Source organism: Natator depressus, chromosome 12 (assembly GCF_965152275.1).
Source record: "Natator depressus isolate rNatDep1 chromosome 12, rNatDep2.hap1, whole genome shotgun sequence".
Classification (NCBI taxonomy): domain Eukaryota; kingdom Metazoa; phylum Chordata; order Testudines; family Cheloniidae; genus Natator; species Natator depressus.
The window spans coordinates 17,434,655-17,578,833 of record NC_134245.1 but is presented as its reverse complement, the minus strand read 5'-3'; the positions used below and the strand labels follow the sequence as shown (position 1 = coordinate 17,578,833).

General features: G+C 41.0%; 2 protein-coding genes and 1 pseudogene across 7 annotated transcripts in view; 1 reads left to right on the top strand and 2 right to left on the bottom strand.

Moving 5' to 3' along the window:
• Window positions 1-40,741: 40,741 nt before the first annotated feature.
• On the bottom strand, window positions 40,742-121,835 carry LOC141996814 (plasmanylethanolamine desaturase 1-like). Its single transcript, XM_074969111.1, has 7 exons — window positions 121,777-121,835; window positions 116,209-116,510; window positions 76,156-76,275; window positions 64,616-64,707; window positions 53,669-53,813; window positions 42,853-43,065; window positions 40,742-41,560 (listed from the first exon to the last, which is right to left on the bottom strand). Exons 1-7 carry the CDS (start codon window positions 121,833-121,835, stop codon window positions 41,439-41,441), a joined length of 1,053 nt encoding a protein of 350 aa, XP_074825212.1. The 3' UTR covers window positions 40,742-41,438.
• On the top strand, window positions 95,690-97,672 carry LOC141996792 (E3 SUMO-protein ligase KIAA1586-like; annotated as a pseudogene).
• Window positions 121,836-139,511: 17,676 nt separating the features above from the next.
• The window catches only part of ZNF423 (zinc finger protein 423), a 335,612-nt gene continuing 330,944 nt past the window's right edge, over window positions 139,512-144,179 (bottom strand). For 3 of the 6 annotated variants that reach the window (XM_074968639.1, XM_074968642.1, XM_074968641.1), the window contains one exon: window positions 139,512-140,146. In XM_074968639.1, the coding sequence (XP_074824740.1) occupies window positions 140,117-140,146 (30 nt within the window). In that variant the 3' untranslated portion in view covers window positions 139,512-140,116. The remainder of the gene's footprint in view (window positions 140,147-144,179) is intronic. The other 3 variants (XM_074968643.1, XM_074968644.1, XM_074968645.1) reach the window with 1 other exon arrangement.

Below are 144,179 nucleotides of genomic sequence, written 5' to 3'. Positions count from 1 at the left end.
AAAGCTAATCCTTCCCAAACCTATCTGTGTGATGCTGTGGGGGAAACGGGCACACAGGGAACCATTTTGAGGCATGAGGACAAAACATTTGTGATTTAATGTACGACCCTCGGAGAAGTTTTCAGTGCAGACTTCTTATGGTACCATGGATTCATTTTGTTTCATCAAATCCATAGCATGATGTCTAAACACGGTTCTCTAATGTATACAATTGCCAGGCAGGGTGGATGAAAACGAGAAGTGATGTTTATTAGGAACAGGGAGTAGAAAGATCATTTATAGGTTTTAAATGCAATGGATGGATGGCCAGTGAAATTATCCATTGCCAAGGCAATTTTCCTCTGCAAGGCTTTGTCCCTTTGAATAAAGACAACCAGTAAAAATGGAGGCAGTCATCCATGATGATACAGTGGCCATTCTTCTCTTTCAAACACTTGGGCATTTCCAGAATTGTAAATTGGTAGAGGCCAAAGTTTATCACACTGTCATATTTGTACAGAGGAAGCAGAGTAACTGCTTTTTGTTTTCCTGCTCCCAGAAAGTTTAGTATGATTAAAATATAAAATGGTGCCTGGAATAGCCCTATAAAAATGTCCACTCCCATCAGCATTAGAAATGTTCAGATCAAATTTATTTAACACAGTCCTGGAACAACAGCTTCAAACCAGGCTTTCACTGATCTTTTCTCATCATCATGGGAGTTACCACTAGCTCCATTTCCATGCTTTGACCAATTTTGAAACACTATAGCCAACCCTCTGTTGCTTGAAATACCTCCCTTCCCAACTGCTCAACCAAATGCTCCATTCTCTCTCTCTTGCACTGTTCCACCTGCAAGTTCATCCAGCCCTTTTCTTTTGTTCAGGACTGCTACCACAGCTGCTAACTTATTTAAGGAGCATTGTCTCTGCATTTTGCAGGAGAAAAGAGAGTGCAGAGTCTTCAGATATTACTGAATAACCTTTGGTTGGTTTCTTAAGAGACTGTGTAGTGTTATTTCCTTTACAGGCAGCCCCTTACCACTAGAATTTCTAAACAGGGAGGCAAATACAGACAGCATGTGTATTTGTAAAAAGGGATGCTTTTTCTGGTAAACAGATATACCAGGCAGATAGTTCAAGGATATATAGCTTACGCAGCTGGATGGAGCAGGAGGGCCTTGATGATACTTTATTGGAGGCCTTCACACAATTTAAAAAATAAATCTGCTTTGAAAATTGTGGAATGTCATGCAGAATTTCTCTTATTTCCACCCATACTGCACTATTTACAATGACACATTTCAATAAACTCAAATCTTTGCAATTCTTCAGCATTAGAGAAACCTGGCTCTTCACTGAAGTCAATGGGAGGCTTTCCATTAACTTCAATGTGCATTATTGGATCAGGCCCTAAAGGATTAGTTGGATTTTTGTATGGGGAGGGGGGAGGCTGCAAGAAAGAAAAATTCTGCTCTCGGTTACACTGATGTGAATGGAGCTACTCTCCATTTACCCTGCAGTATAACCGAAAAGAGAATTTAGCTCCCATTTAGAAAGTAACTACAGAATGGAGTTAAAGATATTTTTTTGAAGTGTGTGCTAACCAGTAAGAACTGCGCCACAAACAGAGCTGGGCCGGAAACCGTTCTCTCCTCTCACGAAACTATGAGATTTCAAACACTGTCCCATTCTGCATCAGGATGAACTCAAGACCTTTCCGAATATTTAACAAAAACAGAGAGAGCCCAAGACCTACCTCACAACTGGTTATGGGAGCCCTGGTCAAGTCCCTGTTCTGCCTGATTTAGAACAGGACTTGAACCTGGGACTCCAATGTTCAAGGAAAGCGCCATAACCACCACATTACTGGGTAATCTGGGGAGTGGAGAGGGAAGGTGTCTCTTTTTCTCCTCCATCCTCTGCACATTCCCAAGGAACATTTCCTCTAAACTGACCTTTTGTGAGAAAAGTTTCCGTTTCAATAAGTCAGCATTTTCTAACCAAATTAAAAACAAAAACATTTTGAATTAGTTCTCAGCCTCCAAGAACTGGTCATTTGACCCAAAAATTGATGGGTAAAATTCCTGGTACATCCAATGAGAGGTCTCTGTGATAGAAGCAGCTAGAAAAGGACTGAAGCTTTTCTCCTTAGAACCTACAGCTACAGTGTACTAATAAAGGGCCTGATTCTTACTGGCCTTACTCACACTGTGTTTGACATCAGTGGGACTCCTTGAAGAGGAAAGTACTAACTGTTAGGTGCATGGCAGAATGAAGCAAATGGAATTGTGACCCAAAATACAGTATTACCAAACCAATAATAACCTTAGTAACCCCCACTGGTTACACAACAGGATACAGATTTCCTGCAAAGAAATAGAATATACTCAAATAATCACCGTGTGTTTAGATTTCAGTCTGAGAGACAGACAGTTTGATCATTTGCATTTGTGTATTAGTCTCCACTAAAACAATCAAAACAGGAAAAATAATAAATGGGAAGTTCTTGATTAGAACTCTTCATCTGGTCTTACAGCTGTTACACTAGCAGTTCTTGGTGGCTTTAATAGGACTATTCATATGAGGTAAAATTACTAGTATGACAAAGAGGTTGCAAGATCAAGCATTATATTTTTAAAATTTTAAAACCAGGAAAATACATTCTGTTGACCTAAAAACCTTCAGGTCTGGATTGGGATTTATAGGTATAGGGCTTGCTTTGGAAAGAACAGGAGAACTTTAGACTGAATGACAAGCACTTGTGGACAGGAGTAATTTGCAAAATTATGCAACACTTAATAAAATTGCCAGGATTCTGTCCCATTTCCTCTGGGGAAATGTGCAGAAAACTGCACTGAATGGACCAAAAATTGTTCTCTTGTTGCCAATAATTTCCTAACAGACTATTTTATTATTAGATATGTCACATTCATTGAACATCTCTGCAATTTTTACATTTGCCCTTTTCACACATGAAGCCCAGGACTGCACTAACATGAAGACTGAACCATGCTTTCTCCTTTCAAATCACCACTAAGCTCAGCCACAAGGCAAGCACAGATACAGTTTGCTCTGTATTTGACTTGCTTGTATGGTACCTGGCGGTGTGGGTTAACAAAACTGACATGTCCTAGCATTTCTCAGCTAAAACACTGCATTTACTGCCACCTAAGGGAACTAAGTAAGAATAGGGTTGGAAAATAAGAGATCGTACAAAGCCAGCGACAATCTTGTCTCTTTTTCTCTGACTGCACAGTCTGTGACTTGAACAGTGTATGTAGAGGTGGTCAAAAATTTTCCAACAGAACATTTTTCTTACAGAAAATGCTCATTAATTGATATGAAAATGTTCTACAGGAACACGTGTGTTTTGTCAACATTTCATTTTGGAAAAAAAATTGAATAGAAGCATTTTCATAAAGCGAACACTTGAATGAAAGATTTCCATTTGTCATTTTGAATGACTTGTTTTGAAATTTATTTTATTTGATATCATTTTATAAAAGATAAAATCAAAAATCAAAATAAAATAGATAAAAAGTTAAAATCAGAACAAAACATTCATTTATTTGACCTAACAAGAATTTTATTTATTTTTGGAAATGTCATTTAATAGGAAATCTCACAATTTTTTAAAATGTCAAAATTGCCCCAGAATGGAAATTCCCAGTTTTGACCAGCTCTAATTATATGAAATAAACCTTCTTTGGTATCTCTTGAGGAGATAAAGCACAGCGGGCTCACATTGTTCTGTACAGCTCAGATCAGTTTCAGTAACTTTATCAGCATGGCACATGTTGCTAAAGCTCATACATCCTGGATGTACATGATTAAGCCTGCTCTCACAATTTTAAAAGTTTGGGACCAGATACTCCCATGTTAGGACAGCTTTACACAACTCTGCTGGCCCAAAGCTACATTAAAGCTAGCTGAAGCTGCCCATAAGAGGATTATCTCATAGCAGTTCCTACACCAGTAGGGTTGCCAGTTTTGGTTGGACGTATTCCTGGAGGTTTCATCACATGACAATAATTAATTAAAGATTAATCTTTAATTCCTGGAGACTCCAGGACAATCCTGGAAGGTTGGCAATCGTATACACTACCAGTCCTTCTTCCTGTAGCCAGTAAAGGGCAAAGCTGTGGGGGAAATGGGTGTAGTCAGGTCATCCTGTAGTGGCTTTGGTGTTTGAAGGCTTTGCTGGGGTGGCTTTTTAGGGCTTCCTTTGACTATGTGCTTCAACCCTTCTTCTCTCTCTCCCGACCCCACCTCCACACACAGACACTTTAAAAACAATGGTTGAAAGCCCTGCTTTTCCAGAGGAATAAGCTGTTTTAGTCACTCTCAATCCGAAATTTGGTGATACCACCTTTGCATTTCCACATTATGATGTCAGCTGTTCCCATGACATTGTTTTGTTTGTGCAGCACGTTGATGATGCTGGTGGGGAGAGCTCAGACGTTAAATTATCCTGTTGCCGTAGTCTCAGACTACGGTCATCAGGCTTTCAGGGCTCCTAAAGCATTCCATTCTTGTAGGAAATACTTGAATAGCCATTGGGCCAGACACAGAGTTAGAACGACTCTGGAGCCCAGTGGTTAGGGAACTCGCCTGGGTTTCTATCCAAGGTCCACTGAATGCTGAAGTATTTATACAAAGGGGAACAGCTTCAACAGGAGAGATTCAGAGAGCCCCACCCCAGAATATCCTATAGCTTGGTGATTAGGGCACTTAGCTGGGCAAAGGGAACCCTGGGTTTGAGTCCCTGCTCTGGAGCAGGGATTTGAAACTAGAGGTCCCACACCCCAGGGATGTGCCCCAATCACTGGGCTAAAGTTATAAGAGGGCACCACACCACCACCACCACCTCCACCTCCATCGTGTGAGTCTTGCCCCACAAATAAAAACAAGACAGTTCGTTAATGTGTAAATGAACAGTTCTGACATTTCCAAAATTTTCTTTTTTTCGTTTCATATGAAATAATTGCCAAAAATTGACATAAATTGGTGACATGTTTCAGTTGACTGGAATCTAAATTTTATGGCCAAAAAAAAAAAAGTTTCAGCTGAAAAATTTCAAACAGCCCAAGTCCAGGACACTTCTAACTAATCATGCCAAAACCCTGGCTCTGCTCCTCATGGTCTACATCCGTTTTACAGGCTCTGAGAAGCAGGCTACTGGGTCTTATGTACTTCACTTTCATTTGGCATGAAAGGAAAGGAGATTTAAATCTGTCACGTCTACAGTACCCACCGGATCGATTTATCATGTCTCGTGTAGACGCGATAAATCGATCCCCGATCGCTCTGCTGTCGACTCCGGAACTCCACCAGGGCGAGAGTCAGAAGCGGAGTCGATGGGGGAGCAGCCGCTGTCGATCCTGCGCCGTGAGAACGCGAAGTGATTCTAATTCGATCTAAGATACGTCGACTTCAGCTACGCTATTCTCGTAGCTGAAGTTGCGTATCTTAGATCGATTCCCCCTCCCTCCCGCCCCAGTGTAGACCAGGCCTTAGTCTATGTTAAGTAACAAACAAGCTATTTGCCAATGTCAACAGCAGGGGGCCCTTGCAATCGATAAATCTGCAATTACACTTCATTGTTAAATCAAAGAAAACAATTTCAGTGCATGTTCTGTATATGGAAAATATATTCTCCTTAATGACTGCACAGCATCAGAAAGGCCTCTAGATTAGCATAAGATCCAGAGCAAAATCTCTCACTATCAGCTACTGAAATACTAACAACATCTACAAGGGGCTGGCTCATTTAAAAAGGTGGCATACATGTTAATATTACTACATGTGACAAAGATGAACAGGGTCATTTCATACATACTTGGCCCGATTCTTTTTTCCATCTCTTTCAGTGTAGCTCAGGGAAACTCTAAATCATTTGACTCGCACTGGCGTAAAATAGATATTTAGTCAGGAGAAGAATAAGAATCATGCTCATTGTATATGGTCACTGATGCTAATGGATCCAGATTAAACAGACTTTCTACCAGGTGTCTAGACTTCCCCTCCCGCCCCAGCATTTTTTTCAGTCTCCTGTAGTTTTACTCATTTTGCAGGTAAAATCTAACTACAGTACGTCGCCATTAGAAGAAAAATGCACAGAAAGGAGTATTCAGATTCAGCTGAATCACAGCTGCTCAAGTCTGCAAGCCACACATAGATGCTGCAAAGATCAGATACAACATAATATTAGCTGTCAAAGATAATTAAATCTCATGTGCAGGTTAATGCATGCAGGTCAAAGCCTCAATTGAAAAGAGAGCCTGAAGTTGCAACAGAGAGAGAGGAGCATACAAAGGTCTGTGAATGAAGGTATCAGTCAACTACGGAGAAAGTTCTTGAAACTTTTTGGCACATAGTTAAAAGAAGACAAAAGTTTAATAAAGACATGTAACCATTAGGGCCTACGTTTCAAAAAAATCCAAACTCCAGGCCATGAACAGAAATGTAATATACAGTTTTCACCATGGTACCTGCCAGCTCAAAGTACTTCATAGTAAGTGCCTGCACTGTGAGTGAAATTTACAGTTTCTGTGCCAGGTATATAATCTCTTAAATCCTAGTATTCTGAGATCATAAGCGGGGCATATGTCTCTTATGGGATGAATTCACACTGGAGTGAATTTCACACTTTGTATGTCCAGCTCTGTACATCAGATTTTAAAATTCAGGCCCTTCTAATATACATGAAGAGCCATTACTAGTATTAAAACTGTAAGCTCTTTCAGAGGTAGGAATGATGTTCTTTAGAGGCATTGGGATATTTTGTGGTTTTTCCCTGATGGAATAAGCATGAGGGAGAATTTATATCTAGTTAATGCCCACACCTGCCAAACCTCATTCAATTCAGGTTGTAACTGTTTATCACAGATGTGATCTCAACAGGGAGTTTTGCTTTACTAAGGACCACAGAATCAGGCCCTTAGCTGAGTTCCAAACAGAATTAATCAAAAACTTACTTACCCACTTCTAGTCAGGAAAAAAGCCACTCACTTCTACAAATACCTTATTAAAGTTTCTCCACATTCAACAGGCTCTCCTCTCTCCCAGACTCTTGGAGACCATTTGACAAATTGATTGCTAGAGAACAGCACCTTTCACAAGCATCGGGGTAAAAAAAAAAAATAGAGAAGTAAACCCCATATAACAAGCAGATACCCTAAAACAATGGAGGGTCACAATTCCACAAGTGCAAGACACAAGGATACTATCCGCACAGATTGAGGACCAAGGCGTATTAACATTTAAAAAAAAAACTTACACTGCTCAAAAATATTGTTAAATAATTTTAAGCTAAACATATTGAGTTTGGATTTTTAAACAGCTAAGAGAGTCTGTTGGAGGAGGAGAATTCAAGCCATGTGGTAGAACGTACAGCTGAAGTGCAATTTAAGGTTGATATTCCCTCCCTACCCTCTGCTCCATCAGAGTGGCTTTTCTCTTAAGCTGTTCCCGACACTCGCCTCTGAAATGCTTTTGAAGAAAGGAAGAAAAAAAAAAAAGTACTTGACAGTGTTACTAAGGAGCACAGCTCATGCTCAACTCCCTCCTCTTTGTGTCTGAATAACCTGGCTTGGCAATCCACACACACATACACATTTACTAGGAGCAAGGTTTCTCCTCATAGTAGGTACTTCCTACAGCCCCCATTACTGTAACATCTGTGTGTCTTACAGTCATTAATGCAGCTATCTTCACAATACCCCTCTGAGGTAGGGAAATGCTGTGATACTAGCTGCTAGGTGGGTGAGGTGATGGCAGAAAGAATGGAGTGAGGATGAAGAAAAAATGCGGGTCGTCGTCTCTTGCCATAGATTTAGATTGTAAGCCCTTGGGGAAAGGACCTTCTTTTTGTTCTGTGTTGTACAGCGCCTAGCACAATGGGGACTGGTCAATGACTGGGGTGCTACCATCATGCAAATAATAATAATAATAATGAAGCAAATAAAAATAATTGATAAGAAGTGTCGATGTTTCAGACTGGAACTGGTCTAGAAAGATTTTAACAGCTCAAAATATAAGAAGTTAAAGCGGCATTGCCCGGAATAAAAATGAATGGAGACAGAAATTTACTGAATATCCCTCACATAACCAGAAGTGCTATTGTCCAAATAATTGTCACATCATTGTGCACCCTTGTTAAGACTAAAATGGATTTTTTTCCAACCAACTCAGAGGTTTTTTCCTTTAGTTCCATGTGTAATTCTTTAAATAATTACACATGTAATAAATTAGTGAAAATCAAAGAAACTGCCCGTCCTTAGAAAACCAGCTTAATTTGGCATGCTCTGCTGCACGCTTCTAAATGCTCCAGTTCTTTCAGGCCCCGCTTCAACCAGCAGCCGCCTCTTTGTGCAAGTGATCTTTATAAATAACAGCAAATTGAATTTGGCATTAAGTGAGGTGTGAAATTCTTAAGCAGGCTCCTAAAAAAAGGAGACATCAGGGTCATACAGGGGCTGCCATCATGTTTCCTTCAAGCACATGAGCTGTATTTGACAAAGAAATCAATTACAAATTACCAAGAACACAGCACAGTGCAAATCCCTGCTCTCTGTACAGGCCTCAATATGTTTTTTAACTGTTGTTTTGAAATCAATTCATTATGTAGATTGCGCTGGTTCTATTTAGCTATTTCAGTTCACCATCTTCACATGGCAGACCCAATCCTCAGCAAGGTGCCAACGCAGCTATGCTGATTTACACCAGCTGAGGATCTGGCCCAGTGATTTGCTTACCATTGCATGGTAGATCATTTTACAATGCTCTCAAGGTGTCAATTCTGGAAACAGAAAACGTTTTCCATTCTGAACGCTCCACCGGCTTACTTTCAGTAAACATCTCCCATATATGCACATCACCCTCCTCCAATTCTACAGCAGTTGTGATTAACCCAAGACACTCAGGGAGACCCCTTGAGTATGGAATTTCCACCCCCCTGGTCAATCACCTGCGTTTTACTGACATACAGGGCATGCTGCGTAACCACTATGCTGACTCAGGCTTTTCCAGGCAAGAAGGTAGACGCTGAATGGGATTCCTTTGGCATTTATCCTGACCGCTAGAAGTCAGTTGGTAAACATTACATTTGTTTAATATTTTGCTAATGTTCTAGGATATGATTCATTAGTATCTTTTAATTTCTTTAATTTTTTCAGAGCCTGTTGGTTCTTAAAGTATTTCCTGCCTAAACTGCAGCAATGTAGGAATGTACACGGAATGTAGGAAAATGACGCTTTTTCGTATGCTAAAAGCCTAATGAAATATTGCAATTGTAGTTAAAAGCTGTATTTTAAAAATATATATCTCTATAGCTCTATAATGAAATATATAAATGAGAGAGATTAGCTAGCCAAATCTTCTGAAGTGCTATCTTTTCCCTAAATATGATTGTACCTCTCTGAGACGTTTGGACCATACTGACATTTCAAATCAAGATGAATATCTCCTTGGAGCCTGGAATCAGCACTCTGTCTGCACAGAGTTGATTTTTTGTTTGTTTGCTTACAGTAGTTAAGTATATGAACACCAGTGCCTGGGTCAGCATGTCCACTTGATTTCTGAAGTAGTCTGACAGTGGAGTATCTCTTAAATAATGGAACACACATCTGGCAGGCAATTGTTGAGGTTGGCTAAGTTTATACAAGGTCAATTCAACCTCTACATTTCTTTTTTATTTTAAAAATTAAGTAATAAGATGACATGGCTAACTGAATCCCCCGGATAGGCCTCCGGGGGGTTGTTTGAAACAGAGTGACCTTTTTTGGAGTTTTCTATTATTAAAAAAGTAAGCACTTTTTTATGGTATGAATCTGAGATACTTCCTCTTCAGAACATTGCAGTAGCTAGATTGTGCTTACTGCAGAATACTATGGCATTTCTTTTATAAAGAGGGTGGACAAACCGTAAGGTAACATATAATGTGAAGCATAAAGTACATGTCCCCTCCTTTAAACGAGGTAATATATCTAATCCAGTTCTGTATCTTGCAAATTAAGGCCTGATTATGCAAGTCTTCTATGTGGAAGATTCCCTAATAGGAATAATGTAGGATCAGGCTCAAGAATATATATGGTTTGTGTTTTTTTACTTAGTTCTTTCCTTTCACTTGTTTTTATGGAAGGACAATACTTTACAACGTTGAAAACACTGTCCAGCCCCTCAGTGTTCCATTATCTTCTTCCTCAAAACAATTGCTTTTAAAAGGATTAAAATCCAGTGTCTTACTTATAGGTGCAGCTACATATGTTAAAAGAATTGCTTTAAGATATTTTTATAAGCAGCCAACCCGAGAAATGTCATGACAAATCAGAAAGATTTAGTGAAAACTTCATTTATGGAGTGTTAAAATCAGCGTAATCCATACTATAAAAAGGTAGCAGCAGGGAAAAATCCAAAAATCCTAAATCTGCTTTATTCAAACGAGATGAACCTTTATCAGTTTTCATACATCTGTCCAAAGTAGATTGTTTGTGGCAGAGTTGGAAATCAACCCCAGATATCCCTAGTCCCAGTTCAGTGCTTTCAGTACAAGACAATTTTCTGTCCTTTGAGTCTTCAGAATTTAAAAGAGAAACTCAAATACTTTTTACAGTTTATTTTATTCTCCATTGTTCGAAGATTTAAACTATAAACATCCTTTTGCTGCTACTTGGGTAGTTTTCACTTTCTCCATTTGGCAAACATTGATTTTCTATTCGTGTTTCTTTCAGAACACAAGCCAGCTGCTATATCTGATGAAGTAGGTAAAGAAAAGAAAGAAAGAAAGGAAGAAAGAGGCTGCACTCAAAAGGATGGAAAGCAAACATACAACTACAAAAGTTTTTTTTCTCCTGCTGATAATAGCTCATCTTAATTAATTAGCCTCTTACTCCACCTTTTCATGTCCTCTGTATTATGTGTGTATATATATATATATATATATATCTTCTTACTTTATGTTCCATTCTATGCATCCGATGATGTGGGCCGTAGCCCATGAAAGCTTATGCTCAAATAAATTTGTTAGTCTCTAAGGTGCCACAAGTACTCCTGTTCTTTCTGTCAGCAGGAACAACAGCCCACTTTCAGACCCTCAGCTCCTGCTAGCTCATCCCACTTTGGACTACATCAAATAGCTATTAACTAAAGGGGTCAGACACAACACCATCACAGCTCTGTTGTGTTTTAGTTCCATCTTTGGGAATTAGCTTCATCAATGATCATGTGAGCAGAGATCAAGTAAAGAACAAGTTTTGTTCGTTAAGTTGTGCTCTTTTGGCCAGCTGGATGGCTCCTTCCTCAGCAGAGCACTAAACATTTTCGTTACCACAGACAGTAGCTTCTGTTCTCATTATTTCTTGGCATCAAAGCGGTGGAAGCTTTTTGTGGTGCAGTTTTGTTCTGCGTTTTTTAAAGAGACTTAAAATTCAGAGGACAATCCCAATAGATATCAACATTAAGGTACAAAATCCAAGCTGAGATCAACCAAAATGTTACTTGACAGTAACCCTTATTTGGCTCTCCCCAAGTCTAAAGTGCATCTCCTCAGCCAATTTATGGTACTACCTTGGAAGAAGATCAATCTCCTTTGTGCCAATATCATAATGAGGAAGCTAGCTCCTCCCTTTCTCCATTTCCCACAATAACTGTTGCTTTCTGCACCAGCCAGCAACTACCCAGATTACTGCCTCCAATCCAGCCCTTTTGTCCTCTGATTTATTTTAATAACTCTTTAACAAATGTAAAGACCAAAGTAAACATGCCTTTGTAGACCCTGTGGAAAACAGTGCGAGACTTGCACTAAGCTTTACTTACAAAGTATTGAAATACAACCTGGATGCTCACGCAGCCAAGAAAACCATTCTCTCACATATAACCTAAAGCGACCTCTCTCATTAGCTGTGTTGAGTAACACATCCCCAGTTATGCATGGGGAGTCAGGTAAGACCCTCCTTTCACGTGGGAATTTGAGAGTATTTGATACATCTTGTAACAAAAAGTTTTCTGTTATTCAAACCATATGTTGCCATGCAGAACAACCACCTTCAGGCATTGCTCACATTATGCTTCCTCCATTTGTCTGAGTGGCCTTGAGGCACAGACAGTGCAATCTTCTGCATTTGGAAAGCACCTAGAACATTCATTTATAAGTATTACTTTTCACTAACTCTATTCTATTCCAAATGTAAGAGAATGCTCTCCAGCAGTGCTAACCAGTTCACCCCATTTGCACCAACACCCAATTCCCTTCTAACTCAGCCACTCAGTGAGTCCAGAACTTTCAATTTGCTATCTTAAACAGGCACATAAGTCCTCATTAACAAGTTACTTGGACACTCCTTCCCAGCTGACTCCTCCTTCCCAACAGCAAAAAGTTATTTGGCTGTGGAATTGCAGGCAGAAATTTATATAATGTTGCTCCTTTGCCAAGCAATAGCAGAATTTGGGGCCTTGTAAAGTATTACATTCATAGTAATAATTCAGGGGAGTTAGATTAAACACAGAAAATACTCTGTAAGGAAGGTTGCAACAAAACACTACCTTATTTCTTAAACTCCAGACTTTAAAACACAAGAACCGACAGAGAGAGAGACAAAGCAGACTGCTCCCTAAGGCAGAGAGGCACAACTCACCCCACCTTGCTCTATGCTGGCTCTTTGTAGACTAACTGCTGCTAGGCCCAGGATGCAGGCTTCCCTATAGAGTTCTCCAGCCTACAAGCAGGACCAGGAAAAAAACCCATTGATTTTAAAGTGACAGCTCACAATTTTAACACAGTTTTCAATACACAACAAAAGGCCGATTGGAACAGCAATTGGTAACATGGAATCAGATATTTTCTTAGTGTAATTTGTTAATTTACAACATGTACATGAGTCCTGGAAATAAACCAAGGTGGCAACAGACAGGCAACTCCCTTCGGTGGAAACCTCAAGTGAGGCACAACTGCCCTGTCCCCAGAAACAGCTGTCTTGCTCCTCACTCTCTCTCCCAGGGCTCGCAACAAATCCCACCACCAAACCTTCTTGCTTAATGCACAGCCTCTTCTTCCTGCCCCAGGCCCTGCATTTTTCACCTGAGAAACTCCTAATCCAAGTCTGTTTCTTGAGATCACACGGCCTGGAAAGGAGAGCCTGGGCAGCTACCCTCTTTTTGTGTAAGCGGCTTTGCTGCACAGAGCAAGCTGAAAGCCTTCACTGCAAGGGCACTTTAACCCACACAATATCCTTAACAACTCTCTGGCTGTCGATGGCATGTGACTATTTATGAAGAGTTTATTTCTTTGTGCCCACAGATCAGTGACCCCCTAGTGGAAAAGCTGTAACAATAAGAAATATGGCAAGTAGAATTAGAACCTGAACAACTGGACCTTTTTGTCACAGGCCCTTTAATGAGAATTATTTTAAAAACAAAATTCATATTTCAGTCTGGGGTAGCTCTTGAAATACAACTTTTATATACTTATAAAGAGATTGAGGTGAGCATACCTGTAGTTATCAGAGTGTGGTCAAAAGGACGAAAATTAAAAAATAACCCAAGGGACAATGTATAGACTGAGTTTATTAAAAACTTACCTGAAGTTCAGTCTAACTAGCTATTTGAAGCAGCAGTTATTCAATAAATACTACGGCTGACATGTAAGTCAAGAGCAAGGGATGAAGCAGCAGATCCTAGTCTAGTTTCTGATCTGAGTTATGCCAGTGTAAGTCCTTTCAGTGGCAGAACCTGGCACTTTGTGCGTGTGCCTGCAGGCACGTATCTGAGGGCATGTGCACAAAGGAAATATAACAGTAGCACTACCATCTTCAACCTGGAATGCTCATGCAGACAAAATTCTCATTGTAATCAACAGGAACTTTGCCTGGATTGGGGCCACCCGGGCAAACCTAGGCATACCACATTCCCAGGGCCACTGTGGTTCTGCCTTCATGACCTCATCCCTATGTCATGGCCCTGCTCCCACTTGGAGGGGCAATGGCTCCCTCCCTTGCCCATGAAGCAGTGGCAGTGCCATGGGGTCCCATAGGAGTGACAGTAAGGACCCTGTACTGGGCCCCTCTCTCTCAAGGCTCTTCCTTGGAAATACTTCCATGTTTTTAGTTTCATCAAGTAAATGCACCCTGGATGCAGGAGCAAGATGGGACCCTTCCCTTTGGAGAGGTATGGGTAGCAGGGGGCTATTACTTACATTCATGGGTGCCAGGTTTGTATAATTTTTGTTGGCACCCAGAACACGTCCAAGCAGAGCTGTCCTGCCTATAGGATAGATCGGAACAATCGCCCCCGGCCCCATGCTTCAGAGGGACACGGGGGCCAGGGCAGCCTGAGGGGCCAGCGGGGGGGTCTCAGGCTGGCAGCAGAGAGCAACCCGGCCCGAGCCTGCCTTGCCGGCTCCCATCATCGCTTGCGGGAGGGGGTGGAAGCCAGAAAGAGGTGGGGTGGGGGCTTGGGAAAAAGGGTGGAATGGGGGCAGGGAGGATACGGAGCAGGGGCAGGAAGAGGCGGGGCGGAGGATTGGGGCGGGGTGGGGGCAGAGCAGGGGTGGGAAGAGGTTGGGTGGAGCAGGGTGGGCTGGGGCCAGGTCGCTCACTGCTTCTGGTGCTAGGCCCCCTCTAATGCCCCAGAATGCCCTAGACCCCGCATCCCCCTGAAACGTGGGGCCCAGGATGGTTGTCCCAGTTTGTCCTATGGACGGGACAGCTCTGATTAAACATAAGCCCAAACATTAGTGGAGCTGGGCCCATGTTCCTGAATATTGGAGGAGCACGGGCACTACGGGCCCATATTACTCGCTGCCTATGCTTACATCCTAGCTGCAGGGGTTTCTGGAAGGGTGGAGAGGCTGGACCTGCTTCATTCTTCTTGTCCTGTCACACACAGTTTTCAGGGGTGGTGGCGATGGTGCGGTCCCCAGAGCAGTGCATGTTGGAGTACACCATTGAGATGCATGGCGCAGTTCGCCCCACTCAGAGTTATTATTCCAGGCTGTCTTCAGACTCAGGCAGACACTACTGTTACACTCCACTCAGATTTTCAGGCTTTTCCTCGCAACTCTGAGGGCTAGAAACTTACTTTGTGCCTTGTTTGTTTGTTTGTTTGTTTTTAATGTGGAAGCTGAATTTCTGGTATATTTACAAGACTTCAGGAGCCCTTGGCATAGGCCTGTAATGCCCATGTCTTGATCCAGCCCTGTGTATAAAAATTGCAGGATTGGGCTCTATATCTCCTGAGTCTAACTTGTTGGAAAGCAGTGTAGCTCATCGCACTGTAAGAGTCAAGGACCAGTCTTGAGCGAGAAAAGCTCTGGGTATAGCTCCCACTGGCAGTATGCCCAGAGAGCAGCTTCGCTTTCACTCCCTTAGAATGACAGTGACCACAAGAAACAAGACGTTTTGCTTCACTCACCGAGCAGAGCTGCGGGACAGCCACCGAAAGCATCTCAGGTGCTATCTAAGCTGCACAGGGCCACCCACCACACCCAGTGGGTGGCACCAGGACGCTGCTGGGTCTAGTTACAGTGCTGGGACCACCAGGTGGCAGGCACAACAGAACAAACTTAATTCCGTCTGCAGCGGATTCAGTAAATTACACTAATGACAGACACAATGAATAAACCCCCCAACCACAGTAGGAAGTGCTATTGTTGGTGGATTGTACCTATTTTGGACAGATACCTAAAGAGACGGGACCGTTATTTAACACCTGTATCTTACATTGCTTCTCATACCAATATTGAACTGTGGCCAAATGGAATTGATTATCCAGCTGGTCACATGTTAAGTATGGAATGTGACGCTGCAGTTAGATGGCATTGCTGCTCTGTCCCTGTGTAGGCCATTTCGGAGTGACATTGGCTGGAACTGGAAGAGAGTTGCTTTTCAATTTCATCTGTCGGCCTGTAGCAAAGCAAGAAGGAGTAGAGCAGTGGTTCTCAACCCATGGTCCAATCAGCACACTGCTGCAGCCCATGCGACATCCTCAGGGCCGTATAGGTAGTATATATATTGTGTGGATGCAAGCCCACATAACACAGAGCGCTGTATAGGCAGCCCACAATGGTAAATAGGTTGAGAACCACTGGAGTAGAGGAACAAAGGGAAGTGGAGGGGATTATCAAGAGTTGATGAAGGTGGTATCACACTGCTATGTAGGGAAGCATACAGAATGCAGGCTACCATCATGGAGACTTTATCCAGTGCTGCAGTTCTCTCTTTCAGCAGCACATTCATATTTCTCTCTCTTCCTTCCAGGAAAGCGCTGCTTAACAAAAAGCTAATTTTACACTGAGAGGCAGTATGGGCAGCCCAGCTGGCCATGAGAATAGTGACAAAGGAGGTATTAGATGCTATTGTCTCCTAAACTAGACTTGCCTATCTGCAGGGAAGAAAACAATTTTAAAATGTAGCAAAAGAATAAGCATCATAGCCTATATCTGGAGGTTTGGTTTAGAATGACAGCCTGCTCCATCCAAGGATCTCAAAGTGCTTTAACCAACATTAGTTAATTATCCCTTAACAAACATCCCTAACAGGAAGGTGTTATCCCCTGTATCAGATCGGGAAATTGAGGAACAAAGGTTCAGTAACTTTAATTCCCAAGGCTGTACAGTAAATGACTGGCAGAGCCAAGAACAACACCCAGATTTCTTGACTGCCAATCATGTACTCTAACAGCTAGCGGAGACTTTGGTTGAGGTTGGATAATTACCACTACAGTGGACTGATTAGCTCTAGAACAGGCCAATGTTTTTGCTACTTTTTAATTGAAATTCAACTTTTCACTGTTGCATTAACAGAACTCTGGAACATTTTTCCAAAAGCAAACGACACTTTCTCCCTTTCTTCCGACCAACTCTGAATATGTGGATTGTATCCACACCTCTTGGGTAGAAATCTGATAAGAATAGCCCCTCCCCCGAAATGATCTGCCTCCAGCTAGGATGGAAATGCCACAAGACCAGCCTTTTCCATCATATTTTGCCAATATTCCTCCAGACCCAACCAGGACTAAAAAAATACATCTTTGCCTTTCAGTTAGTATTGAATTGAATTACAGTAGACCCTGCAGGTCAGGGCCTCGTTGTGCTAGATGCTGTATAGACATTTAACCAAAAAGACAGATGGTTCTGGTTCAAAGAACTTGTGTGTCATGACACAATCGAACAAAACAAATGGAATGTGGGCGGGGGGGGAGGGGGGGGAGGGATGCATGAAATAAGCAGGTGTTGTGCCATCAGTAGTAGCCATTTCTTACCACCAGACTAGCAGTGTGGGAAATTGAAACACAGAGATGTAGGGAGTCAAAAATAATCAACGTTAGCCAAACACGGTGGGAGAGGTAATACCTTTTATTGGACCGACTTCTGTTGGTGAGAGAGACAAACTTTCAAGCCACGCTGAGCTCTTTTTCAGGTCTGGGAATGGTACTCCCAGCATCACAGAAGAGCTCTGCGTGGCTCTAAATCTTCTCTCTCTCACCAACAGAAGTTGGTCCAATAAAAGATATGACCTCACCTACCTGGTCTCTCTAATATCCTGGGACTGACAAGGCTACCATTACACTGCAAACAATGTTAGCCAAGCATTTTCAATTTCAGCTCCAAACTAAGGTTCAAGCCAGTTATTTAACTGAATGAGTTAATCCTTTCCACAGCATTTATCTGAAAGAGAAGGATTCTGCAATTCCATTACAAAGAAGGGAAGCATAGTGCATTGGTTAAAGCCCAAGACTGAGAAATGGAAGACTCTACTATGCCATAGACTCCCAACATGCATTTAAGCAAGTAATTTAACCTGTCTGTCTTAATTTACTCATGGGCACAATGGAAACACTTGCACAACTCATTTGTGAAGCTTAATTAAATGTCTGCAAAGTGCTTTGAAATCCTTGGAAGGAACGTTTTGCAGAAGGGCTATGGCTTGTCATTCTAAAGGACAAACATTGTGGCATTTATGGCTCATATAGTCATTGAACTAAGCTCATCCTTCCCATTTTTAAAGTTTTAACTAAGCAATGTTTAATGAAATTTGCTAGACTAACTGCTTGTGTTGTCTCTGCTGGTAATGCAAAAGCAAACTGCTGTAAGTACGGTACCCTGAAGGCAGACATTAGGAGTTTCTCTGTTGAATCCAGCAGAGAAGTTTCTTGCATCTCTGTTGAATGCCATCATGCTGTGATTAGTTAATCATTAAGTACATGGTGCTTTTAATTAACTGCCAACTCTGCTTGGGCATCTGTTCTAAAAATCACATCCGATCATGCTTTTCCCACTCTGTGGTTATGGAGCTCTTCAATAATACAATTGTTGCTCCATTCTTCAGCTCTCCCTGCTGCAAGAGATCTCGTGCCCAGAGAACACTGCAAGGAATTAAAATGTAAATTAGTAGTGGATGGGTTTCTTTGAAGGGAAAAGTAGTAAATAAAAATTTTAAAAAATTCTTCAGTAACTGGTAAGAGAAAAATAATTTTTAAAAGCCAGTTTCGATTTTGGAGAGGTTCAAATTTTTGCTGGTGGAAAATGTGTGAAACAAGACTTTTATATTTTACTTTCATTACACAATTTTTGTAAATACTATACAATATTTTTTAAATTAGGGAAAATTTTCTCTGTTTTTCAAAGAAGACTGATCACAAATATAACAACCTCTGAGCCATTTCACTACACTGAAAGAAAGGAACAAATGTATGGGTCACATGCACACATCCACCCAGTTTATTCCACATTCAGCAAACACACTTCTCCAGCAGCTTCAGCTACATCTTTGCACACTTCACTGTTTTAAAAAAGGCACATTTTGAGGATATATTTAAAAATGAGTTGATCACACACAACACAACAAACCTGGTGTAAACACCTTGGGGAATGATATGAATAGAAGAGGGTTTTTTTTAAAGAAAGCACATATTGGTTTAAAGGTAACATGAAAACTGCAAAACTTGGAGAATGAAAAAGGTTTGGGAAAGATAACGAGATATGGAGACTTTCACTGGTGCTGTAGGTCTGGTTCAAATCTGACCCCAACTAGTAGTGTAAAAGCTGGCTGTGGCTATTTGACGGCATTTCTGAAATGGGAGAGGGGGTCAGTCCATTTTCTTGTGGGCATGCATCCAGATTACAACTGGTTCTTAATAGAAGTCTCAAGGAACCAAGGGTTTGTGGGTACCTAAACCAAACTCCACCTCTCTCCCCTAGAAATGGTGGGCCAGATTCAGGTGGTGCAAAGGCAGCAGAAACTGACGCCATCTCCCTTGCTGAGGGATTCCCGCAGTGTGGTGTTATGGCTAGTGTAGAACCAGCCAGAGAATCAGGGCATTGCAGCTGCCTATCTGCTGTCACTGGACCCCTCCCCATGCTGTCCTACTCCCTCCAGCTCAGGATTGGTACACACCAGCTCCGAATTTGGTCTGATAAGCGGTATAATTCCATTAAGCACCCACTTTCTCCAGTGCTGAGGTTGGCCCATGGAAAAGGCTCACAAGTGAAGTGGCCATTGCTGCTTCTCCCCGTATTGTACATATTCCATGGTTTATCAGAAGGCAAGAGACACATCAGTATGGCATCCCCAGCACTAAGAACAGGAGGAAGAGGAAACGTTATTAAGCTTTAAGAGATTTTGAAGGAGTGGAGTTTTGCTAGGTACATCTATTGTAACGTATAGTAAAACACCTATAGCGCATCAATAGCCAGTGTATAGCAAGTAGGCATGAGACCATTTTGGTTACTGTGACTTAAATGACTGTATCTAGAGCTATTTTTACATAAATAACGCCATTAGAACAGAAGGTCAAAGTATTCTCTCTCTTCTTTAAAATTATTTTTAAAATGTGTGAAGGGGTTGCATTTTACAGAGAAAAGAAATGTTTAGGAATTACATAGCAAACGTGGTTTTCTAATTGTTTCCTGTCTGAACTACATCAGGACGCAGCACTTACTGAGTTCAAGGTGTTTACTGGAAGAGATTGTTTTCTGATGACATCTTAAGAACACTGTCACTTAGGCAACTGAAAGTGTTACTATAGTAACTACATCTTTTACAGCTCTGCTATTGAAGGACACTGACCGAGACACTGAAAACGTGAGCTGGAGATTTGCTAGTTAAATGTTTGCTGATACTGAGCAAGCAGAAGGAATAAAGCCTATTTCAGACACACGCGGTAGCAAACCACTTTAGACCTTCCTGAGAGTTTGAAAATGGGCATTCTTGTATGGGTAATGCAGCTTTGCCTTCAAAAACTGTAATGTTCTTACAATAGTCCAGGATTTCCAGCAATGGCATTAAACATTACCTCAACTTGAGATAGGCCTAAGCCCTGACCTTTCCCCTAGTGCAAGGCTGTTAGGATCTGGGGGATTGCTTTAGAAAAAGCAAACAGCTGCTACATGTGCAGGTTATGAGATCTGGAATTTTGATTCTCTCATAGCTAGGGAGAGCCCGTTGGTATGTGAGGACAGCAATTTGCATTCAGCTTGGTTCCATTCCGGGGTAGGGCTCTGAAAAAGAAGGGAGTTTGATGTCAGCTGGCTGTGAAGAGTTGTGGAGATGTAAAAGGGGGCATAGGAGTGAAGCTTCTGTTTTTGTCATCAGCAGTGCTGTCCAGATTAGGATTGGGTTAAACCCTCCAGTTCTACACTGCTTATAGTTTAATTAAGAAGTGCCAGGTTTGGGGCAAATGGGTTTACACTTCTTACTAGGTCCAGTCAAACCTTGAAACTTAAAAAAACCCTGAGAATGAAGCCACTGAGTTTCACCATCTCCTTCCCCCTGCAGGACCACCAAATCATTTGCTATTCTAATTATGCTGGTTAGCTGTGTAAACCATATGGTATTGTTTCTGTTACCTGTCTGACTTATGCAACTAGCCAACAAAGCATGAATCGCAAAGTTTTTACAATCAAGTACACAGTCAGTCAGTTCTCCTTTGGTAAGCATCCAAGCTTAAAATTTGCCATTTGTGGATATTTGTGCTAATAAAGCTTGAACACTCAAATATTAGAGGGAAATATACAGGAAAGGGTCATGAACACAATCAGATGACAATTCACTCTTTAATCTGAGTGAACGTTGGCAGACTATTTCTCTTTAAAATGCAACACTATAAGCTAGTGTTGTGGGTGGTCTACTGGTCACAGCATACGGCTATTAAGAATTGGGGGGAACTATGCAGAGTAGTTCATGGAATTCTTGTTAATGGCAATGTGGTAGGGTTATTTTGAGGCCAGTTGAATTAAATTGTATAGTAAAAATAGAATGTGAGTGTGAATGTAAAAGGTGAAGGATAAAGTTCTTCACAGTGAATCTACTGCCACATTTTGCACTAATTAGCCTACTTGCTGGCCGTCTCAGTAGAGAGGTTAGAACCAAATTACACACTTACCTCTGGAGGTGGTCTCTCAACAACAGGACAATGAGATGCAATGGCAAGCAGCAATGTTATAATAAGCCTGTGTTGTACTTCCTGGGGAGAATGAAAAACTTCCATTTCCAGGGCTGTAAATCCACCACCTTGCCAAAGCACCCATTTAGCTACATTGATCTGAAAGAACTTCTTTTTTAAAAAGAACAGGAGGACTTGTGGCACCTTAGAGACTAACAAATTTATTAGAGCATAAGTTTTCGTGGGCTACAGCCCACTTCATCGGACGCATAGAATGGAACATATAGTAATATATATATATATACACACACATACACACACACAGATACGTTGGAAGTTACCACAGGTGTTTCACAGGGCTCAGGCAGTTTTCTTTTTATTGCCCCTCAAAAAAAAAAAAAAAGAGAGAGATTCAGGCCAATGCTACTATTCATTTCCCTGTATTACACTGTGTATCTATTTCCTATTGGCAGTGCAGTGCCTTCCTCAGCAGAAACGTACAACTACCCCATCATCTGTAAGAACAGGGATGTAGAAAAGGCCAATTACCTTTTGAGGACAAGGAAATTACTTGCTTATAATTGAGTTCTCTGAATACGGTGTCCGCTATTAGAGCTACACACATCCTCCTACCACCCCTTGAGAGCTGGGGTTTTATTCCTATTTAAGTTATAATTATAATAATTAGTCTGAAAAGGATCTGGGAGTTGGGGGCTATGATATACCATGTAGACCCCTCAAGGCATATTTTTGTACTAACTCATTATGACCAGGTCCAAACTTTACCATTTAATTCAGTTATTCAGTATCCAAGGTCACACCAGCTGACCCAAGAGCATGAATCCTTAGAGGCTCTCACCTTCAGAGAACTACAATTAAAAGGTAAATAATTCCCTAGCCACCCTCTCTGGGAAGCAACGAGATAAGTCAGGGAATGGGATCCAACCACATTCTCATTATTACTCTAGTAACCTACCTAATTGCAATGGTTACAATTTACCAAAACAAAAATGCAGGAGAAGTTACAGTTAATTTAGAATTGGACTGGGCAAGACTCAGCCACCAGTTAACTGAGGGGTGGGGCCAACTGTGTGTGGGAGGGTGTCACTCAGACTCCAAGCAAATCTAAAGGGCTAAACCCTGAGAAATCAAATTAATCACCACTTCAAGGTTTGTAAAATTCATGCACTGAAACTAGGTCACAGCCTTCTCCATAATAGAGCCCATTTGTTTGGATATTTCATAATACGTTGTATTGATTCAATAATGATTTTAAGTTTCAAAGTATTTGAAACAAAGCTTAAGTTAAAGGGTTTTCAGACAATTTTAGAGTCCGTTACCAGTTATCTAAACTGCAGTTCCTACATTAAAATGTTCTTTAAAATGACATCACGATCTGGGACAATAGATTCCAAGAAATTTTCCCCCACCTGAATTTCCAGAATAGGATCAGCCTCAAGCTTTGCAAACCATTGGAGCAATAACTTTCAAGTGCATAGTAAGGGAGCCTGTGTGATGGGGTCAGAGCTAAAAATAGTTCACTAGAGTCCTAAGGTAGTTAGGTTTCAGAGTAGCAGCCGTGTTAGTCTGTATTCGCAAAAAGAATGTTAGTCTCTAAGGTGCCACAAGTACTCCTGTTCTTTCTAAGGTAGTTAGAGCATCACTCTTAGTGGCAGTAAAATAGCGTTGCTCAAATTTCAAAAATATTCACTTTGTGACTGGAATTTTACAGCAGAAATTAATTTCACCTGCAAATCAGAGACCTCCACCAATATTTGTGTCAACAAAATCAAATCCATCATGCCATGTGTCAGCAATACATTCCATTGATTACAAGGACAAAATCAGAGGCTGGATAAAGGCCCTTTAGAATAGGTGGCTTTTCAAATCTAGATTAGAAAACGTAAGGCAGAAGAAGATTCTATTTTCTAGGTATAGAATATCCAGAATATATTTTATGTCTTCTAGAAAACCAGAGTTTGGTACATGTTGGCTTAGGGTCATTATGATGCAATATGTCAAATTTCTATGAGGACATCATAGTACACATTGACATTGTGCTTCCAGATATCTCAAGAATTGTAATTCTTGGACTAACTGAGCACAGTGAATGTCGTGCAGCACATAACACACAAACACCTAGAAACAAAGCTATATGAGTCTTTTTGTTTTGCTTAGAAAACGACAAATGCTGATACTTTATGCTGAAGGTAACCTGAAGTCCTGGGAGCAGCAGGTCTGGCAGCCTCAGCTTGGTTCCTGGCTGCACCCAGTCCTTCTACCCACAGGACACAATTAAGTACAATAGGTAATCTTTGCTCTGAAGCAGGTCCGCAAAATGAATTCTTTTATTCCCAGCCAGGGTTAATATCACATGAGGGAGCAATAGGGAGAAGTCTGCACTGTTATTGTCTGAGCTATATGTTTGCTGGAGATAAATAGACTTCAATTTCTAATGTTGCTGGTTCTGAAACATCCCACTGTTTTTCTAAATTAAATTATAGGGGCACTACCATACTAACAGCCAGGCACATTAACCACAGAAGCAACATTTCAGACCATTTTTAAGTCCTTGTGCTGTGGAATTTGAGGGTCAGGAGGGGAAGCAATAATTTCAGACATTGGCATCTTAATTTGGACACTTAAGTGCTGATATGAATGTACAGTCTTGAATTTGGGTATGTGATAGGCTTTCAGGGACTCAGACCATGTGCAGAGACGCAGAGCTATTCTGAGGACTCACCCTGGTAGCCAGATCAGGTGAGTCTGTCAACTTTAACGTCTGAAACTCAGCTCTTGCCCAGGGCCATTAAGCTTTTCCCACAGGTCCACTGACCCATGGCCCTGTGGGTGACACCATTTATGGGAGAAGACTCCGTCGTCTTTACCCTTTTGACGGAATCCTAAGGGTGCAGGCTCAACACACTGTTCCTTCACTGCCTATGAGAGGGTAAAGGTTGTTTCATTACCAGATAGTCTAAGACTCAAGTGGTCTAATTAATTAACAGGCAAATTTATTAAGGTGCCAAGTACTTGATTTGTGCTCTTGCCTGCAAATTGTCAATAACATGTCTAAATGGCCATTTGAGAGTAATAGTATGGTACTTGTGTGTAAAATTATAACTGCATCTTCAGGAGTTCTCAAACGTGGCTCTTACAGCAGATTTTTATAAATCAAAAAACATTCCAGGAGAACATATTCATACTAAAGTTTCCCTATGGTAAGTTTCCCCAGGATGATCTATTCTTGTATTTAAATGTCACCTCAGCCAAAGCTACAGAAATTCATGTCCAGATCCTCTCACTCATACTGCCTAGAAAAACCTATACCAGCTGATATTATGAAATACTGAGCATCTCAGACAATGTGATTAAATTCTTATTCAATAACAAATACATTACCCAATCTCTTGGTCTGGTATCTAGCACATCCTATAATCGTAAAAGACCACAAGTCTCTCCATTAAGCCTGCTTTCAGTACACTGCATCACCAACCATTAGTTAATTTCCTCATCCAATAGTTTTAATGTAGGCCGGTTGCTATCGATATCCACCTCCCAGTGGAAACACTTTCCTTTGAGTACCCTGTTTCATCAAGCTATTAGATGTCCTAAAATCCCTTGGAGTCCTAGATTAGTGAATTTGAACTTTTTTTGTATTTTCGTTTTGACTTTCACCTTTCTGAGAGATGTTGGTAGGTGAATGATTTCTCTGCAGTTTCCAAAGATATATTGGTTTAATTTAATGCAGCTCTAAAAACAGACTCAGACTTCTTCCTTTCCTAGAACAGTTACCATTTGTGAACACTACCAAAGCTCCTACTTTTCCTTTGTTACCTACAATCCCTCATCTCTCGCCTTTCACCCTCCCCCCCGCATAAAAACCAAAACCCCACACTCGTTATAATCAATCTGTAGCTATGAATTCAACACTGCAGGGTAGAAGCTTAGAAGTTTGTAGGACTAGTGAAGGAGATATCTTTCCTGTACTTCTTCATTACAATCACAAAAGAGACTAAGCTCTAGTGGTTAGAGCAGGTGACTGGGTTCTCTTCCAGGATCCATCACTGCCTCACTCTGTGGCCTTTCACAAATCACTTAACCTCTCAGTCTACCCTTCTGGAGTACTACTTGTCTAGCTCCCAGGGATATTTTGGAACAAATTAGAGTTTATGAAGCTCCATAGCAAACACAGTGAGCATCACACATTGGAACCTAGACATGGGCCCAGGCCAGATCTTGATTAGTCTGGGGGTGTTTAGATCGGAGGTTTTGGTTCAGGCCCATTTCCACAGAAAACAACCTCTCCCCTCCCCGACAGCACACACACACACACTTTTTTCAAGGAATATATTATGCAGTTGGGCTAATTTCTCTATACTTGCCAATGAGAGTTCATTTTTGATGCAACACCTTCTCAAGCTTGGGTTTTGGTCCCAACATCAACATTTGAAATCTGCACCTGGAAACTTGGCATTCATACCCAACTGTGTATGTTCAGCTGTTTGGCTAAGTACCTGATCTGTCCATGTAAGTGCCTAGATGTGCAATTTTTAAAACCTCTCTGAAAACTGGACCCTAAAAATGCAGAAAGTTGTCTATTTATCACAGCCAATGGGCAAATCTATCTTGTAACTTTATGGACACAAGCTATAGGAAAGAAAGCATAGATGTGATATCCCCATGGTCGAAGGTGATATTCTTATGCCAAAATGGTGATTTACGGTAATTCAGCTACATGGAAGGAGAAAATGCTTCTAACGTTGTGCATATATTAGGGAAAAATGTTTTCCAGACTGGCAATGGTTCAGCAAGAGATGAGAGGTAAGAGAAAGGACCCACAGTATTATTTTGAAAAAGCTTTTACGATCACATAAACACACTGAGGTCTTTTATAGTGCCTCAAGTTTGCAGTCTGTAAAACACACACTAGTACCCTTTATTAAACAACAGAGTCAGTGTTGTTCTATAAAATATTCCCTTGTTTAAAATACTCTATTTTTAAATTGCCTTCAGTTTTTATATCAGTACCAATCAGATGAACAAGAGTACGTTACAAAATTCCAACGGGGTAAGCTAGCTTTGCTCTTTTATTGAGGTAATGTCCACGTAATGTTTTCATTCTGGTTGCCAGGACATCATTCAAAGGCATTATGCACGAAAACCCACATTATTACCTCACAGTTCTGTATCCACATTCTGCATCCTCATTAACATAGGCCAGCAGTAGGTGCCTTTACATAGAATTGCTGAGTTTATTATAAAATGTAGGGCAATAACGCAAGCCATTTGCAGTTAATCTCTTTGCAGTGGCAGGCTCAATTACTTCTGAAAGCACACTAGGGGGCTCCCCCCCAGCCCACAAGATAAAAAATGGCTGAAACAAGCTGGAAGGCCATGGATAGTGGTGTAATGGACTGGCTGGACAACAAAAGAGCTAAGACCTTGAGGGTCTCCAATGACAGGGAGTCATTTCAGGTATGGAGAAAGAAAATAAGATACTTATTTCCCTTAAATGTCCAGGCAGTTCGTGGTACAAATTTGTAAGAAAAAAAACGTTAATGGAGAGCTCTCTCTAAATTAGAGCCATGTGAAAATGGCAGCAGTTCAACAACAATATTCTTATTCTCCTAGACACCTAAGAAAGCCGCTGTGGATTTCTTACCTCTATGAAATAAGATAAAAGATTTAACCTCTCCAGTGAGTCATATAATTTTGCAATGGTTCAACTCTTCTCCCTAAATGTGCATACACTGCTGACATAATTGTAGAAAACGAACTTGTTAAGGGTTGTGCAATTTCTCTCTTGTCATTCAGCTGAAAAAGATTCGGAGATCACTTGAGACTATGAAGAGCATGAATGATAATCTGATGAAGCAGGAAGAAAGAAAAGTGAAAAGATGGCTAGCAAAACAAGCTGAATTATCACCATCATCGTCGTTGTCATATAAGAACTTATACAAGGTAATGAACTTATTTTCCAAGGGACATCATGCAATACATAAAAACTATATAATAAAAACAAGAGTTGTGATTTCTAAATCAGTGGCTCTGCATGCTGCAGATGTAAGCAGACCATGCTGGTAAGGCAGGCCAGAGGTTGAGAGGGGAGTTCATGGCTGGGGAAAGCGGGACAAGTTAGGTTTTGCTTCATCCTCCAAAAATTCTATCCCACACAGCAACTTGAGCAGCCACCAATAATCCTTTGGGCCAGACCCTCGGCCACTGTAAATTGGCATAGCTCCACTGACGTAACTTGTTTCAATAGCCCCATGACAACTGGCTCCAGCTGAGCATCTGCCCCTCTTCGTATGACCACACTTGAGGATTTCACCAATTTCCAAATAAATGGAAATTACATGAGCATGCCTCCAAATTCATGGATGCTAAAACACTGCAAAAACAACCATGCTTGGAGAAAGCAAACACTAGTGAATTTTGGCTTCCCATAAGCTTGGCTTGGACATGAATTTCTGGCAGCTGTCTCTAGTTTTGGCATTACACAGCAACAGAGGAATGTTTCTCAAGTTTTACTGTATTAACACTACCACTTGGCAGAAAAAGAAAGACCTGGACCCAGAAGATATTTGCAAATGTTAAAAAGAAAAACAAAACACACCCCTTGTACTCGTGGGTATTACTCATTCATCAGTGACTGAGGAGGCAACTGGGGCTGCGCTGGGTCAAGAAGGTTTATAAGGTATTTTGTTATTTTGTGGAGGGGGTCTGGGGGAGTTATTTATGTGTGTCTACAGTTTATTGGCTGTAATTCGGTAGCTTTGTGGGTTTTAATGTGAATAAGGCACCTGGAGGATAAGCAGGTGCATGAAAACTGGATATAAATTAACAAACCCCTCAGACATTTGGAGACTTGCATGAGAAGAAAGGTTGGAGAAGATTTTAAAAGCAAAACCTATCATTATCCTAGCTTCCCCATCAACCAATAGTGGGGGTATGGAAGGTTATTAAAATATACCAATTAAAATAAATTGACACTTCCTTCTCCTCCATACCCCTAACATTCCACCCCCAACTGTAAATGGGTCCATCCTTCTTGGGGAAGAGTTAAAGAAACAGCTAATTTTTCTCCTTTTTGGCCACTTCATTCCAATTTGTGGGTTGGATTTCATCTGGCTCTAAAGTTTCTAACACTTCAGATCCTGGTGTCCTTAAGCAGTAGCTCAGCATCCCTTGGGAACTGTTTCTGGCATCTGTCTTCTACACTCTCTTGTGAACACAGAGGCAAAGAACTTTGATGTTGTTGTTAAGCAATATGTCTACCCACTTTCTGTTAATGAAAGGAAGAACATGCCAAGAAGTTACATAGCTTTTAAGGGCCTATTTTTTCTGCTATTCAATTTAAAACGCATACTAATAAGGATTATACATCTGTTACACTTATGTTTATCTTAGTTGATATTGGCAAGTTTAAGCGCAGTCACTGTACCAGATTGTATATATTAAAGATACACACTATATATGTTATAGGACATCTAAACCAGCACCATTTGCTAGCTGTGTCTACCTGGGATGAGTTTTCATTGAGAATAAAATAAGTAGCCTACTCTGGAGCAGACTACCCCCAGTCCTGAAAAACTAAACCACCAACTGGATATTGCATAAATCTACTGCGGGACTATCCAACCTTTGCCACACACAAGGCAGCACTCATCATTATAAACATGCTGCCAGATAACACTACTTTAAATTGGAGTTCAGGTTGAGTATGTATCAGCAATTTAAGAGTAAAAGCTATAGGGATGTTGTCATTATCTAACAAACCAAGCATACAAAACCCAGGTAAGGTTAAACTTACAACAAAAAAATCCAAACATCTTACAGTTCGGAAATGTACAGTGTAGGCTCCCAACCAACCTTATTTCTGCCCTGTAGTGACACTATGCAATAACCATACAATTATGATTAGTACATAACAGGATCAGCATAGGGGATGAGCCAGCTTTTCTTCACTGGCAGTAGCAACAGTGGGAGGGGCTGACCATTCAAAAAGAAGGCATCTTTGCTGGTCACCAGCCATTGTCCTCCATCCCACTGAGAACAATAGGAGATGGCAGACATTTTGAAAGAGGGGAATTCCTCATGGAAATCCATGTGGAAGAAAATTATTTGTCACCCTCTGCAGAAATTTTTTTTTGTTATTAAGAATTATGGCAAAATCCTTTTTTTTTTTTAAAGAACACCTTAAAATGTTTCCTGTGCACAAGACCTCAGTGAGTTTTAACTGTATGGGAGCTCTGAAGGTTCTACATTCGACTACTATTAAGACCATTAGAAACAAAAAATGGTCTGACACACGGTGCTAAATTTCTTAAAGGAACCATTTTAAGTTAATTTTAAATTATAAACTAAATTCACTCTATGCTCATGAGAAAGTGCTGTAATTTGTGGTAGGAAAGACTGTAAGTGCAGAATTCAACCACCCTTAACTAAGGACTAGGTCTTCTGTAATATAATTTTTAAAAGTAGATTATACCCGTCTAAAACTTGCTTCTACTTGCGATTTCTCCTTGATAGGTGAATGTAAACTGGTTTTTTGTTTGAGTTCACCAGTAATTAGAACGTGCTTATCACTCAGATACCACTGTTATGAAGATACATATATTGAAGATAACATATATTGCATCCCTGCTTTGTCCTGAACCTACAGCTAAAGAGAGGCCAATAATTTGGCCAGTCATTCAGCATCTCTGATCTACACCCGTGTGCTTGACAGATGACTACTTGCACCAGCAATTAATATGAATAATAAATATTTATTTTACAAGATACCATCCAGTGAAGCGAACCAACAGGCAAACCAAGAAGTGAAACAAGTCTCCGAGAGAGGCTCCACTGAAACTCCCTGGAACCAGTTTGGTGACCATTTGCCCAACTTCGTCAGCTTCCTGCGCCTACCAACAAAAAGACCAGGTTGTGGTAGGGAAGATAACATTCATGTCTTTATGAGGCTTGATTTTCTTTCCAGGTTTTAAGCAGCATAATCCGTTTTTCTTATTGCAATAATTAGAGTTTCTCTGACTCTGCTCAGAACAGTACTCCCTCTCTACTTTATTGGTGTAGCCCTGTGAATGGTTCTTTTAGAAATGCATCCCTGAACAGTAAAGTATTAGTTCTTCTTCTTCCTGTCATTTAAGTATAATTAAGAGATAATGTCAGTGGAACAGAGCCTGGTCACAGGATGATTTCCTGCTGATAGGCAAATGGCAAGGTGAGGAGGCATTGAGTGAAAATTATATTTTATATATCCATATTCTGTGACTTAAATTACTATTATAACTACTGATTATCATCCAAACCATAACAGACAGGTGCAGCAAAGCCAAAGCTGCTGCGGGTAAGTCCTCATCAAAGAGAAAAACAATATTTTCATTGTCTTTGAAAATTAGCTTCCTTGATGCCCTAATCAATGAGAAATCTTTTCCCCTAAATATAGTGCTTTACTATTATGAATAAAGAGGTTAATGGATTTAAATCGCAGTAGTTAAGAGTCTAAACATCAAGCAACTGATGTGGCAAATCCCAATTGTGTGTGTTCTAAAATCTGAAAGGAGAGACAGACATCAAGACGACAGGTGCCCGAGGCCTTGTCTACATGGGGAAGTAGATGTATCACAGACTGAATGACTAACCTATTAACTATATTTTCAGGATCACAATCTTTATACAACATTCACAAGTAACTGAAGCAGCATGGACCTGAACTCTTCTCAAATCCATTTTTTCCTTCTAAGTTTGTATCTATTTTTTGCCCTGGAGTTTTACTGAAAATTATGAGGTCTTCTTTTCACATGTTGTTTGGATGCCCCTTTTATTATTCAATACACTTAAGCATCTCTGACAGCTAATTTTGTCACAAACTCATTTTATTCACCATGTTTCACCACTCCAATTGCTCTTCTTGCTAAATCCACCTTGTAAAGAACCTTCCGTATTCTTATAAAAAGCTGTTCAGTATATAGCCAGTTTATCTACAAATAGGTCCCAATATGAACACATTGTGTTCTCTCTCTTTTACTGGATGTACCCACCTATGAGTACAGTACAAAATGCTTCAGGTCCCTTTATGAAACCTGCCACTCAAACCCAATAAAGGAACTCCTAGTCTATTGCTCACCATCATTTAAACCAGTTCTCTCATAGAGTCTGCTCCTGCAAGGTGATAAGTGCTCTCAATTCTCATGGACTTCAAACACCAATTTTGTGTGTTCCAATATCTGAATGGAGAAAAGGATATTAAGTGATAGCACCTTGCAGGATTGAGCCCTTAGTGCACATATTCAAATCCCATTCACAATGGAACCAACTGGATTCAAAAAAGATTTACAAGCAAGCCTCACCCTCTTCATCTGACCTTCTTTTGTGCACTTGTAACTTTGCTCATGCTTATATCTGCACATACGCTTTTCAAGCAGTAACACTAGTGAGTGCAGTAGAAATACTTAACACCTTCCTGCTGGGTTTGTAGGTGCAGGTTTTCACGCCTGTATTTTTCAGCTGCTTGTGGGTGATTGCACCGACCACACAGGTCATTTTTGAAAACCGGCCCAGAGTGTCCAGCCTATAGCTAAAGGGAACTGAGTTATCTTCGACGGACTGCATTTTTATTGGGCAATATTCTTTTATGTTTTCATCAACCCCCCAGGAGGTGATGCATAGTCAGCCATGGTCAAGCTGGCCGAGGATGTCTAAATTTGAGGGATAGCCAAGTCACGGGAAGAGCATACCAAACAGCAATGGGACCTGTTAAGACGGGAACTGTATGCTGTAAGCAACAGGCTGAAACTCTATTTAAAATATGCATTACAGCTTTAAGGAGTGGAACTAAACAGAACTTGTGCAGGGGTGGGAGGTGCTGATAAAGGCAACAATCAACATCTAATGATTGATGGTAGGTGGCAAATTGAGAGTTTACAGCATAATATCAAGGGGGGGGGGTCAGTGCAGATCTTGGATGAATATATAGGAAGACTGAGTAATGTACAATAGGGTGATAACAGTGCTTCTCAGTGCTCCAGCATGTAGACCCTGTATTTGGTTCAGATAGTTAGAGTTTAGGAATGGTGTTTAAAATATTAGAGAAAATACAAAGAAGGGCAACAAAAATGATAGAAGAATTATAGAATAAGAGATATGAGGAGAGACTGCAGGAACTAAACTTATATGGTCTCAAAAAGAGAAGACTCATGGGAGCGTGATCACAGTCTATAAATACCTCCAAGATAGTAATATAAATGAAGGAAGGGAATTCTTCAGTCTCAGAAGATAGCAGGACAAGGAGCAATGGCCTGAAGCTAAGGAAGGAAAAGTGTAAAACAGATTATAGCCTCAGCCTCAGTGGATGAATTCACTGTGGTAAGGAGCAATTGTTCTCTATCGACAGAAATGCACCTCCGCCTCCCCACTCCACTCGATTTGTCAAGGGAGGGAATAATCACTGCAAAGTCCTCTCAGACTTTACCCCTGTTGCCAGAGTGAACAGCCCCACCGTGTGGGTGTGATATGTTGACTAATTTTTCTCCAGATGTGCAATCAAATATCTGGTTTTTAATAAGAACTACATGAAGAATAAAGACATTGTACACGGTAGGATTGCCATATGGAAATGTGTTAACACAGCATCATGAATTCTAGCAGAGAGGTAGCATTGTCTCCAAATAGAGGTACACCCTGTTTTCAGACACACACACTTAGATTTCTCTCCTCCTTCTAACAGTATTATTTCAAAGGATATTTTTGCACCTTCTGCAAACAGTGAATAAGATCCAATCCACATACTTACCAGTGCACTTGGTGGTTTGCCTTCCATACATCTGCTTGATTCAACAGGGAATAAAAACTAAGGGGAGCTGCTCCAAATGAAAATCCTGTCACATGAGCACTCATTTGCTATCTATTTCAGAAGGCTCATCTACTAATCCAGGGATAGGAACAATGAGAATATGTCCCACCTCCTTACATTAGTTATAATTTTACAAGGGAAAGTTCTTTGACATTCAACCAGCCCTTTGTCCTGGGAAAAGCCTAGATGAGAAGGATTCTTTTTATGCTGCACTATAGACCAAATATCACATTTCAGGCGCTCGTGCCATCTTCTTGTCTTTCATCCTCTCTGACATTTGCAATGGTGGCAGCCTGCAAGTCCTGTGCATTTAAGAGGAAATATCTACAGACTTAGAGAGGCATATGCGTCCATCAGAGACAGAATGAGACCTGCAGGATAGATGAGAGATGACTGCAGAGACCATGATGGTGACCTGAAGTGGTGTGGCTATCTACTGAAGACGGGGCTGGAGGCAGATTAACACATCAATCCAGAGAGGTGGAGCTGAGATACAGAAAGCCACCATGAGTCAGTGGATCACTACTGATATTCTGCAAAGTCTTCAAATCACTAAGAGTAAAGCAAATGTACGTTAAACCTTAGACCGCCAAAGAAGTCCCAAGGGTTCAAAGTTGCAGGACGGTAGACAAACAAACGCATCTTCTCTCTCTCTGCCATCAGAAAAGCACCCTCCCTTTTTCTAATGAGACCCTTCTAGCTTGCCGGAGTCTATATAGACACTTTAAAAGCCCATCATCACATTCCCTGCTTGCCTCACCTCACCTCACCTCAGTCACTGGCCCAAACTCTTCATTCTGCTCAGGTTGCAAGGTGCTGTTCCTTTTCAGTTATCCTGCCAACACTATTGGTGGGAGGCGGGTGGGATTTTAAGTAGACAAACTGGAATTTGATCCAGATATTGGGGGTAATACCAATGTGAAAAAATGGCCTGGAATCTTTACTGACAAGCGGCTTCCATTTCACCCAAAACTCCACCTGCAGGATCATGGTGCCAACTAGCCTCAGCTAACACGTGGCTCAGTGCTGGTTCAGAGATCAAGTTGCCACCTACCAGATCATCGTTTCAAACTGTTCCAAGGTCTTCCAGGTGTGCACTACCCAGGCCCGATCCTGCTCAAATTGAGGATTGGCTAGATCACAGCTGAAAGTAGTTTTGTTGCAGGCAGTCATTTGCTTTGCTCTAGATTTGCACTTTGTCTGAAGTCTGATTTCTTGCTTTATGTTCGGAACTTTGGTACAAAAAATTCCACTTTAAGGCCTCAACCAAGAAAATCATTGTAATTGTTAAACAATTATTATTTTTTTAAAAATACCATCCAAACTGGTTAAGTTATAATAGTCTAAAATTAAAAAAATATGGCCAGACATTTCATGTTTGGGTGCTCAGCACCTCTGAAAATCAGCCCTCTTATTGAGGTGCCTGCACATGGATGCTGGTGTCCAAGTTTATAGGCAGCCACGTTTGAAATTGTCGACCTATTTGTTTAAGACTCACTGCCCTGTAAAACAAACAGCTAAACATTCCATTTAGTAAGCAATTAATCTACAGAATGATTCAATTCAGTTTCTTTTTAAAAAGATCCTAAACCACTGAGATGATGCAGTAAAAAAAGAAAGATTTACACAATATATTTTGTCTACCCAGTTTTAAAAGGTGATTTTATGGTTAGGATGCCCCCTCAATAAATTATTGCATGATAGAGCTGAACCTCTGTAAGACAGCAGTGGTTTATTTTTTTTAATGTTCTCTAATCACATATTTACCAAACAGAGCACCATTGTCCCAAATGGGGCTCTTGGCTAATATGCTAATAAGATATGGCTCAAATCTGGAGCCAACATATATTTGATTGAGAGGCCAGACATCTTTGTATATACACTTTTTTTTTTAAACCAAACACCTTATTTGTGTGTTGCCTATAGACTGGAATATCTTCTGGGCAAATAAGATGCATTTTTAAAAACTCCCTGTGTTCAGTATTTAACCAGAAAGATGTAGCCATTTTGGTCCCTTAGGGAAACAACATACATGTTTCATAACTTTAAAATAATGTTGTCTAATGAAATATTAGGAAATAGGACAACATTAAAAAATTATACAGTCCCACTCTGAGACGGGTTTCAACTAAGTCTCGCATTTGCACTGCAAAGGCTCTTGCAAATTAGGTAACTGCTCATTTAACTCCCTGATTTGCTTACAGAATGTTCACAGCTGGTAAGAAAATATGGCCCCAACGTTTTTCCCAAAGCTAACTTCTATGCTCCCCTTAACTTTATGAACCATGGGCCTTATCCTGAAGACCTCCGTCAGGCAAAGAGTTCCACTAATGTCAATGAGACTACTTGTGTGACTAAAGTCTTGCATAAATAACTTTTACAAGATGAGCTCCTATGAGAGTTCAGATGGCAACATTACTCTTAGCACTGAATTTGCTTCTGTAGCTTTCATTGTTTTCCTACCACAAAGGATATTTTAGAAGGCAGAGCTTTGTATTTAATGTACTCTATATGAATCAGAGAAAAATCTCCCGGTTTATGTTCAACCTTATACAATATTACAATTTAGAAAAACATACTGTTCTTATTTACAAACTAACAGGTAATAGTGGTTACCACTAAAATCTCAGCATTTGCTATCGGATACCACAGCTTGTCAAATTTAGAACAGTAAATAAACAGTGATAATTCTGATATTTTTAACAGCAACCAATGTACATGGTTCTCTCTGAATTAGCAACAAAAAAAGCAGATTTTTTTTTTTAAAAAGGAAAACATTTACTTGTCATTAGAGTTCTTTGGAGGCTTCATCCTTAAGCAGCTCCATTCCCAAGTAGTACAGATCCAGAAGACCAGGTCCAAAACTGATGCAAAACTAGATTCACTGAGGGCTTGTCTACTCTTACCAGGGCTTTGACACATGGCAATTGATGCATCCACGGTCGATTTTGCAGGTCTAGTGAAGACCCGCTAAATCGACCACTGATCGCTCTCTCGTCAACTCCTGTACTCCACCTGAACAAAAAGAGCAAGGGGAGTCGACGGGAGAGTGTCTCCAATAGACATAGCGTAGTGTGGACCCCAGGGAAAGTAGATCTAAGTACGTTGACTTCAGCTACGTTATTCATGTAGCTGAAGTTGAGCAACTTAGATCGATCTCCCGTCCATCGTGTAGACAAGGCCTTAGCCAATTTCATCCTGGAGATGGCACGCTTCAAACATCCAGACTTGTATTTTATTTTCAAAATATTTTATAATAGTCAACAGGCATCTATTGCCAAGAAATCTATAATCTACTTCTACAGCTCTACACAGCAATTACAATATAACAATGGTCTCAAAATGGAAAATATTTGTTAAGCAATAAAAGAGAAAGGATGGGCCAATGGTTAGAGTGCTAATCTAGGACTGGGGAGCTCTGGTTTCAATTCCTTGCTCCACAACAGACTTTCTGTGTGACCTTGGACGCATCATGTAGTCTTTTCATGCCTCAATTCCTTACCTGTAAAATGGAGATAATCTTACTTCCCTACCTCACAAGGGTGTTGTAAGGATAAATACATTAAAGATTGTCAGGTGCTCAGCTACTATAGTAATAGGGCCCATATAAGCACCTTGAGTAGAGAGAGAGAAGCTGTTTAATATTTCTGATCTTTTTCAGACCAGAAACACTCCAAGGATTTCACACCCTTCAGTGGAACTGACTTGTCCATGCAGACAGTATCTGCTGGAACTTCCTATGGCCCAAGAGGCAGCTTTTACAATCCTCACCCAACTGCCAGTGTCTCCAAGAAGGATATCAGTGCAAGACAACTTTACGTGGATAACAACAGTTTCTCCATGCAAGAGGCAATATCCATGTTTCCCTCCTTGCAAAAGCTATCGGTAACAGGAGAGAAGTTCTCTTTTTCTAAACTTCATCTGCATGAAACAGCCTCTGGATCCCCAGCATTTGAAAGAAGGTTGAAGGGCATGCTTGAAAGAGCTTGGGAAGAGGAAAAATTCAAACAAACAGTGACTCTACCACAGATCAGACCTGAAGAATTTTTGAGCTGCAGGTTAGAAAATGTTTTGTGAAAATAGCAAAGAGAACTCCCCCATAGTTTACAGATACATGAAAATAGGTATAATGGGTATCATTAAGAAGTCTCTCTCTCCCAACAACAGCTAGCATATAATGCTGCACAAAATATTTATTTTCTGGAGCTTGCATAGGAAATAACTGCATGTAGCATTTTGTGCTAGCTTTTGGCAAATGACCTTTTAATGGTGACTAGTAATGTGGGTTGGTTCAAAATGATGATGAATGATAATGAGAAATGCTTACTTCTTTTTAGAACCATTTGAAATATCAAATATCCTTACTGCTAGAGAGTGCAATCCAGGGAAAGCTTTAAAACAGAGGCAAAAAATAACTTGTAGACATACAGAGTAACCATCTTAACCCTGAAAATCTGCAGTTTGCAAATTATTTCATTTGACTCTAGGTATATAAAAATAAAAATACAGCTCAATGTTTTGAAACACAAATACCTAAAATCAGAAACTTAATAGAGGACCTGATTTCCAAAGGTGCTGAGCACCCATAAGCTCCTTTCTTGACTTCAAACCATTTTTACCTAGTTTTCAAAAGTTAGATTTATGTGCCTATTGCTATACACCACATATGGAAATTCTGACCAAAGTTTTTGAGATACTTGCAAGATACTTTTGCTCTCTCTTTTTTCTTCTATCCAGATACCTACGTTTGTCACAGAGCAATATTAACACCTTGCTACAGTTGTGTAAGGAATCAGGAGTTCACATAGACATTCATCCCCATATGAAGGAATCTGAAATCGACATCAATACTGTTCTCTCTTCAAACCTCAGTAGGGCAGTGTAGAGCTTAAATTCCCTACCCTAAATTTTACTGTCATTAGATCAGTTTGTAATTTTCCGAAGTTATGACAACAGCACATTAAATGAATTCCCATCTGTTGCTATCCTTTAAAGCTTTTCATGTTTTGATTTTTTTTTAAAAAAAATAAGAGAAATCAACTTACACAGTTTTTCAAAATGTTATGGTTAGTAAAAAAAAGACTAATTGGATTCAAAAGATGTTATTTGAATAACCAAAATTAGATCCACTTATTATAATATTGCATTTCACTTACTCCCACTGGCTCAGACTGGATTCCAATTGGTTGTCGTTAGATCTAACCCCCTTTTACTACAATCGAATCTCTGATCAACACATTAATAACAAACAAAACCGTATTAGCAACACCAAGCCGTAAGAGGGAACCCTAAAGATAACTGAACCAACCCAGCCATCGGAGTTACACTACATCACACATTCACAGTGGCAGAACAACATGCCTGTGGCCTGATCAGAAGCAGCTGAATAGCTTCAGCTCCCCTTTCTTGAACCCTCCGGATTTGGCCCTAATTATACAAAGAAACTAGTTTTTTTACAAAACGGTTTTGTTTTGTTTTTTATTTTAACTTCCCTCTTCCTCATAAATGTGAGTTATAGTTCCTGTTATACAATATGTTCAGTTTGCTGCATGCACACACACAAACCACCAAACAGTTTAAACTGTTGTATGTGAAATGTTTGTTAACATGGTAGGAAATAAAGGAAATAAAATCACCTTCAACAAACCACACTGTGTGTGTCATAAGGACCGTATTCTGGAAGGGCCCATCCTGGAATGTGTCAACCTCCCGCTTTGTCTCCTACAGACTTTAACAGGAATCATGGGTGTTCTGCATCTCCCAGGAGTAGGCCCCAATAGTCATGTCAACCAATCACATATCAGTGTTCCTAAATCCTAGTAACCGGTTTCCTGGTTTTGCCAGAGTGGTTGTTCTGCCCCTTTGGGTGCAGATAAAAACCCAACACTCCAGCAGCAGTGCCAGAACCTCTCCTGCCCTGCCTCTTCCCCTCAAAGCCCGGCCTCTTCCCCTGAGGCCCCATTCCACCTACTCCTCGTCCCCCCCTATCCTGTCGCTCACTGCTGTTCCCCTCCCACCTCCCCACCCAGGTCATGAGGGACTCACCTGTGGAGCCGGGGCTGGGAGCGGCCCTGGCTGAGTAGTGCTGGCGCAGGTGATGACCCGGCACATCCCCCCCCGCAGTAACCAGACTTTGAGTGTCCAATCAGTAGATCTGACCAGACACTGTCAGGTCCCCTGTTCGACCAGATTTTCCAGTAAAATACCGAGCACCTGGCCACCCTACTTTCTATATGGGATTGTTAGTCAATTAACACTTTTAACTGCATGTACTTAGACTGAGCCTGTCAACTTGTTTATAGTGGGTAAAATTTTCCAAGGTGCCAAAGTGACATAAGTGCCTAAGTCTCACCGATTATAAATGGGACCTTAATTGCTTTTGACAATTGTAGCAAGTATTTAGAACAAGTTCACAATTTATATGGGATCATTTTACTGGGAAAAAAATCTTGCAGGACAACAGGAATAAGCAACAGACATTTTTGTTTCGTCTGAGACTTGGCTGCGGTCATGATCATGGATGGCTGGTGCCTAAAGCAAACAGCTGAATTATTACCACAAATCTGTATTGCTGAGGATTAGCCTTTAAGGAGAGGCAAAGTTCTTCACTGTTCAGCACTGTTAACCTAGCACCATACCATTTTGCAGATGAACACTATTCAGGGCTCTGCACATGAAAAAATCCCCTACTCTCTCCTCCTAATGATTTAACACATGCAAGAGTGCCGCTTTCCAACCAGTAGATCTCTGAAAATCTGCGGACAGCCGCTTTATATCGGTGGTATCTGCAGACAATAGTTGTGGATCGGACATCAGATGCAAAGGAGCCCAACAATCAGCTTAGCTAGATTGACACACTAACATTTTGGCTCTTTCTGAATATAAGTTCTGCCCCATTCCCAAGATATTTTAAAAAAAAACATTTTGGGGGGGTTGGGACAGCAGGTGAAAGATAGATTCCAAGTTTAAGAACCAGAGACTGATTGTTATCTCATTTGTCTCATCAGGGTTCAGTCAGATACAATTCCATAGAAATCAATGGCATTACACCGACAAATAAAAGTGTGAAACCAGAATCAGGTCAAAGACTCATGGTAAATCTGCTTCCTAGCATTAAAAAAACAACAACCCTACAATATGCCCCACTCGAGCAATTTGGTAAGGGGTTTTCATTTGATAAGTATATTACAGATGGCTCTAAGATGCACGTATTTCTCTCATTGAAATATGTCTTTCAAAAATCAAGACATTAATTTTAGTTAAATTAAGATTTCATTCATTCTAAAGAATTTAAAACCACAGTTACGGACCCCATTATTTGTATGTTGTTTGTCTACTCAAATCATAAGATCGTTGAGGTAGGCACTATGTCCTTGTGCTGAGCCTACAAAATGGAAACCACTAATTTGGAGTGGAGCCTCTGAAATATAAACATTTAACATCAACAAACAACAGTGGTTAAGACTTCCTAGTATTAAACAGTGTAAAAAGCATAATTTTCAAACCTGAGCTTCATTTCTTTTGGTTCAATTTTGTACCTACAGTAGATTGCCTCCACATTTTATACCTGCAGGAAAACAAATGAATGAACGGATTAAAGGGAAAAATTGAGTGAAAAATCATTGTGGGTTGCAAAACTGTGGCAAATGGAATCTCAGTTTAAAAATCATGACCAAAACACAGAAGTTTAAAATTCGGCTGTTTAAAAATAAAGATCTAGTCAAATTACTTTTTAGCCCTATACTGAAGCATTGCATCATGCAAATTAAACAATACAAACTCTTCAGCATACAATGGCACAAAGCCAATTTATGTATCTTACTTACACTGAAGCCAAAAGGTACTTCATGTTAATTAACATATCTTTTTTTTCTGGGTGCATTTATGAAGTCAGATGCATTGTGAGTATCCACCCAAATACAGTAACAGAATACAGAAGTCCTAATAAATACAACATCAGGCATAATAGTCTCTTAAAACCAATCAAGATTAGCAATTACATTCAATTATTGTATGTTCCAAATACCATTGTATTTCAACTCCTAAGGATATCCAAGCTGGCAAATCATCAAATTTTTCTGTGACATTGCAAGCAATGCTCTGCAGAATTTCAAAGTTTTCATAAACTCATTGTGCCAGAGGTTAAAATCCATGGTGCTAAAGAGATGCTTGTTTTCTGTAGATGACATAGTAGTTCTTTTTTTTTTTCCTTTAAGAGTGCTTTATTGCATCTTCCATGCCCACTGTAAATCATCAGTTCGAGGTTTCTGACCTGTTAATGCTTCTATGATATTTTCCATTTTCCTCCAAAGTCTCATTCTGTCCAAGGGGTAATTTAGCCAGCCTGGAAGGGAAAAAGTGTTGGGAGTTAAAAATATTTTTTCAGTCATGTCTCTTTTTTGTCTTTCCCCTTGCTAAAATATTATAACTTGCTAGTTACTGCTCTTCTTAAGCATAACCTAAGGCCATTGCCAACCCATACATTAATGATAATGTTTAAAGTACATGTCAAAGGACTGTTGCAAAGCACCGTTAACACCCTCTGCCCCCATTCTCTTTCTTCCGCCGCTGCCATGCATTCTTACATTTCTAGAGTATCACATCCTTGAGAAGACAAGCTTTTACTAGCCTGGGAATCGTTCTCCTGAGCTTCATTCACTATCTTTTATGCACCACTAGATCACTGTACTTTCAGATCCGTGCATTCTGTTCAGTGCCCCAATCTCAATACTCCTTCTGTGGGCATTATAAATGCTTTCCACTTAAATTACCCTATGAGCTGTAGCTCACGAAAGCTTATGCTCAAATAAATTGGTTGGTCTCTAAGGTGCCACAAGTACTCCTTTTCTTTTTGCGAATACAGACTAACACGGCTGTTACTCTGAAACCTATTTGAGATCTATTTTTAAAGTATGGACTATCAAAACAAATTTTCAAAGGCATCATCAATAATGGAGTAAATAAAAAAAAACTTAGTAGATGATTATGGATTCATTTGAAACAGTACCAAAGAATCATCAACACAGAGTTGGTACAAACTAGCTTCACTAAATCATAAGTAGCTTCTATCCTTGAAGCCATGAGCAATTTAAAAACATATTTCCTTTTATAGAATTTCTAGTCAATTTAAAATTACAGCTAACAATTTACAGAGAAGGAGTTTTAATATAAGCACAGGTATGTTAAATAAAATTTTTTTTTGACATTACTGCAATATTTGTTTGCCAATTATGTGTGTTACATTCAGTTATACAAATATGTTACTATCTGTGATACACACATCATACAATATATGAAGGGTTGAATGCTACTACATAAAACTGTTCCTGTAATACGACAGTACTGTATAACATTGAAACATCTCTCTCCTCTATGAGTAGAGTTTCTAACAGTCTAACTTAGCATGAAAGATAAAGAATTCTCAGCATTGCACTCTAGAAAGCACCAGATTTATGTATTTAAAACTCCAGCTTTAAAGTGAACACATCTTATTAGGAAGCAGCACCAAATGAAAAATATCCAGTGTGCAATAATCCATTCCGATAGCAATACATTTTTTCGACTTTCCAAATTCTTCCTCCCTCCCCCCATGTCACAACATGAGACATGTCATGGTTCTCAGAGTTTTTATTTTACCTGCAGTGATGCAAAAATAGGTTTCGTGGGGTGCTACGTGATGGATTCTGTGGTGGTTCCTCGGTAAAATGATGTGCAGATCTTGCAAAACTGTGACCCATAGAGGCAGCCCAAAGTAGGAATGGGACCACTTATGAATCTGATTAGTCACTGTGACAAAAATAGCTAGTGCAAACATAAAGCACTCCCAAGCATATGTCTGATGTATATATTCTGTACAGGGAAACAACCATTTGATTAGTAAGCAGTTTGTAAGACTTTATGCAAACACATTCAATTTTAAAAGCAAATTGTGCAAGAGAAAGCTAAGATTATGTCGTTCAGTAATACAGAGATATAGTTATAGGCAAGAGAACAGTTCAGACTTCAATAGCTACCCTTATACAATAGCGTCAATGACTAAACAATGCTTTTGACATAAACCATGAGCTGCTTTTTCCTGAATAGGTCTAAGCCAGAGTTGGAGAACTCTTACAGAGACAGCCAACCTACGCTATTTTCATTTTGGGGGTCCTAAGACATTAATGAAAAGCAGACATAACCCACAGACATAATAGCAGTCACAGCAACTACAGATGAGTCCATGCTAAACATCGCGTATTAACTTACACTGCGCAAAGTAAAAAGTGTGTTTTGGGGTTTTTTTAAAAAAAAAAGCTCAACAGTCAAAACAGCTGGGAGTAAAAAAAGTTGAACTCTGGCATGGAAATAGGTCTCACTGAGAAGTGCCGAGTGCTGTAGTGGAAAACTATTTCAATCTGATTTACTTACAATTCACCAAAACTCTCACTGCACATGTAGTCGATTTTACATGGAGTTTGTGCTAAGCTCCTAAAAATCCAGCAGCTAGTGCTGCATTAGGTCCCACTGCACTGAAACCAGTGCACCTCCCCCCCTCCCTTTTTGGCAAAGTGATGGGGGGTGCTAAGCATGTAAGAACTGTGCATTGCAGGACTATGCTGCTGTGTGGATCCTCCTTTTCCCACCACTTCCACAGGGGATGGCATAAGTGCCCCATATAAATGACTTCAGCCATTCCTCTTCATAAAGCAGCCTCTGTGAAATGGCTCAGCAGCTGCTGAATAGCAAATGGTTATTTTGCCTTCCTTATGCACTGGATAATAAGGTGATACCACCCAGCTCTTATCTAATACTTCGGGCTGGATATTAGCCAAAGTGCACAGGTAAGGAAAATGTACTGTGTGTGCATAGCAAATTTAGTCAGACACTCAATTTCTTAGTCCCTTGAACTAACAGGAGCCATTTCCCAATGGTTTCAGTAAAAGGAATCCACATCCTGCCCCATCCTCCCCTCCAAAGCCTACTTCATCAAAGGGAACATGCACAAGGGCAGGAGATAGGAAAGCCGAACTTCCGTTCCCACATCTGCCATTCTTTGCCCTTTACAAACTTTATTCATTCATTTGCTACCCTTTTATTATGCCTATTTCATATGGCACAGCTCAGCACAACAAGGCAACATTTACCATTCTGTGATACCCTACCCGTAACAATTTTTCTGTATATTTAGGACAGAAAGGAACTGTGGAATCCCTGACCCCACTGTGGAAACTGTTGACTCTAATCGGTGACTACTGGATGTGTGCCCGCAAATAGATAATGTGCGTGCATGCACATGCACATACACCCACAGCGCTCTGGCCATGTTGTGTAACAATAACTGAAGCACTGTTGCACCCGGAGGTCTTAATAGAGGACTACTACCTGCTATCTTCTAGCAGCCAACTCGGGAGACAGTGAGATCCCCATTCTTTCTTTGTGTGTTTGTTTTTGGACACTGATGGGGGGAAAAGTCCCATGAAAGTAAAAGATTAGCGAGGAGCAAAAAGTGGGATAGCCAAGCTTTGTCAATTACATTAATGAGTCCACACAAATAATTTAATCTGTTTTCTGGAATATGTAACAACTTGTCGAGCATTTTTTTTGGATCAGAGAGAGCGAAAAGGCTTCCTAGTCAGTGCAGCACAGGCAAGCAATGCTACAGATGACACTTAAATCTGTATTTCTCACCGAAGCGATCGTATTCACAAACCCTCAAGAGACACACACACACACACAATTATAAAGACAATTATTTTAAGATATGCCTATCAGAAAGGAATATTATGATTAAAAGTGATACTATTTCATTAGCCTCACATTTATTAGTTAAGACTTAAGTCTTTTGAAAAAAGGTTTGAATTCTTGTGTGAACAATCTCTCTCTGCCATTGCAATAATTTATCCGTTGTTCCCTCATACCACCACCAGATGGGGCTCAATTATAGCTGAATTAGTTTATCATTATATAATTTTATATTCTATACGCACACAATTTATATTAGACACATTATTACTTTTAAAATACATTATAGTTGCATACTCTCTCCTCTAACAAAAATACACATTTTAATTTCCAACATAACCAGTATTATACGCACAGGACTTTCAAAACTATTTGCGACATTGCATGCCCTGTTTAGATTAAGTTTGCGTGACTAAGAAGAGCAAGTATGTTCAAGAATTACAGTGCTAGTTTTGTAGCAGGCTTCTGCCTTGCTGGGATCTATAACATATGGAGTGTCTCACTGCTTGTTGTGAAATCACTACAAGTACTTTAAAGCGAGGTCTCAAGCCAGTGCCTGGTCTACTTCCGGGTTAAACGGTAGCAGCAGGATGAGATGCAATTTTATTAATTGTAGGTAGAAATCAATTACAATCAACCCAGAATTGTTTTTGCTTTATAAAAAGTAATTTTTACCTTAAAAAAAAAGAAAAAGAAAAAACCTCGTCATACAGCTTCAAAATTCAGTAATGGAAATGTCCTATTTTTATCACCTACTTTCTGGCTTTCTGGAGGCTTTCCTTATGATGTGGTGGTGGGTTTTTTTAAACTTTCCTCTTCGCAGTTGACACGAGCAATAATTCCCATAGAAAATAACTGAGCTTCCATTTTAGATACTCAAATGTTTCAGGGCTGACTTGGAGGGGGAGAGAGCAAGAGCGAGGGCATTCGCCCACTTTCTCAGCCTAGGCAAGCCATGCTGGGCACTCTGGTCCACGTCAATCAGCAGCACTCTGTGCGTAGGATCAGCAGCAGCAGGGACCTCAAATGTCTGTTTGATTAAGAGGTGGCACCATGGCAGCCAAAAACAAGTGATAAAAATCACAAAATCGTAGAAAACACTGTAAGTCCTACAGATGCTTTGCTAGAGTGGGAGGAGGGACACATTAAACATTAAGATGCACGCCCGTCAATCCATTCCCTTATTAATAGTTTAGAGCCATATTCAATATTTTAAAAGTGAATTTCTATGACTTCAGCTTTGCAGACTCCAGGGGGCTTATCAGGCCCAGCTCCTGCAGAGGCTAATCCTGATTCAGCAGCAAAGAGCAACACACCTCCCCTCATAGAGCCTCTCTGACTCAGGGGTTTGGCAGCACCCACTTGATTCACATGGGGCTTTCCACATCAGTATTTCCCGACAGATGTGGTCACAAGGGCATTTTCTCAAACAAGAATTGACCTAGCAATTGATCAGCCCTCAAGATACGCTGGCTTTTAAATAAAACCTGAACACAGAAAGAGGTCTCTCTTTATGTAACAATAGCAACACATCATGGTGTGAGTCAGCCAAACACTGATAATGTGTATTTTATGCCAAGATTTTTATCAAAAAGGGGAGGGAGGGTGCCTAAAGATGGGCTTCTAAATCCTTCTTTACTGCTGTAAACAAAACAGCCTGAACTTTTGTGAGCCCAGGTCATTTATGTAGGAGCCTAACCTGAGGCACCCATTTTTGAAAATCTTTGTCTGCATCTGCAAAACTTCCCAGCAGGGAATATAGGACTGTTTCCATGGCATTTTGATCATGGTGTCATTCCAACGTATTATTAGTATAAAAAAAGAACCTAAGCACCCTGCAACCACAAAGTTAAGATGAGACAGTCTCTTGGAGACCATGAGCTTTCAGGGCCCTTTTCTGACTGTGTGTCCTGATTTCTGTCTTTTGCCTAGCATTGCTACAGCTCTTTGGTATTTTAGATCTTCACTTCCACTCTGTGCTGTGGGTGCTTTTCTGGGCCAGAAAGGAGGTCAGCTACCTTCTCTAGCCAGCTCCTTGTACACATGCTGCCTCCATCCTTGTTCGGCATATTTGACTGCAGGGTCACAGCAGGGAGAAACATGGGCAGCGAGAGCAGAGTGGCAGAGGCCACCAGGGAGAGGAGTCAGACAGTGAAGCCAGATATCTAGTGGGATTAGTACCATCAGTTCCCACCCATTCTTAAGGCACATGATGTCTTTGGGTGATGGTCAGGAGAGGAGCAGAAAGGCTAGCAGATGTGAAGGGAAAACAAGGAAAAGAGGTAGAGAGGATGGAAGTCACGATTTCGGACAGAAAGGTGGTAGGGGAGGGAGACAGAAACGAAGATACCTCCTGCTGTCTGACTCCAAACATATTCCCAAGTAGCCAGCCTGGCTACTAGTTCCACACAAGGGGAGAACAAAGGACAGAGAGGCCCATTCCAGGACTGTGAGAGTAAGCAGAGCGTCACCACAGGACACGGGTAGGTTTGTCATAGGTTCAAAACACTTGGGTGAGCTTGGTGTAAAAGCTTTAAGTGCTTATCCTACCAAGCCCAGTCTCCAAACCTTTTGAGCTTCTCAGCTTTTTCAATAAATCATTTTGCACATTCTTATGTGTGTTTTTGTCCAATTGAGCAGCTCATGTTTTTATTTCTCCTGCTAGTCCTAGAAGCAGGCCAAGAACTATTTTAAAAGGGAAAATTGGAGGTTTTGGTTATTTGTTTTTAAACTAAACCACAGCAATACTAGTTTTAACTGTAGAATTGAAGAGTGCTGTATAAATTCCTACCCAGGCCAATCCATCTAGGGCATTTCAGTTTCTCACTGTCAGTGGAAATGAGCAGACAATACTTACAATGACCTTCCTCACTAACATTTTACTACTTTATGTATTGGTATCACAATGGAATTTGGAGGGAGTAGGACAGGTTACCCTGTGGTAAGCACAGTAGCTTGGCAATGGCAGAACAATAGCAATACAATAGTACATTTAGAAGTTTGTATGTGGGCATGTCCTAAAACAAACCAATGGAAATACTAGGTGTTTATGGTTTAGAAACAAAGCAATTTTTGAAATTGTATAAATTCACCCTGTTGGCCAGTTGCAGTTCATGCCCTGGTTAATGTAGCTCTGACTTCAAATCACTCTATACAGCTGTGAAAATACATTTTATACCAGAAGGAAAATACGTATTTAACTCAATTTAAGTTTCCTTTTCCTTTCTTTCTATGTCCCAGATCCACATTATACCTACAGGAAAATAACTCCTCTGCAGCATGCCTAAATTTATTCTGGATTACTCAGACTATGCCTAATTTGAGACCAGATCCAGTTTCCCCAGGTCCCTACTCCAAAAAATGTGAGCTCAACGTGCTCCTGGCTCTCCCAGCTGACAACGTTACCTCCCCCACACAAGGTGAATCCCAACACTCCCTCTACATGGATCCTAGGAGCCAAATGTTGTGGCTCCACAAGGCCCCCTCATCCCAGATCCACAGACACTATCTTAATCTATTCTTGCATGGATTAAGCGTGGAAGCCAGATCCAGGACTTTCTGTATGCTCTGAAGGCACAAAGGGACTTGAGTTCTGGTGGATCTGGCCAGCTAAGCATTTCTAGTTCCCAGCCTGCTGTATGGGGGTCATGGCTAGGAAGAAGAGGAGTAGCTGAAGTACCTCTACATGCCAGCTATTCCGTGAGGCTGGAATGCGGCTGTGCGCAGCTAGGCACAAGTTAAACCAGTCACATGGCAGTTTTAATTACCTCCTAAATCCAGGGAGTTCGAAAAGTGGCATAAAGACACCTTTGCATCTATATCCTGCCTCCCCTGGGTTCTGTGCAGAGTAGAGCTTGGTCCCAAAGAGTGAGAGAACATTTTGAGCCCATCAGACTCCCTTTACTAGACTGACCCTGGGTGTTCCCCTGTACTTACAGTGCCCAAAAGCCTGCCAGATGCTGTACAGAAATGTATTAAAACACCTGTTCCCTGCCCCAAAGAGCTAACGTTAAATACTGACAAGACAGGGACGGACAACGAGGGGGGGGGAGGAGGAGAGAAGGGGAGGGTTCAGGTGGAAGAGGAGAGGCAGGGAAGAACCATAGTTATAGGATCACAAGGCAACTTCATTTTGGCACATGCACAGCTTGTCATATTCTGTGCGATATGTTTGTTTTTTTTTTTTAATTACCACACCTGTGGGTGATAAGGCAGAAGTGAGTTCACGTAAATGGGGGCAGGGGAAATTAAATGGTGGATTCAGAAAGCATGTTTCATGCATAGGAAAGAGGTGCAGCTGGGAGAAGGAAACAGAAGGGGCAGGGGGCAAGAAAATGCGATGGGTCAGGGAGGCAAGGCAGAGTGGTGGACAACTTTGGAAAAGTGAGAGCGAACAACAGAGTAACTACGGAAAAAGGGGATAAAAAGGTAAATTTAGGAAGTCACAATAAATAAAGTATTTAAGAGCCAAGTACTGAAATATGACATTTGTGCTGAACCCAAATGTCATAAAAATTTAACATTTTAGTTTGAACAGATGCTTAATTGTAGGCACTTAATGAACCATCATAAACCAAAAAAGATTCCTGATATGGTTGTAAGCCAGGTACCATACTGCATAATGGCAGGGATAAATCAAGGAATCTCAGCCTGATGGTTTGGTAGTCACAATGAACAGTGTGTAGCAGATATAAAAACAATGTGCTAAATTCCAAACCAATTAACTCTAAGTGCTTGATTTAAAAAAAATAGATTCTATTTAAAAATTAAATAGACAAAAATTATCCCTGTAAATGATAGGTAAGGACAAAAAGTTGAGTAGCCTTCATTGAGGATCATGGAGTTAAAAATTGGGCTTCATGTTAAGCCTTACAGAATCCAATGATAATACTGAAGTAACACAGAGGGTCATAAAACCATAGATCCTTAGTGGGGATTTTTAACATTCTAATGGTGAGGAAGTTCTGGTCTCATTTACTTCCTCAATCACAAGGCAAAACATAAAAAGGAGGTGAGATCTGGGGTTGTTATAGGTCCAGTAGGCTCAGCATCCATAACATACTGCACACACGGCTCTTTTCATTTGCACTAAAAACGGAAAGGAGAGTGATTTATTTTGGTTACCAGAAAATGCCCCAAGACTTGACAGGTTCTTCCCAAAGTTTCCACGGCTTCTCTAACATTTCCTTAAGCTAAAGAGCTAAGCCTGAACTGCCAAGTTCTGATCTAGAACTGCACTTCCCCAGAGTTTGAGGGGGTTTGGATCTGATGTTTTAGTTCAAGTTCATCTCTATTAAATATCCCTTGTGGAATGTGAGGTTAAATGTCTCTTCTTTATTTGCACTCATTTCACACTGTCCCTTTTTCAGCCTTTGGACTGGTTTATCAACAAATTAACATGAGATGTGCGGAAGATTTTTAATGACTGGTATATGTTCCTAACATTGTTGCCTGCAGCCCCATGACAGACAAACTGCATAAATGTGAATCCAAGATTTTCAGCAGTTAACTCTTCCACTTGGAGCTGCAGCTGCTCAGATACCATCAGCTAGCTAAAACATGGCAAAAGAAGGACATTATCAAAAATCTTCCAAAGTGGCCAACAAGAATACCCATGACTGCTATGTAAAGGACACTTGGGCGGGAAATGAAGATTGCATGCCATGACTAGATTCTCTTATTAAGGCCAGGGTTAGTTACGGGTACTCCGCACCTTGCAAGAGTGCTCAACACTTTGCAGGAGCAAGCCATAGACCAAATTACCTACATGTGGTTTGCATATGTACATTCTAAGATACAGTGCTGATGAACAGAGAGGTGAATTGATTATTCAGTTAGTGTCTGTCTCCCTGACCCCGGATTACAGAAGTTAATGTTGCTGTGGCAGGAATATAAGCACACTGTGGATAGCTCTGCAAATTATTTGAAGGAAAATTAATTGGAAATCTACACACTATGTTTATTATTTGTTAAATGCAATATGCTTGGCGCTGTACTAGATAGACAAAATCCAGAAAACCCCTGCCACAAAAAGCTTTGAATTTAAGCATTATATAGGACATAATTCTCAAGGTACTATCATTCCTCTCACTTGAAAAATTATCCACCTGTGTATTTTATGAAGTCTTTTATTCCATTTTTTTTAAAGGATTCAGCTACGGCACCACATTTTGTCAAAGTGCTCTTGATCTGCATGTTTCTTCCCCCTCTTAAATGAGTTGTTAGTGGGAACTGAAGGGTTTGTTAAACCTAGAATACATTAACAAAATATATATAAAGCTAACTTGTGATATGCACTTTAAGAAACGGTTACACTGCATGTTTCCCAGCTTCTAGCTTCTTGATGCTCTCTGCCATGCTGTAGGTGGCATCCAATCAGAGAGACCGCCACTGTGGGCCAGGGAGAAGGGCTGCAGTTTTTTTATTTTATATTCCAGCTAAGTACAGGGAATATAAGACAGTAAGGTGTGTATAGCACGAATAATGAGTTGTGCTAATTCACAGAAATTCATTTTTTGCCATCACACACTGCTCCTTTTTCTATAGACCAACACTTTGAAAGTTCATTTTTATATGTCATTTACTTCCCTAGGGTGTAATGCTTCCTAAAAATAGGGCCATTTCTTAGGCTTTGATAGAAAATTATTTATGTTAAAGTGGATTCATTATTCTGGACACACTGGAAGTGGAAGGTTTTATTTTATTTTTTAAATTAAGGTGATTTCAAAGAGACACATACAGCAAAGACCAATATTGTCAGCAGAGGCTGAACCTTACACATGGGTCTTCTAAGCATAGAAGGGATATCAGGAGGTTTATTAAATGAGGGAATGCTAGTCTCAGTTGGACAGGTCACTTGATTAAAAAGCACAATGGAAAAACTGATTAAGACAACGAGGTTGCTGTAAGCAGTTACCCCACTGAACCCCAAAGAAAACAAAAACAGATCTTTGTGGTGTAAAAAAAGAGTAGCAATTATAGCTGCATAGAAAATATGAATGTGGGGGGAAGCCTGACAACTGGCATCAAGAGGTTAACTCTTCCATTCTTTTTAATCAGTAACTAGTTCTGTCATCTTTTGGTTCAATGCAAAACCTCCCCAGAGAAGCACCTCCATTCTTTGAATGTCCATAAGGCAATTAGGTTTTACATTTTAAAACTGAAGGGTTTTACAGGATGAGCCAATTTATATGTTTCCATAATAAGAAAAGACTCAGGGCTACTGAAGGATCTATTACAAAATGGCTTAGGTAGTGGCATTATTGAATCATACAAAGCCAAGAAGCTTCCAGGTCCCAAAGTCTTTAACAATCATTTTGTGGGAACCACTTGGGCAGAATACAGAACAGCTTCATTTTTGGAAACCTGTAAAGAAGCCATCTGCTATTTGGAGTTCCTTCAACATGTGCAGTACAAAGCACTATAAACCTGAGGGTCAGGCTTGAACCCAGGCAACGTTTGGTAGAAGGGTGCTGCAATAGCAGTGGGTGGTTAGGTTTCTTAGTTCCTGAGCCTTTTTATTGTCTTAATAATGCCAGTCAAGTCCCAATAATAAAAACAGTTGGGTGAATATAGCTGTGAGCAAAAATGGGTGATAGCTTTCAAACTGGAAAATTGTAACAGCTGTATCTACCAATTAAAGCTGTTCCATGAACAAATCTGATGATTAACTGGATATGTAATTAAGCCTTTATTATTAGTCTAATTGGATGGTTAGGGGAATTATTAAGGCTGTTAAGATTCTGTGCAGCAAGCTGGCTGTGCAGTACAGGCAATATGAAATTCAGCTCATTATTAGCAGGGCCAGGTGAACATGTGAGTGGAAATTCAGGCTAGCCACACCCCAGCCTTTCAGACCTAAACCAAATAACCCTGAACACAGAGTTCAGTTCAACAGAGAGTGCTATGATATTCCACTGCAACTTGCATCAACTGGCCAAGCAAAGACTCACCACCGGGTTGCAGACTAAAGGGAGGAGATTCTCAGACACTGGCCCAGGACAGCCACAGTCTTGGACACCAGGTCCTTGAAGCCTAGGTGGTAAGGAGCTCTTGCGACATAGAGATGTGGTTAGTTAAGAAGCAGTCTGCACTGCTGTAGTCCTTCTCCCTGAAGTGTGGAGAGGAGGAGAGAGCAGACTGATTCCCAGAAGAGTCTGGCACTCCAAGACTCAGTCCCTGGAGCACAAAGCAAAGGAATGAGATTGGTAAATTTGCAGAATCTGAAACCAATCTGTGTGGCTGCCTGCAAAACCTGGCTTTCCCAGGCTCACTTTAGCCCATGACCCTTGGATCAAGATTCTCCTTGCTCCATGCCTATACCTGCGACAGCAGTCAGTACACTTCAGCAAAGACTCTGTGGAAAAGGAACAGCAAGAGACAAGCTGAGCATTAACGACAAAACATACCTCCAGCCCACACTTTCAGCTGCCGCAGCTTGTAACCAAGGGACTGCACTTTGGAAAAAGACAATCCTCACCTTTAGACTCTCTCAGTGGTAAAAATCACAGGCCTGATTTCCCATTGCCCCATACCTTTTTTCATCATTTACACCTGTGCAGATTGAGTGGAGAATTCCAACCTGCAAACATTAAAACTTTGCAGTGGCGTCAATGACAATACAAGTTGCAAGGCAGTAGAGAACCAGACCTCAGAAGTCCCTTGACAATGACCAGAGGTGCTCACCCCTCTTTGTCCACCAAGAAAAAAACAAAACAAAACACAAGCTTACCTGGTGTTTGAGAGAGGAATTTATAGAACATGAAGGCCAGTGGAATTATGGTTATCAAACAGTTATCTCCATTGGTCTCAATGAAGTCATGTCTGGTTATTGCTGTTGGATCAATATGATGCTCTCTAAATGGTCTGATAAATGCCTGTTGGTAGAAAAAACAAGATTTATTTTAATTATTTTTGCAATGGTCCTACAGACTCTCCCCCAAGTTTGTGTGTTCAGTGTGAACATACAATCCATTTTCCTACCAATATGAAAAATCTTGAATTTAACAAAGGTTACTAAAAGTATGATCTTATCAATTAAACGTAACTTGAGAGCATTAAAAAAAAAGTATAATTTATCAACAGAACGCAAAGTGTTCACAGTGAAGAGGCTTGATGGAGCCCAAGAACTGTGGTTGGCTGATGGTGCAGGAATGCGGACATTTTCCTAGTTTGCATACCCATCCAGAACCAGCCACAACCTACCCAATACAGCAAAGGAACCTTTAGTGTTACCGCCAACACAGATACGTGACACAGATGCCATGCCAAACACAGCAAATAGCTTTATGTACTAATAGGCCAGGGTATAACAAATCTAGAGGACAAAATGGGCCACATTTTAAAAGACCAGTTCTAATTTTTGTGTCCACAATTAATATCAGTGGAGAAAAATATTAATCACAGTTAAGTGGCTAAAAATACTGCCTAGGGATAACCAGCCACAAGTAATCAATGGTGTTACACTGGAATGGCATGTGTGTGTGGAACACGTATGAATTCCCTAAGGGGTTGATTGTGGGTCTGGTATTCTTCAGCATACATTAATATCTTGGATGACAACACAAATCAGAACACACAAATTTGCATATGACACAAAAACTACAAGTTACAGAAATCACAGAAGTTTGTGTTTTTGTTTGGATGTAAGTGCTAGCATTTCTGTATGAGAGCTAGGTATTGTTGTTATTATTATTGAACATCATCATCTTGGTGAGAATCTGCTACTGGAGCAATGCCGTAACTTGTGACCATTTAACATCCCAATTTTCTGTGTGGGTATATTCTATTCAGACAAGACACTGGCACATCAAATGTCTGTGGAATGAAAACAAATATGGGATATCATTACCTCGGGAGACTGCGAGAACTTTATCTACACTGCTACTGTTACAGGTTTCGTATGTTCTTCTCCTATAACCACAGAACTGAAGCAACATTTAGAAAAATGTTTGCTTTGACAACTAGCTTTTTACCAACTCGCATGGTTGTGGAGGTTTTGTAATTATATCAATTCACATGCTAGATTAGCTGCTAGCAGGTTCATTTGTTGTACTGCAGCAAGCTAAGAAAGTAAAATTGTGGGATTAAAGCAATCATTTAAAAAAAAAACATGGTAAAAATTCTTTTGGATCCCCACTTCTATAAAGGAAATACTTACACAACAGCCTAAATGACAACAGGAGTTTTACAACACAGAACAGATAGTTCCCACTAGAAAGACTTTCAAATACTTACTTTTCTGTATAAATATCATGTCACAGGATTACTTCTCAAATTCTCACAATGAATGGAATAATTTACTTTAAAGAATAAGCAAATTCTAAGTAAGCCAAACTCCACAAACAAAACTAAGGTTTACTTAACAAAACTAAGGTTTACTTAACACAACTGCAAAGAACCTTAGAGACATTTCAATTACAACTTCTGCATTTGAATTTCCAGACCAAATGATTTAATATCAGACTTTTACACCTACAAGATTTTACATTCTATGGGTACATGGATATTGACTGATACTATGGAACAAGGAAGGAAGGAATTCATTAGAGAAAAGACAATATAAGAAAGAGAGAGAAACTCTGGTACAGAAACTAGATTATTAAAAAAATAAGTTAACCAACCTATAATTAGTACAATTCAAAGTTCAAGCAAAGTATATTTCCAACAAAAAGTTGACCAGCAACTACATTACCTAGGCCTTGTCTACCCTGGCAGCATTATGTAAGGTACATACAGCTACACTTTATATAGGAAAGCAGGCTGTAGCCACACTGTGGTATGTAGCTACATGCAGCAGTGAAAAGCTCTGGCTGGGGAGAGGTAGCGGGAAAAAGCTCTGGCAGTTCCCCACTGCTGAAGCCTTTCTCTGTGACGGGAAAAGGCTCCAGAAGCAGGACGCTACATGCAAAATATAAGAGCGTAGACAGGAGTGGCACTGCTCGGGCATGTAGAGAGCCATATAGGGTACATACCCTAAGGTTCTGGCATGTCTTTGCTCTACTCACCTAGCAGTGTGGATGGTGAAGCACTGCTTATTTATACTCATGCTTGGGGGGTCATGTAGAGTCTGTACTCTTCATGCCACCACAAGTGTAGGCATAGCCTCAGACAGATATAGAACATCAAAATATCTCATTGTATTGATGTTCATTAAAAAAAGCCATACTAATCTCTTCATACTAATTCTCCTTCTTGTCTGTCAAGCACCTAGAACATGTTTGGGGCTGACTAGTGAACGAGTAACCACTCAATACAAATAACCATAAAAAGAAGGCTATCCCAAGTAAGGGAGAGTTAATTTGTGCTTGAGGTATAAACATATCTTGGATCAGTAAGTTGTAAGTTTCCTCTGATTGTTGCTAATCATTCAATTTATTTTAACTGCTATATTTTTATAAAAACAACGAGGAGTCTGGTGACACCTTAAAGGCTAACAGATTTTATTTATTTTTATAAAAAACTCTTACAATCTTGTACACAAAATAAGTAATAGATTTGTGAATGACAGTCACTGTCACTAGGTTAATTATAACCGTATATTGAGTTCTCCCAAAGTAAATTGTTTCCAGTTACTAGTAGACTCTAAAAGAAAAACTGCAGGTGGACAAATGCAGTGTATTACTTTTTAAGGCCCTGATCTAGCAACTGACAGCACACATGCACAGATGTGCGCCCAGACAGAACCCCATCCATTGCAATGGGGCTCAGAGAAATCACAGTGGTGCATCTGCATGCGGTCAATTGCAAGATCAGGGTCTTAGCTGGTAGAAAAAAATTCTGGTTGGCTGAAAGATAATTTTTACATTTTGATGACAAGTTTATTATCTCGTAGAAAAATGTATTTCTTAGATCAACTTTCAAGACACAAAAGTGAATCTGAAGACTGCTATGTATCTTTACAAGTTGGCACATGACTTCAGAAAAAAGAAAATGATCCCAAGAAACTTGAAAGAAGAAAACACCACTGGTTCGAAGATGACTTATGGAATATTTTGTAAAATTTCTCAGGAGAAAGGGAAGCAAAGCTGCTTTTTCCCCCATATGAAAAAGAATGAAAACCTGTCATTCATCAAAGTGGGCTGCTGAAAGAAACAAAGAAAGAAACCCTGCAACATTTAAAAGACTGCAAAAATTTCTGAATGTCATTAGAAACATCACCAAATTTATAGTACAGCACAAATAATACACCTATGTATGCATAATGATAGAAGCAAATGGAAGGGAATAGCACCATGTTAAGGTTCTTGCATGGAAATGGGATTACAACACATGTCCAATTCTAAGAGACAAATCCCATGCTTTCAGACCAAATGGGAGTACTGCACATATAAGGAGCTATTTGCTTTCAGGAGGATCTAAGAGAAGAATTTTACATGGTATTTCAACGATCTGTATCCACAAGTGCTTGAAAAGGGATTCTATGAATAGTGGAACAGCACTGGAACAAACGCCATGATGAACTGAAAATACTGCCAAGCAGCAAATAGTGACTTTTTAAGTGGTACTGTAGTTGCCAGCTCATTAACAAAAGAGATAATGACTATCAATTGCACAAAAAATATATTATTTTTATATTATTTAAGAATATTATTTGAAAGTTAATGTATATAAGTCCATAACAAACATTCTGATACTAAGCACTGCTCCAGGTAAAATAAAAACCTGATATATATCTGACCCATTACCAAATTCTAATCCTAATTTTTACGTATCCAGATAATGCAAAGGGTCACTTTAGTATGGAAGGTCGAGATGAACATTGGGCTGAGGCTGACAGGGTACTATGTTTGCTCAGAGACTGGTGTGTGAGCGTGGGAGGGAGGAGGGGAAATCTCCTGCCCTGGGTCTGAGGTGAGGCAGAGGAAGCACTCCATCATAAAACCTCCTCATCTCACTCTCCCTTTTCTTCCTGGCCCTGCTTTTCAGGGCTAAACAGAAATTGTACTTCTGTGGAACATATGTTTCTCCTAGAGAATGAACGTACCAGGAATGCCAGTTACTGATCAGGATCACTTCCCAGCAAGTGAGACAATATCAGAACCCTGGTGATCTTGGCATATCTCCGAGCCGAGGGAGAACCTCCAAGAAGCGGGAGGGGAATAAAGACAAGGCACAATCCTCTTACAAAAACCAACAAATTCAACATTACTAAAAACTAAACTAATAAAACTAACAACTAACTAAAGACTAGTTGAGGCAAGCTTGACTGACTGAAGTGGGCATGCCGGATGCGCCGTCTCAGGCGAAGGTGGTTGAGAAGGCACTGACAGGGATTCATCCATGCAGCCCTATGTAGCCTTGTTGCATGGCATGAGGATGAGTACGGTGCATGAGTGCACCAAACGGGCATTACTACCAAAAATCTCCAATCGAAAGCACATACACGCTTGACATGGAGCATCCATAGGGACACTACTCAAAGATCTGTGTTTTTTGGAAAGAATGTCCCTTTCTCGTAACTCATGCTTTGAAAACATAAGACAGTCTAGCCTCAGACCTAGAAAGATCCTACATTACGAAGAGATTACGGCATTAAAAGATTTTGTTATCTGGTGTGTAAGAAGCAAGGAATTTCTCAAAGAACTTTAAAAAAACCCAGCATGTTTAATTGGAGAAATGTGTCAATTTATTTTCCTGGTATGGCTAATAGGGTAGTAGCACTTTTTGTTCTTGCAAATCTCTGTATTCATTATGCTAAGGAAGTACAGAAATCAATCTGAGAAAAGAGAGCTAATGGGAAGTATTCAATTAAGCACCAAACAATCACCATGAAAGAGCACATATTGAAATAATTGCTTAATACAAGAGCAATGATGCTGATGTGAAGTCCTGCAAGTTACAAGCAAGCACTGATCTATTTTCAATAGAACTTTCTCTATGGGCGGATTTCAGAGTTCTTACACTTCCAAAAGGAAGCATGAGAAAAGTGAACAATAGGAACAAGAAAGGAAACATAACAAAATAGCGTTCATTTGTTTGAACAAATAATCTGAAGTAAACTGAAGACTAAACTGATTTACACCGAGTAATTATTTGGAATTCTACAATAAGAAATTTAAAATACTCATATCCTCCACAGCTCCTCCAATGGACTTATAACAATGCTATTTATGTAAAGAAGATGTATAGTAGCCACTTAGAAGATTAAAATAACTGCTGCAAAAGGAAAATTATGTATTGAAGCACTATTAGAACTATACGACCTCCTCCTAAAATAACAGCATTAATGCACTGGCTCTGGAAGCATGGATGGATCGATCTGTGGTCAACACTAACCACCGGGCTAAAAATATCTATCACACAGCAAATGATAAAAATGACTGATAAGACTATACTCTGAATAAATACATAAATTTGAGAATTGTAAACTTGTAATCTGAATAGCTATGCAGGAGTCAAACTTCAGAAATAAGATCACTGATAGCTATTAAGTGGGAGACATAGCTTCAATGTGTTAAAATAACTAATAAAATCTCTTGGCATTTCTTTTGGCTAAAATACATGGCATACAAAATGACAATTGTTATGAAAAGTATGATGGCACAATGCTTTCTAGCCTTTACAAAGAAAGGATTTTTGCCTTTAAAATCTTTTAGAAAGGCCATTCAGAAGGAAGATTTTCAAAAGCACCTAAGAGATTTGGGAGCACAATCCTCACTGACTTTCACTAGGTCTTGTGATCTTAAATCTCTGAGGTAGCTTTGAAAATCTCCCCATTAGCTACCCTTGGGAAGTCATAGGCGAGTTTCAATTCATTTATTTTTTTAAAGTAAAAGAGAAACAGTAACTTGCATTGTTGGGTCCCAAGGCCCTTTCCCCTGTTTACTAGAGTCGTGTTGGGTCCCTGTAAAATAGGATCTGGCTGGTGCCCTGAGAGGATGCAGGTGACACACTGAACAAACAAAATGACCAAGGAGCTGCAGGAGAAGTAATCACTAAGGTAACATGTGGTAGGGGGACAATCTTGCTAGGGCAAGCAAAATATACAAGTGATATTGTGCTGGCAGGAGACTGAAATTCCTCTTGTAAGACATAGCTATGTGACAAAGAGCTATATTTGTTAAAACACTGAGATTTCCATTCTGGAATCTGCAGGATGGGTAGCTCCAGAATGCTTCTGGCTATATTGCTAGAAAATGGGTCAGGGGGTGGACACCAAGAAACTATACTGCACCAGAGAACACTGGGGAAAGATTGTGCATCTGCACCTCTGAAAACCAGACCCCTAATTTAAAAGGACAAGTTAGAACATTTTGGTCTCCAAGTCCATCTTCGGGACCAGATTCCTTCCATAATTGCTCATCTCGTTGTTGGCAACTGTGTCAGTACATCAGCCAATTAGAGGGCTAATTTCCCGTCTGCAATCTGAAATGATTGCTATTGCATGTGCACTTGTGTGTACAGAATTATGAAATTCTGGCACTAAATCATAGACCTTCACCCTGGCCTGCGTGTCCAGTATTACTTCAGACTAATCCTTTGATGCTTCAGGCAGGAGTCTGGGAAGATCTTTTGTCCCTTTGTTCAATGTGTCTTTCAGGAAAGTCAGAGACCTCTCTCTCCCTGCCTCTGTTCTATGTCAGTTTTTCAATCCTATTGCTAAATGATGCCCGCCTCTGCACAATGACTTCAATGCGAGCAGCAGAAATGGAGTACTTCTAGGAATCAGGCCCCCTTCCTTTAGGTTCCAAAACACGGATTTAGGTGTTAACCTTTAGGCACCCAAGTCTGGAATGTTCTATAGTTATTTGCCTTCTTCTAGTTTAAGCCTGTTATTAGCTAGATCCTAAATATGTTGTTATGAGTGGGAAAATGGTTCAAAAATAATATCCCATCTCTTTCTGATAATATTGGTATAATACTTCCTGTAATCTGATGTGCCTCCCCAGAGATATTAGCAAAATTAATGGTTGCAATTCTGGCATTATGTAAGAGAGAAAGATCCACCCTCAGAAATGGGTAGATTGACATTTAAGCTTCATGTGTTTGTACAGTCTTAGTATTACAGCTTCACTGTAAATTTCTTTGCTATGGAGGTTGTTACTAATATGTGAACAACAAGTCTGAGGGTACGCACTCTGCCTTGAAAATGAATAAAATATAAACATTACAGGAAAGAAAGACCTTGCAAGGTCAACTGTAGAGCAAGGGCAAACCCAGAAGCTGCACACAGAGGCATCAAGCTGCAGTATGTGTGGTTCACAGACAGGACTCTAAGGAAACTCTGAAAACAATGGGTCAAAGGAGAAAAGGGAAGAAGTATTACAGCATCAGATAGGTCATGGTCTTAGCAGCTCAGCAGCAAGAAATATGTGAGGATTGCGGCGAGTATGAGAAAAATCCAACCACTCTGCCAGCCTCTCAAATACAGTCTCAAACCGGTCAGTCTTGTGACTGATTTTTAAAGAAGGAGGTAAAGAGTGCTTAGCAACCACAAGCTCCAAACACAGCCATGAAAGGTCAAGAAATATGATATAAAAATAATCACCTAAATGAAAAGGGCAAATTCCCACCCCTCAATCAAGAGCAGTTAAAATAAATGCACAGTTCAGTCTCAACTATCCAGCCTCGGGCTATCTGAAATTCCAGGTTAAAAACAATGGTACAGCTCTTTCATATAGTTATGCACAATGCATTTCTATCCCTTTTATACAAAAGCCTATCTTCCAAAGACTAAAGAAAATTTGGAATATAATAGGGCAGGGGGGAAAAATCAGGGTTGTACTGCAGAATTTAGGAATAACAAGTTATTTTTACATAATCTTTTCATACTTATCTCAAAGCACTTTAAAAAGAAAAACAAATATAATCTCAATCTTACAGATATGGACACTGAGGCACAGAAAGATGAAGGGACATGCCCAAGATCACATAATAAGTCAGTGGAAGAAACAGAAATAAAACCCAGTTCACCTGATTCTCAATCCAGTGCCCTGATTACACTGCCTCTCAGTTTAACAGATATATTGTACACACACACACACACACACACACACACTTACTTTCAAAATATAAAAAGCTTGATTTTGCAAAAAAGTGGTAACCCAATCACTCCCCACTGACTTCAATATTCAATTTAATCTTGGCCTAACAACTTTAGGGACTTGAATTCAAGGGGAGCTGTAAATGCTCTGCACTTTTGAAAATCTTGGCCATTGTTGAAGACACACACATTGCTCCTTCAATACATACAAAATGCAGCTGTTAAAGTCATCTCCTTTGATCCAACTGATGCGCATGTCACTCCCCAGTATGAATTCCTTCCACTATTGCATCAGATATAAGCTCATCATCTATTTCAAGGCTTTGTCCATTCCTAATTATCCACCTATATCAAGTTTAGCACTGCCCCCCAGACCATCCACTCCATCAATATTCCTTCTCATCTCCAGCCATCTGCTTCTCACAAAGTCACCTGACCTCCATAACATCTGCCATGCAACTATCTATGCAGGTAATTTAAGCTAGTCTGCAAGGGCCCTTTCCATGTCCAGAATTAAGACCCATTTCTTCCATCCTTCCTATCATGAATCTAGTTGACTAATATAAACATTCTTATCTCCCTCAACTTCTTGAATGTCTGGAAAATACATTAGAGAGACAAGGTGGATGTGGTAATATATTTTATTGGACCAACATCTGCTGATAAAAAAAGAAAAGCTTTCAAACTACACTGAGCTCTTCTTCAGGTCTGGGAAAGGAACTCAGTGTCAGAGCTAAACACAAGGTGGAACAGATTGTTTAGCATAAGTAGTTAACACAAATTCTGAGGGACTTGCCTCTTCCACCAAGAGAAGTTGGTCTAATAAAAGGAATTACCTCACCCACCCCCCGTCTCTCTAATATCCGGTTACCAACCTGGCTACAGCACTGTAAATGGAAAATATACTGTGAGTGCTACCAAGTAGCTAAATATAAATAAGTAAATAAATAATATGCATTTAAAAAAATTCACCAGATAATGTTAGAGAGGACTGACTTTAGATGGAGACCCATAATTAATTTAATTGTACCATTTCTGCTAAATAAAAAGGTAAAATTATTTTAATTACAAAACACTTCTAAAGTAGTTACATTATTACATATTGTTCCTGGCTGTTGCTAAATTGCAATTAATAATTTTGAGACTAGTCCTTTAAAATAATCCACTCTTTCTTAATGAAAACTAGAAGCATTTATATATTGGAAATTCAGATCAGAAGTCAGAGTGGAAAAATGAAAACATAAATATGCACACAAAGCCTAATATCTCTCTCATATATATGACCAAAATTGTTGATATCTAAGAAGTGTGTGTACCTGTGTGTAACACACACATACTTGCACTTTATTTATTTGTATACACCTCAGACGTCACCATTTTAAGCCCATGCCTCATTTATGTCTATTAATAATTTGTTTTGTGAAAGGCAGGCATATATGCTATACCACATACAAAATTAAGTGAGGATAAAATGGAGCTTTTGCTATGTATATCATACGAATGGTCTCATCAACCATATTATTTTCATATTACACAGCAGCTTCTCATATAGTATTTCAATGACCTGATTAAGTGCCAGATTTGGCAAGTGTGCGCGCGCACACACACACACACACACACACACACTCACACACACACAAATGAAGATAAAATGGATTCTTTTGTCAAAGATGTATTTGAGATTAACGGCAAGCTGGCAGATTGAATGTGTTACACTGCACTGAGGCAATTACTGTAGTAGGTAAAGCAAGTGATAAAGATTTATTTAGTACAAGGCTGATATTCATTAATCTCTTTAAACCCCATGTTAAGGTTGTTTAAAGCACTGTAGATCTTCTCTGGGAAGGTCTGTTGAATCTATGACAGAAAAGGCAGACCTGCATAAATGCAGTCCAAGTCTCCATGGACTATGACATTTCTATACCTCCACAGGGAGGCCAGTATTTTAGATTAGTTTGGTTAGCACTGCAGATGTAGCATGCTGATTTACTAAACTCTGATGCAAGTACCAAAAATAATTAGCGTATCAAAGATCACTTTCTTTCCCCTCTTTTATTAGTGTGCTAAATATGGCATTGTCACAAGGAAATAACTTATTTCACTGGTGTTCAGACTTTAACTGCAGACTTACAAAAATGTACGTTTCTTATAAGAGCTGTTTTTTTCCAGTGCTGATTTTTTAAAAATGAACATATTACACAATTGCACAAAGGTCACTCAATTACACCCCTCCTTCCACACATCTCAGTATAAGGTACTAATAAGCATTTCTAAAAATTAAACAGATACGTTGGTGCTCGGATACTGTACTAATAGGCACAGTAGAAATACCTAGATTTAGTGCATAATCTTTTCTGAACTGCATTTTGTGTGTCACAGATTAAACTTGTTCAATGGATAACCTGAGCACTAAAATTTCATGCTTTTACAGCATTTACTTTATAAAAAAATAATTCTTATTGGGTGGGTACAGTGTTCCCAGTGTTTAAGTGAGATCCATTTCTCAATACATAAGAAAGAATGAACACTGTCTCAAGAGTTTTGGGCAAGGTTCCCAGATATTGCTGGTGGATGGGTGCGTAAAACCAGAATCACACCCGCAACCCTTCCTGATTTTTTATCTTCAGAAAGCATATTAAAATGATTTATTTCTAGTCTACTGCTCATACTGAATACAAGTCAACTTTTCCTTACCTTGCCAATGACAGGGATATCAACGGAACCCCAGGTATCAGCTCCCCAGTGAACCATGCCTGAGGCAAAATCAGCTGTAATAATTCCAGCAACTGGAAATAAAAAAAAATGTTAACACTAGAAGCTAATCTACACACTGAAGTTACATCAACCACTTTCCCTATGCAGCAGATAAAATTAAAAAAAAAAAGTCACTGATTTCCAATGCAAAAATACTTTTTATGAGACCACATAAAACTAGCAAAATTCAGTTTAATCAATTTCAATTAAAAGAAAGGTAAAGTCTACATTTAAAAACATATTAAAAAGCTGCTTCTGGAATCATGCAGAATCAGAAAATCACTTTTACATATAAAAATCCAGCAAGTCAGCAGGTGCCAACTTCATTTTAATAGTAATCCATTAATCAGTTTTTAAAGGTTTCTCTATTGTAGGTTTACTTAACCCAACCTAGCACAAAATAAGGGGCTAGCCCAGTGTTTCTCCAACATTTTTTCAACCATATTCTTCCTTATCTCTCTCTCTCTCCCCACCTTTCTCTGTGTGGCCTATACAGTTTTGTATCTTCATTGAAATACCTTCCCGAAATGCCCTTCATTCCAGCAACATAAGATGGTTCCATTGTGCGGAGAGCCTTTTCCAAAAGAGCAAAATTCTCCAGAGACTGCGGTTTCCAGATCTGAATGCTTAATTTCATATTCTAGCTCAACAAGGGCAAGGATTCAAAAATACTGGATCAGGGGTTTATTGTGATCAGACTACAAGAGCTACTTACACTGAACTATTCCCTCATTTTCAAATGCTGGTTCAATATTAACATCTAGCAAAAATGTTGAAGTTTTATATTAATATTTCATAAGCTTTATATACAGCATATCAGTAACTCAATCCACTGTCCATGAAACTCTATTCTAGTTATTAAAATACAACTAAAAGGAAAGGATTTTTTTAAATGGGCTAATTATCTAACTCCAAGATTCATGATTTGCCTGTCAAACTAAAGTGAAGAAGTTAATTCAAAACAATTGCCATACCAGTTACATTTCCCCCATCAATTATTAGCATTGTCCTCCTTAGATACCATGTAAACAAACTCCCCTTCACAGTAAATAAATTCTTCATGCAAACCATCTTTGTCCTGAATTTAAAAAAAATATTTGAAGTCAGTGTGACATGTTGTCACAGCAACAACTAGATTTAATAACCACCCTGAACTTCTATTCATAGATTCCAAGGCTAGAAGGGACCAGTGTGATCATCTAGTCTGACCGCCCATATAACACAAGCCATTTAACTTCCCCAAAATAATTCCTAGAGCAGATCTTTTAGTAAAAATATCCAGTCTCAAGTTAAAAATTGTCAGTGATAGAAAATCCACAAAGACGCTTGGTACATTGTTCCAATAGTTATTTACTTTCATTGTTAAAAATGCATGCTTTATTTCCAATCTGGATTTGTCTAGCGTCAACTTCCAGCACTGCATCACATTATATCTTTCTCTGCTAGACTGAAGAGCCCATTATTAAATATTTGTTCCCCATGAAGATATTTATAGACTGTAATCAAGTCACCCCTAAACCATCTCGTTGTTAAGCTAAATAAATTGAGCTTCTTGAGTCTAACACTATGAAGCATGTTAGTATTCAGGATTTTCCTAAAGTCAACTGCACTTATCCTAATATTTCAAATGGGCCATTAATTTCATAGTCTATTTTAACGGCCAAACCCCAAAGTCCAATGGATTTTCATAGGAGTTTACTTGAGCATGGGCTGGCATAAAAACAGAGCGAGGACTTCAGGATTTCTAATAGTGTCGTCTACGTTACATAAAATATCTCCCCCTCCTTCTGGGGATCTTATTTGTCAAAATCCAGAAATGTAGATAATTTCAGTGGGAGCAGGATTATACCCTTAATTCAGTCTTCCTCTAACATGCAAACTGGGCATAATTCACAAAAATAGCATTATAGTAACAAATGTGACAGTTAATTATGTTTCATGGACTGACTACCACCGGTACAGACAAATGGGTACATCCTTGTCTTCTGTCAGGTAAGCGGTGGTGCCCACATGAGGTACAGAAATTTTTATGCACAGCTCTGCCTCCTCTTCCATGCAGGCAAACTCCCCAGCTGATGACTGCAAAGTCTGTATAATATAGGTTAGTCTGCCTTGACTTCCTAATTTCAGTTACTCAGCCCAAGCTATACATCTGATTAGACAGTTTTGTGGGCATCTGTACCTCTGTGGTCATGCCCTGGAAAATGTGATGTACAGAAAATGTATTAAAATGTAAAGCTAGCATTTTAATGCTCAGGGGTTTCCTGGTCCTGCTTGCAGGCTAGGGAGCTCTGTAGGGAAGCATGAAGGCAGCAAACAAAAAGCCTAGAGTAAGGTGGGGCAAGTTATGCCTCTGTTTTAGGGAGCAACCTGCTTTGTGTTTCATCCTTCTGAATTCTAAGAAAAAAGTAGCGTTAAAATACTCTTTATGGAAGGTTGCAGTGTATCTAACTTCTCTGTTGGTATGCTGTTACACATACCAGAAAACCATCAGGATAGTCAAAAAACTAAACTGGTTTTTGCAACACAAATTAAACATTTGAAAGTTTCCAAATATTTTTTTCCATTTCTGTCCACTCCCATGGTGTGACTGTCACTGCCTTACACAAATAGGTTTGACTAGCAATAACCTCAGCTCAAAAAATAGACCATTATTTTTCTGAGTTAGCCCTTTGCAAGAACATTTGAAGGCCCCACTCCTGCTCAGGAATCTTTCATTTGACAGCGGAGATTTTGGAAGTCAGTGCCATACGAGAAACCAGATAGGCCCACTGGTCTGGCAAGATCTTCCAGAGATTTAGTGATAAAGGAATAGGGTTGGGACAGGGAGAAAGCAAATCTAGATCTGGGAATCAAAGTCTACTTCCCCTCCTTAACCAGTTTATCCCATTTAAAGAGGCAAAGGAGACAGCGAAGTGACACCCACGACAGAGAAGTCGGGGACAAGATCGGAAGCAGACAGGTGAGACAGAGAGCTGAAAAGGGGCCCTCAGTTAGGAAGATTTTAGGTGAAAAGAGAAAAGGCCACCTGTGAGGGAAGCTCCATATGCCTAGCTGATACAGGTAATGGCCTCTGGAACCACATGTTTTCCAAGTGGGGGCACAGAAAGGGGTAAAAGGATCCCCTTACCTTGGGCTGGACAACCTCCTCCTTGACACTGCTTTCCTCCTCTTTCTTCTACCTCAGGGGCGGGGCAGCTAAGAGATTTGTCCAGCCCTGTGCCAAGTGTCTGAAGCGCAGTGAAAGTGCCCTTATCAGCCTTGCCTCAGGTGAACCAGTGACCATCTGCGAAGAGGACTCAGTGCCTCATGTTCATACAATGCCCACAACAAAGTGCTGGAGAGTAGAGCTGCAGTTAGCTCCTGGCCAACTTCTTTTTCTTTCCCAGCTGAAGAATGAAGCAGGTTGAAAAGGTTCAAGATGCCACCTCAGCATGAGGCACCTGCTGCTTCTTCAGCACAGGCAAGAATCAACTGGGGAGTCTGGATGCAGGGAGGTGAGAAGCAGCTGGAGTGGACATGAAAATTTTTGTATCCTGACTGAGTACCCCCAGTCTGATGCACAGATGATAGAAACACACAGTGTTTAATTTGTAATGAAAGAGGTGCCGGGGTTCAAGCAATTTTTTTTATATTCCTAAGTGATGCAGCAAGCGCAGAGGTGCCTGGCTATGGACTGCCATGCCTAGAGGTGCCGGAAACATGCCTATTTGCCTGTATCAGTGGCAGCCACACCATGGGAAACAGAGAAGGCATGATGGTGTAGCATGAAGGTTGTATCAACATCAACTTGGGATGGCCACATTACTTACAAGTGGTAAAGGCACATGAAAATTATTCAAATACATTAACAGTGCTGGTACAATCTTTATACCATACAGTCACATATTCTATGCATTCCACATCCTTTACAGAAAAAACATTTTAGAAACTGTTTGAAGGAGTTTTTCAAAATTTTTATATCCCTCAACTTGTAAAGTCAGATTCTCTTTGTGCCTTAATCCAATGATACAGGCCTCAGAATGATAGAAAGATGTTCTCAAATACATTTTAGAAACCTCTAAAATGTGATTACAATACATTGTCTATGCAGAATAACGTGATTTTTTTAAGGTTTGCTCTTAAAGGACTCAAAGCAAGTTTTAATATTTGGCATTTCAGAGCTAAAAGCCAGTGGCTTACACACTGGAAAGCTGGCAACATCCCCATTACACTGGCTGGTATAAAGTTTCATTTTCTAGTCTGATGGGTTTCAAGATAGATATCTGACTTTAAACTTGTCACTGTTCCTAAATTGTTCCTATGCTTCAGGCAAATGTAATTCTGTGGGAAATTCCACATTTATGAGACAGGAGGAAACAGGCAAGTTGTTTAAAAATAAAAATAAATGGCAGCTGTCTGGAGGGGTTTGAATGTTTGAAGTAGTCCCAGATGAGACTGATTAGTGATGGTGAGTTGGCCAGAGGTGTCTGATAACCATTATCACACAGCCTTTCCACTTACCACCACCACGTGTGTTATAGAAGGTATTATCATAATTGTGTTTTGATACTGTTTAATTCTTGCACTATGCATCTATATTGTAAAACACACTATTTGGAGATTCATAAGTGATTGGAAAAATATTGTTTTTTTGAAATAAATTGTACACGTATATATTTTAGTATATTGGAAGTTTTTAAGTACTGCATTTAAAAAAAGATAATGTTTAACAACAGTGCAAGAAACTAAAACTCCCCACAGGCTTTTGGGTTTAACTCTCAAGGTCAACTGATATCATTAGACTTACATGAACTCACTTAAAGTTACAGCAGGGAAATCATGTTAGGAAATATGGGTCAAGTCATCAAGCAGTAATAAAGCTGTTACCTCCAGACTTAGTATTTGAAACATTCTTTGAAACCTGTCATAGTTTAGTATTTCCATTATTAGAATGACATTTAACAATGAAGTATATCATTTAAATGACTTTAAAAAACCAAAGGCCACTTAAAATGAATATCAAGTCAAATGTATCAGGAAAAAAGTTACAGACCAAATAACGTCACATTTTATTTAATCGATAGCCATTTTGTCCCTATACATAAGACATGAATGAAAAAAAGTGGAGAAAACTTCTTAAGCTTCAGGGTAATGAAATAACGATGCTATTTAGAGAGCTTCAGAAAGGTTTTTGTATGGCAACTGATATGGGCCTACATTTTGTATGGCAACTCATATGCAGCATATGAGTACCAAAGAATAAATTATATGTAAATTTGAATTACAGTGCCAAATCCACATCAAATGGATGAAGTGACATCATCAAGCATCATCAAGCAGATGAACTGACAAATGTAAGTCACTCAAATAGCACAATCATAAGCATGGTATAAAAATTTATGTTGTGATATCCTCAAATGTATATTCTCATTTACAGTTTAGGGAGAAAGAAGAGGAGGACTTGTGGCACCTTAGAGACGAACAAATTTATTTGAGCATAAGCTTTCGTGAGCTACAGCTCACTTCATCGGATGCATTCAGTGGAAAATACAGTGGGGAGATTTATATACATAGAGAACATGAAACAGTGGGTGTTACCATACACACTAGGGAGAGATTTTCAAAAGTGCTCAGCTTTTGACTGACTAACTTTGCTCCCGATTAAATCAACAGGAGCTTTATAACTGATTTGAAAGGGAGCTGGGTTAGGCCAGTGCCAAATGCTTTTGAAAATCCCACCCTAAATTGTTTTCATGAAGAGAATTTAAGCTTGTGTGACAACTTTGGTACTCCAAGTACCTCCATGTGCTTCAAAAAAGGAAAGATTAGATACAAATTGAATACTCATTATACTTGCACAAACCCTTGGCATTAGAACCTGTTTAACTAAGCACAAGAATAGGTGCAACAATGCTGGCCCTTATTCTTTTCAGAAACTGCCAGTCGTCCAGATGAACTGATAAAGACAATCACCAGACACTGCCAGAAGGGATTAAAAGGCCAAAAACCCATCCCTATCAACTGCTGATTCAGTGTCCCCCCTGTCTATCTTCTGCTCCTGATTTCACAATCCAAACACTCCTCACAGTGCTTCTCGATGGATCATTCTTATATGGATCATTATTAAATTCTAGCAACCCCGTTACCCTCTAGCCCCTGCACAGAATTAGATGGAGCTACTACAGAGGCAGCTGTGCAGACAAGCAGGGGACAGCCAAAACAGATCTCTGTGGCTGCTCGCAGGAATAGGCACACACATGCTAGAACATCCACATTGCCTATATGCTGTCTGGGTTACTGGGGACCCAAACAATTTTTCAGGAGTTAAAAGGAAAGTTTCTGAACACCTTCAAACACTGTTTTATTATATAATGTATATATTGTTTCAAACAATCATAAGAATCAACCAAAGTGGTGTCGCTTTTTGTACATTTGTTTTATTTCTGGATTTTAAAATTACACTGAATTCAGTAAAGGTGTTATATTTCATATATACAGGTATTCTATACATACTAAATAAAATTTACATTTCCATAAGTTAAATTTGGGGCTAAAAAATAAATGGTTGAGTGTCCTTTTAAAGAGCTAAGTAGAATAGAGTACAGTTTAAATGAATAATGCATTTTTTTAAAAATGGAACAAAGTAATATAAGTGGGGCACATTAATTCCCAAGCACATTAAATTTATTGTCATGTAGGTGCCCACTGGGAATAATTTATGCAACTTCTATTAAGAAAATATTTTAAATTTAAATTTGCATATTTTGCTCATTGGGACTAACCTTGCCAGGATCCTTTTTGGAGGTGCCAAGCCCTCTGGTGTGGACTTTACAAAATGTCCACTTAGCAGGAAAAATAATGAAACACATACATGGGTGTTTTCCAAAGAGAAAGGTTCTGTGCATACTGGGCTTCTCACGTGTACTTTGTAAACTCACCTTGTGAGTCTGCATACCAGCTTACAGGAGTCTTATTTTGCCTTGTACGATCAAAATCAAGTAAAACTCACTACCTCTTGTTTCAGAACCTCTTCACTCAAATGCATTAAATCAAACCAAATCAATGGCAGTGTATTAAAGTACAAAATAAGAAGAAAACTTCAAAACTACAAACTACCAGGGTCGAAAGGAAAGGAAAGGAAAGGAGCATTCACTTACAGTACATACAATATTCCTAATAACCTAATATCTCTCATTACGAGGGAATGCAAACAAAAACAAAGAGCCTCAGGAAATGTATTTCAGTCATCACAGGTCTTTGTGAGAAGCACAACTATTGTGAAATGCGAAGGTTTATAAAACAGAACAGATTTTTAAATCATTCTTTATTAAAGCACAGCCGAAGTCAATGTTAAATCTTCTCTCTCTAAAACATTCAAAAACACTGATGCTTGCAAGGTGTTAATAAAGCAAATCCATTCAGATCACAGTAGTTTGCCTCGCTAGAATTAAAAGCATGACCCCGAGACAGACTCCAATGCTCCCCTCACCTCCTGCAGGGAGGTGGGCCATGCATAAGAGAAGATAGCAATGGAAGCCTCCCACTCCACATATCAGCCTCTCTCCTCTCTGAAGAAGATTCATGTGGACACTCTGCCACGCAGGACAAAAACAGGACATGGCTAGGATTGGAGAGGTAGGGGGTTGGGGAAAAGAGAGAGACACACATGAGAGGTATATTCCTCTCCAGAAACTACAGAAGGATATACCACTCTGTGACGCTTCCACACCCCTCCAAGAGTTCACAGTGTGTTATCAACAGCTGGGGTACAGTAAAAAGGGGAATTACAACCAGAATGAGCCAGAAAGGTGATACGGGGATTGTGACCCTAGATATCCATGGATCCCTAGCTTTTTCAGTCTGTGGCCTCCCTATACCCTGATGGACCCCCCCCCCCATGCTGGGTGAATGAGCTGACCCAGAAATATTGCATTAATGAGTTCCACTTCTTGGGTTTGAGAGGAGGGCTCAAAATACTTCACAAAACAGTAAACTTGGAAGCAAGATGTACAAGAAAGCATTTATATAAGGGTTTCCCACTTATTTTAGATGGCTTTAGAAATGTAGATAGTTGGGATAAGCCTCCAAGCTATTCACCTATTAGCAATAATTACAATTGATTTAAAATATCTTAAGACATTCCCATGCTTCACCTACAACACCACTGCCTTCCTATAACTATAAATGTAGATAATTGGAAAGAGATTTAAATTAAAAAAGAAAAACAAATACGAGACCAACAGTGGTCATACTAAAAATACCTTTGGGGAAAAAAATTAAGCCATATATAAACGGGGAAGGACTAGCTGAGATAGATGTCAGGGGAAAGGAAATTCCACATCCAAAGTCTCCGCACACAGCAAAGACCAACCCAAAAAGCAACAGAGTGGGAATTCTAGAGCACAACTAATCAATAAAAAGGAAACTTCAACAAGACTGTTTTCAATATAGCCAGGGCCTACACTATTAAGGGAATTAGAAACCCAGGGGCCAATTTAAAATTAATCCACCACTTTATAGGCAGCCAATGTAAAGAACAAAAAGATGGACGGGCATAATATGATTGTTCAAAACAATGAGCAAGGATACTGCTTCAAGCAACAGAGAGGCAAAACTGGAAGGAGTCATGCTATTAGGGAATTAAAGACACAAGCCTCATGGGCAGGGGGACTGCAAAGTATTAGAAAGCTAAGACAACCTGCACATATTATGTACAAAGGTTCCCAAATAAGCAAACTCACACACTCACTCATCCCACACATGGCTTTCCACCGTCAGATCAGTGCTTGCTTTAACGATAACTGAGATGAGTTACGTCTCTAATTGGCCTCAGTATTAACACTCCTGTATGACCACATAAAATCACTGTACAGGCAATGAAATTCCAGACAACCTCAGAGGCTTTTGTAGTTTATATTTTTTTAAAATCATGGTTATCCTTTTAAGAGCTTCCTAAAGCAAGAGGCCATATTAAACTCCTAGTAGCACTAAACCAATTGTTCTATAAAGTCAAGTAGAATTACGATGGCACATCAGTTCCACTACAGCTAAAGACTAGGTGGACTTTCCAGTACAAATCCTTTATTAGTGCTTCAATCATTTCAGAACAAGTCACTTGTTTTACAGCTTATTTCCTAGGGAGTATTGCCAATTTCTAAGGGAAGTGGGTGGGAAGGACACTTTTAAACAACCTGGAAAAGCTGGTGATGAGCAGTATAAGTAAGGGCAGGTCTACACTACCGCTTAAGTCGATCTAACTTATGTTGCTCACGGGTCTGAAAAAGCCCCTCCCTGCCTGAGAAACGCAAGTTTCGCACTGTCCACACCGCTCTCCCACTGACATAGCTTCCGTTTCTCACCGAGGTGGAGTAATTATGCTAATGGCAGAGCGTTCTCCCATTGGCATAGTGCGTCTTCACCAGACATGCTACAGCAGCGCAGCTGCATCGATGCAGCTGTGCCGATGTAGCGCTGTAGTGTAGACTTGCCCTCAGTGACATGTAATGCGACTCCAAATACCATGGCACTCAGCTGGATACATGAGACCGAGTGAGTAATCAGTGTCAATTACAGATTGAATGGGAAAAAATTCATTTTTAATTTATATTTATACGGTTAGGCCCCCTGCACTTGAATCCATGGAGCTGGGCCCCTATGACTGCAGGGAGACCCAGCAAAGTCACTGGGGCTCTGCGGCATGGATCAGATTGCAGGATCAGGGCTTTAGTCTCGGAAAGCTAACAAGTGCCTTCAGAATATTTCAGGAAATGAAAACTGGAAATAAAATCAAGAATGCCTTTATAGTTGTTTGAGAATTAGGTGAAGAGAACGCATCTGAGCTGTTAAAATATTTGTATTATGGTTGTGATAATATGTCCACAAGGTATTCATCAGAAAGTACTCTCATATCCGTACTTCTCAAGACTATGCTCTCCCGTGTACAACACTCATGGAGTGTGGCTGGAACAAACTTTTGTACAAGTTCCCCTTGTGAATTAAATTCATACTAGCAGTACAGGAAGACTACATTATCCATAAAGTGCTCCTATCCCTGCCTCATATACCCAGCACTTGAGAGGCCTTTTGTGGGGTGCAAAGTGAATAGGGATTTCAACTGAATCTGGTCCTAAACTGTTTTTCCACAGCTCAATTGGCTGAACAACCTACCATTGCAATTGCAAAGCCAGTCGGCTTCACTAGAGAGGAATAGCTACTGCTCTAAATGGACACCTGAAATGAAATCTGTATAGCACCCTGAGAATGCCTATGTTTGTACGTCAGGTTCTCATTTACAGTTGAGGCATTAAAATAGACTTTGAGGTTGATTGGTTCTTCTAGACCAGTGGAATTAGGCACTCTAAGTACCTTAGTATTTCGGGTATGACAGTGCAGACAGTACAGATGGCAAAACAATTAATATAGATACAAATAAATTGTGATAAACCAATTCTTTTTATTTTTCAGTGGAAGTTTTGAGTTTGTGTTGCTACAGACAGACTTGCCATAAATTTGTTGCTACATTTATATTTAATATGTTTAAAAGAGGGATGAAATAGACTTTAGAAATGCTGGTGAAATATTTATAAAACCACAAAGAAACTATGTAACTGGAAGAGAAGAAAATAACATAGCTCACACATGTTATCAAATATACAAGTCTACCTTTTAACCTGACAGTTTCCCCACAGTGCAATTGAGTACACTGCCAGCATGTCACAGATCTGCAACACCTGAGATGGCGGGGGGGGGAAGTGATTAAAAGAGGGTGCAATAATGTAATTCCGTCTTTAACATGTTCATCCGAAAATACTCTTGCACATCTGTTCCACACAAAGGAATCCTCTACTACACAAGAGTTTCTAACAAGTTTCTCCCCTTCATGAAAATATCAGCAAAACACTTTTTCAAGGATGGCACTAAAGTTCAGGATTTCTTCCCTCCTTTTCTCATTATTTCAATATATTCAAGTGCCACAGATGAAAATTTCACAAACCATATGCTACAAAGAGCAACTTAAACGTGGCATTAAAACAATGTCCAGAAAGTCTATAAGCCTGTGGTAATGTCACCAAGTGAATGCTAATTATGGTGGAAAAGACACTATATGGACACCAATTCATCTGAATAGTAAATGTGATAATAGAATCCACTGATCCTTTCTCAGTGTTTTTATATATACACATACATAAGTTAAGCACATAACTGCTTTGCTGATTGGGGCCTATAATTCTATATCCTGCTATTTCAAAAATACAAAACATAGGAGCTTATTCAAATCCTCTGGCCTAGAACAATACTGCTATATTGCTGTGTATTGGGGTAGTTGCAGTACCAACCTTAGTTCTGAATTTCTCTACTTTTCTGATTTTGCCATTCTTACAGTTAATTAAAAACACATTTACAACAATATCTGCCACATTGCTGCAAAATGTGAAGATTTGAACTGTGCGTATTGATAATTTTAAAATACGCTGAGGGTTAAAAACTGAAATACTTACCTATACCTGCTATTATTTTATAAAGATGATTTGCTGAAAAATGGATTAACAGGAGCAGAAAGTCAACTGTGACCAAGATGATGCAAAGGATAACAGAAATCCATTCTTGCAACTGTTTACCTAAAAAAGAGAAAAAATAAGAAAAAATAAATTTAGTGCAAACTGAATGGAGAGGAGGAAGGAGAAGAACACCGCGGAAGAAAGTGGTGGGAAAGAAGTAAAGGAGGAAAAGAAGAAAAAACTACAAGTATATTACAAACACTATTTGTCCTACTAAAAAACTATTTGTCCTACTACTGTGATTCCTTAATAAATCTTGCCCAGAACATAGATGTTAAAGGTATGCAAGTGAGTGGATCAGAAGAAAAAGAAATAACCAATTGCAGTCAGCAAAGTCATCTGCTCAAGGTCTAATTTTTATAACGAGGAAAATAACGCTTGGGTATGGAACCTGACCATCCCAAGGAACTCTCCCATCTTGAAAGCAGTCAACTGCTAGCCTGCATAAAGAAAGGATTAAGCGGAGCTGAAGTTAACCTGTTATTCACTGAGGAGCAAGACAGTGCTCAAGCAATACGTCAGAAAACACAGAATAAGGCCTCAGTCTTGCCAAGGGATCCATTGTACTTTTTCTATCTTAGAATCATAGAACCATAGAATATCAGAGTTGGAAGGGACCTCTGGAGGTCATCTAGTCCAACCCCCTGCCCAGAGCAGGACCAATCCCCAACTAAATCATCCCAGCCAGGGCTTTGTCAAGCCTGACCTTAAAAACTTCTAAGGAAGGGGATTCCACCACCTCCCTAGGTAACGCATTCCAGTGTTTCACCACCCTCCTAGTGAAAAAGTTTTTCCTAATATCCAACCTAAATCTCCCCCACTGCAACTTGAGACCATTACTCCTTGTCCTATCATCTGCTATCACTGAGAATAGTCTAGATCCATCCTCTTTGGATCCACCTTTCAGGTAGTTAAAAGCAGCTATCAAATCCCCCCTCATTCTTCTCTTCTGTAGACTAAACAATCCCAGTTCCCTCAGCCTCTCCTCATAAGTCATGTGTTCCAGACCCCTAATCATTTTTGTTGCCTTTCGCTCTCCAATTTTTCCACATCCTCCTTGTAGTGTGGGGCCCAAAACTGGACACAGTACTCCAGATGAGGCCTCACCAATGTCGAATAGAGGGGAACGATCACGTCCCTCGATCTGCTGGCAATGCCCCTACTTATACATCCCAAAATGCCACTGGCCTTCTTGACAACAAGGGCACACTGTTGACTCATATCCAGCTTCTCGTCCACTGTCACCCTAGGTCCTTCTCTGCAGAACTGCTGCCGAGCCATTCGGTCCCTAGTCTGTAGCGGTGCATTGGATTCTTCCGTCCTAAGTGCAGGACTCTGCACTTGTCCTTGTTGAACCTCATCAGATTTCTTTTGGCCCAATCCTCCAATTTGTCTAGGTCCCTCTGTATCCTATCCCTACCCTCCAGCGTATCTACCTCTCCTCCCAGTTTAGTGTCATCTGCAAACTTGCTGAGGCTGCAATCCACACCATCCTCCAGATCATTTATGAAGATATTGAACAAAACTGGCCCCAGGACCAACCCTTGGGGCACTCCGCTAGATACCGGCTGCCAGCTAGACATGGAGCCATTGATAACTATCCATTGAGCCCGACAATCTAGCCAACTTTCTACCCACCTTGTAATGCATCCATCTAGCCCATTCTTCTTTAACTTGCTGACAAGAATACTGTGGGAGACCGTGTCAAAAGCTTTGCTAAAGTCAAGGAATAACATGTCCACTGCTTTCCCTTCATCCACAGAACCAGTTATCTCATCATAGAAGGCAATTAGATTAGTCAGGCATGACTTGCCCTTGGTGAATCCATGCTGACTGTTCCTGATCACTTTCCTCTCGTCTAAGTGCTTCAGAATTGATTTCTTGAGGACCTGCTCCATGATTTTTCCGGGGACTGAGGTGAGGCTGACTGGCCTGTAGTTCCCAGGATCCTCCTCCTTCCCTTTTTTAAAGATTGGCACTACATTAGCCTTTTCCGAGTCTTCCGGGACTTCCCCTGATCGCCATGAGTTTTCAAAGATAATGGCCAATGGCTCTGCAATCACATCGCCAATTCCTTTAGCACTCTCGGATGCAACGCATCCGGCCCCATGGACTTGTGCACATCCAGCTTTTCTAAATAGTCCCGAACCACTTCTTTCTTCACAGAGGGCTGGCCACCTCCTCCCCATGCTGTGCTGCCCAGTGCAGTAGTCTGGGAGCTGACCTTGTTTGTGAAGAGAGAGGCAAAAAAAGCATTGAGTACATTAGCTTTTTCCACATCCTCTGTCACTAGGTTGCCTCCCTCATTCAGTAAGGGGCCCACACTTTCCTTGGCTTTCTTCTTGTTGCTAACATACCTGAAGAAACCCTTCTTGTTACTCTTAACATCTCTCACTAGCTGCAACTCCAGGTGTGATTTAGCCTTCCTGATTTCACTCCTACATGCCCAAGCAATATTTTTATACTCATCCCTGGTCATTTGTCCAATCTTCCACTTCTTGTAAGCCTCTTTTTTGTGTTTAAGATCAGCAAGGATTTCACTGTTAAGCCAAGTTGGTCGCCTGCCATATTTACTATTCTTTCTACACATCGGGATGGTTTGTCCCTGTAACCACAACAAGGATTCTTTAAAATACAGCCAGCTCTCCTGGACTCCTTTCTCCCTCATGTTATTCCCCCAGGGGATCCTGCCCATCAGTTTCCGGAGGGAGTCAAAGTCTGCTTTTCTGAAGTCCAGGGTCCGTATTCTGCTGCTTTCCTTTCTTCCTTGTGTCAGGATCCTGAACTCAACCATCTCATGGTCACTGCCTCCCAGGTTCCCATCCACTTTTGCTTCCCCTAGTAATTCTTCCCAGTTTGTGAGCAGCAGGTCAAGAAGAGCTCCGCCCCAGTTGGTTCCTCCAGCACTTGCACCAGGAAATTGTCCCCTACATTTTCCAAAAACTTCCTGGATTGTCTGTGCACTGCTGTATTGCTCTCCCGGCAGATATCAGGATGATTGAAGTCGCCCATGAGAACCAGGGCGTGCGATCTAGTAGCTTCTGCAAGTTGCCGGAAGAAAGCCTCGTCCACCTCATCCCCTGGTCTGGTGGTCTATAGCAGACTCCCACCACGACATCACCCTTGTTGCTCACACTTCTAAACTTAATCCAGAGACTCCCAGGTTTTTCTGCAGTTTCATACTTGAGCTCTGAGCAGTCATACTGCTCCCTTACATACAATGCAACTCCCCCACCTTTTCTGGCCTCCCTGTCCTTCCTGAACAGTTTATACCCATCCATGACAGTACTCCAGTCATGCGAGTTATCCCACCATGCCTCTGTTATTCCAATCACATCATAATTCCTTGACTTTGCCAGGACCTCCAGTTCTCCCTGCTTGTTTCCCAGACTTTGTGCATTTGTATATAGGCACTTGAGATAACCCGCTGATCGCCCCTCATTCTCAATATGAGGCAGGAGCCCTCCCCTCTCACACACTTCTGCTCGTGCTTCCTCCCGGTATCCCGCTTCCCCACCTACCTCAGGGCTTTGGTCTCCTTCCCCCGGTGAACCTAGTTTAAAGCCCTCCTCACTAGCCCTCTTCTCAATATGTGAGGTATTTTCCAAGAAGCTGTGAGAAGAGAGACATCTTGTTACTTTGGGCCATTAGACCTCAAGAACCCCTCATAAAAAAAGTGGACTAGCCTCTGCCTTCAGTTTATCATCTCTCTAAGGAGGTCATGGGAGGAAAGTGCTAGGACTTATTCATTAAAATTGTGTTTTCTAAGTTTTCTACTCCTTTTAAATAATTTAAATCCTAAATAAATAAAATGTAGCATGTGAAACAGTGTATCAGGTGCAAACCCAAGTGTCAATGTCACCCACACATGGGGTCTTCTGCAGTGTCATGGTACCAAATCTTGTCCTGCCACAGTTTAGTAACACCTCAGATTACCTACAGCAGAGGCAAGTGCCACAAGCTTCAGCTGTAAAGGCTCTAACACAGTGGTGGGCAACTTGCTGCCCGTCGGGATAATCCGCTGGTGGGCCACCAAACAGTTTGTTTACATTTGCATGGCCGCCCGCAGTGCCCAGTGGCTGCGGTTTGCCATTCCTGGCCAATGAGAGCTGCGGGAAGCAGCGGCCAGCATGTCCCTGCGGCCCGTGCTGTTTCCCGCAGCTCCCATTGGCTAGGAACGGTGAAGTGCGGCCACTGGGAGCTGCGGGCAGCTGTGCAAATGTAAACAAACTGTCTGGCAGCCCACCAGTGGATTACCATGATGGGCCGCAGGCTGCCCACCACTGCTCTAGCACCCGGCTGACCCCAATATACACTCTTCCACTGCCTTCAACTCAACGTTCTGCCCTGGGCCACAGACATCCTACTTCTGAGATTCACTTCTCCCACCTGGCCTCCTAACGGCCACAGAATCTCCTCCGGGGTTTATGGCCCATCTTCCTCCTCACCTGGAGGTTTAGAGCAGCAGAACAACCACCATTAGCAGGCTCCCCATACTGCTGTCTGCTGACCAGACACTGCTCTTCAGCTCACCAATCCACAAGGCGCCCAACCCTAAACTTCCAAATTCCACCTCTGATACATCTCCCAAGCCATTCAAGACGACGGAGCTAGCCATATTAAGGCCTGCAGTCAATTTACCTGATTTAAATTACTTAAAGGGGGCACAGAATTTAGAAACTAGCCACAGCTGGTGTAAAATCATGTCATCTTTGAACTCAATGAAGCTATCCTGATTTACACCAGCCAATGATCTGGCCCCAGGATTAAATCATCAAAAATCTTAATTCTCAGGCAGACTCAGAGAGAGATGACAAACTGAGGGCAGACACTAGTCTAGTCCTTATAATTCAGGTTATGTAAGGACTAACTGCCTCGACTAACAAAAACATCTCTTCTTTCACCTTCTGGAAAAATCACCACACAGGCTGAGAGTACAGGAAAAGTGAAACTATTATTAATTAATGACAGTATTGACTTTGAAGAAGCGCACAGAAATTAGTTAACTCTTTTCAGAAGATCTTGCATTGACTTGCTGGAAATGTAAGTGTCCAATTAGCCACCTCTCCTTATTACAGTGCCACCAGCTGACTCTTTGTAAAACCCTAGTTACTGAATTCAGTTGCTGAATTTAAAGAAGCCTTCATAGAAATTGAGAACTTGACTCTGCTCCCATTGACTTCACTGGTGCATGACTGAGTGTTTTAAGATTGCCAAGTTAAAACGTCAATGTTGCAGATATCTATTAAGAAATTTAGAAGCTTTTAATTGCATAAGAACCTACAAGTATAGAAAGCTGGCACCATAAACATCATGCTAAACACAGTGTAGTAGAATCAACCTTCAAATGCATATTACACTAGTTTTTGGATTTGGAATTAAGTTCCAACATCACATATAGCATAATATTAAATCTCACACAGTGTACTATACGCAATTCTCTACTGGCCCAATCTACTAAAATGATTTATGCATAGAAAGTTTAACTGTATAGTAGGGAGACTGCTGCACATTTGCTCCTTCACAAAGAACTCTTGTCATGCAAGTCACTGGTATAAATGCTGTCTGGGCAGATTTTAGACTGATAAAAGATTTAGAATTTTAAAATAAACCCACCTTCTTTCAGTGCTAAAGGACAACAAACACACTATAGGGAATGTATACCATTTCTTGTGCACAAACAAATATATTTTATGGCAATCACATCGCAAAAAAACCTCACCAGCATTAAATAAGAGACCTGCCATAACACAGCCTGTTACTCCTCAGAGTATCGGGTAATTAAAATATGATTTTGCCATACTGAAGCACTTTCACCCCCTCGCAGTCAGCAACACCTTCCCTCCTCGCTGTATTCATGATGTTTGTTTTAACAGATTACCTGCACGCCTGTCAATATGTTGATGAACAAATATAGGAGCACTTATGATTAAGATGCCTCTATTCTACCACATAAAAATAAATACTTACAAGGAAATGTGTTCAGGTTTGTTTTGGTTTCTGCTCTCTGTTTCGTTCGGGAAAAGCGTAAATAAAATGACTGAAAACAGTTTTGTGTTTCCTACTTGCAAATATAGAAAAACTTTTGTTTGAAAGGCCTGATTCTGCAAACGGTCTGCCCTCAAAACTTCCCACTGATATCTTGATTGGATACAAGCTACTCATATGACCATTTATGGCTGTAACAGAAATTCAAGAAACATTGCTAGAATGAGCAGATACCAAAAATATGGAGTTGTTTGTTAGCAAGTAGAATTTATACCAATGAAGAAACTATCTTCCACCATTCTGTACATTTACGTAAGCTTGAAACATTCAGTAACTTTAAAATTAGAACCTGATATTTTCCATTTTATTTTGTCTAAGCACGTGTTTCTCTCTCATTTTAGAGTCTCCACCGATTTTCATAAAGTTTCCAATAAAAATGATTTTGTTGAAGCTACAATAAAACAGGGTCTCAAACCCACAATTTAAAGCACATGGAATAACAAAATTACATGGGATTCCAGTATAGCTGTGAAAAGGGGACTGCACAATTTGCTACCAAGCTCCTTTCTCTCACCCCTCCAATCCTGTACCCTTTTACCCTCAGCATCCACCCTCTCCCCTGTTGAAATCAAGAATGCAGAGTAGATATTAAAATTAACTAATACAGTAAGTGAACTGAAGAATTAGTGCCAGTCTAGCAAATTAAACAAGGGAATAACCTAATTTCCCCCCCTATTTTTTCCTTTTTTATTACCAACAAATTAGAGGGCTCCAGTAGATTTTATCAAACACTGAGCTCTCCACTCTCTTTCTCAAGCTGTATAAATGCCTTGAACTCCCAAAAGAACATCGCCATTCCTTAGCCCCATGTAGCTCTCTTTCATTTACCCACTTCCACAGCACCATTTTCAAAGATTTGTTACAGCCAAAGGGAACAAAGTGGAAATCCTGAAAGGATCTCTGCAGATTTTTCCAGAATTTTTACTCTGCCCCCTCCACCAACTGTCCATAAGACCTCAACTCCCCTGCTGCCTATATCCTTTATGGATGACTCCTAAGATACTTAAAGATTAAAACAAAGGACAAGCCTCACAAGTCTTCCACAGAAATGCCAGCCATAATAGTTTAGTCACACTATCTGAACACAAAAGGGAAGCCTTACCTTATCTTTGAAGTTGCAAGCCTTAGTCGAGTCCAGAAAACAGAAGATAGGCACGACAAAAACATTATATAATTTGTTTCATTACCTACACCCATGCAGACTCATGCTATACAATCTGAGCAGACACACTAAATAAAAAAACAGGTCTCATCTATTAAGTTCAATATATTTTATTTAAAAAAAATAGTATTAAGCTATGCTAAAATAAAATTTATAAACATCTTCATGGAGCAACATTGCAAACATGTAGGAAATAAGAAAAATGTCTCTTTAATGCACAAGCCTTTCAAAACTGGGCCCCAAGTGTTGCGAGAGGCTAACTACAATAGATAGCCTGCAGGCTCCTTTAGAACTGTACAGGCACGGAATGTAAAAAAGAACTACAGTGCTTCTATAGCAGCATCAATTCCAATTGAAGCAAAATAATAGGAAAGAGCACAATATTCTACACTTGTATCACAAAAGGCTAAATTTCAAATATTTGTGTACGGTCACTCAGCCAGATGCTAAAAAAAAAACAGTCGTATGTATTTTTTAAATATGATCAAATTTTGCAACCTGCAGACTTCTAATTCACATGTCTAATTGATGGCAATTTTTTTTCCCCCGTTTAAGATACCATTTGCTTTGCTTTCAAATGAGCCACAATTTCTAACTATTTCTGTGGTGCATTTTAACCTAAATAAATCTATGCAGGTATACTTTTGTAATCACTTATTTTGCAGTGTACTAACCTCTACTATCAATTGTATATAGATATGAGATTCCTCGATGCTCTGGCACAGGACTGTTTTCTTTGAGTAGAACTATGCCTACAGGGCCATCTCTGTAAGGGTTCACCAGTGGTAGATGCTGTGGTCATTATGGTCACACAACTACATTGACTGTGCCGTACTTAAAGCTTTCTGTATGTGAACGAAGAGCAGATATGTATAGCAATCACAGACTGAGGTGCTCCTAAACAATGGGCCAGTGTCACAACTGGACTGAGATCAGAAGGTAGCATGCAAAGTCATATGGATGCAAGCCTCACTAAAATGACTGGTCAAAACCACCAAGTCCCAGTGTCCTTTATGGAGCCAAACTAAATGCTAGAGATTGCAAGAAACTTCCTAAACTATGAAAGTGCAAAAGTTGCTTAAGATCCAGTCTCCTCCTCTACTGTGTGAGGGAAGAGGGTACGAATTACTTTATAGGAGGAAGCAAAAAGATCACTGAAAGCAGAAAGCCTGGGTGAAGGTCCAAGACACCAAAGGCTGTCTCTGAACCTCAATCTACAGGACAGAGAAGCATTTCTCTCTCTAAGGCTATGTCTACACTGCAAATTACTTCAGTATAATTTACGTTGCTCAGGGGTGTGAATAATTCACATCCCGAGTGACATAAATTATACCAACCTAAGTGTCTGTGTAAACAGTGCTATATCGGCGGGACAGCTTCTTCTGCCGATATAGCTACCACCTCTCACAGAGACAGGAGTTATTAAGCAGACAGCAGAACTCCCTCTAGTTGGCTTAAAGCATCTTCACCAGAAGATCACCTAGTCTGACCTCCTGTATAACACAGGGCACAGAATTTTACTTAGTAATTCCTGCGTCGAGTTCAGCAACTTTTGGATGAACTAGGATATCTTTTAAAAAGGCATCCAGTCTTGAAGTCATGATTTAAAGTGACAAAGAATCCACCACTTCCCTAGGTAAGTTGTACCAATGGTTAATTATCCTGCGTTCATGACTGTATGCAGGGCAAAACTATTCTGCTCAGGAGACATACTGAAGTTAATACAGAACTAAAACAGTCTAATCTGCCAGTTCCAGCTGACTTTGAGAAATAAATTTATACTAAGGAGATATGGCACAACATACTCCCTTGCATAAGAGTAGGAAGTGATATACTGTCTCATATTGGTGAATGTTACTACCTATTTCTCTCTCAAGATCAATGGTGGGCAACCTGAGTCACGTGGCCCATCAGGATAATCCACTGGCGGGCTGCGTGACAGTGTTTACATTGACCATCTGCAGGCACAGCCGCCCGCAGCTCCCAGTGGCCACTGTTTGCCGTTCCCGGCCAATGGGAGTTGCGGGAAGCAGCACGGGCCGCAGGGATGTGCTGGCCGCCGCTTCCCACAGGTCCCATTGGCCATGAACGGTGAACCGCAGCCACTGGGAGGTGTGGGCGGCCGTGCCTGCCGACAATCAATGTAAACACTGTCTCGCAGCCCGCCAGCGGATTACCCTGATGGGCTGCAGGTTGCTCACCGCTGCTCTAGATTCTTATATCTAACACCACAGGATAGACTTTGATTCCTTAAAATATGTGCCCATTACTGTGTCCGATAGGCATCAGCCACGTAACCCAATACAAAGTGTCAGGTTTGGAAAGAGTACTTTTTCATGTTCATGTACTGGGTGTCACAGTGAGCTGAGACACAAGTAACAAATAACACGCACACACTAACAAATGAAGACCAAGTGATATGATGTACAATACACAGTCAAATTCTGTAAATTAATGATAGTGTGTCTAGAATATACTGTACTTGAAAATAAATTAAAATAGGTTTAAAAACATGAATTTTCAGCCACGTCTTTTAAGATGCCAATTGTATGAGACTACCGCTACACAAAATATAATAAATATCTAACAAACCTCTTGTTAATTGATTTACCCACCTTTAATCTTTTAAGGCTAGACAATGCAATGAATAATACATTCAAAAAAATATAAACACTTTTCATCCCAAAGTACTTTAGAAACTTTGGTTGTTGTAAAACAGGGGTTCTCAAACTTCATTGCACCATGACCCCTTTGGACAATAAAAATTACTATGCAACCCGAGGAGTGGGGATTGAAGCCTGAGCCAGCCCAAGACCCCCAGTGGGGAGGGGGCCAAAGCCGAAGCCCAAGGGCTTCATCCCCAGGCAGGGGGCTAGCCCTGGAGCTAGCCCCCTGGAGGGTTGCCAGGAGTCTGGTTTTCGACCGCAATGCCCGGTCGAAAAGGGACCCTGGCGGTTCCGGTCAGCACCGCCAGCCAGGCCGTTAAAAGTCCAGTCGACAGTGGAGCAGGGTCCCAGGGCTAAGGCAGGCTCTGCATTGCTCCTGGAAGCAGCCAGGTCCCTGCGGCCCCCTAGGTGCTGGGGCAGCCATGGACTGGGAGGTTCCACACACTGCCCCCGTCCTGACTACCAGCTCCACAGCTCCCATTGGCCAGAAACTGCGACCAATATGCACTGTGGGGGACGGCACCATGCAGATCCACCTGCCTGCCCATGCACCTAGAGGCTGCAGGGATCTGGTGGCCACTTCCTCAGAGCTGCAGTAATCTCTGCTGGGACCCCACACCTGAACCCCCTGGCCCAACCCGGAGTCCCCTTCCACACCCCAAACCCTTCATCCCCAGCCCCACCCCAGAGCCTGCAGTCCCAGCCCAAAGCCCATACCCCCTCCTGCACCCGAACTTCCTTTCCCAGCTCAGTGAAAGTAAGTGAAAGTGGGGAAGAGTGAGCGACACAGTCAAGTGAGGATAGAGTGAGCGGGGGTGGGGCCTCGGAAAAGGGGTGGGGCAAAGGGTGGGGCACGGGTGTTCGGTTTTGTGTGATTAGAAAGTTGGCAACCCTACAGGGGGCCTGTAACAGGAGTCCTGATGCCCAGGGCTAAAGCCCTTGGGCTTTGGTCCCAGGCCTCAGCAATTCTAAACCAGCCCTGGCAACCACATTAGAATGGGGCCGTGACCCACTTTGGGGTCCCGACCCATAGTTTGAGAACCGCTGTTGCAAAAAAATGACTGAGTAGCACGAATAATTTAACCCAACTGTGAAATGCAGTTCATTTGAGTTCAAATTCATTTGAGTTCAGACTTAGAAATACTGGACTTTTGAAACAAAACCCCCTTTTAGGAATATAGTCCTACGTTAGACATGGGTGAACTATGATTTTAAATTGAGATCAGATGTTGGCATGGATAATTGGTTCAAAACATGTGACCAAAAAAGAATGAACTCATGAGAAAGGGGATTGTTTGTGTTAAAATTGTAGAGACCCTGGGAATATCGGTGTAATCTTATTTAAGGTTTGGGTGTAGGAAATAGAAATTTTAAAAACTATGGTTAATTGGGTACCCCCAAGTGCAGTAAAAAATTGGTTTGTTTAGTTAGGCAGAAATATGGCAAAGTTAGACCAGAAGAAAATCACAAAGAGCAGATTTCCCTGTTTCATCTGGTCTTAGTTAATAACTAGCAATGATGGTACTTGTTTGTTATAATGTAAAAAAAGCAAGGTTTTCTAGGGGTTTCTTTGTCAGAGCTTTTCCTTACCCCTCCTGAATCACACCATGATGGGAAGGTATCTCCCAGACCGGATCCTGTTGCAACTATTTTGGCCAATACTTATAACAGTATTGTGGCTAGGATATAGAATAAAAGACTGTAAGTATATATTTATACTGGTATTTTGGATGTAATCAACACTTGGTTTTGGACTAATAAAGGAATACTTGTGTGGAAATTGAGTCATGGAAAATCTTAATAAAATTATTAGGAAAATTATTTCCAGCACTTAGGTCAGGTAGACTGGAAGGCACAATTGCCTATAAAAACCTAGTCACAGTAATGTTTAAGATGGACTTTCAAATGACTAATTCACCTTCTTCCCCAAAAGCAAAAGCAACCAGATTTTAAACAACATCATAATATATTTTTCTGACAAGACTCAACTGAACATCTGCATGTCAGTTAAATAAAAAGTTTAAATACATTTGAAACGATATTTGGTTAATTTATAGATAACTATACACACCCAAAATACATGTCTATATCCCCAGAATGGTTAACCAAAGTTTAATCAGTTAAAATACTATAATATTCTAAATTTCCACATTAAATCTGAAGCGGTCTACATTAGAGAAATTTTCACTGAAGCAACGATTGATGTAGTTACACTGATGCACATCCCTAAATTAAACTAGACACGTAATTCACACTGAAGTAAACCCAGCTTTATACTAGTGAAACATGTCTATGTCGGGGAATTACATTAGCCTACCTGTACCAAATTAGCTACAGAGGAGCAAATTTCCCTAATGTAGACTGGACCTTATTTACTCCTCAAAAAAAAAAAAAAAAACCAGGGAAAAATAAAATCCACCACATAACAGAATACATTATAAGATCCAAACACCAGACATGCATCCTTACCTGGTATAAGTTTTTATTCAACATGTAGTGTTCAATATTGATCTTAGATACATGGGGGCGCATCTCCAAACATCTTGTAACTATTGTCATAGTAGCTGATTTTGCAAACTACGGTTACACACCAGTAGCTAATGTCAACATTACGCATAATGTACTTTTAAAAGTATTCGCCTCTCTCTTTGTATACTATCTTTTTTCTCCATTAAACAGATGTGATCCAGAATTTAGGAGCTTTGCATTCATCATGATTCAAAGCCCTCATTTGTTTAAGAAAAATCTCTCTATGTCCATGTGTTTCTTTAAAATGCATGTTCTAATAACCCTGTTTCCCAGGTAGGAGACAGCTGAATTGGCAGACGAGATTTTTGTGAAATAGACAACTCCAGAAGAACTCAGACCTGAGGGAATACCACAATTTATTAACTCAGATTGTGAAACATTAGATTTATTACTCTTCTATCAACACGGAGCTGTTCCATAAAGGTAAATTTGGAATTAGAAAGCTGTGTTAAAAAGGCAGCTGAAGGAAGTTTAATGCAGTAGATCATAAAATTGTAACATGTTTACTCAATTCCAAAGACTTTCAAATTTACTTTAATTAAAAAAAAAAAACCTCCTCCCATGCTTCAGCATCCAACTTTGACGTTATCAATTCAAAAACTAAATAAAAATATATATTTGAAAGATTCTCTTACAACTGACCAGTAAGCAACTCAGTGAACATTGCTGGCTTTCAAATGATATTTAAGTCTTGGAGAGAAAAAACTCTTTCAAAGAATAATAGACTTTTTTTATTTTATCTTCAATGGTTGTATTTCCATAAAATGAACTGCTTGATAGTCCCTTTCCCTTTAAATTATTTTTTAACCATACAGGCAGTCACATCTGATTTCCGATTTTCCTTACCTTACTTTTCCTTTCAATTACTTCAGTTCTTAATACGAACAATAAGAGTGCTCATCGCATGTCCTCTGTGGGACTCCTGGAACTTAGATACTCTATAGACAGGTGCATAGACAAGGATTCAAAGTCTTTGTTCCACTGTCCAGACAGAATATGTTTAATCTTTTTTCTACCTTTTCTATGCCATTTAAACTTTAACCTAGTAGTAAGTTTTACTGCCTTGATTCACAATTCAAAGGTTTAAAGATGAAAAGTCCTTGCCTTGGAACATAGCTTGAAAACTTCATTCTTAGTCTTTATTTCTTTTGAACTTCTTCTTGCAGTTTTTGTCTTTATTTTTCCAGGGTTCCAACTTTACAGTATAGCACTTTCCAAACCTAGCAGCAGGGCTACTCAGAGGGAAGAAAAGTGGAGCAAAAGTCACTGGAACCAGCTCACCCTAATGGAAAAATATTTAAATTGCTGACTGAGGCTACATCGTTTCTGATGTAGAGGGTTAGTCGGTGCATTTTTTTTTCTGTACAACAAGCTACTACTTATATACCAATTACATACATACATCTTAATCTGCTAAGGCATCAAATGTGGGACAAGGATGAAAACAAAGTAGTAGTGGAACCACGCTTTGCAACATGCCCAACTTTTCCCATAAATTCATTATTTCATTATTCACAATTTTGAAATAATAATCAACTCGCAAATGTGGAAGAACAGCAAGTTTATATGTATCAAGCTGGTTGGGTGTCTGATATGAAATACCCCGTATAAGGAGGAACCGTTCAAAGAGTTGTTAAAATATACTTGCATTCAGTGCAGCTAAAACGTCCAGGTTCTGGAAAATTCAATAACTTTCCTGGGGTGTAAATGGTGTTTATGGAACACATGTGCCTCTAGGATGTTTGCAGGACCTACTTGTGGGCTGAAAGCAGCAGGGGGAAATGTCTGATCTTATGGGACATGTAAGGTAAAGAGACTGAGCACAGAGTCATTCTGCTCCAAGAGTATTTCTTTCTATTTATTATCAGTGTAATAGGCCTGCCCTGTGCACAGGTAATTCAACAACATCAACAACCCCTCTGTTACATGGGTAGCAACGGAGGGCTCATATATAAGCCTCCCAACCCATTAAAACAGCCCTATTCCCAATTTACAGCCCATTCCTCTGGCCCCTTGTGTGGCTGCACAGGGGATCTGTTGCTACTGTGGTCCTAGGCACTATAACTATTACTGCTACTCACCACAGATGGGAGCTCTCTTAAGAAATGGGAGGTTTCCCTACTTACCCCCAACCTGTCTCTTCACCTGCACATTGGTTTAGGGAAGAGGGAGTGCTGGAGACTGTATATTGCCCGCTTGCTCTCACACAATGAATTCCCCTTCAAAACGATCAGCTAGGAGACCTCAGTTTAAGGCTTCCTCAACAGACTTAGTCAGCTATGAAAACCAGTATTCCCTCCCCCACTGCTGGGAAATCTGTAAGGCCTGGAGAATGCTCCCCAAAGTGCAATTACCATATACAGCAGTCAGAGTAGAGGATGTGCAGTCTGCACTTCAGGGCATGGGTCTTGCACAGGTGACTACATAAAAATAAAACCAGCTTTATACAGTGAGAGACATGGGGCTGCAAGTTGCTTGGAATAAGAAGCAGCCCCCAGAGCCAGTGTTCCAAGGCAGGCCATGGAGTTTTCAAGGGCTCTACAACCTTTGAAGATAGAGCCCAGTGCTGGCCAAAACCATCTGGTCTCTATCACTAATAGCCTTCACATCCCATCACACTAAACCCAGATTTGACACCAAACCATTAGAAAGGTATTTCTAACCGTTCTGGTGCCATTAAATTTTCACATCAAAACCATATCATATTTTTAAAAATATTTTCTCAAATGTAAAAATGCAACATTTTAAGAGTGGCCTCTAAATTATACCACGACTTTATTAAAATTATCCTCATCCATGGGTACTTCGAGATCAAGAATTCACGGGCAGTCATAAGATGCTTCAAGAAAGTAAACATTGCTTGTAGATGCTGTTACATTTTCTCACATTGTTCAAGTTATTTTAGTGTTACTACGTACTCTTTGATAAAATTATCGCTATCGGTTAAAAGGGAGATCTAATGAATGTCCTCTTCAACAAGGTGAAAGCCATCATGAAGGCAGGATTACAGCACACAGACTGTCAGGTAGCAATGTGATAAAGCTACTATTACAAGCACAAATCCGGAAGCTATAAAAAGCATTTAAAGTAATTATGTAAAGGATATGCCCTCACACTCTGCCATTTAAATACCATTTAACTCATCATTTAAATTTACTAACAGATGTAAACTCGGATCAAACACAAAAATGATGTCAATCAGTGCATTCTCTGTTCTTTTCAAGAGATTTCAATTTTAATTTATTCAGTCAGCACAACCTTCTAAAGTGCTTCATTCACTATTAAATTTAGATTTACAGCCAGACAATTAAAAATGTAAAGGGCATATGTACACTATACTTAGTCATAGTATATTTTTTAATTGGAAAAGTTGGTAAAGGTCTTCCTAACCCTCAGGAAGGAGGCCCTTGAAGAGTGGAGTGGAGGACCAGACAAAAGTACAATAGGATTGTGTTTTGGGAGGGCGAGCCAAAGGTGTTGTCCAAACTAGAACAAAATTAGTTCTCAAAAATGGTTCAAAGTCCTTCTCAGTCCCTTTTTCGGCCTATTTTTGTGGAGCTTTCCATATGCTGAGCAGTTCACCAACATTATCTCCATGCCTTCTTGCATTTTCACTATTTCCCCATGAATTGGATCGGTCTCATTTAGGGCATAATCCAGCAAATACCTCCCACTAGTCCCATGTTCATCACTGTATATATATATGTATGGGAGGGGATGGTGCAGCAGGTGAATTAATAGGAAACAAGGTGAGGCAGGAAGAGACAGGGGACATTGAAAAGGAAGGAAAGGGAGGGAAGAAGACAGGAGAGATGGAAGAAGCATGGAGTCTGGCAGTGGAAGGATTGAATCTACCTAGAGTTTTATAGTACCACCCATCACTGGTATCCAAGCACCTTCCACATAATAGCAATAGCTACGGACTTCATTGAGTCTCTGACCCATTTCAGGGTCAAAACTCTTCTTGAGGTACAGAGACTGTGAGGGAAGAGATCAAAGCAATCAGCCAATCAGAGGAGGAAAGAATAGCCAGAGTCCACACTGGAGAAAAAAGGTTGTGATCATGTGTAGAGCCCTGCAAATCCATGAATATCCACAGATGTGGATATCCATGGACCATTTTTGCAGATCACAGATCAGATGCGGGTACAAGTTTTGTATCTGCACAGGGCTCTAATCACGTGCATCCAGACCTTTCTGAATACACCCTTGTGCTGCTGCCACCTCCACTACAATCCTTTGCTCACCTCCTTCCCCCCTCTAGGACTTTTCTTTTAAGACTAGCACAAATAAAAATAAAACCAAGATTACATGATTCAAAGGAAAGATATCAAGACACTAACAAGAAAGAAAAAAAGAGAGAGTGCCAGATGGGTCATTGCCATGCCTTAACCACAGTGCCATAACTCTGCTCATGGACCTTAACTACACCTCTGACATAGGTACGCGCACCTCACTTGCGCCTTTACTACATCAGCTGGGTTCTAGGTGGCAGTGTATTTTTATACTGTTGTGCACGACATAATCCACAGAAACAGAGCCTGTGAGTTTCTCCTCCAGGGGCTGTAAGATTAGCCGAGGAATATGTAAACGAAAGAAAGACTATAGAAATATACAAGATGCAGTTTGAAAATCCTGCAGAGAGATTTTTTTTCTTTGCTTATATATAAAAGAAGGCCTGATGGGTTTGAGGTTTTTCCTGCTTGTTTTATACTGGAGAAATATGAGATACCTCAAGTCCGTTCTTCCCAGATCTTGCTGAATGACCTATAGGTCATATATTTTGAACTTTAACACTTTAATGGAAGGGTGAGGAAAATATTCCTTTCTCCCAATGTCAGCTGAAGAATAAGTATTAACCCCACACACAAAAATTTTAACACAGCAATTTAAAATTCCATTCCCCTCTCATTTCCTCTGCATTCCTTCTCTTGGCTCTTGTGTTGTCATCATTTCACTAGTTCTCTCGTAATCATACAGTTTTCCAAACACAACATGACTCAAATCTCCAGTGTAAAAAACAAGCAGAAAACAAACCTTTTAAGCACCTTCTACATTATAAAGCAGCAATAATGGGCACAAACTGATTTTTTTCACCTTGTAGGTCATTTTTTAACAAAAAGGAGACGAGTTGAATCGTGAATGATGGAGGCATGATGTTATGAGTTTTCATGGCATTTGAGGATTTTCTCATCTTGTTGCTCTGGAAGCGAGGAGATAGTATATAGAACTCACTACACAAGACTGAGAAGTCACTCACCTTGCAAAGTAACTGGAGTTCTTTGAGATGCATGTCCCTATGAGTGCTCCACTTCAGGTGCACATGCACCCCAGGCGTCTCTGGTTGGAGAATTTCGATAGCAGTGCCCGTTCGACCTACACATGTGTCCAACTCATTCTCATGCCTTGGACCAAAAATAGAAAGGGCTGCACGGGCAAACTTGCCCCAATTCCTTCTCCACCATATAGGAAACTCTGATGCAAAGGAGAAGGAGGGAAGGTAGTGGAGAATCCATAAGGACACACATCTGGATCTCCAGTTACTGCACAAGGTGAGTAACCACTGTTCCCTCTAAGCTGTGCGCGTGCACGCTCGCACACAGATTCTAAACCCCACGCACACGGGGAAACACTGCGCGCACATTTGTCTCACGTTCTGACCACACATCGGTCAGGACACCCACTCACCATCACCGCCAAAGTCCCAGGGCTGGCGTGGCGGCACTTCCTGGGGCAGCTCCCGGTGGCACGCCCGCCCTCTGGGAGGAGCCTGCAGTGCAGGCGGCTCCCTCCTGCCCAATCAGAGCTGCAGGGGCGGGGCTTGCAGGTGCCACCTCCCCCCTGCAACCCAACCAGATCTGACCCTAAGAGCCAGAGTGACCTGCTGGCTCTTAGGGTCTCTGCATGCTGCCAGCACCTGCAAGCCCCGCTCTGGGGCTCCGGCAGCTCCCATTGGCGCTTTTCCCAGCCAATGGGAGCCCCGGAGCTCACACTTGTGGCGGGCACAGCACATGGAGAGTGGAGACCCCACCCCTCACCGCTCTGACCCTAGGAGCCAGAGACCTCCAGCAGGGCTGGTGAGTGCGGCCAGGGAAGGGGCAGGGTGTGGTGGAGTGAGTGTCTGGGAGGTGTGTGGGAGGTGCTGGGCTGTGAGGGTGTGGAGGGCGCTGGGCAGTGGGGGAGGTTTGTGTGTGTCAGGGCACTGGGCGTCTGTGTGGGGCATTGTTTAGTTGTGGTGGTGGGGCTGTGGGGAAAGCACTAGGAGGGAGGAGAAATCTGTGTGTATTGGGAAACTAGCGAGTGGGGGGTTCTGTGTGGGGTGCTGGGCAGCTGGGGTGTGGCGGTGTGCACAGCACTGTGCATTTGTGTCAAATATGCAGGGATGTGGGGGGGCTCTGGACATAGTGGGTTCAGGGGGTGCAGGGCAGGGGAGCTGTGTGGCTCTCTTCTCCCCTCCCCCCTGCCCCCCGCTCACCCAATGTGTCCTGAAATTTCACTCTTGCGATCTGGTCACCATATTTACGGGAGACTTTTGACATTGTTCGCCCGCTATCTATCAACACAGCCAGATTCTACTAGCTGGCAAGGGGGGGAAAGGGAAAGGAGGACAATGAATCGTACCTCTCACCGCCAGCATTTTTAACATGGAAAGTTGATCACATCGGGACGGTTGGGAGGGGGGGACCCACACATCTCCTTGTAGTCTGTTCATTTGGCTGTGTACAAACTCAAGTACGTGCGAATGAGTCAAAATGCCTGGCCGTAGTTGCTAAGGAACTGCAAAGATTTCCCAGAAATGAACAAAGGTAAGTGTTGTTTTCATGATTGAAATCTTTCAAAGGCATTGGACTTCATACATTTACTCATGATGTTTTACCATTTTCCCACTTTTTTTGCCACAGATACATGGACGTGATCGGAGCTATGCGCAAACTTCCGGTATCCTGATCTGAATGATCTCCCGTTTGCCCTTTTGTCAAGTCATGCTGTTAAGCGCATTGAAATAGTAGCCATATAATAAAAGTATTAATTTTAAATAAACCAATCTGGTAAAAAAATCAATCCCAAAATGTCACTGTCTAGAGGTCAAAAGCGTAAAAGAAAGACTTCATTTAAATCTGGATGGCTGGATGAGACTATAGAGACGGTTACACCAAAGTCACATAGTGTAATGCCTGTTAAACTTTGTGAAATATTCACGTATGAGGAGGACAACGAAGTGGTTTGTGTATATTGTCGAGATGCCAGAGCTCTGGAAGAATTTTCAACAGGAAGAATGTGGAACAATGTATGGAAGTTGGATTTCTTAAAGTGTCATCTGTCAAATAAGTCTCATTTAGATGGTGTAACAAGACCTAGAAACAAAAACCCTTCCTTCCGGAGCGGATTGCTTAGCATGATTCTTGAAAGTCCAGCTGAAAAGCAGAGGCGGCAAATTCATCTTGAACGCAAGCACTCAAACCCAGAAGAAATCAAGGTACTTATTGACAATGTGTTGCTGGCTATTAAAATGAACAGCTCAATGCTTTCTGTTCAGGATATTAATGACCATATGGAAAAGTATGTGCGCATACCAGCGAGCTGGAGAAGTAAAAATTATGCTTTTGAATTTCTTGAAATTATCAACTGCATTGTCCAGAACAACCTCATGCATGAAATAGCATCAGCAATGTGTCATACTCTAGCTGTTGATGAAAGCATTGATATATCCACTAACAGATACTTGATACTCTACTTTAAATATAGATCCATAAATTCTGCAGACTATAAAACTTCGTTTGGTGGACTATTACGATTGCAAGAATGTGATGCTGTTTCAATAGTGTCTGCAATCAAAGACTTTTATAAAAAACACCAACTTGATCTAATGAAAATGGTAAGGTTCACATCTGACAGTGTCTCCGTGATGTTGGGCAAACTCAATGGCGCAGCGGCTCAGCTGAAACATGATATTCCACACTTAGTCCAGCAACATTGCGTTGCACATCGGGAAGACTTGGGGGATTTCCGATGCATGGAAAGAGGTCAAGCTGATAAGAGACATCGAAACCTAATGAGAACTGTCTACATGGTGTTCTGTCAGTCATCCAGGAGAAAATGCAAATTTCAGGAAATAGTGTATGCTTCTGAATGCGAGTCAGTGGCTTTCAGGCCACTCAATGAAGTGCACTGGTTATCTAGGCACTTTGCACTTTGAGCAATTATTCGCAACTATAATCCTCTTCTGGAATATTTTGAGCAAGACAAAGATACTGATCCAGTTTCTAAATACTGCCACAAAAAGCTGAATACCATGGAATACCGAATAACATTAGACGTTTTGAATGATGTTTTGTCGGAGCTGGCTTCACTATCCACGCTGCTCCAGAAACGGGGCCTTACACCTCTTGAAGCATTTCACCTCGCCCAAGGTAAACTGAACAAGAGCAGAAGACAGTACCTTGGAGATTCAGGCTTATGAAGTGACAAATTTAAGGCTCTCTTAGATATGAGCTCGCAAGAAAATAATGAAACTGATACCATTTCCATAACAACTTTCATAAACATCTTGTGTGCACATTTGACAGACGGGTTTCCAGAGGATGAAGTCCAGGAGTGGTCCACTTTTGATTGTGCAGCAATAGTTAAGTGTGATTTCAATTTTGGAATTCATCAGGTCAAATCCCTATGTTCAAAATACAAAGACTTTCTTGCTGAAGAGATTGTTATAGTCAGTCAGTACGACTTCAAGTTTGCAGTAGCCAAAAGAATCAAAAGCCAATTGGTTTTAAGTTTTCCGGATATGGTGACAGTTGCTCACCAGAACGAACAGTTTCAGGATCTTGCAAAGTTGATGGATATTGGAGGAACATTCCTAGCATCAAGTGCAGACTGTGAGCGTGGCTTTAGCTTAATGAACACTCTGAAAACCAAACTATGGAATCGTTTACAAGTAGATCATTTGGACATGCTGATGTGTATTAAGAGTTACCAGCTGGATGGAGGACTGATAGATCTGGACAGAGTTTATACTGAATGGGCAAATGAAAAAGATTGCAGGGAAAAACAGTAAGGTTAGTTTAGCAGTCTTTGACATTTTGACCAATAAGGAAATTAAAATGCATTTGTAATTACATATCTTATTCTTGGCTGATAATCATTTATTGATATTTTTAAAGAAAATTTTAAATTTAAAACACAAACTCTTGTTTCTCTTTTTTTACTTATGATGTCTCTGTCTGAAAACCCATATAAATTGACACAAATTGAAAATTAAAACTTTTAAAATGTATAAGCATTTTACTTGCTTGGGCGCATTTGCCTCATGGCGCACAAATTTGCACAGAAGAAATTGTTTTGCGTACACGGCCTGTCAAAAATTAGAGGGAACATTGTGAGTAACCTTGTCTTCTTCTTCGAGTAGCATCCCTCTGGGTGCTTCTCCTCAGGTGATTTCCAAGTAGTATCCATGAAGTAGGGAGGTTTGGATCAGAGTCCAGTGCTGAAGCCAACTCTGCACTCCCAAGGACTGCATCCGACCTAGAAGAATGAACCACTACATAATGCTTGGAAAAAAGTATGTATCGAAGTCCAAGTAGTAGCTTTCACATCTCAGCAATGATAATGTGTTTAAGTAATACCATAAAGGTAGACAGAGACCTCGTGGAATGGGCTAATACCCTAGGAGGAGGTTGTATATCGGCAGATGCATAAGAAGAAATCATACGCTCCAAAATCCACCTCAAGTGTCACTGGGAAGAGACCGTGGACCCTTTGGATGTAACAGAAAATGAGATGAACAGCCTTGGAGACCTTTTAAATGATTTGGTTCTGCCCAGACAGAAGAAAAATGCGCTCCTGACATCAAGAGTATGGAAGGCAGCATCCTCCCTAGTCTGATGTGGCTTCAGGAAAACAAAAATGGAGATGGATGACGTAGTTGATGTAAAACAATACCTTCGGGAAACTTGGGATGTGGACATAACTAAACATCGTCTTTGAAAAACATTGTTTAATGTTTTCTCTGAAATGCTTTCACCTGAAGAATAAATGTGCTTTCTTATAAAGGGCTGCCTGGCAACTTATAACTGGCAATTGGTTATGGTTGGCAATTATGCTGTTCGTAAGATTTCTGAAAGAAACCAAAGCACTGGCCCGTTTAGACAGTCTGGCTTGGTAGGAATAGCACAGTGTAAGCAGGGAACTATGCAGCCTGTCAGGAGGGAGAAAGATGTGGGTCTCCGCCCAAAAGAGGTGACAGCTAAGGATCCAGGAGCCTAGTGTGGGTGTCCTCAAGAGACCATGCAGGGGGAATACAGGTGCAGTTGCCCTCTACTGAGACAACCTCAACAAGCTGATTATCGGTCTCTTACTATGCCACATAAAATTTCTGCAGATAGTCAAAGTGGGAGGATTTGCAGGAACTGTAACACTCAAGGAAGATCATTCATTTTTACCAAGTTGACTCAAGCAAACAAAGAAAAAGCATATCATTTGAGGGTCACAATGTAAGGTATATAAAAGGGGTTGTAGATTTAGTGTTATTAGTTTGGTTAAATTGGGTGAGATTTGTATCCCGAAGTGTCCAAATCCCTCAAAGGGTGGGAAGAGGATTACTGACGTGAAAAATTAGAATATGCTGAATTAGTACCTAATGGTTTCACCTCAGCCTTGGTTAAATATACATGGACAGTTATAGTGACATAGGCCTTTAAGATACTGAATAGAGGGTGTACTTCCAGACATAAAGCAAGAGGTCACATCTGGAAAGGACAATTTATGTTCTTTATAGCGGCTTGGCATGGCCTGAGTCTCAAGATAATCTCTGATAGCTATTGCAATTGGTTCAGTGGAGACAGCAAAGGGAAGATGGTGGCGCTCTTTAAGAAGAAAGCTTCTGATGTTATGTGCCACTCAAATGAAGGAAAACTGTAGAACAGTTGGACAAAGGTTATAAACTGATGTCCAAAATTCAATTTCTCTACTACTACTGAATGATAGCCCCAAAGAACCCTGTTGAATGTCTTCTCTGCATCTAATGCTAGGAGGCAGCCACATTAATTCACTTGGTTAACTTGATCAATATGCTTAAATGCTTGTTAAATTGTTATGAATTGTGCCTGCTCATTGAATAAAGCCAGACTGGTCAGCATGAATGAGTAGTGGTAGGGCAAAATAAAGTTGGTTTGCTAAGACTTTCACCAGTATTTTATTAATCAAGATTAATTAATGTATTAATCCTTGGAGCCCACTTATAGAACCTGCACAAAAAAATGTGGCATTATGTTTAAAAGGGACGATGAAAGAGGAATCTTTGGTCCTCCTGCATCACACCCATCACCTGTCACTTTCACTCCTCTACAACATTCCACAAGACTAGAACATTTCCTTAAAGCACCCCCAATATGAGAGCAATAAAATTAGCTTGCAGGGACACAGTATAAGCACAACAAAGAATCTCAAATGGGTTGTGCAGATTTGTGCAAAACATCTTCTTTCCTTTGGGGCGTAGCCTCAACATTCACGTTTTTCCACTTTTTTCTTTCATCTAATACATGGATAGTTCTACTTTCTACACCCCTATTCTTGTTGCAGCCACCACTATTGCTCCCGCATCCTATTTCTGCTTCCCCCAACCATCTGACTAGTTTGCTGAACATGTCCCACGGTCTTCTTTGACAGCCAGTGACTTCCCTACCACTCTAGCACACTTACTTGAGTGTTGGAGGCAATACCTACCCTTGCATTGAGAGAATATGCCTGTCTTTTTTATTCAGATTTGCAACTAAGGATACCTCTTGAACCTGCAGATGCTATTGGATGTACAGTGAACGACTGTGGCCAAGTATGCTTTTTGAATCTGCAGTTGGCAAGGAGACCTATCCTTTCAGATATGAACCTAGTCATCAAAACTCATGCCTTTGTCACCTCCAAAACAAATCACCAAAATGCATTTTATATGGGGGTACACTTGGAAGCTTCCTGTAGCGCAGAATGCAGTTGCCAGCTTACTTTGAAGGTATTTGCACCCATGCTCCAGAAGATGCATTGGCTGCTGCTTTCTTTCCATGTGCAATTCAAACCACTATCTTTGATCTATAAAGCCGTTTTCATTTGGACTCTCAGTATCTGTGACACCCCCTCTTTCTGGGTGGTATCTCAACACTTGAGATCAGCTGGATAATTGTTCATCTGGGAGCTGTGGGCAAGTCATTCTCAGCAGAGGGCCCTTCACTCTGGAATTTGCTTCCTGGCTTAGTCTGCCGGAGCTTGAATCTATTGACCATCAGGACACATTAACAGTTTTTTCTTGAGAAGGATGATTGGAAATAAGAAGGCTTTAACATGATGGAGAATCTTAGTTGGGGCTGAAAGATTGTAATGTTGGTATGAATCTGATCACCGCACATGTTTTTAGAAGTTTGAAAAGTGCCTAGGAAGTTAGAGATAGTTGTAGTGTATAAACCAAAAGAATTAATAAATAATGATCACCACCCAACCACTTCTGCTTTAATCACCACCAGAGCAGCAGCTGTTTGAGCAGAGGCCAAATACAGCAAGTTTCCAATTGGCTAAGCCTCATCATTTAAAGGTGGGACCTCAAACATGTGAAATCTAACACAGGTTACCGTCAGAGAGTTTAACACTGCAGTCCATTATATTAAAAATACATAGCTTTTCAGCAGAAGGAAGGAGCCTGTCACAAAAACTGCACGTAAAGGGGGAAGCCCCTCTATTGTTCATCGAATTGAAAGAAAATTCAAATCAATACTTCTGTATTTCTCCAGCCACTCACCCATCAGTGAATCTCAAGGCCTTTTGCAAATGTTTATTAATTAAACCTCACAATGCCCCTGTAATGGTAGGTAAGGCACCAGATACAGGAATCATTTACTTCATCCACAACTGAATTTCAGCCATCCCTAGGGTGGAATACAGCAGCTGTTTAATGACACACACACAGCAGTACTACACAACTCTTTAGGGCAGAAAGTGAACAATACCCACCATATCCAATCAGAACTTTACTGGGGATTCAAATAGATGGCATGTAATTATCCAAGCTGTAATTTGGCCAGGACCCATACTCCTCCAAGAAGTCCCATAGGATCTTTTAATGATCGGACAATCTCTTTTGTGTCCAATCCAAAAGAGGACACTTCCAGAAGCACAGAGAAAAGCAACATTGGCAGAATCACCAACACCTTCCCAGAGCACCTGTATCTTAGAGGTCTCCCCTGCAATTACTGACCTGATCTATGAGATCTGGTATAGCAAAAATGGCAAAAATTATGCTAGAATGTATTTCCTAAAGAATAGCTAGGAAGCTAATCAACATTTGTTCCTGAGAAAGAACACTTTTAATTTTTAAAAGTTTGCATTTATAAAGTTGTATGCTTTAATTTCAGACACCTGTTCTCTGCCAGTTTCACACAGGCCCAAGCCTTGAGATGTTGTGAATGGAAAAAAGAAACTTTTAATAAAATTTCTCCATGCTAATTAGCAGGAAATGGAATAATATGATGCAAGGAAGAGACTACATTGAAGCAGGTAAAGCTTTAAATTAAGAAAAAGAAAAAAAAAACAACACATGGACCTAAAAAGTGGGGAGAAGAAAGCTAATCTTAGGAAAAAAAGAAAAAAAATCTAACACATTTTAGAAACCTAAAACCATAAAACAATCATATAAGAGAAAATTGAAAGTATGAATAAAAAAATTGCAATATAAAAGCTTAGGCAAAGATGATAAAAGATGGTAAAAGATCAAAAACTAAAGTCATATCTCAAACAAAGACACTAAAGATAAAGAAAAGAGTTTGTATAAGAGCTAGTAAGTGTTCTTCAAAAGAATTGTATTTTAACTTTAAGGAAGATTTTGCCTTCTTAGAAGAGAGCCTTTTATGTGATGCTCCATTACTAAGGGTCATCAAGAGAATTACAGTAAAAACCTAATCTTTCCATTACATGAAAAATCAATCTAGCATATTTATTCTAAAAAACTATTAAAAGAGACACAACCACATAGTTAGGTTCTAACATTTGGGTTTTGTATATGAAAAAAATAAACAAAACACATGAACACCAGAAACCACAAGATAAAAACCACTTTTTTTGCTTTAAATTTAAATATGTCCCTGCCATGTTTGCGGCCCAAACACTGTATCAGAGAACTGAGTATTTCCTTGTCCTGAAAGAATGAATTGAAAAAAAAAAAAAAAAACAGAAGTCGTAAAGTGGTGAAACATAAATTAGAAATTAGTCTTAGAGGTCCAGATCCCAGGCTCTGGCCAAGGCGCACACTCTAAAACTCAGGAGAGAATTGTGCAGATGACCGTGTGCCAGCATAAGATAGAAAAGCCTGAAGACTACTCTAATTTGCACCACTGCCAATTGCTCCAAGGGGCCAATAGAGCAGCTAAGGAACAGCAAAGCACAGGGAAGTACCAGACAGAAACCCTTGCACCAGCCACGCCTCCTACAGTGTCTGCAGGTGAGGGATAGCGTAAGGGCTGCTATGTATCTATCTATACAGACAAGCACACTCAAATTTAAAACATGAGATTCAATACACACATATTGTACCCCTAGGCATCTGTGATAATGTGGGCATGCATCCCCAGGGGAGGCCATATGCTGTTCTCATGGCTGCCCTTCACACTGGTTCTGCATTTTTCACAGGAGCCCAACCAACAAAAGCTGCATGGAGAATATACTGACTCAGCAGCATTCAGCCAACCTGGCCATATCACCTTCTGAACTGTGCCATTTGCCTCCCTGACTCCTTCTGTACCACCAGAGTGGGCTTGCTACTGTTGGGCACCCCTGCAAGCAGTTTTTTGCTAGCAGAAGTCAGTGGAAAACACTCATGAATGCGTCCCAGGATTGTAACCCTCCAATACCTCTTTAGCAATCTGTGTACTTGTGCAGTCCCTGTACATGAGATCCTCCCAAGCATATTAAAACCCCTATTTTATGAACTAATTGGAGACTAAGTTCATAAAATTGAATATCTCAAAGTTACGGTAGGTACGGTGCACACCTGGCAGTCTGGTGCACTACTTTGCTTTCTTTTTGTCCTTCAAACCATGTACTGGATGCTCCCCTGCTGCAGACCTCCTGATGTAGGTCTCTCCAAGAAATATTTATAAATCTATTTTATGGGTCAGAGATAAGGCTATTGGAATGCGTAAATCTTACTGCTGGTAAGCAAATGTATGAGCTGCGAAGTATCACAATATGCTTTGTAAATGACCTTAACGCATCATTTTGATACTTTAACGTTTAGGTTTGTTTGAATTGTTTTTGCATAAAGGCTTAAAGTACTTACTGAAGCAACTGTAACTTTAAATGAAAGTATTTTATTTGAGAATATGATAGCTGTGCATTACACACACACACACACACCCCTGAAAGATGATACATTTAAAAAAAAAGAAACCACCACAAGTAATAGAACTCTCGGAATTAAAAAGTTTCAGCATTTCTCTCAAGCAGAAGGACACACCTGGCTAGTGACTGTGGATGCGATTGCACAAAAATCAGTATTATGGAAAGAGGGTGGTGGGGAAGCTAATAATTGGACCCTACTGATTCAATGTATAAGCTTTCCAACCTTAAGCAAGAACTCTATGGGAGACACCCACCACAGAGCCAGATCTGTGGACTTCTGTACCACAAAAGTCTGTGGTTCTTTTCTGCTGAACAGAGCCCAGTGAGATTAAGATAAAATGCTTCCTCTCTACATGGCTCTTTTAACAAATCAAGGATTTTGCATGTGACAATGGACTGTGTTAAAGCATTTATTTCCCCCTTTTTATTACATCTTTCAGTAAATTAGGATTTTAATATTGCCAAAAAAATTGCAGAAATATCCCCTTTATGTGAGAATAAGTATACTGAAAGAGACAACAACTTCTTAAAAATCCATACATAATAAGGAATAAGGGAACAGGCTATTCAGCTATTCATTTAAGATGCTCTCCCCTTCACAAAATAATGCTAACAGTATTATTTTATTCCCAGACCCCCAACAATGCCTAACCCTCCTCTTCATTTCAGGGTTCCCCACAATGAATGTAGCAAGCAGGATAATACAGAGTTCCCTACAGAGGTCCACTACTTAGCAGGGAAGGAAAGCTATTAGTGGGTAACATCACAAAGGCTGAAGTGTGTAATGCCTGTTTTGCTTCAGCCTTCACTAAAAGGGTTAAATTGTGACCAGCTGCTTAACACAGTATTAGCTACAAGGGTGAAGGAACCCAAACCCAAAACAGGAAAAGAACAGGTTAAAGAATATTTAGATAAGTTAGATATATTCAAGTCAGCAGGGCCTGATAAAATTCATCCTAGAGTACTTAAGGAACAAGCTGAAGCAATCTTAGAACCATCAGCAATTATGTTTCATAATCCATGCAGGATGGGTGAGGTCCAAGAAAACTGGAGAAGGGCAAACATAGCACCTATCTTTAAAAAGAGGAATAAAGAAGTCCCAGGGAATTATAGACAAGTCAGCTGAACTTCGATGACTTGGATAATGAATTGGCGTGAATGCTTATAAAATCTGTGGATGACCTCAAGCTGGGAGGGGTTGCAATCACTTTGGATGACAGGATTAGAATTCCAAGTGTCCTTGACTAACTGGAGAATTGGTCTGAAATCAACAAGAGCAAAACACTTCAGTAAGGAAGGGAAAAAATCAAATGCACAACTACAAAATGGGGAATAACTGGATAGCCAACTGAACTGCTGAAAAGGCTTTCAGAGTTATAGTGTTTAATCACAAATTAAATGTGAGCCAACAACATGAAGCTGCGAAAAAGGCAAGCATCATTCAGGTTATATTAACAGGAGTGTCCTATGCACGACATGGGAGGTGAGGCCTCAGCTGGAGTACTGCATCCAGTTTTGTGCGCCACACTTTAGGAAAGATGTGGATAAAATGGAGAAAGTCCACAGAAGAGCAATAAAATATTTTTTTTAGAAGATGTGATAGATGAGGAAAGGATAAAAATGGGCATGGATAATCCTGAAAAAAGAAAACGGAAGGGCAACTTGACAACAGTCTTCAAATATGTTAAGAGCTTTTTTAAAGAAGAGGGTAAGCAATTGTTCTCCATGTCCACTGAAGGTAGAACAAAAAGTAATTGGTGTAATCTATAGCAAGGGAAATTTTAGGTTAGAAATTAGAAAAAGTTTTCTAACAATAAGGATAGTTATGCACTGGCTTCCAAGGGAGATTGTGGAACCCCCATTTTTGGAAGTGTTTAAGACAGGTTGGACAAACACCTTTCAGGGAAGGTCTAGGTGTATTTAGTCCTGCCTCAGTGCAGGTGGATGCACTAGCTGACCTCTTGAGATCCTTTCCAGCCCTACATTTCTGTTTCAAAGGAAAACTGCGAAGTGTTTTTTTTTTTCTTATACAGTGTCTGTAAAATCACAAAGCAGAGGCAGCTCAATGCATACTCACCCCTCCTTCCATTCTCCCAAGCAATGACATATACTGACATAACTCATGCATCCTTGCAGCCATTATCAAAGACGCTAGCCCAATTGGTGGGATTCATAGAAGTTTTAAACCTTGCCCTTTGTGGTGGGAAACCACCTCTCCTGTCATCTGTGGGGACGGCACCACCTAAACAGAGTCTGACCACTATATCTACAACTCAAGATCGCAAGGTTAGGGAGTTCTAGTTTAATTTAACCAACAGAACAGGAGCAGTGCTACTAGAAACAGTGAGGACTTGACTCCAGGAGATAAGATCACCTTTTAACCACACTAGCTTGATGGGGACAGGACAACGCACAGTATCTGGATACTATAGTGAGGGGCAGAAATGTAACACACTAACACAGTGTATGATAAATATTCTGATTGGCTCCTGGAAAGGAATGGGGACAAATGGCCCTATAAAAGCTGTTCTATATCACTTGATAGAGGGTACGAAACAGAACAGCTGTGAAGCACTGAGGAAAGTGTTACAGCTGACTCTTAATCCATTTAGGGTATATATATTTATTGGGTTATTAGAAGCAGGAAAGAGGAAAGCATGACAGAACAAGGGTTATTGTGCCAGTTAAAAACTACACCATTTTACACTTTAAAATGGATTTCTCCTTTAACAATAGCTTCGCAATAACAACCCAAAGAACAGTTGCAGCTCATAACATCTACAGGAAGTTGGAACTGCAACATGCGGTCAGGTAGTAATTGCAGGGCTTACACAGAGTTACAAAGATGGCTTGGTTAGAGCAGTTTGTCTGCAGCCTTGTCATGTGACTGCAGAGGGGGTGGTGACAGTGTCACAAAAGAACTATAAATTAAGCCTCAAAAATTCTATTATCCCATTTTACAGATGGAAAAGAGAAGTTATTTGGCACATAGGAGTTATTTTCCTGAAGTGACACAGACAGCCTGTAGCACAGTGGGCAACAAAACATACACCTCCAGAATCCCTATGTCCTAGTTTAACTACAGTACCATGTTATAAAGATCATGATATAATATGTCAAAAGCATTATTTCACAATTACTCAAATTTTACAATCCAAGGGCATTATTTTGCACAGATACTTGAAACTACAGTTTCTATTTGTTGCACTGTACTTTTAGTCAATAAAAGTATATATATATATAATTTGTAAAGCATTCACAAAAACAGCATGAGTGTGCTGTATTGATTCCTTTGCTTGTCTCTTATCATGAACAATAGTCTATTGCCCAATCTCACTATCTAAAAATTGTCATCACTGTGGTATCTGAGTGCTCTATTGTCCAGCTTTCTAGCAATGGCAGAGAATAATAACAAGTTGCATAGTGCTGTTTACTCAGAAAAAAAAAAGATGCAAAACATTAACTCAATTGTTATTTTAACAAAAACAACATTCCTGCTTTTATGTCAAATGGTCAACACCTACCAATGTGGATACATCTTACATGCATTACATGGTCTATTGCTGGTGACATTAAGTATTCCTCTCAATCATTTCACAGCTGGAACTATGTTCTGGAGTTGTTCTTTCATTAAATTTCCCATGAAAAAGTGTTTTAAAGTAAGGGGGAGGGAGGAGTTTACAAAACTAAGAAGTTAGTAGAATCCATTGGTCTCTTGGGTTCCATGTATCTAGTATACTAAAATCAAATTCAGGCACTGCGATAATAATAAAACCTATATGGTCAGCTCTCATGGGGATGAAAATAATAGAATTACCTAGAATAGCCAGACATTATGTACCAACAGTCTTTGGGAGGGGTTTACAATGAACAGTGTGCGTGTGTGGAGGGGTATCACATAGATAGTACTAAAGCGTGATGAGCTAGTTTTGCTAAGAGATGTCAGTGCTCCAGTTTGAGAGAATTGTGTCATGTGGGAAAAATCTCCCAGGAAACCTGGCCTTAGGAAAGAGACTGTCACTAGGTTAAGTTTGTTAAAACTATGCAACTGGAAGCTCAAGACAATACAGAACATGCTGTCAGCATAAACTCTTAGTGAAGCATACTTGGACGTACCACATTAAAAGCTCAGGATCCTAAAGTTACATGGTAGTAACCCTCAGTTAATTTCAGCATGCTGAAAGCACAAATTGTAAAAGCAAATTGACATGGGACCTTGCCATTCCTCGGTAGTTTCAGAAATACCCCTGTAACTGGTGGGAAGTCACACAAATGAGATGGATTGAAGGTTGTTAAGAAAGACTACAGGAAGTGAAAAAAGAAAGCAAACACATAAAAACCCCACCAGTTCACTTTAGTTGTTAGAGGACATTTTTAAAAGTCTTCGGAAAAAAATTAGAAAAGCTGTGGAAAATGTTTTAAAAAAAAACGGGCTTGACGGAATCAGTAGGGGATGCTCTGAAACTAATGAGAAAATGCAGGCAACCAAGAGAGGTAGATCAGGTCAGAAATGACAGATATGATGGAAGAACTGTATGATGTGACAGTGGAGGCCCTGGAGACAACAGACAAAGACAGAAAAGCAGAGAAAGAAACAGTGCTCAAGGGATGGTACCGAGAGAGAAAGAAGCAGGTTTTCTAGCAGAGAGGTTAAAAAAACTTGAGAACCCACAGAAAGCCAATATATAAGAACCAAAACTGTTTGCCAATCCTATTTATTCTGCATTAATCATGCAGAGTGACAGAGCTCAAACTGGGGTGGGGGAGGGGAATACTGAAGATAAGAATAGTAGAGACAGTACATTGGTAGGTTGCTTAAGTTTTTGAAAGAGTGATTGCATAAGCCGTTTTAAAGAAAGGTGGCCACCATATGCAGCAGAGATCTTCTGAAGGATGAAAGAGAGAGAGAGCGAAGCTGCAGATCATGCTGATGCCAAACAGACAATGAACATGGAGAGAGCTGCAGCTTCCAAAAAGCTACAGAAAGCACTAAATCCAAAAGAGGGGGTGGGATAAGAAAGGCCACCCAAGAACATGTGGAATCAAAGTGGAGGTACTAAAAGGACAGCAGATTAGAAGAAGAGGCACAGCAGATCAGTGGTCAGAAGCAGAGAAATCTCATTTTATAATCTGTGCAGCGTGAAGGGCAAAAAAAAAAAAAAAAAAAAAAAAAGTAACACAGAGCTGGAAGAAAGCAGTTGTTATACCATACAACAAGGAAATCATAAAGAATAGTTAAGAATGTCCATGAAACAGACCTGCCAAGGGTTCCAAGGAAAATGTAAAACAGGGTACAGGGTCACCTGAAATAAGTAAGAAACTGAATAAAGTTAGCACCAGGAAAGGCAAAAGTAGTACTTAGTTAAATTTCCACCTATCACAAATAACAGAGAAGTACCAGAAATTTGGATCTGACCTGTAGGCGTGTTTTCTGGACTTTAAACATTTATGGATTTTCTTTGGTGAGAGGAAGCTATTGGAGTTAAATGGTGTGCCAAGGAAGATCACACAGTTACTCACACAGTTAAACAAGGGCACTAAAGCCTATGTTAGGGTTACAGGATAGAAAGTGCTGAATCTCTCTTACTTACTCTTTTCAACATTAATGAATCACATACTGAGGTCAATGGGAAACACAGAATAAAGTTGGAAGGAGCATCTGTTAGTTGATCTTGATTAGGAAGATTTTGATACTGTACCTCATTAGGAGAGAGCTTAATTGAGAGAAGAACTAAAGCAAGGAAAGAATATACTAATTCCCTTAAAGAAAAAATTAACGCTTGTGGGAAAGCAGGCTGAGATGTGAGTAGCTCTCTCTTTTAGACCAGAAGGAACTAGAGAAAGTAAGTTATTGGATTCATTTTAAAAACATGTGCCAAGGACAGGACCTAAGTGAGAAGGAAGTAAAGCAAACATTTCTTTTGTGAAGCATGTTAAATGGGTTTTAATCCATTCTCTTATACTTTCAAACATTTGAGGCAGGGAGAGGACTGGGTAGGATTGTTTTTGTTGTGAAGTGCTGTGAGTTGAGCATGAGTAGCATCATATCTGGATTTTAGGACTATCACTGTAAGGAGGCAAAAAGCTAAATCCACATGAGAGGCAGAAGAAAGTAATCCAGTAGGTGTTTATTGGTTTGCTGTTGAACAGCAAGTGACAAGTGACCTCCTGAGGTCCCTTCCAACTCTGATATTCTATGATTCTAAGAGAGTTTGAGCAATTAATGCCAACAGGTACTTTTAACAGAACTCAGTCCACCCAGTACCAAGGTCCAGAGAATCTGTAACCTTTGCTGTCACACTGAATATCACTTACCACCCATAGTTAATGGAAGTATTTTTGTACAGGAGAATTACTCAGTGTGAGCATGTGTCACAGAATCAGGCCCTCACTGAAGATGTGGTGATATTTAAGCTACAATAGTGAAGAATTTGCAGTGAAGATTCAGAGGTAAATACCCGGATCAGATTGAAAGAGTTACTTCCACGAGGTACATAAAAACACATGCATGAGGAAATCAGGACAAGGTGCTGGTGACAGAAATATCTCTGTGCTTTTTCTGACTGACTGACTGAAACAGATATGCATAAAACTGTCACAGGGAGTAGCCAGACAGGATTTCCTTTGTATGAAGTTTTTTTTTTAAAAAAATACGCAAGTTTTTCTGCATTGATTGAGTCATTGTGTAATGTGTATGTTATCATTTCTGAGCAACATCCAACCAGCGTCAAAATACCAGTAGATCATTTATTGAAATTATTTACTGCTTAAGGATCATCACTTTTCCTGATGTGACGCAACAAAGCTTATTTTAAACCAGCTGTGCAGCAGTTTTTAATAGATGGAAAGAGACTGAAAGGTAACTTTGATGTGTAGGCTCTAGACACTCATTTGATAATTATACTGACATCCTTTGTAAAGTGCTTTCAAATCTACTGATGAAGCTGAGATATTGTTATAACCATTTGTGTCTGCACATGGAGGAAGGTGTGAGGGTGGAGGAGCCAGCTCCACTTCCTTTGTCACACTGATACCAGCAGAAACTTCTCCAGCATGAGGGGAATTCTCTGCCTGATGGCTATGACCAGAATCCTTCCACTTGGTGCCACCTGAGCAGTGCAAAGTAAACGTAGTGGACCGGAAATTCCAAATCAAAGATCAAAGCTTTGGTATATTGGTTCTGAACATAATTGCTTGAATAAGTATCTTCTTATACATAACAGCAATAATATGCATGCTGAAAATGAATCCAGGTCAGTCCTTGGGGTCCACAAAGCTTGCAACTCAGGCTCCCGTGGATTGAGAGAGAGAGCGTGTGTGTCTGTGTGCATGCAGAACATGACCTTGATTCCACAAATAGGTGCACTTGCACTGACCCTTTCGCATATATTGAGTCCCACTGGCTTCAACAGAACTTAGCATAGGTGTAAAGATCTGTACCACTTATCCATTTGCAGACTGGGAGCCTGCATTAGTAAACTGGGTCCTAGCTCCGTGGAGTGCCGCACCTTTTCTTTGAGACCTGCAATTGAAACAAATTCCAGAACTGTGACACCCCCGCCCCCCGCTCCTGATCCAAACTGCATTTTTCCAAGGAGGAGGAGGAGTACCATTTCCAGATTACGAACGTAACAGTGGTATTAAACAAAAATACAAGTTACACCAAAAACTTCAATATTCAAAGAGAGACTTCACAAAATAGCATTTTTACCTTATATTTATTTAGCTGCACATGCTCCTATTCTGGACATACATTCAACACAGATTTTTAGCTGCAGAAAGAACTTTTCACCATTTCTTGATTGTTAGGGCTCACTTTTTATGTTTTAGTTACAAACATGTTGAAATTATAATTGTATTATTTTAAACTGTATACACAAATTAGTTGCCACTCTGAAGCCTAAAAATGTCACTGTTCAAGGCTAATTAAGAATGATTTTACTATTATATAATTACATCTAAAGAATTTTTTAGGAAAACGGGCATAGATATAGTTGTGCTATTCACATTAACATTAATGGAAGTCATGCGGCTCAATCTGTGACACACTGTGCCAAAAATACCCCCTAATGTCCATCCACAAACATGACCTTTTCATTGTAAAATACAAGGTTTCAAAACCAGTTGAAAAATTAACCCTTCAGACTCCATCTCCATTAAAATTACAAACATCTTAGCAATTTGCTTTTCATGAAATAAACATATGGGTACTCCACCAGATGGGACCTCTTTTTAATGAGTAACATACACAAACCTCTTCAGAGGTTGGCAACAATGTCAAATTCAAGGCTTTTGCTTTCTCCATATTACTGAAAGTGTCATCATTGTCTCCAGTGACCAATTCCTAGACAAATCCAAAGGTCTCTTCACTCTATTCGTTCTCCTTGACCTCTTACCTACCTTAACATCATGGATTGCCCTCTTTACAAAGACACTCCCCCCTCCTTGGGCTTCCAGCACAGTGTGCTATCATTTTACTTTGGGACTACTCTTTCCGCATCTCCTCTAGCTAGGTCTCATCTTCCCATCTCCCCATATCTGTAGGTAGCCCACAGGGTTCTCACTTCGGTCTCCTCCTTCAAATGCTAATTACTGAGGTGACATATCCACAGTTAAAACACAGATACAGTACTTATGCCACCAAGTCCCAACTCCACCTCTCCCCATCTGTCACCAGTGACATCTTTCTGGATGTCCCGCCATTATCTTAACTCACTATGACAAAAGCCAAATTTCTTAGCTTCCATCCAAAACCCTCTTCCTCATTGCACTACTTACTTTATCACTGTTATTAAAACCACAACTCTCCCTGCCATACAAGCTTGCAATCTTAATGTTCTGTTCTTCTCCCTGCTGTCTTTCAGCCCATTTCCAGAATCATGCTCTTGCCAAGTCCTGTCACTTCTTCCACTATATTTAAATATCTGACCCTTCCTCTCTGTACATTTTATGACAAACCCAGTCCACATTATGATCATCTCTTACCTCATGATCTGCAACTGCCTTCTGTCCTCCTACTTCACTAGTCTATCCAAAACACTGCAAGCTAAAACACCATCTGCCATTCCAACCACTTTGTCCCTGCTCTCAACTAACTTCGCTGGGCCTTCCACCTTTCAATCAAACATATGCTCTTTATTCTCAAATCCCAAGTCCTGCTCTAGCTCTGCTTGAGCCTACTTCTCAGCACTCATTTCCACCTCCACCCCAGACAGAAGCCGGAATACCAATCAATCTTCTCTCTCTAATGTTCCCTTTGTCTCTTCCACTTGACCTTTCTATTATCACGCTGTCCCCTCCACTTTGAGCAGCTTCCCTCTTCCCCGAAGCAAGCACCCTCACTCTTCCTCAAATTCCTCCTCAGTGCTTACTTCTTTCACTTATACTTCAAAGGCTGCTCTCTTCTCCAAAGCCCTCAGTTCCTGATCCTCTGTCATTTGTGTGGTATCTGCCTAAATTAGATTAGGAGCTCTTCAGTGAAAGAGCCTAATCTTCCGATGCAACTGGCAAAGTGATATATACAACTAATGCACCATATAAACAACAGTAACTTTTCTACATCTTCAACATATTTGGGACTGTCCGGAAAAAAAAAACACCCAAAAATATTGGCCACATAAAACTTGAGCAAGTGTAACACTTAACTTGAAAACAATTTATGAAGTGTTTATTAAATACTGATCTGTTAGAACAAACAGTGATTTGCTAGTAGAGTCCTCCTGAGGCCAAAGGGGGGCGGGGGGAGGCCGTGTCAAGCTCTTTGTTTGATCAAGGCCAGGGTACACCACCACATCAATAGGCTTCACCCATGACTCCGGGAGCGGACCACCTCTTTGATCGAGACCACAGTTCAAGCTCCATTCAACCCCATTCTCTGTCAAGACTGCTGACAAGGAGACCAATTAGTGCTACGTTTGTCATGTGGATTCTCATTCAAATAGATTGAGATCACTAACTCATTTCACGTAGGCCACTGAACAACCTGAAGATAGTAGCCACCTCCAGTCACAACCAATTTGTCTCACATTGAAGGTGGCAAAAAGTGGGTCTGGTGACTTTTGGTAAGAAAAAGGAAATGTTAGACAGAACGCCATTTGAAGAGTGTCTACTACACATATGCAATATCAAGCTACCATTCAGCTGATCTGAATGAACATTCTATAGAAGACACAATGTTAGCAACACTAACATTCTTAGAACCAAAGTAAATGCACCAGTGCTAGACCAAGAATGGAAAAAAAATGCCTAAAATTTTCAGTGTAGATGCAGTCAAGTGGTTAGCACACTAACATCACTCCACTGCCCGTCTAGTCAAAATTTTCAAGAGTGATTAGTGATATTGGGTGCCCAACCTGAGATGCCTTAAATGAGTGTGATCATCAGATAGTAGGAGCTCAGTCCCCTTCAGACAATCAGTTTGGGCACCCAAAATCACTGGTTACTTTTGAAAACCATAGTCTGTGGCTAGACGCTAAAGGTTACTATCACAGAAAGAGATTACAGGGTGAAAAATATGTAAAATCTATTTTCCAAGAGAGTTTACTTTGTGCATTTGACATCACTTCTACGCAGCTAGTCAGTTTCCTCTCTAGATGCCTGGCCCTGTCAGACAGCACAGAAAAATGTTTTAAAAGATTAGAAAACATGATTGTAAAACCACAAAAGTTAACGGGGGGCTCAGAGGTGGCTATAATACCCCTAACTACTTTTGACTCTTTATTTTTAAATTAATTAGATTTGGAATCCCTCTATCCCGGGCCTGGACATCCATCTCTAATGCGGTATTTAAAGTCTTCACCTTAACATTGTCACTTCTTCATATGTTGTTCTATTACACTTTTACAGAGGACATGCAGCAATGCTGCCCTGTCCAACTAGCTGTTATCTTGAGTGTTTCACTCAGTCCATTGAACTAAAAAAGCAGCCACAGTCACCCAAATGGGCTTGGACTGAAAACCAGGATATTAGATTATGAAGCTAAAAGGTGCCAGGGCGAAGAAGAGCCCCAGTTTGGGCTGAGGGAATGGTTAGATCAGTGCAATCTATATTGAACACCGCGAGAAGTACGCGGCACCTGGGGCTTCGGAGCCAGGGGATAAGGCCCCTCCACTTTCCGCAGCTGTGGAAATCAGTGCGATGGGCGCGAGGTCCTGGACCGCCACATGCGCCCTCCCTTCACGCCCCGTATCTGCGGGGCTCTGGGCCACTTTGCACCGCGCTCGCCTACGAGCTGCATGAAGCAGCAGCAGCGGGGGGAGGCCGAGGAGGATTAAAGCGCCTCGGTAAGCCGGGGACAGGATGGCATTAGCCCCTCCCCCCGCGCGAGGTCCCTGCGGGCGGGCCGGGGGTGCGCTCGGCTTACCGGGCGAGTTGAGCCGGGCCAGCCGGCGGGCCCCGGCGCGCTGCGGGCCCCAGCCGGGCACGGTGCGGCTGCGGGCCGCCGCCCGGTGCTGGTGGCCGTTGGGGTCCTCCTCGGCCATGGAGCAGTGCTCGATCTCCAGCTCGCTGAGCCGAGCCGCCGCCATGCTCCCTGCTCCGCCGGAGAGCCGGGCTCCGGGCAGGCGGCGGCGGCGCCGCGGAGCGAAGCGAGAGGCGAGCGCACCTGAGAAGGCGGCAGCCCGGGCGGGGAGCGCCCAGCCCGGCGCAGGGGGTGCCGCCCTCCCCGCAGCGGCCACGCGCCCACAGCGGGCGAGGGGCGTCAGCCCGGGGGAGATTCCCGCTGCTCCCCCGGGGTCCGGCCCCGCACACAGGGGAGCCCCGCCGGCTGCACGCGGCGCCAGCCCTGGGCGAACTCGCTGCAGCCCCCGCTCCATGAGCAGCGCCCGCTCCGTGTCCCCCGCCCGGGGCGGCGGCGGCAGCTCCCTCCCCTGGGGGTTGGGGGGCGAGCCCGAGGGGAGCATCGCGGGAGCCCCCACTGAACCAGTAGGCCAGGTTCCCCCGGGCTCCGGCGGAGACTCGGGGGGAGCTGCAGTTAGGCACGCGGGCAGGAGACGCGGGGCAGTGGCTGCTCCCGCTCCAGGGCGTCTCCACCCCGGCCCGCGCCCTTTCGGCTCCCGCCTGGAGGGGGGGCGGCTGGGGGGGGGCCTTCAAAGCACGCGTCGTCCCCTCCGGCTCCCCCGGGGTTACAGCTGCCTGGGGAGGAGACCGGCGCCCACGGCTACCGGGCGGCTGCGGTGTCCCCCTTCCCTAGTTGGGGATGGTCCCCCGCCCGCCCCTCACCTGCAGTCCGGCTGGTGGCCCCGGCGTGCCCCCGCTGGCGGGGCCGCCCGCAGACACCGGCTGCGCCCCTTCCCGGCCGAGCCGGGCCGAGCCGTCCTCCCGCTGCTGAGAGCCCGGCCGCCGCTTGGGACGCGGCGGGGCTGCCCCTCCCCTGGTCCCGCGGCTCGCCCCACGCCTCCCTGACCAGCTGGCTGCTGCGGCTCCCCTGAGCCTGCCGGCCCCGGGCCCGGTTACCCGAACCGCCCCGCGCTGCCGCGGTAACAACCCGAGTCTCCGCGTGCCCAATCCCGCCTGGCTCAGGACTGGAGCGCAGGGTTGGGTTAGGAAACGCTCTGACTAGAGCTCCCGCGGTGCTGTGTGGGGACCAGGCTGTGGGCAATGGCCTGGCTAGGGGAGGAGATGAGATAGTAGAGGGGGGCCTGCAGGGACCCCTGTATTTGGGTTACCCAGCATGGTCCAGTGTAAGATTCTTGGGACCATATTCTGTGTAGCTCTGTCACCCCCGTGTTTGCAGCAGGCCTTTGAAATATGGCAGTGGCATGGCCTGGGGGTTGCGGGGGGAGTACCTTTTGTTGATCACCTGTACATCTGTTCAGATTTGGGAGTGATTATACACTATTGAAACAACTCTCTCTTGTTCTTGTTGTTAGGAACCACAGGGCTCCTCCTTGTGTCATAGGCATCCTCCAGGTACTGATTTAATTCAGGAGATCACACAGTTGCATTTTTCCATGCCAAACGCTGGACACTCATACTTTTCTCTCATTCACATAATTCTTTGCTATGATTACTGGGGACTTGTATAAATAGACCAAAACCAGTGATCATTACTTAATACTTATCGTGGACATAGTGCTTTCAACTCCTAACTACTGTACAAACATGAACTAATGAATTTTAGCACTTCAACAGTCTCCAGAGCCACCTGGCCTTCACCATTTCCCATACTTTCAGAAAAGCTGCAGGCTCAAGATGTTTAATGTAACAAGCCTTAAAATTCTCCTCTCGTGGCCACTCTTCCTTCTGCAACCAACACCTTTCCCTACTCCACCTGTGCCATGCCATCAGTCGGACAATGGATGGGATATTTACTTAATTTTTGAAGCAATTAGCCAAAGATAAGGTCCACATTAGAATAATGGTAACTCACCTGGACCTCACTAGTCATCTCAGATCAGCAGCAACTGAACGATAATACAGACAAATTGGTCTGAATTTGACCTTTTGACTAAAATCAAGTGTAGTACGATCTAGTATCAAGGGATTACATTTTATAATGTATTGTATTCTGTAGGATATTTCCATACGGAAAATCAACGGAGAGTGACCTTTTAAACCAAGTCGTTCCTTGCTCTCTTACTATACCTTTATACATTAGCTACTCCTTTTATTACTTTGCCCTTGCACCATAGGGTTTCATCCTCCTTTTCTCTGCATAGTATGTCACAGATTGCAGTACTCCTTAGCTAAGATTTAAAACATTTTAACTACATCTCTGTTTCTGTGCTTCTGAATTAAGCTCACATACATTACATTCTTTTATTCCTCCTACGAGTGGATAGCCATACATCACAGGTGATCAAATATTTTCAGATTCATTGAGATCTCACCAAGTTCTCTGAAAAAATAGCACTCAATCCTAAAGTCAAAGGATTGTATGAGATTTAGTGATTTGATGCCCACAGGAATCAATGGCCGTTTTGGGGTTTAAATCGTGTGCAATTCAGGGGCCCAATTATCCTGGCAAGTTCGTATGCACTACTTCCATTGCCTTCAGTGGGAATTGCACACATGCAACTAACAGAATAATCAGGCCCCTGAAAATTTAAGCTGGTGTCCCTAAACACATCTACTGTATTTTTAACTCATTCAGTGTTAGATGCATATGTGGCATCAGAGCAACAGCTAGAAGCAGACACTGGCACTCAGAAGGGATTTTCTCCTAGCGAATGCTCTCTGTTTCAAATGGGATATACACCAATCTATAACCTGCATTGTCTGCATTTAAAACATAAACTTAGACATAATATAAGGTAAGTATTTCTGTTACCATGACATCAAGCAAGAAAATAAACATTACTCTCCATAGAAAATGAAATGCATGGTAACAGAACATTTTAGCAAGTCTAATGACAGAACTCAGCGCCATCATAACAGATTATAGGAGACAAATAAAAAGATTGCTTTTGATAATCTGAAATGAAAAAAAACTTAAATATTTTGCATACAGAAGGGGAGAGAGAGAGAGAAACCATTTTCAGATAATCTGTCTTTGTTCCAAGCAAATGACAGAAATGGACTAATTTAGTTTTTTTACTGTAATCTCCTTTTTCTCAGAAGCTGCTTTTTGTGCCTGAATTCACAAACTGTGGAATGGGGCTGGAAAAGAAACTCTATATTTCCTACAAATCAAGTTATTTCTTGAAACACAGGAACAAAGAATCCAGATTACAGAGAGAGGTATTGTTTATTATCAGTAAAACGTGTATTGTTGTGGTTCTCAGGAAAGAGAATGTTAGTTCAATTATTTCATACCTGATATTCGTAGACATTTTAAACCCCAATCCTTCAAGTTGGATTTACTCAGCCACCCACAGAGGTATGCAACAAAATATATAACAATAAAATAACTAGAGCCCTGTGCAGATACAAAATTCATATCCGCATCTGCAAACATGGTCCATGGATATAAAGCGGTTAGCTGCAGCTTTCCAGGGCTCTAGATATAAAATTTGGATCCGCATCCATCCGTGATCTGCAAACATGGTCTGTGGATATCCGCATCCATGGATACAAAGTGGATATCTGCAGATTTTCAGGGCTTTAAAAATAACTTTGCCTAAAAGCTAAAGGTTGCTTGACTACATTTGTGATTAAAATTACATAAATACATATGATTCAATGTAAAAAAAAAAAAAGCTATAAACCAATATTCAAAGTGAACTCACATAACGACAGAAATCAGACATTTCAAAGGTATACCCTAAAGCAGGCTAAGCATTCCAGAATCAATCTATCAAAGTCTCTTATGTTAGAGTAGATGAGATAAAGTCATTGATTTGCAGCTAAAGAGATTCTAATTCTAGTCCTAGCTCCTGTACTTGTTTGTAACAGATGTTAAATAACTTCTAGTGATAATTCAGTGGAAGTCCTGCTATTAGATGGATATAGGGGATAAATTAAATATCTTAGGCCCTGATTCAGGAAAGCACTAAAGAACATAAGTACATCTCTATTCAGGATAGCAATTAGGCCCCAGATCAGCAAGGTGTTTAAGCGTGTGCCTACCCTTAAACACATGACCTTGCTAAATCTGGGCCTTCACTTTAGGCATGTGCTTAAGTCCCATTGTCTGTAATTAAGCATATACTTAAGTGCTCTCCTGAATAGGATGCTTTCCTGAATTGAGGACTCCCTTCCAGACCTGAACAGTTCTATGATTTTCCACACCCTGCTCACTTGTAACATTACATTAAGCAGGGCTTTCCAAGCTTCTTTGGTCTCATTCTGTAAAAGCCTCCCTTGGGCAGACAAGAGTCAGAGACATTATTTTTAATGAGTCCCTCCCCCTCCACCCAAATTCTGCCCAGTTCAACAAAGTAAAATAGAGTCAACACCACACAAGCTGATTTGAATTATTTATTTTTTAGCGGTATCTGTCTTAGAGCTGAATTAGTGAAACACATCTTTAACTGAGCCAGGAGTCTGGATTGTCATGTTGACGTTCTCATTGGGGAATGATGCTGTAAACACCCATACTTGATTCACATGCATGGTCTCTTGGTTGCCTAGAGTAATGCCCATCTGTTTGGATGGCATCATGCCCACACAAGTTGCCCCAGAGAATACGTGCTGGGCAATGATTGGTTTAGGTAAGTGTTTCTCAAACTGGGTCGGTGTCAACCTCTTTTGGGAAGCCTCAAGAGAAATGAAACAAAAAGAAATTTTATTTTTTTATTTTTCAATGGATTGTTTTCATTTAACATTCAGCAAAAACATCACCATGTATTGAATATTAAATATTTAATATTCAGTAGATGGTTGTGTTAATTCCTAGGTAAATATGGCCCAACAGGAAGAAAAAATGAATAAGCACCCCTTTCCCTATTTATAAACACCTGCACCATCTTCTTTTTCCAGGGGAAGGTTTTCTCTGTTCCTTTTGCAAAAGCCTTTACATCAGGGAAGGCTGAATGTTTTGCCATATTAGGGATAGCATGCTGTGCAATGTTTGAGAAATCCCACTTAACATTATCATTCTGCATAGCACTGCAAGCACCATCCCATCTATAGAAAAGAAACCAGTCTCAGAAATGAAGCCATGTCACCAGCTGACAATTAAACCAATCGCTTTTGTTGATACCTAGTAGTATGTGCCCAAAAAATGATACAGAGTATAGTGGCAGGCGCCTTTTGTGTCTCCAAATTATGATTCAGACCCAAACAAGTACCACTTCACAAACATAGCCCCACAAAAAAGAAATCACACACACACACACACTCATACCCTTTATGTGTGTGGTGTCATGAAAGACTTAAAGCCCTTTTAATTTTATAACAATTGCCAGTTCCCAGAAGCAAAAGAACTTTCATATAATGACATGGACTGTACAGTGACGTTGTTGTCTGTCACAGCGCTCTATAATTCAACGGGGCAAGAGGGAGGAAAGTGTGTCAGCCCCCTTTTTAAATACATTGCATTAAGAGAAGCTGCTATTACTTAAAAAGAAAAAGAAAATGATCATGATCTTTTTCATTTGAGAGACAATATCCTTTTCATTGCTGCATCCATGATCTCTGACTCTACTGTGTTGACACAGTGTCAAGATGCTCCCTCTCTTCTCTAAGTCTCAGATCACAGTTGGAGTGTCTTGATACAGTGTTGAATCAGGAGTGGCAGCAAGTATCAGAGCAGAGTCAAAGAGCCTCAGTGCAGCACTGGAGCAGGTAACATCAGTGAGCCCTTTCCCCTCAACTAAAGCAGGGAGTGGGGGAAAAGGAGAGGTGGTGGTGGTTCTTTTTTATTTTTTAAACTGTTTATTTTGTTGCTCTTTGACCCAGCAGCGCAGGGTTCATACATGTAACCACATGCCCTTTGCAATAAGATGGCAGAAATATTATTCTCCCAGCACCAAATCGCTGTTAAAAAGAGTGGAATAATAATTATTCTCTTAAAAGGATTAAATATAGAATAGGAACAGGAATCAAGGCACCAAGCTTCTAAATACCACCCAGCATTGCCGGAATGCTGCATTAGCAGGACCAGATTGTGCCTTGGGGCACTGGCCCTCACTTGGGGATTGGGAATAGCTGCACCACCTCAGGGGGAGCTGCAGGGGAGATTGTGCCTCAGGAAGTCCCTCCTGGGGCTCCCCAGTGCAAAGGGGGACTGACCCATCCCTTCCTGTTAGAAGCCCAAATTTCAATCCGCCACAAACCTGACTAAGAATGTGAGTGCACAAGGGCAGCTTCATACTAATGACTGTGAGATTCTACACCCATTTCTAGATGAAGGACAAGAAATCTGTGATTGTTCTAAAATGGTGACGCTGCTGAACGGCAGCTCACCCTCTGCCAACAGCATCACAAAACTTGGCATGTGGAATATTAAGCACCAACAACGACATGGGGTTTGATTCACCCTCAGAGGAGGCACAGCAGCTACTACCCCTCTTCAGCCCCTACACAGGACCATTTAGTGTCATGTTCTTTTTTCAGAGTAGCAGCCGTGTTAGTCTGTTTTCGCAAAAAGAAAAGGAGTACTTGTGGCACCTTAGAGACTAACCACTTTATTTGAGCATAAGCTTTCGTGAGCTACAGCTCACTTCATCGGATGCATTCAGTGGAAAATACAGTGGGGAGATTTATATACATAGAGAACATGAAACAATGGGTGTTACCATACACACTGTAACAAGAGTGATCACTTAAGGTGAGCTATTACCAGAAGGGGGGTGGCGGTGGGGTGGGAATCTTTTGTAGTGATAATCAAGGTGCGCCACTTCCAGCAGTTGACAAGAACGTCTGAGGAACAGTGGGGGGGAGGGATAGTTTTACTTTGTGTAATGACCCATCCACTCCCAGTCTCTATTCAAGCCTAAGTTAATTATATCCAGTTTGCAAATTCATTCCAATTCAGCAGTCTCTCGTTGGAGTCTGTTTTTGAAGATTTTTTTTGTTGAAGAATTGCAACTTTTAGGTCTGTAATCGAGTGACCAGAGAGATTGAAGTGTTCTCTAATCACATCAGCCACACTATCAGAGGCTCGTTCACCTGCACATCTACCAATGAGATATATGCCAGCAATGCCCCTCTGCCATGTACATTGGCCAAACTGGACAGTCTCTGCTTAAAAGAATAAATAGACACAAATCAGACGTCAAGAATTATAACATTCAAAAACCGGTCGGAGAACACTTCAATCTCTTTGGTCACTCAATTACAGACCTAAAAGTTGCAATTCTTCAACAAAAAACTTCAAAAACAGACTCCAACGAGAGACTGCTGAATTGGAATTAATTTGCAAACTGGATACAATTAATTTAGGCTTGAATAGAAACTGGGAGTGGATGAGTCATTACACAAAGTAAAACTATTTCTCCTTGTTTATTCCCGCCCCCCCCCCCCCACCGTTCCTCAGACGTTCTTGTCAACTGCTGGAAATGGCCCACCTTGATTATCACTACAAAAGGTCCCCCGCCCCCCCCCGCTCTCCTGCTGGTAATAGCTCACCTTAAGTGATCACTCTCGTTACAGTGTGTATGGTAACACCCATTGTTTCATGTTCTCTATGTATATAAATCTCCCCACTGTATTTTCCACTGAATGCAGTCGATTAAGTGAGCTCTCACGCTCAAATAAATTTGCTCGTCTCTAAGGTGCCACAAGTACTCCTTTTCTCATGTTCTTGTAAGCGTGAATCCAGTTTCACCTTCCCCATCCCACCCCAACAGCCTGTTCAGAGGCTCTGTAACATCCCAGGGAGCTGGAGGCTTCTCTGTGCAGCTGCTGCACACCCAAACATCTCCCATAGGGGGCATAAGTGGTGCCAAGGAGTCTATGAGGGCCCTCCACACCAGGGTGAGATTCACCCCTAGAGAATAACGTAAGTGCCATAATCAGCATAAGGAACGAAGCATAGTGGATGAACATGATTATGTTTTATGTGATGAGTTACAGTATTAGAGCAGGAGGGGATGTAATTGATGTGATATCTTTAGACAGTAGTGACACAATTGATAAGTGACTCAAAATCTTGACAGAATTATTTCACGTTGACTTGGATCTGGATGCTGCCATATATGGGCATGAAAAATGGCTGAGGATTGCAGACAAAGGGTAATGAGGCAATGCAGCATATTGGGTTGGCAAGGTGGCAAATAGCGTGCTGCCAGGATCAGTTGTAGACAAGGTGGGGTTTTTTTTGTTGTTGTTTTTGGTTAAAATCCTTGTTAATTATCTTGATGAGATAAACACCATGGTAAACAAATGCTTATTTGACACTAAAGAGGTGCCTGTGAGGGCAGAGAACTAATGGAAAGGGACCTAAAGACAGATAGAAAATGGGATTTTGTCAAAGACGTGCTAGGCCATTGTCAAAGACTACGTGCTAGGCTATTGTACAAGCAAGGCACAACCTGTGTGTATTCCTGTAGCTGCCTGACCTTCCTCCGCGTAGCAGCCATCTGCAAGGGAGGAACTTCCTTTTCTAAGAAGCCTTTTTAATCTGAGTAAGCTAAAACTCTAAGCTAAAACCTTGGTCCATGCCTTAGCTGTAGCTCATCTTAACAACTGAAAACTCCCCTCTGGTCTCCATGCATCTTAGCTCTCTCCTTCCAATCAGCCCAAAGGGCTGTCACTTAGACCATCTTCCTTTTATGCCCTCTACCCAGAAATCCCTTCACTGGATCAACTGCCTTCTGATCTTCCAAATTCTGCAGAATTCCACCCCACGTTACGCGATACCTCTGCTGTCACTTAATACTTCACCTTTGTACCCCTTCTGCAGCCTCTGCTAAATGCACCCTTTGGCCTTGACTCTCATCTCATTCTTGATGTACACCAGTGTGCATAACTCCAGTGAAATCAATGGAGTCACACTGGTGTGAAACCAGTGCAAGGGAGATCAGAATCAGGCTCCTGCCTACTTGGACAGTGTTGTACTTTTTGTCAAGCTGCCTCTACACTCGGAACAGGCTGACACTCCGTACAAGCCACGCTCTCTCCCTCACCTCCTTCAAATCCCTCTGACCTCACTGCGTCTGTATACCTAATTGCCCTTTAACTGTTATCCTGGGTATTGTGTTTGCCTGAGTAAAACTGCAGGCCCTTTAGGGTGAGGATGCTGCCTTCTCTTTGTTTGGCACAGAGCAGTGTATGTTCATGGTGCTGTTTAAAAATATTTACTCTACTGAATGTACTTTAAACATACCACCATTAGAAAAGTTTGCCAACATGCAGCTTTCAGGATAAAGAATACACACTATTGGCTGACTCTTGGCCAGGACTTCATATATGGAGAGAGAGAGAGAGAGAGTGTCAGTCAATGGGAACGAGCTACCCAGAAACCTGTAATGCTGACAAAAACCAAAGGGCAGCAAATTGTGTGTCAGCTTGTAGTACAACGTTGTAGCAAAAGAGCCAATATGATTTTGTGGGCTGCATAAACAGATGGGTCATGGGCCTGCTCTTAGAAAAGGGGCTGAAAAATGCTGAGCTCCAATATTTTCAATGGGTGTTGAGGACAAGCCACTCCTTGAAGGATTGAGCCTTGTGCCATGAATAAAGGAGGTGATAGTATCTTATGTACTACTGAGATTACACTTTGAATACCAACTACAATGCTAGTTACTGGCTTTTTGGTACCAGAATGATATTAGTATCTGGGGAGGAATATCCGGATGCAGTAATAATCCCTAGTTTTTATATGGCATTTTTATCAGTAGATCTCATGATGATAAGATTGATTTATGAGGAAAGATTAGGAAATCCGAATGGTCAAATTCAACATTGGTGCAACATTATTGACTTCAGTGGAGTTATGTGGAATTTACTGTGTCCAGTTTTAGTCACTAACGTATAGAAAGGATGTGGAGAAACTGGAAAGAATCCAAAGGCGAGCGACAAAGAGGTGGAAGGAACTGCGTATGTTTAGTTTGGAAAAGAGGAGATTGAGGGTGGACGTAATAGTGGTCTTCAAATACTTGAAAAAGATGGAGAAAAGTTTTTCTCTCTTGCCAGAGAGGGCAGGACAAGAGGCAATGGGTTCAAACAACAGCAGAGCAGATTTAGATTAAATCTCAGGAAAAACTTCCTAACTGTAAGAACAGCAGGACAATGGAACAGACTGACTAGGCAGGTCATGGAAGCTTCTTCACTGGAGATTTTCAAAAGGAGGCTGGATAGCTACCACTCTTGGGTGGTTTAGACACAAGAAATCCTGCATCTTGGCAGGGGGTTAGACTAGATGACCCTTTCGGTCTCTTCTAACCCTGTGATTCTATGCCTTCCTACACCAGGGAGCTATGTGGCCACAGTGTATGAACTGAACCCGTTCTTTTCATAATTGGGTCAAATTCACTGAAATCACTGTTACAGAAGGGATAAATTTGCCTTCTGTGTTTTATTGTGCTTCTCAATAGCACACAAGTATGTTAACTATTAAAGCAAAAATAGAAAAAAAAATACATATAGGTACAGTAAATGCTCATGTATTGGATTTGAATCAAGTAAAATACAATTGAGTTTTTAAAACATGTATTTTAAATTATATTATTTAAATCTATTTAACAAAACAGTAGTAGAGAATATAGTCTAGTGGTTGGTGCAAGTAAATGGGAAATGGGACTCCTAACCATTTTGTGCCTTAGTTTACCCAAATAGGGATAATTACCTTCCTGTGGAATTATGGTGCTTAATTAGTATGTGTAAATTCTTTGAGATAAAGGTGCTATTGAAGTGCAAAATATTATTATTAAAAACCCCAGCTTGATGGTTGTGAAGGATGACTTATTGGAGGTGTCTTTATAGTGTTGGTAGAATCCCGTGGTTTACCCTTCTCTTTCATTATGGTCTGCCCAGAATTGTCTATTCAGAATTAGTCACGCTCATCTTTGGTGGCAAATTATCTTTGGAAGCACTTGCCCTCCTGCACCTTAACAAGCAGTTAAGCTAGAGCAGGAAATGGAGGAGAGAAAAATTAAAGAATGCATCTTCCAGCACACGAATTAAAATCTTTACAAGTAAAGACTGGATAGAAAGTCTCAGAATAGAATGAATTATGTATTTGAACACTTAAGATTTTCTTGCTTTTATTACAGCATGGGGTCTGAACTCTGTTTTCTTCTCTGCACTTTATTACATGGTTAGAAGTCCCACAGTATGAAACTTGTCGTTTGAATTTTGAAGCACCTATATTGTCGTGCTTTTTATTTTAATATTTGTCACCGACAGTGCCGACAGCTAAAAAGTGCTGGCTCCCCATGGTGTGATGTGCGGGATTTTCAATAGAGCTACACAATTGCATTTACTAAGTGCTTGCGGGGCTCACAGTGCCAAAGCCCACAAATTGCCCCATTCATTCCACTGTGCAGCAGCCAGCCCTGCACTGAGGTGAACTGCATTGGAAAAGGGATTTACCTGCAGGAGGGACATTTGCCTAAATGGCTGATTTCTTTTTAAAGTCCTAAGCCATTGTCTTTAGCCATTTCTACCACACAATTCTATACTCGCAACTTTTAAGAGCTGGTGGGAACTTTGGTGTTGTTTACAGTTTATTTTATTTATGACGTGTGATTTAAAAAAAAAATCTGTGTTTTCCCATCCCCAAAATTTACTGGCCAAAGAATTCATGGAAGTAAATGGCTCTAATGACAGTACGGAATCTACATGTTACTCTTCTTCCCTCTATATTCTTTTATTTTTCCAATTCTCATACTTCTGTCTTAATGTATGGCAAACCTTTCTTGTTGTTTGTGATCTACCTTCAAATCAATACTATTGTGTAAATCATTTGATGTGCACAGCAATGTTACGCACTGTGACAGTTACGCTTTGGGTATCAGGGGAGTCATTTGTATCCCCTGCCTACCTCCTTTGTCTTATTCACATGTCAATTAAAAAAAAGATGATTCCAACAAAAAGGTCCATGATGATAATTGTCAGAAAAAGACTTGGCTGAGGATTGGTTTAATGACAGCTGAACGAATAATTGGGAAATGCTACTTTTGTGGAGTCTAAGTCGTACTTAATGAGCCAAATTCATCCCAGGGGGAGCTCCACAGGCTTTAGTGGAGTTACTATAGGAATGAATTTGGCCCACTCTGCACATCATTGCAGAAAAGACAAATGATTCTGAAATGGCTGCACTGCGGAGCTTTGGTGTCCTTTATCAGTGTATGTAAGAGGCATCAACTCTTCCTGCATAGACTTGGTCTGCCTTTACTTTTGCATTCTGCAGTTACACGAGGGGAATTCTCCAACCATTTTATGTATTTTGTTTCTGTCATTGAAGGAAATGAATTCTATGAAACAGATGGAAGTATAGGCCCAGATCATCTTCTACAAAGGAAAATGCCAGTCCAGGGGACTGAACAGGCAGGGATGCTCCATTCACAGAGTTTCCTCTGTATTTTTCCATCTGGGATTAGAGCAAGGGGTTCTTCTCCAAAACCTGCACATTTTGGAGATCTGTCAGGTGGCCTGTGTCTCTCCACTTCCTCCAAAGTGGCCTTTGATTAAGAGGAACTCAGCACCTGCAGCTCTTATGGACTTCAAATAGACTTGTGGGTGCTTAGCACTTCTAACAAAATCAGACACTAGGGCACCCAAAATCATCTTGGGCACCCAGAATTATTGGACATTGGAAAATTTATGCCTAAGAGACTTTCCCATGTCAATATCAGAGGCTGAGCCAGGATCAGAAATCAGGAATTCCTGCTTCCTGATGCTTAATCCACTAACTCTCACTTCCTGGACTTGGAAAGGTTGGTTGAAACCTTTCAACAAAATACAATTCCTCCTCAGTGTCATCTGCATTGCCGAAAGACAACTGCGAAAGACATCTCTGGAGAAGACTCCCATTACCAGGGCTATGCAGAAGAATAATGAGAAACTTGCATCTGGTTTGAAAGACATTAATGAGTCTCTCTTGGATTCAAAATATTTGTTCAAACACCCTTATGGGCAAAGTAACACAAACTTGAGCAAAGCACTGTCAATGGGGAGCTCAGAGTGAATGAGATGCACCAGTAGGGCTCAAATAAGGAGCAAAATGTCATTTCTGAGCATGAAACTGGGCAGGAAGCAGAGTCAGTTTTTCAGGCCCAATTTGCAGCTATTACGAGGTAGGTACAGGTATGTGTGTCAGCATTACTCTTAATATTTATTTTCCATATTCTTGCTTCTTTCCCTGTTGTTCCTTTGGGGCATTGTACAATGCAGGGATGTTCTTTGTTCATCACATAGTTTGGCATCTCCTCTTGTTTTCATTTTCAATAGAAGAAATATTTTACACCCTTTTAAATGTACTAAGAAAATCTGTAGACATTTTAACCTAATTTTGCCCCCCCAAAAAACCCCCCAGCACAAACCAAAACAAAAATTCCCAACATATTTCAGACTTAGTTTTGAGCAGACTAGATATACAGTATCATTCTCCAGCCTAAGGCCCTGATCCTGCAAGCAGTTACTCATAGACTTTGCTTTATGCATGTGAGTAATTACACTGAAGTCAACAGAACCAGTCATATTCTTAGAATTGGAAGCATGCACTTGTTTGCAGCATCAGGATGAGAGATGCAATTTGCTGCCATTCCAGGGAGAGCGTGGGGAGGGGGGTGAAGAAAAGGAGAGAGTGCCCAGAAAGCGGATGAATTCAGTATCTTAAAAATTGGAGCTACCTGCAGAATGAAAGCATCAGACATTCTTTCTGCGAGGCTAATACACAGAAGAGTTTCATTTGGGCTTATAGTTTGTGCCCTATCTTAGTTCTACCCACCTTAGAAAAAGGTTGTTCAGTACTTTATGATACATTGGACTTGAATTTGCTGAAGAGAGTAGGTGCCCTCTTCTATCATCAAGGCTCGCTTCCCCTGCGGAGATGGATGTGTTAAAACCGAGTCTCCGCTTTCCCTCTTCCCACCCACCCGCCCTAGCTGTAAAGATCACAACAAATGTGGCCAGTGTGAACTCGCAAGTCCTTCTCCTCCTTTCCCAGACAATCAGCCCAGATACTCTGAACAAAAGGAGATCACTAATTCTTAACCGAGGGCCTGTGCTCTTGGCACAGACTCTCAATAGAAACATTGGCAAACCACAAACCCTGTCACACATGAAGATACCTTCGTTGGGGGGAAGTTGGAAAGGAGTAAACACGGCACTGGAAATGAAACACATCCAGCAAGCACAGCCACAGGCACCCTGCCCCAAATGTCTCTCAGCTGCCACCACTAACCAGGGCCCCTTTCTTTTGGGAGTGGTCCATGCACTCCGACAGCAACCCAGGAAATCAGGCAGCTGGTCTTCCTCCAAATCGTGGAGAGCTACAGAGCTGTTTCATCTCATTGTGTCTCAGCCAGTGAGTAGCACCATATGTGCCGGTGCTGCAACGCCTAAACCTGCAGGAGGTAAGTGAAGAACCGAGTGGCAGCCTTTAAATGCTGAACTGGCCTTGTTTTTGTTTGCTTTAGTCAGAATTCTACCATGGAACTTGATTGAAACAAAAGATGTGCTGGGTATTTTAAGCCATCATTTCCATGACAGTCACCACCAGGGGAAAAACTCACCATGGACTCCCCAAGCATTCCTTATTCAGGTGAAATGTGACAATGCAGATGTTGCCTCTCTCGCTCTCGGTTTCACTCGTCATCCTTTTTCCATCCATCATCTGTTAGACTCCATTTCCTGGCTCTGCCAGCAGAAAGACAGGAGGCGATACATGTGGTTTCATTAGGCTGCAACTTTATTCACTTTAAATATCTGGGAGTACCCAGCAATACATTGCACAGGGCAGTCATCATCATTTGCTTCATAATTTCCACATAATCCCCAACCTGGTCCCAGCCATCCCCACATATAACGTAAAAGAGGGCTACAAAAGGAAGGGATTGGCTCCCCACTGTACCAGACATAGGAGCCCCAACCCCCCCTTAGCTCCCTTAAGAACTCTCTTTCCTTTATATCCTTTTCCAGTTCATTTTATCTGGTAACCATAGCTCTTCCATACCAAGTACTCGCACTGGACATCTGCCACAAATTCTGCATACTAAGCTGCAATTTTATAACTTAACCCCTCCTCCCCTAAACCCTGCCCCGCCGCACCAAGTCCCAAACCCGCTGTGGGGAAGGTGAAAAACTCTGCCCTGCCTCAGCTGATCTTGTGGTGTAGGAAAAATTCATTTCCAGCCTCCAGGGAAAAAGAGGGACTAGTGTAATGCCCACACTGGTCCTGAGGTAACCCAGTCCTTTTGCAACCTTCATGGGTGGGTGGGTGAGTGCTGCCAGCCTGAGTCAGGTGACAGAGAGCTTCTCTAGGGCTGCATGGGGTATAATTACCCCCCCTCCCCCCACACACACATACCCACTCTCCAGGCCGGCAGGAAGTGCAGTGCCCTCCCCTTGACATTGAGCTGTGGTGAGCACAGTACGTTCTGCAGTAAATGTAGCCCCCGTCTTCAACTTCTGAATGTTTTTAGCACTCGGCATGAAATGCAGGAGAGAACATCTGATTAACCCTTAAACCACAAGACACCTCGTATGGAATGGGGTTCACTGTATCCTTCATTTGAGTGATTGTTTCTGCAGCATTAGTAAGGCAAAGTGTTCCTGCTACCTGGTACAAATGGAAGCTATTTCATTTCCCTTAGTCTCATTACAATAGCAGTAGCTTTACAGTATGGTCACTTGCACACTTCCCTTAGCCCTCTTCTGTGGCAAGGTTATATTAAGATCTTTTGTGAATAAGTCAGAAAATGTATAGTGGAAGCTGTATCTTTTGCAAACAACATACATATTTAATAGCTTTCATGCCCAGAAGCCAGTTTCTTGAGGATACTGTCCATAAATTGCAAATGAAAGAAGAAGATGCACTTCTTTATTACATTACTTCCAACCAGGAAAAAAAATGCTGTCTCTAATTTAAAGGCCCAATGAAAAAATCAAACACCTAGAGTATGTTGCTCAGACACGCCAAGTTTTGAAGGCTTTCCTGCTTGAGTATTTATTTGTGATGTAAGAATGATGCTGGGGACTCAGGTACCTCTTCAGCTCACATAAGGTTTAAGACATAGGGCAGCATAATTGGTGAATTTCAAGGTGACTATTTGAGCTTAAGTACAGTGGTTGTACTTAAAGTTTCTTCCAGTTTGAGTTACATTACCGGTTGTAGCAGTATTTCCCACAGAGAGCATAAGAGATGTCCCTGGAACTGTTAGAGCCCTAGTCCATATTTTTTCATATATTATTTGTTAAGTGTGAAGGGTGTGCTCTGTGCTGCACAAGACTCTAAATACCAATACGCATTCTGGGGCACCAGGAGCAACAACATTTAGCAAGTGAATTCTTGCATTTTCCCAGCTACTCGGCAAATGTATTTGCATCTTCCCCCCCTTTTTAAGTCACTTTTAATGCAGAATCTCATTATTAAACATCAAGTGCGTGTAAATTAGAGCTGGGCATCACTAATGAAAATCTTTGCACAAAATTTCATCACCAGCTGGCTTCATGCAGTCTAGGTGTAGCCAATGGCTGGACAGTACCGGCACATATGTATGTTTTCATTTTCTGAATTTCTGTAGCCAAAGGACATTTTCCACAATGCCGATATAAGGTGATATTACTGGGTTTCGATGCTGGAAGGCCCCCTGAAAGGAAGGGTGATTGAAAGGTTCAAGTCTGGCCTTGCCTTAGGAATGTGGGATTGGAGACAATACACTATTGGACTGATGGATTAGGGTGGTGGAGGAAAGAACAAGCAGATGAACTGCTCTGTATCAGAGAATAGCTGCCTGGAAAGGGGGACAGATGGTTTGGAGAACAGAAGGAGGGAGAGCAAGCAGCAGGGCAGCCTGCCATAAACTTGGAGAGACAGAGAGAGAAACAAAGCTAACGGGGCTGATGTGGTCATTGACATGTAAGGTTACCATGAGTGTCCCTGAGCTTTTGTAATTTACACACTCATGGCCTACATTACTGTTGTTATTTATTGGTTGTGTTATAGTAGTGCCGTGGGCCCTGTAGCGAGGCGATGACTCACTGGCACGGCACCTCCTGCTGGTCATCTGGGAATTAGCTCTTTTCCAGCTTACGGAGCGCCCTCTGCAGGCCAACGTCTCGCTTGCCGCTGGCCCCGTGTTCCTCCCAGACCCCAGTGCCCTTTGCCCTGGGGTTCTGCCCACCGCAGTACCCTCACACTCTGGGTCTCCCCTCCCAGGGGACCCCCCCAACCCTCTAAACCCACCTTGCCTCAGTGGCTACTGCCAGTCATCATCTAGCCCCCGCTCACTGGGAGACTGCAGTCTTTAAACCACTCGTCACTGGCAAGGGGGGTTTGGACCTGCTGCCTTTCCCTGCAGCGCAGTGCCTCTCTTTAGGCCTTGCCAGGCTGGAGCTCTCCAGCTCCTCTTGCCTTTCCCCAGCACTTCTCAACCTCTGGTATCCTGCTCCCAGGCAGCTAGGTCCTCCTGTCTCCACCACTAGAGAAAGACTCCTCTAGCTTCTGGCCCACAGCCCTCTTATAAGGGTCAGCTGGGCCCTGATTGAGCTGGTCACAGATGTGGCTGCTTCCCCACTCAGCTTTTCCCAGCCACAGCCCTCTCCAGGGCTGCTTTTAACCCGTTCTGCGGGAGTGGGGCCATCCCACTACAGGACCTAATCAGGGACCTGCACCCCATTGTGCTAGGCACTGTACAAACATAAAACAAAGAGCTGGTCCCTGCACCCCAGAGCTTAGCACAATTTCTGGCAGTGGCATCTACACAAGGTATTGTAAACACTTTGCCGTCTTTTCTCTCTTTTTTTAAACAGCATCTTGCTGAAACACAGCTCTGATTGGCTAATACTGAGGTGCTGACTATACATCTTGGGAAACTAGAAAGGCTCTCGCCCTGAGAAGGAAGAACAAACGAATGACGCTTAACTGCTCAGCAGTGCCAGGGGCTCTCAAAGAGGTGCATGGAGGTGTGTGTCAAGTGCTCAGTGTATGTGTCTGGGTGAAATGCCCTGTTACAGTAGTTAACGCACACAAGACAGTTTCTTGAGGGTATTATTTAAAACAGTATTTCCAGACAGGGAAAAATATGCTTTCCCTATTTTGGAGACTGAACCAAAGGCCACTGAGGTCAATGGAAAATGCCCAGGCCTTGATTCAGCAAACACTTATGCACATGCTCACATCCCATTGAAGCCAATGGAATTTAAGCATGTGTTTAAATTTAAGCATGTGCTTGAGTGCTTTGCTGAATCAGAGCCAATCTGACTACAGTGGGAAAAAATAATGGTTTAATAAACGTAAAGGAGTTCATTAATAAATTGACTTTCCTAATCTAATCTAATCTGTGTTTACTGAGTAATACCATAGTAACAAAACATAGATGAAATTCACATGCAATGCTTTCCCAAACATATCCAGCTATACTTTCTTCACGCGTATCAAATAAAAACTGTCCATGTAGTGAATGTCATAATAAAAAAATCATTTTGATTCCGTACTGAGATGCTCTCAAGCGATTAAATTACAGTTCATTAATAGGGCAATGAAGATTCATACTTTGTTAAGAATCCTGTAGGTGATGTGGTAATTATCTTATCTTACTCTTGGAGTGCTTGATTATTTTTTCCTTTGGATGCTTTCTACAGATAGGCATATGCTAGCTCTCTCTCTCATTTTATCTATTAAACTTTAGAAAAGTAACAATAATTCCTTTATAAATAGACCATAGGTCAGGCTGTGGCTGATACTATAAGAAGAGGATCTTGCAGTTAGGAGGACAACAACAATTAAATGAAAGATAAGCGAAACTAAAGAGCACACAGAATTGCAAGAAAGGAGAGTTTGGGGAGAAAAGAAAAGGTGCAGAGGGGAAAAAAATCAGGAGGAGGAGATATTCATGTTCTGCTCAGTTTAACTCCGAGGACCTTGTCTAAATTAAGGAGTTTGGCACCCGGGTAGACACCCCAATGGAAATCTGCAGCATGAAATCGTGCCTCATTGAAGTCAATGATAAAATTCCCATTTGCTCCAACAGAGTGATAAACTTAAAAGTGGAGGATAAGAGAAGGGCTGGAAGACCCAAAACTAAGTGGATGGATGTAACACAAAAGGATTTGATTAGCCATGGAGTTTCCAAGGAACTGTTTCAAGACAGACTGGAATGTAGGAGGACAACCTGGGATGGGACTGGGCTAAGGCTAGAAGAAGAAGATAAGCTATCAGTGAAACGTATGAAATATTTAATGTTAAGGATTAGTCAACAGACAAAGATCTGAAGTTGTGGTCAGTCAACACACAAATACTGTATGTAAAAGGTGATTGTACAGACACTGTAAAAATTATGTCCTGCAACATAGTTTAATAACTTATGATTAGTTCAGAGTATTTAACTCTTCTTTTGACATGGAGGTATGCAGACACGGAAAATGTAAAATCATTCAATATATAAATGGTAATCTGTTAAATTGTTACAAATGTATTGGCTTCATTGAACTAAATTTACCAGTAATCTGTGTGTCAATGTTTACCTCGACTTTTATATACAAAAGAGCAATAAAATTTTTCTTTATACTCTCATAGCTTGTATCTCAGTGTCCCTGATACCACTCAGGTACTTTGAAGGGTGGTTAGTCTAACGTGTTTTGTGAATTCTCTGATACGACCTCATCTTTATAGACCATCTTGCCAATGACGCTCCCACTTACCGGTACATCTTCCACATTAACTGGAATCTGAACAGAATCCTCCTGATCCATATCAGCAGCCACCAGTTTGAAGAGTAAATTAATGTTACATGGACAAGTAGATAAAACTTTACATGGGGCTTTCAGAGAGCATCTCCATTCAGTTTGACATGTTATAGATTCAGACAACCTTCCAGGCCAATATATCTCCTTTTGGCCACAGGCAAAAATGGGAACAAGACTCAGAAATTAAATTTTCCAGCAACTGAAACCCCTCTGTCTGCACCTGCATAGCCAGTGATGAGAGCCAGATGCAGTAACAGAGGAAACAGCATCTACCAACAAAGGGTCTGATAGGTGCTAAGAACTATTGTCAATAGGAATGGCAGGGGTTTGGAACCTCACAGGATCAAACTCATAGAGAGAAATCATCACAGTAACTGTGAAAGCTGAACACTCTCCTTCCATTTCCTAGCACCAGATTTCATTTTCATATTCAGAGAAGGCTGAAATTCATAATTACTTATTAAAACAGCCCCAGCCATTTTGCCTACATCGTCTTTGGTTCATAAGCAAAGCAGTAACTGAGGCGGCAGCATCGCTGGTCATTGTGTGTGCTTTCATTAAGTTCTTTTTTTTATAGACGCTGGTTATGGCAAATATTCCACAAAACAAGTTGCTAGACTATAGTTTACATTAAATGTCACTGGACATTTGTAGGTATGATCACACTGCGGTGGAGTGAAAGATTCTTAAAGAAAAACAAAAGTCAGCATTTGCAATCAGATCACTTGAGTTCTGACATTATTAAAGTATTGCAAGGCACAGCGGAGACTGAAGAAGAGACCTATAACTCAATTTTTTCCAGCCTCAAGCGCAAAGTACAGTCTAGTCTGGCCTTCCTTTCTTTTCTAACTTGTGCTGCCCATCCACAAGACTCAGATGGCAGAAGAGGCAAAAGGAAATTGCCCACTCATCACATCTCTAACTCTTGATGACCTAAGCCAGAGAGATGGTTTACATCTTGACCCACTGCGATTGGGGGCAGGAGGAGAGCAACAAGAATGTGCTGAGCGAGCTCTCAGACACATTCAGGTGACCTATCCAACTGTGGCATGTTTTGCAACTCATCCAAAATGATTCATTCAGTATAGGAAGTCATGTGGGTTGGAGGATAACACTGAACAACAAGTTGGCACAGCTTCTATTTCAAGGAGAAGTAGCAGGTGTTACACCTACCTCCTTGTCAATCTGCATGGAACAAAGTCAATTCCTGACCCCTAGGGTTGGGGTTACCTACCCTTTTAACCTAATGGAAAAGTAAACTAGCATGCGGACACAAACACATTCTTCATCTTCTGGGAGAGAGTTAGTCTCTCATAGTTCCCTTTTCCTCAGGGTAACGTGGCTGGGCATGCGGTGGTCAGTTAAGCAATTTTCCCATCCCACTGCCATGAGCGTCTTTGAACCATGCTCTCTGATATGACATTGAATACAGTTTGACCTTGGCTAAACTTTTAGCTAAACCCTGTTCAGCACCGGATCAACCGCACCAGTAATGTTTGTAGCACAGCTAAGGCTTTAGAGAGCTGTGCTCTGGGATTTGGGACTGGTTGGAAGCAGGAGCCAGATTCTTTACACCATCGGAAGGGTGACGAAGTTACTAGCTGAAAAAGGCTTCTTTTAGATTAGCTCAAACGTTGGCTGTCGAAGCCATCCTTATTTAGTTAATTTAGTAACGAGGCTGAAGGCAGCCTTTTTTTGATCTCCTAGGTTAAACCCCTAACTATAAGAAGTTTTCGTTTAAAGGGGTAGTAGGTATGGTACATTTAATGGATGGTATTTTCTAAAAGCATGTAATGGAGTTAGGCATACAACTGCGTTGAAATTCTATGTCCCGAAGGCACTTTAGAAAATCCCATATTAAAATTTTGCCTGCAAGTTGGCTGTGGGTACAGTATGTGGTTAGAAATGCATTATTACATTATTTGTGGTATTATTAATTGCTGCAGTTTTTATTTAATTCTTCAGTGCTAAAACCAATTTAGTGGCTTACACAGAAAAAATGTTTAAAAGGTTAAAAATTGAAGCTGTGTTTTTGGAACTGGATGTATTTAGAACAGTGCTTAGGTTTCAAAGGTAGCAAGAGAAAATTTATTTAAATAAGAACAGATGCATTTTCACTGAAATGAAGAAAAATTATAACTAGTTTTCTTTTTAAAGTTGAGTTTTGTAATTTTTTTAAATAAAAACAAAATTTTGAGCCTAAACTACCTGTCAGTGTCCAAGTCAGCTTTCACTAAGAAGAAAATTAACCAATTTCATGTCAGCAGAGTAACTGGAAACAAAAATGCTCTTATTTCCCCGAACAGGGAAATTAATCTAATTCTCTTGAGAAATGTGAAACATTTCTCAAAATAGCTGTGCATAATTTACATTTGCCCTAGTCCTTTCTAGTTTAGGAATGAACCCAAATCCCTCTTTTTAACCAGGAGGCCCAGTCTGTCCTCAGTTACAAGTGTGTATCTCCCACTGCCTTAAAGGTGTGGTGCGCCAACGTAACAGAGAACAATCAAAACCAGCAGGAAATTAAACATCAAAATATAATCTGCAGTATAGGAGGTGTACTAAAAAGAAGCTTCAGCCTTTCCATTTGTTACACAGTGTATTCCAATCCCAACTGTAATGCACTGCATAAACCAATTTAGGTACTTAGTGTTTTTACATTGAAGGGTATATGACCCTGAAAAGTACTTTCTACAAGGTGTCAGTGACATCCTCCAAGTTCAGACACAGGGCAAAGACAACAAATTGTGCTCAATTTTGGTATGTTAAAGAAATCTACTAATTAGCAGTATTAATATTAGATCCCTAATAATTAGGGCCCTAACAAATTCACAGTCCATTGTGGTCTATTTCATGGTCATATGATTTAAAAAATAATACATTTCATTATTTCAGCTATTTAAATGTGAAATGTCCCAGTGTTGTAATTGTAGGGGTCCTGACCCAAAAAGGAGTTGTGTGTGTGTGTGTGTGTGTGTGTGTGTGTGTGTGTGGGGAGGGGGGTTTGCAAAGTTATTGTAGGGGGGTTTGCGGTACTGCTACCTTTACTTCTGCGTTGTTGCTGGCAGTGGCGCTGCCTTCAGAGCTGGGCAGCTGGAGAGCAGCGGATCTTGACTGGGGTCCCAGCTCTGAAGGCAGAGCAGCCGCCAGCAGCAGCGCAGAAGTAAGGCTGGCCTGGTATGGTATTGCCACCCTTACTTCTGCGCTGCTGCCTACAGAGCTGGGCCCTTAGTCAGCAGCCGCTCTCGGGCCACCCAGCTCTGAAGGCAGCAGTGGTATTACTGCCCTTACTTCTGCACTACTTCTGGCGGGGCACTGCTTTCTGCTTTCAGGGCTGGGCACCCGGCCAACAACCACTGCTCTCCGGCTGCCCAGCTCTGAAAGCAGCGCAGAAGTAAGGGTGGCAATATCACAACCTCCTTAAAATAACCTTGCAACCCCCCTGCAACTCCCTTTTGGGTCAGGAACCCCAATTTGAGAAACATTGGTCTCCCCTGTGAAATCTGTATAGTATAGGGTAAAAGACCAGATTTCATGGTCCACGACATGTTTTTTATGGCTGTGAATTTGGTAGGGCTCTAATTATAATATGGCAGTTTAATAGGTCAGATGTGCGGAGGCTGAGTAGAGAACCCATACCAGGAGGTCTAGAAGTTCATGTGGCTGATATACACACAGTCTCCTAACTGGCCCAGCAGTTACTGCATTTGTATATAAGCATGAATGTTAATTACCTTGTGTTGAAACAAACAAAAAAGCAGAAGGAAGGGATCCAATCCTTCAAGATGCTACGTACCTTCAATTTTCATTGGCATCAGTAGGAGCTGAGGGTGCTCCAGCCCCTGATAGGGCCAGGGCTTGGAAACAAACAAACAAAATAAACCCAAAACCAATTCTATGCACAAGTTTTATACAGTTAATTTCTAAAGTGCCAACTGTTCCATCATAATGCATGTGCTTAACTCCCATTAACCTTAAAGGGAGTTCTGTGCATGCATCAAAGAGAGGACACACTGCTCAGTACAAGAGTATATGTTTTGCACTCCTCAAGGCTTCACTTTTCATGGGTTACTTCCAGTGCTTAATTTGTAATGAAAGAGGTGTTGGGGCTCAAGCAATTGTTTTACTTTCATAACTGATGTTGCAAGCCCAGGGGTATCAGGGCTGCGAACTGTCAAGCCTAGAGTGCTGGGGCTCAGTCCTGGCAAGCTCTGGCACAAATTAAGCTCTGGTTACTTCATGAGTTTACACGTGTATGGTAACAAATTATTTTATACTCTAGTCCTCTGACACACATGTACAGGTGGTAGTGACATAACGTGTACTGATAGATGCATTGAAGCTCTGACACTAATCTCATGTATTCCCTTTATTGAACTGTACTAGTTATTGCAATCAGATTAAGTCACATTTATAAAGCAGACCATCCAGTTGCACTGAAACCGATTATATTCATTACATAGTTTTAATCACTGTCCGGTGAACTGGCAAATCCAATCAAAGCATTAGTCTTTAATTAAAAAATTCAAAAGAAATATTCTGACAATAGCCAAGCAATCACATCACAATGCACAATTACCTAAAATTGCAATTAAAAAGCAGTTAAAAAAATCACACCTAATCTTTAACTATCCATATAATACAAGAAGCAACAAAGGGCAACAGCATCAAAGCAGATTTATCTAACACTATAAATTCAGTCAGAAGCAGAAGCTCTAAAGTACACTAGCTGAAGCAGGACAATAAAAAATACTGAGCATGGAATACTTTTAATCTCTTCCATTAATATTCATTTCCAGCTGCTTATAATAGCAGCGCCTCATGGCCAAATCATTAGAGTTTTACATCTGGGTTGCAAATGACACTTTGATTGGATGTAATGTTCAAATGGTCCTCCCCACTGTGCCTCCGTCAAGTCTTCTGCAGAGAGGTGTCCTGTAGTGCCAGTGGCTCACTGTGCGTGCTGACTCAATGTGTGGTTCTGGAAAGATGAAAAAAGGATACATGCATGAGGGGCAGACTAATAGAAAGCATGCCCAGACCCTCCTACTCACTACCCTTTATGCAGAGTTCTACATAAAAGCTTCTCAATTATTACAAAACAAAATGCAATAAAGAAAAAGTACTCATAAGTAACAGCTGCCAATATGACACATTCACTTTGTACTGATAGATCTGTTAATGCTGGCATGAACTTAGGAAAAAACATTTTTTTTCTACCAGCCAAGTACAGCCTTTAAGATTTTCAATACATATAGAGAAAATGGTAACATGTCACGAGAAAAATCTGCCTTCAGCTATTCACTTAATTGTAACAATTAAAACAAATCTGTATCACTGAGGGATCCCTTCCCATATTTTACTCTTGATTCTCACTAGTCATTGGTAGAAGTACTGGCAGAAAGAGACACCAGATTGTGACACACACTTTGCAATCCAAGGAATACTTCAGCAATAACAGCTGAACCACTAGTTCTGGCAACAGGGTAATTTACACTGCAGAAAACAAGCTGGATATGTCCCCCAGAAGTTCAATCTCTTTACAGAATAGACTATGCTGCACATCTTTGTGAGCAGTCCTCCTTTTTTTAGTAGAGCTGTAACCACCACCTGCAATCACAAACAGCTCTTTTAGCATAGGATGGAGACATTACAGTCCAGTCATGCCACTTTGTGTAGAAGCCAAATAAATCCAGAAGCAATCTCAAAGCGGTATTTTCAGTGCAGTACATACCCATAAATTTTGCTTGCATACTACAGCCCCAATCCTGCAAACATGCATGGACGTAACTTTATCTGCATGAGTAGTCAATAGGATAATTTGTACAAATAAAGGTATACTTGTGCATAAGCCTTTGCAGGATTGGGGCCTAAATGTTTTCAAATTTTGCCACAATGCCTACCAGTCAAAATTCACACATTTCACTTCATGCTAGTTTTAATTTACTAATTTCTATCTCTCTAGTAATAGAACCATGCAGGTCTCCCAAAGAAAAAGGAAAAGTTTCTAAAACCCTAGCTTAATTTTGAATTAAATTATTTATGTACAATGTATTTCAAATACATGAAGATATTTTAACTTTTCATAAATAATCTGTTCCTTCTAAATTATCTACTGTTACATCTCAATCAGAAACAAATGGGTCCTCTACTTCATTATGGCAATGGCATCTGTCTAATGAAAATTGTCTTGTGGAAATAGTTAACTAATGAACCTTCCATTCGCAGCCGTAGTCTCTCTAGGTAGCAGTGACCCCATTTAAAGCTGGTATTATTTTCTGAACTGTGCACTCCCAATAACTGACCACAAGGTGTCAGAAGTGCTGTTGAGTTTCTAAATCATGTCAAAAGTTATCAGCAATAGATATTGAGGCAGGCAGATTCTTACGAAACTCTACACAATGATCAGTCTTTCAACATGACAAAAGATTAAGGAAATGGAGGAAGTGTTATAGTTTAAACATGCATAGGGTGATACTTTGTGAATTAAACAATCTGATAAAATAGCAAAATAATGACAGCTTGCTTAGCATAACTATAGCCCATAGCATAGTTATTGCATGCCCTGAATATTGCAACAAATTAAGCTAAAATATTTGAGATCCATAACCAAAACTACTGTGTAGAGAAATGGAAAGCTTACTAATGTACTATGAATCACATCTGTGGAATGTAAAAAGAAACTATATTTTTTGCTTTTAAGTGATTTAACATAATCAAGCATAAAATCTGACAGTTTGTGACTTTTTTAAATATGGAGATATTACCAATCATACAGAAGAACAACCTGTGCAGTGCTGCATGTTATTCACAAAGGGAACAGCAAGTAACAAAATTATGTAATAGGACTAATGTAGCTGTATAGGGTAACAGCAACACCGATAAATGAGCTTGCACATCAAGACAATTGAAAAGATTTTTTTTTTTTAAAGTTGAAGAATACACAGATATCCCCATGTTCAAACATGTTCCTGAGCATTTTAACCATGGCTATTTCTAGTGCACTTCATTGTAATTCTATTTTTAGATCACCCTCAATACCAATAAAAAAATGCAAAAGGTTTACCATCCACAAATCGAAGCAAGGACTATTCATGGTAGACAAATCCATACTTATTTAGGCAGCGTCATTTAAAAGATAATGCACAATCAGCACTAGATGCAGGGCGCACAGTCTACAGTCAGGGTACATGATTTCAAATCTGTGTGGCTGCTGCACTGATTACACCAGGCAGGTCAATAAAGGAATGGTATGTGACTCTAAATCTGATAATGAAGCATTCATTGTGAACCCTCCCTCTTCAAACATGGGTTAATGATATGTTCTGCCACAGATCTAATATAAAAAATAGAGTGTTTTGGTGAGCAGAGTCTATACAAAGATGCAAACAGATTATACCCCAAACCAGCAGCTGTACGGAGCCGACGTCATCTGTTTTCAAATAAAGACTCCTATACTGAACATAATACACAAGCCATCAGTCGAATGGATCAGATATACATTTTCCATATGCAAAACTTGATTTGCTGGGGAAAATGCTGTTCCCCCTTTCCCCTCACATGTATTGCAGGCAATTGACATGCTGACTAATCCCAGCACCGAACAGTTAACATATAAGGCCAAATTTTTAAAGAGCCTCAAAAATGCCCTTACAATATGTATGGGTACAGCTGTCTGTGTATACTAAATCCTTCCTCCGTCTATGAGAAAACTGAATCTACACAAGCGAAATGGATAAAACTTGCACGCACAAGTGCCTGAGAGTACTTGACTGTGGGGTTTCTGTACATGCAAACAGCTAACCCTACAAATACCACAGATGCATATTTGGAAGGCCTATGGAAATGAGCTCATCTTCTGTATTTCCAATATACATTTTTACCTGTTAAAACATGTTTCAGACCACAAAAGTGAGCCATTCAGTTAAAGCATTACGACCTCCAACCCGCACTACCACTCACCAGTAACATTACATTTCTTTTTTTCCTGCCTAGTCCTGAGGTGTGTGTTTGTGGCTTATTGCCTCTGCATTTTGGTGATGCTGAAAACTCGCTATGTTCAGTCCTTGCATTTTATAACTTTGTTCCCCAACGTGAACATTTTTAATCCAATCATCACATGTTTTTGAGCTCAAATCTTTTGATGGTAGCCATTTTGCAACACTTTGCACGGCTGGCAACAGACAGTGTACCAAGATGACCAGATTTTCAGACCAAAGCAATTTAAACCTTATCAGTACCAACTTCAAAATCTATTTCAGACCTTTGGAGAAAATGTGTTAACCATATTATAAATGAAAAAAAATGACAAGAGGTAGAGAAATAAAGCACAGGCAGTAAGAAAAGCCATTAGCACATCTTAAATTAGCTAGTAGAGATCCCTTTTCATTGCACCCCTTTGTACTAAAACTGAACTATTACACCAGGTAGGCAGAAGTGTAGATTTGAAGCCAGTGAACACTGTATATTTCCCAATATATCAATATTACTGCTATACTTCTGCTAAGTAACGGTTTGTTGACCAGCTGTGAAAATTCTCATTTCCTACCAATGGAGGGGTGGATTAGAACTGCAGTGGGAATCAGGATTGCTTCAAAGGGTTTTTCCAACACAGCAAGTTACACTTTACCAAGAACAACATAAAACAAACTATAACCCCCCCCCCCAACTTTAAAGGTGACCTGCAAAAGAATATTGAAGCAGTCACAGACAATTGTGCTAAATCTTCCTCATCTTCCAAGCATGCCCTTTGCGCATGGTTTGTGCATTTGGTGGTTCAGGGAGTAGGGCATAATGTATAAACTAACCATTAAAAGAAAAGGAGTACTTGTGGCACCTTAGAGACTAACCAATTTATTTGAGCGTAAGCTTTCATAAGCTACAGCTCACTTGCTCACAAAAGCTTATGCTCCTTTTCTTTTTGTGGATACAGACTAACACGGCTGCTACTCTGAAACCTAACCATTAAAAGCTATTCTTTACATCTCCCATTAAGTCCTTTTGCCAGGACATGG

Coding starts and splice junctions, on each gene's coding strand:
- LOC141996814 (XM_074969111.1), bottom strand. CDS start 121,835: ATGTCGTTGTTGGTGCTTAATATTCCACATGCCAAGTTTTGTGATGCT. Junction 116,511..121,776: donor TGTGATGCTGTTGGCAGAGG/GTGAGCTGCCGT, acceptor CCTGCGCTCCAG/TCCTGAGCCAGGCGGGATTG. Junction 43,066..53,668: donor ATTCCTCTCTCAAACACCAG/GTAAGCTTGTGT, acceptor TTCCCTGTACAG/AATATATACATCAGACATAT.